General features: G+C 43.7%; 3 protein-coding genes across 3 annotated transcripts; 1 reads left to right on the forward strand and 2 right to left on the reverse strand.

Annotated features, from left to right (window-relative positions):
• Positions 1-1,333: 1,333 nt before the first annotated feature.
• LOC141133806 (E3 ubiquitin-protein ligase TRIM39-like) lies at positions 1,334-6,809 on the reverse strand. The gene is made up of 3 exons (XM_073623364.1): positions 6,478-6,809; positions 6,356-6,360; positions 1,334-2,807 (listed from the first exon to the last, which is right to left on the reverse strand). The coding sequence occupies exons 1-3, from the start codon at positions 6,807-6,809 to the stop codon at positions 1,495-1,497; spliced, it is 1,650 nt and encodes a 549-aa protein (XP_073479465.1). The 3' UTR covers positions 1,334-1,494.
• A 22,495-nt stretch (positions 6,810-29,304) lies between these two features.
• Positions 29,305-116,796, reverse strand: LOC141134389 (uncharacterized). Its single transcript, XM_073623955.1, is given in 3 exon segments — positions 29,305-32,386; positions 32,388-34,050; positions 114,765-116,796. Coding segments are annotated over 3 exon segments (3,387 nt in total). The 5' UTR covers positions 116,417-116,796; the 3' UTR covers positions 29,305-32,314.
• LOC141133807 (E3 ubiquitin-protein ligase TRIM39-like) lies at positions 67,057-69,082 on the forward strand. Its single transcript, XM_073623365.1, has one exon. It carries the CDS (start codon positions 67,069-67,071, stop codon positions 68,713-68,715), a length of 1,647 nt encoding a protein of 548 aa, XP_073479466.1. The 5' UTR covers positions 67,057-67,068; the 3' UTR covers positions 68,716-69,082.
• Positions 116,797-144,179: the final 27,383 nt, after the last annotated feature.

Genomic DNA, 144,179 nt, shown 5'->3' on the forward strand with positions numbered 1-144,179 from the left:
TTCCTCCCCATCATCAGGACACATCTAGTGATTATAATATACAACATCACATGATACATTATATTAGGATCCATTATAAAAGTCATCCCATAGATCAGCTGTCATTGGCCCTTTACCCGATCTGTGATCAGCGGAATCCCAAGGGGGGGGCAGTGTGAGAACGGGAGGATGTACATGGACGCCTTCCCGGCATTATAAGACAGCGCTGTAGGCGTCTTTCAGCTATAGTGTGGGCACCTAGTGGTTAAATCTGCCCAGCAACAAATTCCCCTCCAAAAAAATGCAAAAAAAACACAAAACGCAAATCAAGGTAAAAAAACTGTGGAAAGCACAGCAAAAAGCACATCAGAAAGGCTGAAAAGCAACCTGCATAGGTGTGAATGGAGCCTTAGTCTGGGATGAGACTTGTGGGATGCGGGAACCAGTGCGATTCCTGTGCGGGTTCCCTCATCACACCTCAATCACCGGACGTTCACACTGACATCTGAGAACCGCTGCGGGGGGGTCAATGGAAAGTTAATGACACCCCCAGATCACTTCGCAGATCGCAGTGCAAACGCTGAAATGGCGCAGGAATCGGATTGTATAGATGTGACACCCAATGTGATCCGATTCCAGTGAGGACCAAAAAAAGGGTCCGGCACCATTTTGGTGTGAATGTGATTTCAGTCACACAGTTTGTACGGCTGAATTCACATCACACAGACATGACATGTGATCTACACAGCAATGTGATCCCAGCCTTAGAGAGATTTCCTCTCACTTCCTGTCCTGGTGACAACAATACAAGGAGTGAGAGAAATCTGTACAGGGACACAGACATATAAACATCTGACAGGGGCTCTAAACCTTCCCCTTCCTTACTATACTAAACATATCATTGTTATTTCAGTCGGTGTTCCTGTTGGAGAGTTCCCTCATTTCCTGTCTAGATAAATGTTCTCACCGGGACAGGAAGTGAGGGGAAATCTCTGTAATGGAGCCCCAGATAGAAGAAAAAAGCTGACAGGGGGTCTAATCCTGACCCACTCTGCCTAAAAAACAGTCTGGACTCTCTGATCACATTATTTTCTTCCAGTAATAAATCTCTAGATGACGTCTTCATAGATTTCCTCTCCGATTGTTCCATTTATTTCCATCTCTTTGTAGTATAGATTGTATGGAGGGGGAGGGGCAGAGAGGAGAGGTGACCCCATCCTATCCCATCACAGCGACCCCACCCCCCCTCTATGTTTGATCATGGCTGCCCCCCCACAGAGGGATCACATGTGGGGGAGGGGCATAAAGGAGGAGGAGGGGGAGGGGCAGAGGGGGGAGGGGCAGGGGGGGAGATGGCTGATGTCACATACTGTGACAAAACACAGAAAGTATTATGTCAGATTGTCATGGAAGATAAAACTTGCAGGAAGCCCCACCCACTGCTATATACTATTGGATGAATATTAAATGAATTCCCCTCCTTCATCTGACATCACCAGACTGTGGGCGGAGTTCTCACATCTCTCGCCTCCCCCCACATATCTTTATACCACCTCTCCATACACCTAACACAGCATGGAGGGGCTCAGTGAAGGTGGTGGTGAAGGTGTGGAGATGTCGGATCGGGTCACACAGATCATAAAAGGAGATCCGCCCGGCCTCATAATCCAGATATATCCTGACTCTGGTACTTGAGGGACTGGTGGGTAAGAGGGACCATTTACTGTCATGTGCCACTGAATACTCATCTTCATCATCATCCTTGTTCAATCCCCAGGACTTCTTATTATTTCCAATCACTGACTCCCCCCCTCTCCTCTCTATACTGGGGTAACACATCCCGACTCTCCATATATCTGATCCCCCGACATCCACTTCCCAGTAATGTCTCCCTGAGGAGAAACTCTGACTGCTCAACACCTGAAAAGAACAATCCTGAAATCTCTCTGGTGTTTCTGGGTGATTCTGGTTCCTATCTGACTTGGATACAGTTTTCCTGTCTTCTGATATCTGTAGATTATTATTAGCTGTGTTTCCATCCAGTAATATGTCTGCAGCTCCCTGTATATAGTATACATATACCTCTGTTATTATATCAGATAAACCTGTGTGTAAGACCCCCGCCACATCCAGACCCCCTCCATCATGGAGGAGTTCCTCATGTTTCTCTCTGTCCTCATTATCTCCATCCTCAGTATCACACAAGTCACCTGTGTCTGATTCCTGTAAGACAGTCAGTGGATCCGTCATGTTACACAGCTCCTCAATGTGACGCAACTTCCTGGACAGCTCCTCCTTCTTTATTTCTAGCTCCCGGATGGAGATGGAGATCCGCTCTGCCCTCCTGGAGATGTTCCTCAGGATTCTCTTTTCCAGGTTTTCCAGACGTCTCCTGAGATCTATAAATAGGACAGTGACTCTCTCGGTGTCACCAACTGCTTCTTCTTCTACTTTCCTCCTGTGTTCCTGCAGACTCTGGACTCTTTCCTCCGTCTCCTCTCTCATTGTCAGAAGTTTCTGCAGAACATTCCCCAGTGTCTCCTTCTTCTTCTCAGAAGCCTCATCCAGTGTCCCCATCTGGTGTCCCCGATGTTCTCCAGCCAAACTGCAGGACACGCAGATACAGGCGTTATCTTTGGTGCAAAAATACTTCAAAACTTCCTTATGGATGGAGCATTTCCTGCTCTCCATGGACAAGGTGGGGTCACATAAGATGTGTTCTGGGGACTTTTTGTGGACTCTCAGGTGTTTATCACACAGAGAAACCTCACAGAGCAGACAGGATCTAACAGCAGGTACAGGAGAGTCCACACAGTAAGTACAGAAGACTACCAAAAAAGGGGGGACCAAGGAGGAGCATAAGAGAATGGTCTCCCTCTGCCCAAAAGGTGGCTACTTTGGATATGGTGGGCAATAACGGGAGAATGGTATATAAAATCTTAGTAAAAGTTTATTTGAAAGATCTAAAATATACAAAAATAACTCTGACAAATAGACACATGTATGAAGCTGATCCACCAGACACAAATTAATGGGCCCCTCCGGTGCAGACTGCACAGGGTGCGCCCATCAACCAGCAACACAAAAACAACAAACAGTAACACACATATAAACACTTAAAGAAAACATATAAAGTGCAGGCGCCTGTGATCCCACAGATGCATAAGGTCCCTATGGCCAATCGCCAAATCAAAGAAATAAATGAAATAAGAGAATAAACGAAGGAACCTTATGCATGTGTGGTCCCCCGTGGAGATGGGAAAGTGGAATAAGTATAAACTGGATGTTGTCTAACTCAAGGCTCACTGAATAATCATCCACAATGGCTGTATAATTACTAAATCTAAATGGACGGGTCAGGGGGACTTTTTGATGTATACAGCATGCGCATGCACAGATCATATATTTTCACCCCTACAGGACAATTTATGAGAATCAAGCGCAACTGTTCAGACATTAATGATCTACGCAGAGAGACCAAGGATCTGTATATGAGATTCCGGAACCGTGGATATTCTCATAGACAGATTCATAATGCCAAACGTAAGGCTGCGGCTAGAAGTAGAGCAAGTTTATTATCTATGGATCACAGTGATAAAGAACAACAAAAAATTGAGGACCGAGGCCCAGTTAGACTCATTACCACATATGGAGCCCAATGGGAATCTGTGAGAAAAATCTTGAAAAAGCACTGGAATATTCTCACTAATAACAAAAAGCTGGCCAACATCGTGGGGGACGGACCCAAGATGGTGGCACGCAGAGCCAGGAACCTGGGGGATATCCTTATCCATTCTGAATTCACGAGACACCAAGACCCCACATGGCTGTCTGACTATCCGCGTTGCATGGGCATGGTCCCCTGCACAAGGTGTCAGATATGTCCATTTGTGGATAGGACAAGCACCTTCAAGGATGCTCTGGGACAGGGAGAATATGTGATCAAGGACTTGATTAATTGTTCCACGATGAAAGTGATACATATGATCACCTGTCCGTGCCCAAAAATCTACATAGGCAAGACAAAAAGAACCCTTAGGATTAGAATTGGGGAACATCTGAGAGACATCAAAAAAGAGGGAGAGGGGGTCGGGGAAAGGGAGGGAGAGAAAGGGAAGGGGGAGAGACCAGTGGCTAAGCACTTTGCCCGATATCACCAAGGTAAAACAGATGGGTTGAAAGTGAAAGGCATCTATACTCTAAAACTACCAGCAAGAAGAGGTGACTTCGACCGTATTCTACTCCAAAAAGAGAAATGGTGGATATATACCTTAAAGTCCCTCGCACCTATAGGTATGAACACAGAATTGAGCATGCAACCCTTCCTAGAATAATATAAGATGGTCAGGCCCTCCCCCTTCCCTTCTATATCCCCCCCTTCCACCCCCTTTTTCCCCCTTCTCCCCCCCTCCCCCCCTCTCCCCCTCTCCCCCCCCTCCCCCCTTTCTGTTCTCCCATTCTTCCCCTCTTCCCCTGCCCCTTTCCTCCAGATGATTCTCCCATTTGGGAGATGTCTCTCATCTAATCTCTATTCATACACTCCTCTATTCCCTAATCAACTATCTCTTTATCTTTCCTTTTTCTTTATCTCTCGGATTACCTCTCTTTATACATTCTCTAAAGTAATTTTCTACCACATATGTCCATAGCTCGGTCCCTGCTTTCTCGTTCTCTTTCCCTAAATGAAAATGAGGATATTTCCCCCGACCTATGTAGTTACTGTTATTGATAGTTGTTATTAACATATATTATAGATACTCTAGCTGCATATCAACTAGATACCAGGGGTAAGATTTCTATCCTGTATAAAATTCACAAACGATAGGAAAGGGCAGGGGGACTTTAGCAGGGATGTAGTAAAGAAGTAAAGAAACAATTCTTATTCTACACTTTCCTCTACTGGATTTAAATGTAATAAGTCAAGCACGACCATTGTCATTACATATACTGTGAGAATAAAGACCAAAACCATATATGCACACTCCCAAAAAAACGGAACAGCTATCTGGGCTAGACATTGACACAAATCTTGCCCGTCCCTGCTTATGTTATGGGTTAAACGAAAGAAGAAGGCATGACAGCATCTCAGAGTAATAAGAGGGAGGGATGCTTGTCAGCCTCCAGTACGTCCTGTTGAAGCTACGTAACAATGACGTTGCGAAACGCGTCGACGTAATCAAGATGTGCGGACGCCGACTAAGTCACCTCCCCCTGTGAGTTGGAGACGGGGATTTTTTGCAGTGGAAATTTGAATCCTTAAACCGCCATACAAACGGGGAAGTAATCTACCGCACGAGCACAGCTGCAGCCCGCATTTGTGGACGAGAGGATTACCGCTCACTGTGTGCTCAGATAATACAGCATATCACAGCCGGCACTTACAAATGCAGATGAGGAAATCACGGAGCAGCGGAGCAACCGGAATATATGAGATGCTGCCTTGATCCTTGCACAACCGAGCAGGTGGTAATGTAACCCCTTTAGCTCCTAAATACAACTGATATCCTCAATCTTTGATATTGTGGCACTGCTCTGACTAATGTGGACAGTAAGATCATATATAGTGACATTCTGTCTCATATAGGTTTTTAATATACCTATAACACATCAATAGTCCCGGACAATATCCAGCTACTCTGAGATGTTATGTGATTCGCTCTTGGCAATAATAGTATCAACCACATTGTGCGGTCTTACTATTCCCCACACTCTACAGAGACTCTCTGAACTACATATTCATCCAATATACTTCAGGACTGGACTCTGGTGAAAATATATGATCTGTGCATGCGCATGCTGTATACATCAAAAAGTCCCCCTGACCCGTCTATTTAGATTTAGTAATTATACAGCCATTGTGGATGATTATTCAGTGAGCCTTGAGTTAGACAACATCCAGTTTATACTTATTCCACTTTCCCCATCTCCCCGGGGGACCACGCATGCATAAGGTTCCTTCGTTTATTCTCTTATTTCATTTATTTCTTTGATTTGGCGATTGGCCATAGGGACCTTATGCATCTGTGGGATCACAGGCGCCTGCACTTTATATGTTTTCTTTAAGTGTTGATATGTGTGTTACTGTTTGTTGTTTTTGTGTTGCTGGTTGATGGGCGCACCCTGTGCAGTCTGCACCGGAGGGGCCCATTAATTTGTGTCTGGTGGATCAGCTTCATACATGTGTCTATTTGTCAGAGTTATTTTTGTATATTTTAGATCTTTCAAATAAACTTTTACTAAGATTTTATATACCATTCTCCCGTTATTGCCCACCATATCCAAAGTAGCCACCTTTTGGACCGAGGGAGACCATTCTCTTATGCTCCTCCTTGGTCCCCCCTTTTTTGGTAGTATGCTTGTTTAAGGTTACGGATACGGCCTCTACACTTGAGGAGAGGCATTGGGTGAGAAATTGTGATTTTGTGATTTTCAATAAGGCATACACTTCTAGGGTGGTCCCCCTTCCTTCGTTTTCTAGTAGTACAGAAGACCCCGGACTCCTCCTGGTCTGGGTGAGCAGACAGGAAAGTCTCTGCTATGTTACGTAGTGTTATGTTCCTGTGCAGTGCAGGACGACTCCTGAACCTTTTTCTGCATACAGGGCAGAAGAAATCTCCAGACCCCTCCTGTGTATCCAGCACATGATCAATACAGACCCGGCAGAAGTTGTGACCACATTTCAGGGTTACAGGATCGGTATAAATGTTCAGACAGACGGAACATTTCAGCTCAGCTCTCAGATCACCAGACGCCATCGCTGACAGGGGAGGAGAAATGAAACTGAAAGTCTCTGACACCGGTGAGGAATGCGGATGGGGGAGGGGTGACATCCTCCTACACAGGATGAGGCTGCATGAATATTAAAGGACACGGAGATCAGAGTACAGAAGGGAGAAGATTAGTTTTGCAGTAGTAATGATAATTATACCTCCCAACATTAGAAGAGAGAAAGAGGGAAAGACGGATGTGGAGAAGACATGCGGAGCACTAAGTACAATGACATGAAAAGTGGAGATGACTACATCATGATGAAAAGGAAATTGGTTATATAACCACTTGACCTCCAGAAGATTTACCCCCTTTATGATCAGGCCATTTTTTGCGATACAACACTGCGTTACTTTAACTCATAATTGTGCGGTCATGCAACATTGTACATAAATTACATTTATATAATAGAGCTTTCTTCTGGTGGTATCTGATCACCACTGCATTTTTTTTGCGCTATAAAAAAATAAATAAACAACAATTTTGGAAAAAATATATTTTTAGTTTCAAATCATTTTTATTAGAATTTTTGCATACCATACAGGAAGTTGCATACATTTCTAAAGAAGTAAGAAAAGTTACACAGAAAGTATCTTACATTTATGAACATCACTTATAAGCCGAACTGAGTGTTATAGTTGCAATACTGTCACTACCAAATTAACTCACTGCAGCTATATGAGGCTCAGTTATGTCCTGTAGTCAAGCTTAACTCAGTAGTGTAGCAAAATTCTCTGTTCAAAGCAAAGTAATAAATGGAAAAAAATTTTTTTTATGTATTAATAAAAAGAAACCAATGAACAAAGTATGAACAGTCCTGTATGTCAGAGAGTTATACCGGTACTCAAGGATCTGAGGATAACCCCATGAGGGTAATATTACAGTTAAGGTACCTTCGGCGATTTCCATCGGAGATCTCAAGAGACAGAAAGGTAAATTTTGTGGGCTTTTGTTTGTGGGCTTTTGCGAGAGATCGAAAGTTTGCTGTTAATTTGATCGTGTCACTTTTGTGTTCCGCTTTTAGTGTAGCTGATAATTGCATTAGTTTCCCCCTGATCACCGCTTTATGAGCAGCCCATACTGTGGACGGGGAGACGTCAGTCATGGTGTTTAGGCTGAAGTATTCCTTAATAAATTTCTCTATGATAGTGGCCTGTATGGGATTGTTAAGAATGTATTCCTGCAGGCGCCAACGATTGCGCTCCCTATGTCCTGATGGTCTGTGGAGGATTAGAGTGACCATTGAGTGGTCCGATAGAGGGGAGTCCATAATCCGTGACCGTAGGACCAAAGGGATGTGTAAAGATGTGGTCTATCCTGGCATAGGAGTTATGCGGTGCTGAGAAATACGTATAATCCTTAGAGCGAGGGTTAGTTTCCCTCCAGACATCTACCAATCCCGCCTCATGTAGTAACTTAGCTACTTTAACACTCTGTCTAGTAGGGTATCCCAGCTCCAGACTTGTCCAAGGAGAAGTCAAAAACTATATTGGAATCCCCACCGAAAATAGTTGTGCCCTTAAGGTGAGGGCGGAGTTTGTGTAGTATGGATTCAAAAAAAGCCCTTTGACCTCTATTAGGAGAGTAATAGGATACAAAGGTGTATTGTTCACCATCTATGTTCCCCGATACTAGTATAAAGCGTCCCAGAGGGTCTATAATTGTCTGAGATTGAGAGAGATTGATATGTTTGGCAAAACATATTGCCACCCCTTTTGTTTTATTGGGTACGGAGGATATGAAGAATTGGGGAAAGTTGCGATGGAGAAATGTGGGTTGGTATGATATGGGGAAATGGGTCTCCTATAAAAAGAGAATGTCCGTGTGCATAGAATGGTAGAGTTGAAACAGTTTCCTTCTTTTGACGGGGGAGTTCAGTCCCTGTGTATTATGTGATAAAATTTTGAGGGTGGGGGGGACTTTAGGGAGGTCAGTCATAATTTGAGTGTTGTAAGGTCATGCTTATGAGAAAGGTCTTACCTGTACGTGTGGAGGAGAGTGCCTCAAGGATACCTAGGAATAAGCTTGCCGGGAACCAAAGACCTGGGAGGAAAGGCCAGAAGTGAATGCGGAACATGGAAGTGCTCATGTGATGAGAGGGAGAGAAAGAAAGGAGAAGGGTGAGAGAGAGTATTAGAGGGAGTAGGCAAGTTACTGAAATCTGATCCATTAAACTGTCATACATGTAACAAGAACAGAGAGTAATAATACAGGGGTCCCCAGACCCCTCCCTTACCCCAGGGTAGGATGGACTGGCTATGCCTTACCCTTTTACCTGAGAGGGCCAGTGTCCAATCAGAAGGACTACCGGACTAGAAACCAAATGCATGATCAGTGCCTCTGGTTTCAACTGGAGGTGCACTAGGTCCACTACAGCCCCGCCACCTATTAAACCGTATAACTAGTGAGAATAAAACATTCTAACATTTCTTCAAATAAAATAAAAGAAAAGAAAAAACAAAGCAACCTTAGAATACAATGACTTTGTGTGAAATAGGATTGCACTGCACCATCCGGGCCAAAAGCTCCAGTAGCGGAGCAGTGGAATCTGATTAGGGGGGGTCAGCAGGCCCATTCGGTCATTAAAATGTGGTCAAGAATATTGAAAATACCAAGGTAAGAACAACTTCAGGATCAACCAGTGAGAGGAGGGTCCAACAAGTACCAGAGCCTGAAAATACCTATCTTTTCTGAGTACTGTCCAGATAAGATATATATAAGTTGAGAGGCCCCCTCCCGCCCCTGCCCCATTGCTGTAATTTCACAGGGTCAGCTGTTGCTAGGCCTGAGATATCCAAGATGGGAAGAATGGAAACTGCTGTAAAGGAATAAGGCCCGACTGTCATGTGGCATCGTTGCAGGGGGCGCAAAAGTAAATCCCGGGGAGGTCACCGTTGAACCGAAAATGTCCAAGGGGGAGTTCCGGATCAGTTCCCTGATCCAAAAAGAGGACAGCACATCACGGGGGAAGATTTTCCTTAGAGCGTTTGGAGCTCTGTTTAAGCCAGGTGGGTTGCAGCGGGCTTGCTGGTGGAGGCCTTTTTGTGGATGAAGAGGAGCTCCTGTTGGTCTGTGAGGAAGAAGGGTCCTGGGAGATCAAACCCAGTTGCAAGAGCAGACGTTCTCCCTCGGCGAACGAAGAGAAGCTGTAATTTTTGTTCCTGTAGGAAAAGTTTAATCGAAGGGGGAAGGACCAACTATATGTGATCTCTTTTTCCAGCAGCAGTTGAAGTAGCGGTTTGAGAGAGCGCCTTTTTTGCACTGTATATGGCGACAAATCTGCAAAAATCTGGATCATGTGTCCCATCAATTTGAGATTTTCTGAGCCCCTAGATCTTCTCATCACCTCCTGCTTTATGGAGAAGAAATGGGGTTTCACGATAATGTCTCTGGGAAGGCCGTCTGATCGGGGGGGTTGAAGGGCTCTGTGAGCTCTGTCTAGCTCCTGTTGTTGTTCTGTGATATCTGGTATGAGGTTCCGTAAAAGGGTCTTCACAGCAGAGCATGAACATCCTTTTCTGATTCAGGGAGCCCTCGAACGTGAAAGTTATAGCATCTCGATCTATTTTCGAGGTCATCGATCTTTGCAAATGCTGTTTTAAGCTGGTCTTGCATATCTTGAATCCTTGCTGAGTTTTGATTAATGCGAGATACCGCTTGGTCAGCTTTCTTTTCTATTATATCCATCCTCGTCCCTATTTGCTGCAGGTCAGCATGGATGGATGAGGTAATTTGTGCTGCATTTTGGGCCAAGCTCTTGGAGAGGAACTGGGAGAAGGCCTCCATCATGGAGGGGAAATTGGATGGCACAGGGATGTCAGAGTGGGCTTCTGATACAGACAGTAACAGTCCTGTATGTGGGTCCATCATAGGTGTGGAGGGGAGGCCCAAGCCCATCCTGCCCAGGAGAGACTCCGTGGATGAGGGGGAAGCAGCCAGAGGCAGGGGCGGAAAGTCTGTACCTGGGGACTGTGGTGGCTGTGAATGTTGTGAGTCCTGGTCAGCTATAGAGTGCTCCATCTCCTCCGTATTGTGCGGGCCTCGTGGAGCCACCGCCATCTTGGCATAGCTGACCTGAATGCCTGCCGTGGTCATCTGGCTCGTCAGGTTCCTGCGGACGTTCGCCGTTTTCAAGGCAGTGTTCCTGGGGGTTTCCCCCGTTCGTCTGGCCCAGTAAGGTGCTCGGTGGGTTACTCTAATCGCTCCGGTGGCTGTCACAGAGCCGTGGTGGAGTGGAGCTCTAACAGCCTGCGGCCATTTTAGGAGCTGCCGCGCATGCGCCCGGAAAAAATATATTTTTTCTTACTCTTTGTTATAAAACATATCCAGTAAAAACATTTAAAAAATCAAATTTTTTCATCAATTTTGGCCAATATGTATTCTGTTTTGGTAAAAAAAATAAAAAATACTCCCAATAAGCGTATATTGATTTCTACAATCTATGGGAAAGATACTGGAATTGTTATTTATTTATTTATTTTTAATACTATTAATGGCGTTGATCAACGACTTATAGCGGGACTGCGATATGAGCGAATATGACACTTTGTGTGAACCAGTAACACTAATACAGTAAACAGTGCTATAAATATGCATTGTCACTGTACTAATGACACTGGCTGGGAAGGGGTTAAACATCTAGGGCAATTAAAGGGTTAAATGTGTGCCTAGCCAGTGTTTTTGTGTGTATAGTCTGCTGCTTTTACTAAGGAATGTGCTATGTCGGGAAACAAAAACCAGCACATCCCCCGCTGACAGGACAGAGCTCCTCATTGTTTACTTAGATGGAGATCTGTCCTGTCTTCCTCCTCGCTGATCAGCGGGTACCGGTAGTCATCTATTGGCTGGCACCCACTGATCAACTTGTGCTTTTAGTAATCCCAGCACAAGCGGCGTGCGCACCCCCCATGTGCACATGCCCTCTACCTGGAAGAGCAGAATCACGTACTCTCTGGTATCACCCCGCTTTGTAGTATATTGTGGAGTAGATCTTGGACCTCCTTGCACAGGGTTGGGGGAATGTAACAGCACCACTCCCAAATGAATAGAGCATGTCCTGTGTGGATCGGGTAGTCAGTGGCTTTGGTGAACCTGTAGTCTTCTGGACCATTGGCAATGGCAAAAACTAGTAGATGTTTCTCCAGTAATTGATGAAGTAGTCTCTGTTGTGGTAGAGGAAAGCCTTGGAAGGGTATGTCCAGCTGCTTCAGCAAAACGTTGTATTGTAACTTGTCTAACAAAGCCATGTCTGCCTGTAGGGAGGCACATACTACTTCTACCCCTGGTTGGGCCTCTGAGATACAGTGATGAGGCCTGCTATGTAGAGGTCTGCTATGGTGGCATGGCAGGGGAGTGAGACTGGGGTTGTCCCCAGGTTAATCAGGGGGGTATAGCTGATACAGCTGTAAGGGGCCCTGGGCCAGAAGAAGGCAGGACGGTGAAGGGGAGCCCTGTTGTGCACTATAGAAACGATCTTGCAGCTTCTGCTGCTGTCTGTTTCATTGAGCTCAGACATTGAGCTCTTTACTTCCACCTCTGGCTACCATGTGCACCCCTCGTGTGAGATGCTTGTTCTGTGCTCCTCTGTGTCAGCAATATGTCAGCTTTGTGAAAACGAGCTAGGACTAGGTAGAAAGGGAGGGGGCTGTTTGTGTACAGGGAGGGGCCAGAGGCTTGTGTGTTAACAGATTTGTGTATGTTTGGGGCTGACATTTATCTAGATAGATAGATAGATAGATAGATAGATAGATAGATAGATAGATAGATAGATAGATAGATAGATAGATAGATAGATAGATATAGATTAAGATATATATATATATATATATATATATATATATATATATATACACACAGATGGGGGGTTGAAATATATACAGGTGTAAGGGGGGCTGGCATATATACAGGTGTGGGGGGGCTGAGATATATACAGGTGTAAGGGGGGCTGACATATATACAGGCGTGTGGGGGTCTGATTGTGTACAGGTGAGGTGGCCGGTGTGTGGATTCGGTGAGATGGCCCGTGGGAAAGCCCTGAGGAATGTTGGTGGTCAGGCTGAGGGGGGGCCCAGGCCTAAAGCTGTGTAAGGGGCCCAAACATTTCTGATGGCTGCCCTGGGTAAGGTATTGGCCACTTTGAGGGAAAGTCATGAGGGGTCCAGCTGTTCTCATGTTCTGAACTATTAGTCAAAGAAGTCATATTCCATGACAGTAACCTCATAACCGGTGTTGATTAAGCATGGGACCTCCAGGTCATTAATGAGGACAGTCACTACTGGGCTTGGTGAGACAATGGATTCTGGTTTGTTGGGACCTTGTATTGACTGTCCCGGGGGTCGTCCTTCTCTGCCCCGGGAGCTACTAGTTTAAGAGCGGCTTGCATGAGCTTTTGAATATAGGCCACAGTTGTTACATACTGTACATGTCCATATCGGCCACACTGCCAGCACTTCCAGCCCACCTCTGGGTCCCTCCGCAATCGATTCATGCCCTTAGAGGGATGGGCCAAGTCCAGTTGGAAAAAGGATATTTCATGTTTCAAGGAGGCCAGTTCTTTTGCAAGTTTCCTCAACCTCAACTGTGTAGCTAATAGGGGCGATGGAGTTAGGGTCTCATCTTTCAAGTGCATTGGATCATACTCCTGTGTCACAGCTACAGTTTGTTCTGCATCTTCCTATTCCCACCGAACTGTGTCCACCATAATGTCAAGGAAAGAGCTTGCAGGTTGCCTTCTAATTTGCTCTTGCAGGGCTCTCCTGACTGGCTTTTATTCCCACTACGAGCTGGTCCTTCAGTAGATGATCTAATTTGGTAATATTGGCACAGCCACGCACATCACACTTTTTTAGGAGTTTCCAGAGAGCTACCGCAAAGTGAGTGAGGCTCTCATCTTCCTGCTGTCTCCGGACAAAGAATCTCCACCTCAACTCTGGGAATGTTATTCTCTCCAAACAGGCCCTCCAAACAGACCCTTCAATTTGTTTCAGTGTGGCTCGTTTCTCTTCTGGCAGAGCAATCACCGCTCGGTGGGCATCATCCTCTAAGGCGTTAATAGCCAGCTCCGCAACCAGCCAGCAGGAACCTGGTATAGGTGTGCAGCACTCTCTAGTCTCTCCTCCTATTCAGCCAGAATAATGTTTGAACCATTAAACTTAGGCACTAAGGCTAGGGCCGATCCTAATGGTGCCATGAGGGACACTGCTCCTCCTTCCGCAACAATTCCAAGAAGGAACATATCCTGCCAACTGCCACCAAGTTTGAGTGGGTGCAGGGTGGGGCAGTGGCAGTAAGTACACAGTCCATCTGAAATTAACAGAACTTGTACTGTAGTCACGGCCCAAAGATTCAAACAGTCCAGTGGGAGGAGACCCAACTGGGAACACTCACAGTTCTGTACAGTAATACAGAACTGAACATGTACCGACAGTGTCTGACTCTGAGGGTGTAGTGCAGCCTAGCCAGTCTAAACTCACTTGGTAGGAGTCCTGGAAAGGATAGCATGTCTCTATCATGTCCCTATTCATCTGGAACCTTTCCCTATTACGGCTCACTTTCCCTGAAAGATGGTTAACCTGTCCCTGCACTGTCCACTCACAACATGCACGCCAAACCCAGGAGCCAGAGTCTTAAACAGACTCTGCCTGATCTAAGATGGCCACCAGAGTCACATAGGATGAAAGCATCCGACCAAATTGCTTCCCCAGTGACCCAGGAAACCATAGAAGAACAGGTTCCTCCTGACTCTCTCTCCTTCTGCAATGCTGCAGTGTTTGAGCGCCATCCGCAGTGGAGGAGTGAGACTGCACCTGCCTACATGCCAATACCCTAACATGCAGAGAGAAATAATGATGGTATTCACATTAGAGTCTGCAGAGGACCAAGGTGCCATATCCTCAAAATACAGAATAATAGCAAAAAAAAATCCCCCTAAAACACAAAAATAAAACAATTAATTTTATTAAATATGATATAAAACAATAATAAAATCAAGACTGATTAAATGGTTAGACCCTGCTGTTTTTTGAACCACCTATAAACTAGGGATGAGCTGAACCCCCCCCCCCCCCAGTTCGGTTTGCACTGGAACATGGGGACAGGCAAAAAATTTGTGCGAACACTGTTAGATTCTATGGGACATGAACATGAAAAATCAAAAGTGCTCCTTTTAGAGGCTTATATGCAAGTTATTGACATAAAAAGTGTTTGGGGACCCGGGTCCTGCCCCAGGGGACATGTATCAATGCAAAAAAAGTTTTAAAAACAGAAGTTTTTTCAGGAGCAGTGATTTTAATAATGTTCAAGTAAAAAAAAGAATTAAATATTCCTTTAAACAATGTGCCTGGGGTCCCCTTTGTCTGCCTGTAAAATAACGCATCTTTCTGATGTGTTTTACTATCCCACAGCAAAATTACTTTTCTAAAGAAAAAAAATGTCATTTAAAACTGCTTGCGGCTGTAATATATTGTTAGATCCCGGCAATATAGATAAAATAATTGAAAAAAATGACGTGGGTGGCCCTTCTGGTCTGGTATGAATATTAAGGGGAACCCCGCACCAAAATAAAAAAAAATGGCGTGGGGGTCCCCCCGAAATCCATACCAGGCCCTTCAGGTCTGGTATGTATTTTAAGGGTAACCCTGTGCCAAAATAAAAAAATGGCATGGGGGCCCCCCCAAAATCCATACCAGACCCTTATCCAAGCATACAACCTGGCAGGCCGCAGGAAAAGGGGGGAACGAGAGAGCACCCTACCCCTCCTAAACTGTACTAGGCCACATGCCCTCAACATGGGGAGGGTGCTTTGGGTTCCCCTCAAAGCACCTTGTCCCCATGTTAATGGGGGTCTGTGAGTGGGGGGCTTATCAGAATCTGGAAGCCCCCTTTAATAAGGGGGCCCCCAGATCCCGCCCCCCCATGTGAATGGGTAGGGGTACATAGTACCCCTACCCATTCACCAAAAAAAGTGTCAAAAAGGTAAAAATGATAGGAGAGAGTTTTTGACAATTCCTTTATTAAAAATAAAAGTGTCCTGCGATGTAAATCCATCGTCAATCATGGCACCGATGGTTTCGAAAAATAGAAAAAAAATTTTTAAAAACCCTGCCTCGATGGGAGATGTCCCGCCGACTGCAGTCTTTTCGCAATGACAGCTCTTAAATAGCCAAGGGCGGGGCCACCCGGTGGCATACCCAGGTGACCCCACACCCTTTTGATGTCATGTGACATCAGAGGGGGGCAGGGTCAACCGTTTACCTCACCGGGTAGCCCCTCCCTTGGCTATTTAAGAGCTGTCATCGCGAAAAGACTGCAGTCGTTGGGACGCCTCCCATCGAGGCAGAGTTTTTCCGTTTTTTTTTTTTTTTTTCCTCGGTCCATCTGCGCTGTGATCGAAGAGGATAAACATCGTGGAACACTTTTATTTTTTAATAAAGGAATTGTCCAAACTTGTCTTCTGATACGTAGGGGGGGCGGGATTCTGATAAGCCCTCCGCCCGCAGACCCCCATAACCACCGGGCAAGGGTTCTGGGGATGAGGCCCTTTACCACATAAACATGGGGACAAGGTGTTTTGGGGGAGACCCCAAAGCACCCTCCCCATGTTGAGGGCATGTGGCCTGGTACGGTTCAGGAGGGGGGGAGCTCTCTTGTCCCCCCTTTTCCTTCAGCCAGCCAGGTTGCATGCTCGGAAAAGGGTCTGGTATGGATTTTGGGGGGGACCCCCACGCCATTTTGTTTTTTTAAATCTTGGCACTGTTTTTTTCAGTGATTTTTATGTATATTGCTGGGTTCCGGCAATACATTACAGCCACAAGCACTTTTAAATGACATTTTTTCCTTTAGAAATGTCATTTTGCTGCTCTCATTGATTACACTATATACAGCCACTATGTAAGCAGCCTTATATACTGTGGGGCGTGGACTTAGCCCCCTGAGCCATGATTGGACAATTATGGCTCTTTCAGCAGATCATGCTGTGATTGGCCAAAGCTTGCAGGTCAGGTGCATGCTTTGGCTAATCATAGGACGCCAATGCACTGCAATTTCGCAGTGCATTATGGGTAATTTTGTGGCACTTGAATTTTTGCGCAAACGCCCCATAATGTTCGCTGTTCGATGAACGGGCGAACACCCGATGTTTGAGTTGAACTTACGTTCAAATCGAACTTCAGGCTCATCCCTACTATCAACACACATAGATATATTAATACATTGTTACAGATTGTAAATGATTGTTACATCCGAAGCATTTCTATTTCTAAAGAATCTTCATCAGGAAAAGATGGGAGGTCAGTCTGCAATACAGATGTCAGAAAAACACTCACAAATGTAAAACACAAGTGCTTGACATAAATCATAACAGTAACCTCCCTATAGTCTCCCTATAAATCTGTGGCAGCTTATGGGGTGGCGCAGACAGGGGCAAGGCGCAGACATCATGGCTCTGTCCTGAGTGGCTCTGTCACGAGTGATTCGCAGTTTCACCGACACAGTTTAACGAAAGCAGGATAACTAAAGCTGCATGAACAACAAGAACTCTGCTCCACTCTGCAAGACGACAAGCAAACCAGCTTTGACATTTATTTTATATTAGGTTAGTTTCCCACTCTCTATCCACCAACATGCTCCTTATTCTCTTCCTTCTCACATTGGTGTCTTCTATCCTCAAATTATCTTTACTCTACCCCTCCTCTCTTCCCTGCAGCATGCACATATCACTCTCACTCCTACCCTCTCCCTACTATGGCACCCATCATCTCCTGCAGTTGCTGCACCCACATGCTGACTTAAACACCAGGGCCACTAGACACGTGCACTCATGCACATCCCACTCCCACCTTGCCTTCCTCACCCTCCTCCTTCTCCTAGTCTCAGGTGACATTTCTCCTAATCCTGGTCCGCCATTTTCCAAATGCAAGCCACATATCCAATACCCCTCCCCCTCTGGCAACCACCGCAATCCACTCAGTCTAATTTCTATCCCCCTGCTTCCTCAAAGCAGCCCACCAATCTCATGTGCCCTTTGGAACACCCACTCCATCTGTAACAAGCTAACATCTGTATATGACCCCTTCATCTCTCATGGCTTGAACATACTCGCCATAACAGAAACCTGGCTTCAAAATTTTGACTCAGCTTCTCCTGCTGCCCTCTCCCATGGTGGTCTCCATTGGACTCACTCCTCCAGACCCAACAGACAGAAAGGAGGTGGAGTTGGCTTCTTTCTGTCCCCGCAAAGCACCTTCCAAGTCCTTCCTGTCCCTCCCTCTCTATCCCTCTCTTCTTTCGAGATGCACTGTATTCGTCTGTTTTCTCCCATTTCTCTGAGGATTGCAGCAATTTATAGACCTCCAGGACCGGTATCACGCTTTCTTGATGACTTTGCTGCCTGGCTACCCTACTTTCTCTCCTCTGAAATACCCACCATTATTCCTGGTGACTTTAACATTCCTGTCAATGTTAACAGCCCAACTACAGCTAAACTTCTCGACTTAACCTCATCTTTTGACCTAACCCAATGGACACATACTTCCACTCACTCCAATGGTAATACCCTTGACCTTGTATTCTCCCATCTCTGCAACCCTGGCAACCTCACCAACACCCCCTTTCCACTATCTGATCACAACTTCATTACTTTCACTGTATCCTTGCCTCCAACCACACATCCCTCCAAGCAGCAAACGAAAGTTGAAACGTTCGCCATTGTAGCCCTTGTCTTCTCTATTCTGCTACTGACCACCTATATGACATAATCTCTCCCCTGTCCTGTCCTGACCTGGCCACCTCTGTCTACAACAGTTCACTCTCATCATCACTAGATGCACTTGCTCCTCTAACCACGCGCAGAATCAGGCCCCGACCGTTACAACCCTGGCAAACTGACAACACTAGAAATCTCAAGAGACATTGCCGTGCTCTTGAACGACTGTGGCGTAAAACCAAATGCCTACATGACTTCACCCTATATAAATCTGCCCTTCTAAAATATAATTCATGCCTCCATGCTGCCAAACAAGCCTACTTTGTCTCTCTTATTAATTCCTTGTCATCCAGTCCCCGTCGGCTCTTCTCAACCTTTAACTCTCTGCTTCGTCCACCACCCCCTCTACCCACTAACTCACTCACTGCCCAAGAGATTGCCAATCACTTCAAAGACAAGATCGATGCAATTCGTGAGGACATCTCCACTGTGCATACGTCTTCCCCACCCAACATACCTTGCCCAGCAGCACATTCAACCCTCTCCTCTTTTGAATTGGCTACTACGGAAGAGGTTACAAAAATTTTCTCGGATGCCCACCTAACCAATTGTCCCTTGGATCCTGTTCCCTCACAACTACTATGGTCACCCTCTTCTTCTATCCTATGCTCCCTCACCCACATCTTCAATCTCTCCCTCTCTAGTGGCATTTTCCCCTCCCCTCTAAAACATGCGCAGATCACTCCCATTCTTAAAAAGCCCTCACTGGACCCTACCGACCTGAACAACTTAAGACCCATCTCATTGCTCCCATTCACCTCTAAACTTCTAGAACGCTTAGTCTACAACCGTCTTCGCTCCTACCTCAATGAAAATAACCTTCTTGACCCCTTACAGTCTGGCTTTCGCTCGCTGCACTCCACGGAAACTGCCTTACTAAAACTCACTAACGATTTACTAACTGCTAAAACCAACAGCCAGTACTCCACACTCTTACTACTTGACCTCTCTGCGGCCTTTGATACTGTTGACCACCCGCTCCTTCTCAATAAACTACATTCCCTTGGCCTCCGAGATTCTGCTCTATCCTGATTCTCTGACTATTTATCACAGCGCTCCTTCAGTGTCACCTACAACTCTGTCTCCTCCTCTCCATTGCCCCTTTCTGTGGGGGTCCCGCAAGGCTCGGTTCTTGGACCCCTTCTCTTCTCTATCTACACCTCCTCCCTTGGTCACTTAATAACTGCCCACGGCTTCCAATACCACTTATATGCTGATGACACCCAAATCTATCTGTCTACTCCTCACCTCACTCCATTAGTCTCCTCTCGCATTACTAACTTGCTGACATATCAGCATGGATGTCGCACCACTTCCTTAAACTAAATCTCTCTAAAACTGAGCTATTAATATTCCCCCCGCCCGTGCCCCCCTCCATGACTTTTCCATCAAAATCAACAATGCAACCATCAGTCCCCCCCTCACGCCAGGGTACTCGGTGTAATCCTAGACTCTGACTTGTCATTTCAGCCTCAAATCCAATCGTTGTCAAAAGTTTGTAGAATTCACCTCCGTAACATCTCTAAAATTCGCCCCTTTTTAACAAATGAAACCACCAAGCTCCTCATTCACTCCCTTGTTATCTCTTGCCTTGACTATTGCAACTCCCTTCTCATTGGCTTACCTCTCCATAGGCTATCCCCTCTTCAGTCTATCATGAATGCTGCTGCCAGACTTATCCACCTTACCAACCACTCAGTGTCTGCCAACCCTCTACTTCAATTCCTACACTGGCTCCCAAACACCAAGCAAATTCAATTCAAATGTCTAACCACAACATACAAAGCCATTCACAACTCTGCCCCGAGCTACATCACTAATCTTGTCTCCAAATATCACCCAAATCGACCTCTCCGCTCTTCTCAAGACCTCCTGCTTTCAAGCTCTCTCATCTTCTCCTCCCATGCTCATCTCCAGGATTTCTCCAGAGCTTCTCCCATCCTCTGGAACTCGCTACCTCCATCTATCCAGCTATCCCCTACTCTTGCTACCTTCAGGCAATCCCTGAAAACTCATCTCTTCAGGAAAGTCTATCACGTCTCCAACTAATCTCCTACCACTTCCACCAGCTCATTCCCCACAGTTACAACCTTTGTACCACCTGCCCCACCCTATTAGATTGTAAGCTCTTCTGAGCAGGGCCCTCTTAATCCTATTGTATTGTATTGTATTATAACTGTATTGTCTCCCTTTCATATTGTAAAGCGCTGCGTAAACTGTTGGCGCTATATAAATTCTGAATCATAATAATAATGATATACGTCGGCAGAATGGCACGGGCAGGCAAATGGGCGTACCTGTACGTCCCTGTGAATTTGCCGCCGCGCGCAGGCCACATGCCTCAGGAGTGTGCTCGTGGGCCCCGGGAACTTGATGTTTGCCGACAGCCCGCGATTGTGAGATCGAGAGGCAGAATGGGGATATGCCTATGTAAACAAGGCATTTTCCTGTTCTGCCTACTGATGGGACAGGGATCTACTGCTCCCTGTGATTGGGAACAGTGATAGCTGTCATGTCACTGGTAGCCCATCCCCCCCACAGTTAGAATCACTCACTAGGACACGCTTAACCCCTTGATCGGCCCCTAGTGTTTAACCCCTTTCCTGCCAGTGACATTTTTACAGTAATCAGTGCAATATACGCTTATTGAAATTAGTTTTTTTCTAAAAAATTGGGATATTTATTATAGCAAAAAGTATAAAATATTGTGTTTTCTCTTCAAAATTGTCGCTCTTCTTTAGTTTATTGCGCAAAAAATAAAAACCGCAGAGGTGATCAAATACTACCAAAAGAAAGCTCTATTTTGTGAGGAAAAAATGACATCAATTTTGTTTGGGTACAGCGTCGCACGACCATGCAATTGTCAGTTAAAGCGACGCAGTGCCGAATCACAAAAAATGGTCCAGACATTGGGCAGCCAATTCTTCCGGGGCTGAAGTGGTTAAAATGGAAACTACTGTATCCATAGGTTGCTGGGGACCCACACAGCGAGCAGATAGATGGAGCACAAGAAGCGCCAAGAATTTCTACTTCTCAACAAAAAAAGTCTCTTCATACTGGAGGTACCCAAAGGGCAGATGGTATTGAGGCAGAGACTGCAAATAACAATGGTGGGGTCTGCACATGTGTTAACAAAGGCCCACACAGGTGAGCTCTGGGGAGCAGATCCGGGGGTGAGAGTGTCCTGTACCTGTGAAGATCTGCCTTCATGTGCAACATGGTGGCTTCAATCTCTACTTCTCTGATAGCTACCCCGGATTACATCCTGCCTCACTGGGGTTGTGGCTCTGTCTCTCTTTCCTCTTCTGCTATATTGGACACCTAGGTACAGCCAGAGATCCCGTCATCATCACCTCCTTCTTATCGCTGGAACCAACTTGGCAGTATGCTGTGGAAACATCGCTGCCAATTGGGTCTCCCTGCCTGGTGTCCCTTCCCTCCCTCTAGGTTCCTGTTACTTTCCTCTTCAGGGCCTCTCTTGCAGCAAATGGCTCATGCTGTGCTCAAATAATTCAGCAGACTCCCCTATCATAGTTGGCAGGGCAATAGCAGTGTCCCTGATCACCACCACACCAGTCATAGTGTCCCTGATCAGTGCCATACCAGTCATAGTGTCCCTGATCAGTGCCATACCAGTCAAGGTGTCCCTGATCACCACCACACCAGTCACAGTGTCCCTGATCCCCACACCAGTCACAGTGTCCCTGATCACCACCACACCAGTCACAGTGTCCCTGATCACCACCACACCAGTCACAGTGTCCCTGATCACCACCATACCAGTCACAGTGTCCCTGATCACCATCACACCAGTCAGTGTCCCTGATCACCATCACACCAGTCACAGTGTCCCTGATCACCATCACACCAGTCACAGTGTCCCTGATTACCACCATACCAGTCACAGTGTCGCTGATCACCATCACACCAGTCACAGTGTCCCTGATAACCATCACACCAGTCACAGTGTCCCTGATCACCATCACACCAGTCACAGTGTCCCTGATCACCATCACACCAGTCACAGTGTCCCTGATCACCATCACACCAGTCACAGTGTCCCTGATCACCATCACACCAGTCATAGTGTCCCTGATCACCACCATACCAGTCACAGTATCCCTGATCACCACACCAGTCATAGTGTCCCTGATCACCATCACACCAGTCAGTGTCCCTGATCACCATCACACCAGTCACAGTGTCCCTGATCACCATCACACCAGTCAGTGTCCCTGATCACCATCACACCAGTCACAGTGTCCCTGATCACCACCATACCAGTCACAGTGTCCCTGATCACCACCATACCAGTCAGAGTGTCCCTGATCACATCACACCAGTCAGAGTGTCCCTGATCACCATCACACCAGTCAGAGTGTCCCTGATCACCATCACACCAGTCAGAGTGTCCCTGATCACCACCATACCAGTCAGTGTCCCTGATCACCACCATACCAGTCACAGTGTCCCTGATCACCATCACACCAGTCACAGTGTCCCTGATCACCATCACACCAGTCACAGTGTCCCTGATCACCACCATACCAGTCACAGTGTCCCTGATCACCACCATACCAGTCACAGTGTCCCTGATCACCACACCAGTCACAGTGTCCCCGATCACCATCACACCAGTCTAGTGTCACCATAAGGGCTTGTTCACATGTGCGATGCTCTTTGGAGAGCACTCTGTGTGTAAAAGGGGTTGTGATTGAGCGGTGGTAAAACCGCAGCTCAACTGCAAGGTTTTACACACTTAAAACAAGGGGGTCCCCTTGTTAAAGGGGGCTTCCAGATTCCGATAAGCCCCCCGCCTGCAGACCCCCACAACCACCGGCCAGGGTTGTGGGGATGAGGCCCTTGTCCTCATCAACATGGGGACAAGGTGTTTTGGGGGGCTACCCCAAAGCACCCTCCCAATGTTGAGGGCATGTGGCCTGGTATGGTTCAGGAGGGGGGCCGCACTCTCGTCCCCCCTCTTTTCCTGCGGCCTGCCAGGTTGCGTGCTCGGATAAGGGTCTGGTATGGATTTTTGGGGGGACCCCACGCCATTTTTTTTTTTTTTTTTTGGCGCGGGGTTCCCCTTAAAATCCATACCAGACCTGAAGGGTCTGGTATGGAATTTAGGGGGAACCCCACGTCATTTTTTTTTTAAAATTTTGGCCAAGGTTCCCCTTAATATCCATACCAGACCTGAAGGGCCTGATATGGGATTTAGGGGGACTCCCACGTCATTTTTTTTTTTTAATTTTGGTTCGGGGTTCCCCTGTGGGGAATTCCCATACCTTTTTATCAATGAACTTCTATGTGTATTGTCTGCAATGCAATAGCCGCGAGTAGTTTTAAATGTTTTTTTCCTTTGAAATGTCATTTTGCTGTCAGACTGTTTCTAAACATGGGAAACATGCGCCCCTTTACAGGCATACTATAGACACCCCCCAGCTACGAAATTTAAAGGGATATTACACTTTTATTGTTTGACTTTAAGCATTATTAAAATCACTGCTCCTGAAAAAACGGACGTTTTTAAAACTTTTTTTTGCATTGATCCATGTCCCCTGGGGCAGAACCCGGGTCCCCAAACACTTTTTATGACAATAACTTGCATATAAGCCTTTAAAATTAGCACTTTTGATTTCTCCCATAGACTTTTAAAGGGTGTTCCGCGGCATTCGAATTTGCCGTGAACACCCCGAATTGTTCGCTGTTCGGCGAACTTGCGAACAGCCAATGTTCGAGTCGAACATGAGTTCGACTCGAACTCGAAGCTCATCCCTAATCTGCACCTATAATTGACTATCCTGGCCAGTGAACATATCATTCCTGGGGACAGCCACATACCAGTAGGCTAGGCTTGCTTGGCTTATAAGAACTGGGACTGCTATAGGTGACGCTACACTAAGCTATATTCCCTGACCATCGTATATAGGCGACCATTACAGTACATTGGTTTTGACACAGTTTATCGATTTTTGTGATAACACAAGATACAGGGTTCGGTATATGACTAAGGTAGAAAAGATCTCCCCATTCCTGGTAAGATTACCTGCTATGGCATCCCAGTTTATTCATATACCCACCAAAAACCAGACCACACCAGAGTTTAAATACAAAATGGTCATAGCAGACCTTTATTAATATGTAACAATAATTACAAACCAATTCTATTAAAACAGAAATACATATTCAGATTGTTGATCTTTCAAGGCCCTAAATCTAAATCCAGTTATCTTGTATCTGTAGAACAATAGGACCCCAGGTGCAACACACCGGCTTGGGGACAAGCCTTTTGAAAACACTAGAGAAGGAGGATAAAGATCAAAGAGCCAAATAGAAAAATAAATATATCAGGGACAAACAAGACTACTAGTCTGGGTTTGTCTTCATTTGGCAAAAAAAGCTTGCCTCACAAAATGAGGAAAATACGAGGATGGACACACAGTCGCAGGAAACTGTTCCACCTGCCACTAAGTTTGTCCCACCTCAGACAAAGAAAGTTACCCATCATATACCTAGGAGGGATGTCCGTCCTAAGGGAGCCAGGAAATCCAAAGGCCCTAGGGACGGATCCAACTATGGTCCCAGAGGGACCCCCTCTGGTGGACCGTCTGGGTACCCCAGACAGGATCAATATAGGTACCCAAACTTTGATCACTACTCACGATCCTGGGATACCCCTCCACCAACCTGGAGGAATCCATCATGGAGACCAGGTTCTCAAAACTATAACGTAGGGCACGACCAGTCCTATTGTGGTCAACTTAATAATGGCATCACAAATCCAGTTCCATTACAGAACCGGTTCTATCCCCTGTCGGATTTGGACACTCCAAGACATCAGGGATCGGATACAGGAGGGTATTGGCAGGGGGATCCTGGGAGGAATCCAGGCGGTTATCATCCTGGAAATTCCAGGCAGGAATATACCCACCCGGGACCACCCCAATACTCTGCCCCCCCCCCCCCCCCCGGCGGCAGAAATAACCAGAATTGGTGTTTTCCTAGGGATTCACAGGCTGTCAAATGGCACGGGAGAGGGACAGATCCTTACTTCTGTTTGATGCATCCCTACATAGGGTTGATGTCTCTGATGTTGTACCATTCATTACAACTTTTTCGGTGCAGCATTGAAGCATCAAACAACTGATACAAAAACACTGGCATGTGATGGGCAGTGACCAAGTTCTTGGCACTGTCTTACCAGCTATACCTAGAGTCGTTTTCAGGGGAGCAGCCTCCCTTGGGAGTAAAATAGCTCCCTCTGTTCAAGACCCCCCACGGGAGAACAGATGTTTCCTTCGGAACCTTACTGGTTACTATAGATGTGGGAAATGCCAAGTCTGCTCTCTGAATGCCAGTAGAGAAAGGCGGATCACCACGTTCACATCCACCAGTACCTTGCGATCTTATGAGATCGAACCCTTCATCACATGCACCTCTGAAGGGGTGGTCTATCTTTTACAATGCCCTTGTGGGCTACAATACGTGGGGAGGACCAAAAGGGCATTACGTGTTCGTTTGAACGAAAATATAGGGAACATAAGGAGAGGTTATGATAAACACCCAGTCTCCAGACATTACGATCAAGTACACAAAAGGGACCCCTCCAACACAATTTACGTGGAGAATGACAAATACAGACCACACTGGCGAGGCAGTCTGTTGGTCAGGGAGATCTCTAAGCAAGAGATGTCCTGGATCCATAGACTTAAAACTTATGCCCCATTTGGCACGAACATTGACACAGATGTGAATGCTTTCATTAATAATGCCTGATGAGGGTCAGTATGCTCCCCCTCACTATTCCTATTTCTATGAGTTTTTTTGGCCCGTTTTAGCATTCAAAGGCCCTAGTAGTTTTTGTGGAGGTACTGTAACTGTATTTTGGAAGTGAGCATTATGCCAGAGGTACTTTATGTGAAGGCTTCTGCTCTGAGTCTCTATTTTTGCCCAATGGGTGGGTGGGGGCTGTTGGCGACCCCTAGCACTAATTCTGTGGTCTACTTGGCCCCTTACCTATATATATGTATGTGTATGTATATTTTTTTCCCCTCTTTTAATATTTTTCAATCAATACTGTTTTTTCAATTTTTTAAAATTTGTATTCTTTATTTTTCATGTGTGGGCATTAGGCCCAGACATGCTCACACTGATTAGGGTTATGAATTAATCATCTCTGGATATCTATGCATTGATGTCCATGGATATCTTTGATTCCTTGCCTTTATTTTAATTTTAGTTTGAAATTTATATTCATTACGATTCGCCACGGATCTGACTATTGAATTGCTTGTAATAACCTATATGGCCACCGGGTGGCTCTTGCTCCTCACGAGTGTGTCCCCCTGGGCCTTTACATGGCACTTCCGGCTTTGCTGCAAACCACGACGGCTGCCATCATCGCCTGGTTTATGGCTCTGTCGGTGTTTGCCCTCCATCCGGACCTTAGTTACACACTGGGTACATTCAGTTTTGCTCCTGCTTCTCTGAGCAGGTACATAAACTTGGACGGTTTTACTAATCTTTTTTATTTTATTTCATTTATTTTTTTACGTATATTTGCAGGCCACTGGTGTTCAACAGTGGCTGTTTCTCTGTGTCTTTCACATAACGACACAGATTTGTTTAAATTCATTTATTGCCCGATCGTGGCATTATTTTGTCACGTTACTGGCATTTATTTTATGTTTTCCTGGTCTCTGACCCTACAGTCTGTTTTCAGATCAGGAAGGCTCTGTCCTCTCTGTTTGATGGATTCAATCCTTACTTACTGTGGGTGCACCTGCACATTCGGAGCCATTCATTGTCTAGGACTCAGGCATATTGCGCATGTCCGCCGATGTAATGGAACTCAGAGCGAGGCTTGGCTAGGTTGTTGTGCTATAAAGGGAGGTGATGCAGCGCACCGTCTGTGCCCCTGGGCAACTTAACTCTATTACGAAACGCCGCGTAGGGCGGAGCGACGCGTTTGAGTCACCTCTCATGGCTGTTGCGGTTGCCAGCAGGACGGGTTGTCTGTGAGCTTCCGCCTGGCACTCCAGACATTTTTAGGTGCTTACTTTATACTACCTAACTAAGGTTAATGGTTTTACACTATTGGAGCCTTTTATTTTTCATGGTATATCCACTCCACTGCGGGTTGGTGTCCCAATACCTACCAGCTTAAATACCTCCACTACGGCAATAAGGTCCTTGTTGTGCCACTACATTCCAAGGCTCCTGGTTCATCGGTTGTGATCCGGATTATCATCCTTCTAAACGGCTTTCTCCGATCCTCTGTAGCGGGGGATCATGAGTTTCTGGTAAGCGGCCATTGTTTACCTATGGTGGTGGATCAAGCACTCTTGTCTATATACAGCAGAAATCACAGTTTATATGGACTTTTTTTTATTTATCACATTGATTTATTTTTATGCACATGGACTTATGTTTATTATTGGTACTATTTCACATCAAGCAATGTATATTTGATGGACTGTTACTTTGTCATCACTTGCATCTACTCTGCCTACTTTGTTCATTCACATACTTTAGGAATCATTGTGGATTGGTGATCATATGCATGGTCATGAGTCCTTTTTAGTGCAATTCCAATTTTTTCTAGTTCTATTTTCACTGTGTTTATGTTGCATAGAGGAATTGCAGCTTATTATTCAGTTTTTTTGTACACTTCATCTAAGCGCAGATTCTTCCCCTTTTTTTCCTAATTAAATTGGAGAGGCTGGGAGGGTGGCAACTTCATTGAATCTCTAAAGTATAAAATTGAGATCTGCGAGCAAATTGTTGTCACATCTGAGGGGTCCTGTCTATGTTGGGGGTATGCACCCCTGTGCCTTTAAGGAGGGGTGGGCTCCCTCCAGGCTCACCTGCCCTCTGCCTATTTATTATAATGCATGTTCTTCCACTGTGGAGGCTCTTAAATTAGATGAGTTATGACTACAGAAAATATTGGGGTGCCTTGATGGAACTCTGTAGATTATTTGTGTATTTGCAGATGTGTGCAAACTAAACCCCTCTCTTTCCATCACCCCTCTTCTCCACTCTGTATATATCACCCTCCCTCCTGTCCTCTCCCTAATACTGCTCCTACCAACTCTTTCACTCCCACATTACTTCCCTCATTTCGGATTTTTTCAACAGATTTTGTTGTCGGAAAATTTTAGATCCAGATCTCAAATTTTGTTTGTCGGAAATACGAGGGAAAATGTCCGATGAAGCCTACACACGATCGGAATTTCCGACAAGAAGCTCCCATCGAACATTTCCTGTCGGAAAATCTGACTGTGTGTACGGGGCATAACAATAACTTACAAAGCCATCCACAACTTGGCCCCCAACTACATCACTAAGCTAGTCTCAAAATACCAACCAAACCGTTCTCTTTGTTCCTCGCAAGACCTCCTGCTCTCTAACTCCCTCATCACCTCCTGCCATGTTCACCTCCAGGACTTCTCCCGAGCCTCTCCCATCCTCTGTAACTCGCTACCCACATCGTTCTGACTTTCTCCTACTCAACTTTCAGACAATCCCTGAAAACTCATCTCTTCAGAGAGGTCTATCCTGCCCCCACCTAACAACTGTACATTTATTTTCTCCATCAGCCCATCCCCCACAGTTATTACCTTTTGTATCTCTTGACCCTCCCTCTTAGATTGTAAGCTCTAACGATCAGGGCTCTAATTTCTCCTGTATTACACTCTAATTGTAATGTCTGCCTTCATGTTGTAAAGCACTGCGTAAACTGTCAGCTCTATATAAACACCGAATAATAATAATAATAATAGTAATAATAATAATTTCATAGAGAAGAATCTTTATTTAAAATTAACATTTTATTTCCTAATTCTCCCCCATCACCAGGACACATCTAGTGATTATAATACACCATCACATGATACATTATATTAGGATCCATTATAAAAGTCATCCCATAGAATTCTATTGGTGATCCATTCTATGGGGACACATTATATTGGGGACACATTCCAGTTCTAGTAATTATACATTATTATAGTGATATCATTATATTAGTGATAAATCACATTATTTCTTTCATTAGTAAATCTCGGGATCATTTCTTCATATATTTCCTCTGAGATTTTCCATCAATTTTCACCTCTTTCTATTTGTAGATTTATTATTAATTTCTATTTCTTCACACAATAAAATAATCAATAGAATAAACTCATTGTAAATGTATTAATAATAAGGAATGAGACCGTCTACACATTATAAACCGATAGATAGATAGATAGATAGATAGATAGATAGATAGATAGATAGATAGATAGATAGATTTGATTTGTTCTTAAAGGGCCAGTATGCCTCTATCTGTATTGGGTCCCTCGGCAGCCATTTCCCTACTATGACATCACAGCTCGGATACAGACAATAAGTCATATTACACTTTGTGCTCTCTCTCTCAGCTCCAGTACTGTATACAATTCTTCACCGTTGCATCTCACTATACACAGTAATTATATACTGGGAGGAGCTATTAGAACTAATGCCCCGCCCATTCTATAGGTGACTCAAGAGCCGTACACACCCACTTATACTTTCCTTTGTTGTTTCTCCATCTAAGTCCTCAGTAAGTCCCCATTTTCCCTGGTATGAGGGATCATGTGATCTTCTCCCAGCATTCAATGTTTAGACCCGAGCGGCCAATCACAGGACTTACATACTGTCACATGATGGAGGGGTGACATCATTAGTCCTGTGTAAGCTCCAACATAACCCACCATGTATCTTACAGAGGTGAGGACTCAGGGATCTGACATGGATTGATGGGGGGCTATGAAAGGGGATAGAAGAGGATGGGGGGAGGGGCTGTGACTGCCTTAAGTGAGCATGTAGCATATAGTGCGATTTTACCGCATTTATTTCCACAATTTTTGTTTTGCACTTTTTTAATCTACCCAACAACAAATTTACCAAGATAAAAAAAGCAAAAAATTGCATGTTTAAAACACAAAAAGCACTGCAGAAACGCTCAAAAGCAACAGACATAGATGTGAATTGAGCCTAAAAATTCCCCTGACACTTTCCAAAAACGCAAAGACACAAAAATGCATTGATGTGAACGTGTTCCATAGGGATCCATGTTAAAAAATGAAAAAACACATTGGAGTGAATGGAGCCTTCAACGCAAAAAGGTTTTTGCTTTTTATGGTTCAATAGACTTCAATGGAGAAGCTGCAGAAAAGCATGTAGTGCATTATTACAGAGATTTTATGGCGATTTTGCCGCAAATTATCTAAAAAAAAAAATAGAATAAAAACCCCCCAAAGGACACATAGCGGTAAAAATCCTGCGTAAAGCACAGCAAAAAGCACATCAGAAGGTCTGAAAAGCAACCTGCATAGGTGTGAATGGAGCCTTAGTCTGGGATGAGACTTGTGGGATGCGGGAACCAGTGCGATTCCTGTGCGGGTTCCCTCATCACACCTCAATCACCGGACGTTCACACTGACATCTGAGAACCGCTGCGGGGGGTCAATGGAAAGTTAATGACACCCCCAGATCGCTTCGCAGATCGCAGTGCAAACGCTGAAATGGCGCAGGAATCGGATTGTATAGATGTGACACCCAATGTGATCCGATTCCAGTGAGGACCAAAAAAAGGGTCCGGCACCATTTTGGTGTGAATGTGATTTCAGTCACACAGTTTGTACGGCTGAATTCACATCACACAGACATGACATGTGATCTGCACAGCAATGTGATCCCAGCCTTAGAGAGATTTCATCTCACTTCCTGTCCTGGTGACAACAATACAAGGAGTGAGAGAAATCTGTACAGGGACACAGACATATAAACATCTGACAGGGGCTCTAAACCCTCCCCTTCCTTACTATACTAAACATATCATTCTTATTTCAGTCTGTGTTCATGTAGGAGAGTTCTCCTCATTTCCTGTCTAGATAAATGTTGTCACCGGGACAGGAAGTGAGGGGAAATCTCTGTAATGGAGCCCCGGATAGAAGAAGAAACCTGACAGGGGATCTAATCCTGACCCACTCTGCCTAAAAACAGTCTGGGCTCTCTGATCACATGTTTTTCTTCCAGTAATAAATATCTAGATGACGTCTTCATAGATTTCCTCTCCGATTGTTCCATTTATTTCCATCTCTTTGTACTATAGATTGTATGGAGGGGGAGGGGCAGAGAGGAGAGGTGACCCCATCCTATCCCATCACAGTGACCACACCCCACCCCCCCCTCTATGTCTGATCATGGCTGCCCCCCCACACACAGAGGGACCACATGTGAGGGAGGGACAGGAGAAGGAGGGGGAGGGGCAGAGAGGGGGAGGGGCAGGGGGAGAAGATGGCTGATGTTGCACACTGATATTTTCTGCTTAAAAATTTTATTGTATTATTTAAGATTGTCATGAAAGATAGATACCCTGTTTCCCCGAAAATAAGCCCTACCCTGAAAATAAGACCTACAAGGACTTTAACTAGGGCTCATTTGGGGGGTAGGGCTTATAATGCAGCCATCACCGACAATCACGCTAGGTCTTATTTTCAGGGAAACAGGATAGATAGATAGATAGATAGATAGATAGATAGATAGATAGATAGATAGATAGATAGATAGATAGATAGATAGATAGATAGATAGAGATAGATAGATAGATAGATAGATTTCTCACTGACCAATAGGAACATGTTATTGTTACTCCAATAATTGGACAGATATTCTACCCAATCACAGCGATCAGTAAGAAATCTCACATTTATTTATAGTAGAAAAACTTGCAGGAAGCCCCGCCCACTGCTATATACTATTGGATGAATATTATATAAATTCCAATTCTTCATCTGACATCACCAGACTGTGGGCGGAGTTCTCACATCTCCCGCCTCCCCCCACATATCTTTATACAACCATCTTCTACATATAACCCAGCATGGAGGGGCTCAGTGAAGGTGGTGGTGAAGGTGTGGAGATGTCGGATCGGGTCACACAGATCATAAAAGGAGATCCGCCCGGCCTCATAATCCAGATATATCCTGACTCTGTTACTGGAGGGATTGGTGGGTAAGATGATCGATTTCCTGTCATGTCTCACAGAATACTTATCATCAGTTCTGTCCAATCCCCAGGACTTCTTATTATTTCCAATCCTTGACTCCCCCCTTCCCCTCTCTATACTGGGGTAACACATCCCGACTCTCCATATATCTGACCCCCCGACATCCACATCCCAGTAATGTCTCCCTGAGGAGAAACTCTGACTGCTCAACACCTGAGGCCAATACTGAAATCTCTCTGGTGTTTTCGGGTGATTCTGTTTTCTATCTGACTCGGATACAGTTTTCCTGTCATCTGATATCTGTAGATTATTATAAGCTGTGTTTCCATCCAGTAATATGTCTGCAGCTCCCTGTATATAGAAGTATACATTTACCTCTGTTATTATATCAGATAATGTGTGTAATGTGTGTGATATCCCATCCACATCCAGACCCCCTCCATCATGGAGGAGTTCCTCATGCCTCTCTCTGTCCTCATTATCTCCATCCTCAGTATCACACAAGTCACCTGTGTCTGATTCCTGTAAGACAGTCAGTGGATCCGTCATGTTACACAGCTCCTCAATGTGACGCAACTTCCTGGACAGCTCCTCCTTCTTTATTTCCAGTTCCCGGATGGAGATGGAGATCCGCTCTGCCCTCGCGGAGATGTCCCTCAGGATTCTCTTCTCCAGGTCTTCCAGACGTCTCCTGAGATCTCTAAACAGGACAGTGACTCTCTCGGTGTCACCAGCTGCTTCTTCTTCTACTTTCCTCCTGTGTTCCTGCAGACTCTGGACTCTTTCCTCCGTCTCCTCTCTCTTTGTCAGAAGTTTCTGCAGAACATTCCTCAGTGTCTCCTTCTTCTTCTCAGAAGCCTCATCCAGTGTCTCCACCTGGTGTCCCCGATGTTCTCCAGCCAAACTGCAGGACACACAGATACAGGTCTCATCCTCAGTGCAGTAATACTCCAGAATCTTCTTATGGATGGAGCATTTCCTGCTCTCCATGGACAAGGTGGGGTCACATAAGATGTGTTCTGGGGACTTTTTGTGGACTCTCAGGTGTTTATCACACAGAGAAACCTCACAGTGCAGACAGGATCTAACAGCAGGTACAGGAGAGTCCACACAGTGAGTACAGAAGACCCCGGACTCCTCCCGATCTGGCTGAGCAGACAGGAAAGTCTCTGCTATGTTACGTAGTTTCATGTTCTTCTGCAGTGCAGGCCGATCCGGAAACTTCTCTCTACATTCAGGACAGGAATATCCTCCAGACCCCTCCTGTGTATCCAGCACACGATCAATACAGACCCGGCAGAAGTTGTGACCACATTTCAGGGTTACAGGATCGGTATAAATGTTCAGACAGACGGAACATTCCAGCTCAGCTCTCAGATCACCAGACGCCATCGCTGACAGCAGAAGAGAAACTAACCTGAAAGTCTCTGACACCGGAGAGGAATGTGGATGGGGGAGGGGTGACATCCTCCTACACAGGGTGAGGCTGGATGAATATTATAGGACACGGAGATCAGAGTACAGAAGGGAGAAGATTAGTTTTGCAGTAGTAATAATAACTAGAAAAGCTACAATTTCTGGGGAAATTGTGAAAAGTGTTCTTGCCTCTACAACTGGAGTGGGCGGAGTAACTGGGTGGAGTGGGCGGAGTAACTGGGTGGAGTGGGCGGAGTAACTGTTGTGTGGTTGGAGTGGGCGGAGTAACTGTGAAAAGTGTTAAAAAGCTTAATATTTTAAAAAGTATAAATAGTAGTAAAACAGTTGAAGTCCCATCATTAGCTGAAAGAGCTGAACATTTTTTTCAAAAATGATTTTGTTTTTGTTTTCAAAAAAATGATTTTTTTTGTTTTCAAAAAATGATTTTTTTTTTTTCAAAAATGATTTTTTTTTTCAAAAATGATTTTTTTTTTTTCAAAAATGATTTTTTTTTTTCAAAAATGATTTTTTTTTTCAAAATTGATTTTTTTTTTGTTTCAAAAATGATTTTTTTTTCAAAATTGATTTTTTTTGTTTCAAAAATGATTTTTTTTTTTCAAAAACGATTTTTTTTTTTCAAAAACGATTTTTTTTTTTTTTCAAAAATGAATTTTTTTTATTTTTCAAAAATGATTTTTTTTTTCAAGATTGATTTTTTTTTTGTTTCAAAAATGTTTTTTTTTTTTTAAAATGATTTTTTTTTTTCAAAAATGATTTTTTTTTTTTCAAAAATGATTTTTTTTTTCAAAATTGATTTTTTTTTTGTTTCAAAAATGATTTTTTTTTCAAAAATGATTTTTTTTTTTTCAAAAATGATTTTTTTTTTTCAAAAATGATTTATTTTTTTTCAAAAATGAATTTTTTTTTTTCAAAAATGATAATTTTTTTTCAAAAATGAATTTTTTTTTCAAAAATGATTTTTTTTTTCAAAATTGATTTTTTTTGTTTCAAAAATGATTTTTTTTTCAAAATTGATTTTTTTTGTTTCAAAAATGATTTTTTTTTTTTCAAAAACGATTTTTTTTTTTCAAAAACGATTTTTTTTTTTTTCAAAAATGAATTTTTTTTTTCCAAAAATGATTTTTTTTTTCAAGATTGATTTTTTTTTGTTTCAAAAATGTTTTTTTTTTCAAAAATGAATTTTTTTTTTTTTCAAAAAGAATTTTTTTTTTCAAAAATGATAATTTTTTTTTTCAAAAATTTTTTTTTTTCAAAAATGATTTTTTTTTTTTTTTCAAAAATATTTTTCTTTTTCATGGGGCGGTTGTTATAAAACATATCCAATAAAAACATTTAAAAAATCTAATTTCTTCATCAATTTAGGCCAATATGTATTCTGCTACATATTTTTGGTGAAAAAAAATCCCAATAAGCGTATATTGATTTTTTTGCAGAAAAGTTAAAGTTTTTAAAAAACTATAAGAAAAATACTGGAATTTTTTTTTTATACTATTAATGACGGTGATCAGCGACTTATAGCAGGACTGTGATATGAGTGAATCTGAAACTTTGTAGGAATCAGTGACACTAATACAGTGATTAGTGCTATAAATATGCACTGTCACTGTACTAATGACACTGGTTGGGGAGGGGTTAAACATCTTGGGCAATTAAAGGGTTAAATGTGTGCCTAGCCAGTGTTTTTGTGTGTACAGTGTGCTGCTTTTACTAAGGAATGTACTTTGCAGGGAAAAAAACCAGCACATCCCCGGCTGACAGGACAGAGCTCCTCATTGTTTACATAGACGGGGATCTGTCCTGTCTTCCTCCTCACTGATCAGCGGGTGCCGGTGGTCATCTATTGGCTGGCACTCACTGATCAGCGGGTGCCGGTGGTCATCTATTGGCCGGCACCCACTGATCAGCTTGTGGTTTTAGTAATCACAGCACAAGCGGCGTGCGCACCCCCCATGTGCAGAATCCCGTACTCTCCGGTATCACCCCGCTTTGTAGTATATTGTGGAGTAGATCTTGGACCTCCTTGCACAGGGTTGGGGGAATGTGACAGCACCGCTCCCTAATGAATGGAGCATGTCCTGTGTGGATCGGGTAGTCAGTGGTCTACTGTATGGTCTTATGGCTGCGCCAGCTTTAATGAGAGGGTGTGCCCCCCAAATATCTTGTTTCTTTATTGTATGGATTCTGACCAAATCCTTTTAGGATAGGAGCACCCCACTCCCTCATTAAGTACCTCTCGTTAGTGTCCACTTGTGTCATAGGTGGAGTCCTCAATATTCTCCCATTTAGAAGAGTGTAGCTCTCATGGTTCAGAGAAGCAGGATCTCCCAATCTATGGACAGTGTAGGACCCACTAATCATGGGGTACTTTGTCGCAGTAAGTGGGCTTAGCACTATATAGCAATAGGGATTGTGACCAAATCCCCATATTTTTGATGTATTTTTGAAAATGTTTAGGTGTTTTTAAACTAGCCGTGCTGGAGGTGAATGTTTTTTTGCATGTGTGCGCTGTAAAATTTTCTTCAGATGTGATGGTAGAGTCCTCTGTTGCCCATGGAATAAATTCCGAGGAGTATCGAAACATAGACCATGAGGTCCAGGTCTTGGAGAATTGTTCCTCTTTACCCGATTCCTGCGACAACATTCGTTCCAAGCTATTGATTCGGTCCACCTCAGTTGCCCATTCCCCCCAGGGAAGGCATGTCCGTCAACCTCCAGTATCTGGGCAGAACCGTTCTAGATCCGGGAGTGCCGGGTTCATCCAGTGTAAAGTCGAGGGGCATCTGTACCAACGGGTCAACAACTTGAACCCTTTTATTGAGCTTTGGAGGCTAAGGATGTTTTGTGAGTCAGAATGAAGCTCTTTTGCCAGTCAATAGGTGAAATGGAGTGGCCCAAGTCTACCTTCCAGGCCTGTGTGTATGGGGGGAGGTCGGGATTAGAAACCACATGTATGAGAGAGTAGAGTTTAGAGACCGCATGTGTGGGGGAGTCGGCCTGAAGCAGCATGTTCTCTAAGTCTGTTAAATCATTAAGTATATCAGGCAAGGAAGGGAAGGTATGAATGTAGGATATCACTTGTTGCCTCTGCAGACAATGCGTCGAGGTAAGGGGAGATGGGATGGAGGGAGCGTCTTTCATCAGAGAAGATTCTGAATGAAGGACTTGGGCAAGTCGTCTGTAGTCCTCCTTTCTCCAAGGTCCAAAACTTTCCCCCTGTAGTGCCGGTGGAAAAGCCGGAGTCCCAAACAGAGGCGTCATGGGTCCCTTAAGTGGGGATAAGGTCTTGGAGGAATTCATTCGGGTCCATATTTGTATAGTTTGTCGGGTGAGGTCACCAAGGGGTAACACCCCCTTCAGAAATTCAGTAGGCGTCCATGGCAAAGTGCAGAGATCTATTGGATTGAGATGGCTTTCTATTTGTACCCATAATTTGGTGGAGGGATGGTGGAACCAGTCAAGTATGCGTTTGAGTACTGCTGCTCTAAAGTATAGAGAGGCATCTGGAGCTCCAGCTCCCCCCCCGAATCTTGGGGAGCGATAGAGTTTCATAGCGTATCCGAGGTCGAGCCCCCCTCCAGATAAAAGATGAAAACAGTTGGCGGAGCTTCTTAAAGAACAAGGAGCGTATGGAAATAGGAATTGTCTGGAACAAATAAAGAAACCGAGGGAGAATTTACAAAAGAATGGTACAAAAAGTGATATCATATGTCTATAAAAATGCATTACATAAGATTTACTAGTAAAGATAATTACGTCATTGTATAAAGTAGATGGGAGATGATAACAATGGTGTCAATGAAATAAAAAAACAACTTTTATTCTTCAATGATATCTAATAGAAAATGTTATTTATTCCGTGTTTAAGAAGTTTTTTAGAATGTGTGAACCCAGGATCCCATTTCTTATCATATATATGGTTTGTATTATGTAAGGTGTGAAATATTTTTTCCATGAGGTTAATATTGCTTATTCTTACTTTCAGTTGGGATAGAGGTATTGATGGAGATTTCCAATGGAATTTTTTATTTTTATTTTTTGAAAGCCCATGGCGTGTGAAATACACACAAAAACTTCCCCCGGTGGCCAAAAAAAAAAAAAATGTGCACACCCATAAAGAGGTGACACAAAAACGTGCAACGGGTGTACAGAAGATCAGAGGGCCTTGCCCTGATCCCCCCGGGGCGTTCGGCTCCAGACGGGGACTGGGGTACTTTACACTTGGTCCATCCAAAGGCGGATCCAGAGTCTAGTCTCGGGAGGGGCACTGCCTGACAAAAAAATTTTTGCTCAATTTCCATGTCAGTGTTTAAAATTCAGTGTTAGATTTATTGATTTAACAAATGTTTCATAAAAATAAACTCAGGTGGCCAGATTAAAGCACTGTTTGCTCTTCTGCAGCTCCACATTTAAATCCATATCCTGCATTATAATTAGATTAACCACTTGCTGACCAGCTGATGTACGTATACTGCAGCAGGTCGGCTCTATTGCACGAAACGACATACCTGTAGGCCATTTCGTGCAATAGGCAGCGAAGGCGTGCTTGCTGATTGGCCAGAGGGGGAGCCAATCAGCGGGTCTGGCGGAAGCGATGTCCGCCAGCCACCCATGATCGCCCCCCACAGAGATAAAACAACGGTGTGCAGATGTAAACAAGGCAGACCGCCGTTCTGTCAGAGATGCTAACCAGGAACACGGATCACTCTGTTCATCTAGTGAGTCCATCCCCCACACAGTTAGCAAGCACCCCCCTAGGCACACAGTTACCCCTTTGATCCACCCCTGATGATAACCCCTTCCCAGCCAGTGTCATTAGTACAGTGACAGTACATATTTTTAGCACTGATCACTTTATTAGTGTCACTGGTCCCCAAAAAGTGTCAAAAGTGTCAGTTAGTTGTCCGATCTGTCTGCTGCAATGTTGCAGTACCGCTAAAAATCACTGATCACCGCCATTACTATGTAAAAAATAATTAAATATAAATGTCATAAATCTATCCCATAGTTTGTAGACGCTATAAATTTTTTCGCAAACCAATCAATATACGCTTATTGTGATTTTTTTTTTACCAAAAATATGGAGCAGAATACATATCAGCCTAAACTGAGGAAAAAAAATTTTTATAGGAAAAAGCAAAAAAATTTTTTTTTCCAAATTTGTCGCTCTTTTTCTGTTTATATCGCAAAAAATAAAAACCGCGGAGGTGATCAAATACCACCAAAAGAAAGCTGTGGGGGAAAAAAAGGACATCAATTTTATTTGGGTACAGCGTAATTGTCAGCCAGTCAAAGTAACGGAGCGAAGTATCACAAAAAATGGCCTGGTCATAAGGAGGGGTAAAACTTTTCGGAGCTGAAGTGGGAGATTGAACAAGTCAAGACTAAAAGGCCATTTTTTTTTCATACATAATATGGCACATATGTATTTGTGATCTGACACATGACATGAATTCATTCTTTTACTCACGTTTAGTTAATTATTTTGGTGGTCTGGTGAGGGGAGGGGTTCCCATGCAGGAGCAATGGAGACGGAGTGGAGATGGATCGGATGGATGGATCCAGTAATCTTCTCAATAAGTCTCAATAAGATGGAGGAGGTGGGTGGGTGGAGCCAACACTAATTCAGGGGCAGCGCTGGCCTGTAGTATGGATAAGATCATAGGCGTGCGCACAGGGTGTGCCAGGTGGGCCTGGGCACACCCTAATGCCCAGGCACACCCTAATGCCCAGGCACATCCAACACACCCCAGGGCTTTTTTGCTGCCAAAATGTGTGAGAATTCTTTTTTTCTAAATGACACTGCTGGGAGTTAGACTATTTGTCATGGATGTGTACAACTCCTGTGGGAACTGCAGCCACTGGCTGCGGAGTAATCAGTCAGTCAGCCGCATTTTCCGATGCTGACTCTGTAGTTCCGGCTACAGAATCCCTGTCAGCTGAATATCACTCCGCCGCCAGCTGTCAGAGATGAAGCCTGTGAACTTCAGAGAGCATCGGATAATTCCTGACTGCTTACTTTACAGCTGTGGCTGCAGTCCTTACAGGAGTCACCCACCATCCTATGCCCATCCTATGCCCATCCTATGCCCATCCTATGCCCATCCTATGCCCTGTGTGCCAGAAGACAGCTTGCCGAACTCCTCTCTGATGCCGCATTTGGATGAAAACGGTCTCTCTCCTCCTCGGGTTCCTGTCTGGCTGAGTCGGGGCTTTCACAGCTCCAGTACAGGTGGGAGGAGCAGGAAGTGATATCACAGAGTGCACCCTCCATCACTTTCCTCCTGTCCAGCACACAGCACAGCTCTCCCTGGGGATGACTGAAGATCTCAGAGGACACATAGGAGCCTTTTACCTGTGAGACCTGTGAGTACTGACCTTCTCTGCCTTCCACTATACAATTCTATGCACTTTGCAGAACTGGTTTACTGAAAGAGAAAGTAACATTCTTCAACAGGTTAGGAATTCCTGGGACTTCTGAGGTGTTACATAAATGTATTCCACATACACATTATATCCTTTAAAAATGATTTTTTTTAATAACATATAATGTGTGTGTGTGGAATACATCTATGTAGCACCTCCGAAGTCCCAGAAATTCCTAACCTATCAAAAACTCTTATCATAATAATACAGCCCAACTCCAGGACAGGAAAAAAGTCTATCCTTGCAGTGTGTGGGGGGAGGGGAGGGGGGTAACCTCTTTCACTTACCTGACTCTAATGTCTCTTCTTTCACCCCAAAGCCGTGACATCATCACATACCATAGAGGGACATTAACCCTATATGGTATGATAGGGAGGCTGGAGTGTGACCACAGCCATTAACTTAAAGCAGAGCTCCACCTTAAAAAAAAATATTAAAAGCCAGCAGCTACAAATACTGCAGCTGCTGACTTTTAATAAATGGACACTTACCTGTCCTGGGTGCCTGCGATGTCGGCAGCAGATGACGAGCAATCGCTCGGTTTTCAGCTGCCCCCACCGCCATCCTCGGTCAGGGAATCAGGAAGTGAAGCGTTGCGGCTTTACTGTCGCCCTGAGCGTCTTCACTGGTCCCCATTGTGTTGTGGGAACTGTGTGTTTCCCAGACCACAACGGGGGGGGGGGGAGGGGGGGCAGGCATCTCCGGCTAGGTATTCCCGGAATTGGGTGCAGATACCTGTATTATACAGGTATCTGCACCCCCCTCCCCCCTGAAAGGTGCCAATTGTGGCACCGGAGGGGGGGAGGAATCAGATGAGTGGAAGTTCCACTTTAGGGTGGAACTCCGCTTTAAGACCCCTTTCACACTGGGGTATTTTTCAGGCGTTTTAGTGCTAAAAATAGCGCCTGTAAAGTGCCTGAAAAATGCCTCCTCAGTGTGAAAGCCTGAGTGCCTTCACATAGGGGCAGTGTGCTTGCAGGACGTTAGGAAAGGTCCCGCAAGCAGCATCTTTGGGGTGGTGTGGTAGCGCTGTATACACTGCTTCTAAACCGCCCAATGCCCATTGGAATGAATTGGCAGCGCTGGCGAAGCGCAGCAACATGGCTGGTTTTAACCCTTTCTTCAGCCACTAGCAGGAGTTAAAAGCGTAAACCTCTATGCATTTATTATTTTTTAATAAAAAGTTGAACAAAGGCACTTGGGTCAGGCAGGCACATAAATGGTTGGTTTTATGTACATATATGTGACTATTTGTGTGTGTGTGTATATACAGTATATGTGTGTGTGTCTGTATATATATATATATATGTGTGTTTGAGTTTTGGGGTGCACACCCTAATGCAATAGGCTGCGCACGCCTATGGATAAGATGGATCATGGAGAGAGGAGGTACCGGTGGGTGGGGCCAACACAGTCAGGGGCGGACGCGGAGAAAGAAGAATGCTGGCGCTCCTCTCTGCCACCACTGACTGCAGTGTGGACGGCTGGACATGTTAGTAGTGCAGAACGGAACACACAGTCTCTACTGTTTTGAGGCTCCAGCAGGCAACAGCTCCATCTAACCTGTCACCGTCAGGTCAGCTTTCAGACTCGAGTCCGGGTCCGACGTGACTCACTGACGTCACTCGTTGCTAGACGCCAGGCGGCCCTGGCGTTAGCAACGAGTGCAGGAAAGAGGCTCCACCCACCTCCTCCTGATATCCTGCCATGTCAGTGCGACTCTCTCCTGGCGCCGCTGATCGGCTGATGTGAGAGAGAGACTCGGGCAGAGACAGCGGCAGCCGCAGAGGCATTTGCTTCAATGACATGTCAGTACTACTATTTCGGGGGGGGCAATTGCCCTGTTGCCCCCACCCCACCCCCCTGGATCCATCTGGCTGAAAACAGACAGACCCCTTCCTCTGGAGGGTCTGCCGAAACAGACCCACCCAAGTACTTGGTGGGGATCCCCCGAAATGAGACCTCATGAGAGAGGCCATGTCCACCCCCTCCCAAGACTTTCAGGGCAGGCCCGAGGACCTACACCCTACCAGTCACACGTGCAAAAACCTGTGTACAAACATAAAAATACAAAAGGTGACAAACAAAGGCTCTAAATAATAAGAAAGTGGGGGAGGAAGGAATGGAATGCTATTAGCCAGTGTATGGAAACCCAGATTGTGTGGATCGGTCTCATGGGATGGATGGCCCTATGATAGGGGAGAATAAAAGGCAGTTATGGAGAGGGAGCTGTATAATATTCTTTGGGATTTCGGAAGCAAAGTTTTCCAATTGCTTCCAAAGTTGTGAAACTTTCTCACATTCCCAGAAAATGTGTGAGAATGACCCTGCGGAAATTCCACCCCTGAAAGATGTCTGAGATGCTGAGGGGAAAATGTCATGAAGTCTTCTAGGGGTATAATACCATCTAGTAAATACCTTTATTGCCGTCTCTCTGATTGGAAGTGATCGTGTGCATTTGTGTAAGTTATCTCCTTCCCGCTGACCGTACGCACCTATGTGTCCTCGGCTTTAGGGGGTTATACCGGTGATATGCAGCTGCAGGGATCACCCCGGTAGAGGTTTTTAGAGCGGTCGATCAGCTGTTATACCGGAGGAGCGGGAGAGAACGTCCCCCCCTCCCACCGTCTTCCGCCGCTCATATTGGGCCTTCTGTCCCACCGGGAGACCAGATCCGCAATCCAGCACTTTCACCGGCTGGACAGAGACTGAAACAAAGCTGGAAACGGCTTCCTTCCAGTCTTCTCTCTGTAAACACGGAAGTGACGTCACAACATCACAACGTCACTTCCGGTTTACTCGGCTGCCAATGGCGCCCTTTTTAAAAAAAGTGACAGTATTCAGAATCGCCGTTTTTGGCGATCTGAATACTTTGAAGTGCAAAGGAGAGATTTGGGGTCTTTTAGACCCCCGATCCTTCCAGAAAGAGGACCTGTCACCGTCTATTACTGTCACATGGGATGTTTATATTCATTATAGACCCCAGATTTCTCCATAAAGAGGACCTGTCACCACCTATTACTGTCACATGGGATGTTTACATTCATTATAGACCCCAGATCTCTCCATAAAGAGGACCTGTCACCACCTATTACTGTCACATGGGATGTTTACATTCATTATAGACCCCAGATCTCTCCATAAAGAGGACCTGTCACCGCCTATTACTGTCACATGGGATGTTTACATTCATTATAGACCCCAGATCTCTCCATAAAGAGGACCTGTCACCACCTATTACTGTCACATGGGATGTTTACATTCATTATAGACCCCAGATCTCTCCATAAAGAGGACCTGTCACCTCCTATTACTGCCACATGGGATGTTTACATTCATTATAGACCCCAGATCTCTCCATAAAGAGGACCTGTCACCACCTATTACTGTCACATGGGATGTTTACATTCATTATAGACCCCAGATCCCTCCATAAAGAGGACCTGTCACCGCCTCTTACTGTCACATGGGATGATTACATTCATTATAGACCCCAGATCTCTCCATAAAGAGGACCTGTCACCACCTATTACTGTCACATGGGATGTTTACATTCATTATAGACCCCAGATCTCTCCATAAAGAGGACCTGTCACCACCTATTACTGTCACATGGGATGTTTACATTCATTATAGACCCCAGATCCCTCCATAAAGAGGACCTGTCACCTCCTAGTACTGTCACATGGGATGTTTACATTCATTATAGACCCCAGATCCCTCCATAAAGAGGACCTGTCACCTCCTAGTACTGTCACATGGGATGTTTACATTCATTATAGACCCCAGATCCCTCCATAAAGAGGACCTGTCACCTCCTATTACTGTCACATGGGATGTTTACATTCATTATAGACCCCAGATCCCTCCATAAAGAGGACCTGTCACCACCTATTACTGTCACATGGGATGTTTACATTCATTATAGACCCCAGATCCCTCCATAAAGAGAACCTGTCACCACCTATTACTGTCACAAGGGATGTTTACATTCATTATAGACCCCAGATCACTCCATAAAGAGGACCTGTCACCACCTATTACTGTCACATGGGATGATTACATTCATTATAGACCCCAGATCTCTCCATAAAGAGGACCTGTCACCGTCTATTACTGTCACATGGGATGTTTACATTCATTATAGACCCCAGATCCCTCCATAAAGAGGACCTGTCACCTCCTATTACTGTCACATGGGATGTTTACATTCATTATAGACCTCAGATCCCTCCATAAAGAGGACCTGTCACCACCTATTACTGTCACAAGGGATGTTTACATTCCTTGTGACAGCAATAAACGTGACATTTTTTTTTTTTTTTAAGTGGCAAAAAAAAAAAAAAAATTTGAAAAAAAATGTTAAAGCGACCCTGTCCCCGCGAGCTCATGCAGCAAAGAAAACGCACACTTAACTCGCACCAGCATATGTAAACTGTGTTCAAATCAAACATGTGAGGTATCGCCGCGATCGCTCCATAAAGAGGACCTGTCACCTCCTATTACTGCCACATGGGATGTTTACATTCATTACAGACCCCAGATCTCTCCATAAAGAGGACCTGTCACCACCTATTACTGTCACATGGGATGTTTACATTCATTATAGACCCCAGATCCCTCCATAAAGAGGACCTGTCACCGCATATTACTGTCACATGGGATGATTACATTCATTATAGACCCCAGATCTCTCCATAAAGAGGACCTGTCACCGTCTATTACTGTCACATGATATTCCCTAAGGTCATAGTTCCTAAATTGCTTTCCATTAAAGCTTCTCTGTTAGCATGGAAGTTTCTTGTCTCAAACTTCCATGCTCTAGGGCATTTACAAAAGATACCTATACCACTTAGAGCCCTCGACTACTGCAGAGGCCGACTCTCGATGAACAAAGGGATTGCTGAGGGCTTTAACTTTTACGTACATCTTCCCTCAGGATACAAAGCCATGATTGATGATAAGTTAAATAAGCTTAACCATCTGCAAAGCTTTAATCCACATAAAGATTTTGAAATTCCATCTTTAATTTGGTCACACCTCACCATTAACAAACCTGTAAAACATAAAAGTATAGCTTTCTTCTATAAAGTTTTTTCTCAGTATCCTAAATATGAGAAAAACCCTAATATGTATAAATGGGAAAATGATTTAGGACAATCCTTTTCGGACGAATGTTGGTACAATGCTATGAGAATAAACCAAACTGCAACATCCTGCTTAGAGCATTGGGACAACTCTCAGAAAATATTGAATAGATGGTACCAAACTCCTTACAAATTAGCTAAAATATATCCATCTACATCACCACTATGCTGGCGTTGTACGGATCAAGCTGGTTCCTTATTCCACATTTTATGGAGTTGTACAAATCTGACCAGTTTCTGGAACTCGATATCCACCTTTAATGCCTCTCTCACAGGCAACTTGTTCAAACTATCACCTGCTATGGCCCTTTTAGGTATTAACCTTGACACTTTCCCATTTCAATACAGAATATTAGTGGCGAATATTCTTATAGCAGCTAGACTTATCATAACGAAAATGTGGAAATCAATTGAGGCCCCTAACCTGTGTGATGTCATTCTTAGAGTCAACACCCAGGCGTACTATGAATTACTGTTAGCACTTAAAAATTATAACTTAATTCACTTTGGGAAGCACTGGTATGTATGGATCATACATCCTAAAGCATCTACAGTACTAAAAGACTTGTACGCTCAGTCTTAACTACTAGAGACTTATGCTGCTTTCATTTCCTGATTGGTTTGACTCGCTAGAATACATTGATTTACTAGACGACATCCTGTTCTCTCTTTTGTTTATTCCAGTTAGAATAGACCTGTTCACAGTTTGCTCCCCTAGGGGTGAATAGGTTTATTCTTGGAGGTTTACTAGCTAGAAACTGAATTTAAAGATATGAATTTGAAGGATTATTCACGATTATTATACTGACTTAATGTATTTATCAAAAAAGCATTCACTATACTATGTAACTGTAATGATGTGAATCCTGTTATACCTTTCTTAATATCTTTATTTGTTATTTTATGTTCTGATAACTAAGTAAAAAATTGAATGTTAAAAAAAAAAAGAGTAACTTGGTTTGAGAGTGTTTTGCAAGACAAGCAACTTATTCTAAATACATTTTGCCTTGCTATACAAGCGATGTCTTGATATACAAGTTGCATCACTTCACAACGGAGTATAAAAGAGAAGAAAGGCGCCTCTAAGTGTAGTAATATGGTTACATTTAATGAAGGTACAATAATTAGCAACTCACATGGTTGATGAATAAAACAGACACATCTAAGTATGCAGGCATCCGGGGTAAAGCTGTCCATGCAATGGGAATCCTGCGTTGCATCAGAGGGGGGCGGGGTCACCCATACACATCACTGGGAAACCCCGGCGTTTCCCCTTGTCAGAGGGGGACGGGGTCATGTGATGGTGGCCCCGCCTTCAGCTACATAAGAGCTGTCAAGCTGGCGCCGCGTCAGTGGCTGGGTGCCTCCAGTGGAGGCAGGATCCTGTTTGTCTTCATCGCTGGAGATCATCCATCGCTGGAGATCGAGAATTGGATTACATCGCTGGAGTAGGAGCATGGATTTATTGGAATACATTGCTGGAATCTCTTTTTTATTTTTTATTTTTAATAAAGGACTTGTCCCAAGCCGTCTCCTGTGGTTTTTTTAACATTTTGACACTTTCTTTTTTTGAAATGGTAGGGGTACAATGTACCCCTTACCAATTCACATAGGGGGGGGGGCCGGGATCTGGGTGTCCCCTTTGTTAAAGGGGGCTTCCAGATTCCAATAACCCCCCCGCCTGCAGACCCCCACAACCACCGGGCAAGGGTTTTGGGGATGAGGCCCTTGTCCCCATCAACATGGTGACATCCTCCCCATGTTGAGGGCATATGGCCTGGTATGGTTCAGGAGGGGGGCGCTCTCTCGTCCCACCCCTCTTTTCCTGTTGCCTGTCAGGTTGCGTGCTCGGATAAGGGGCTGGTGTGGATTTTTGGGGGAACCCCACGCCATTTTTTTTTAATTTGGAGTTCTTCTTAAAATCCATACCAGACCCTTTAGGTATGGTATGAATTTTTTGGGGGGAACCTCACGCCTTTTTTTGTAATCTTGGCGCAGAGTTTCCCTTAATATCCATACCAGACCTGAAGGGCCTGGTAATGGAATTTTGAGGGACCCCCGCACATTTTTATTTTTCAATGACTTTCAATGACTTTTATGTGTATTGTCAGGACCGACAACTCATTAATAGCCGGCACTAGTGCAAGTAAAGTACTTTTAGATGACTTTTTTTCCTTTAGAAATGTAATTTTGCTCTTGGACTGTTGTAAACATGGGAAACATGCGCCCCTCTACAGGCATACTATAGACACCCCCCAGGTACGAAATTTAAAGGAATATTTTACTTTTATTGTTTCACTTTAAGCATTATTAAAATCACTACTCCCGAAAAAACGTCTGTTTTTAAAACTTTTTTTTGCATTGATACATGTCCCCTGGGGCAGGACCCAGGTCTCCAAACACTTTTTATGACAATAACTTGCATATTAACCTTTAAAATTAGTGCTTTAGATTTCTCCCATAGACTTTTAAAGGATGTTCCGTGGCTTTTCTAATTTTCCGCAAACACCCCAAATTGTTCGCTGTTCGGCGAACGGGCGAACAGCCAATGTTCGAGTCAAACTCATGTTCGACTCGAACAGACAGCCCATCCCTAGTGGTAAGTAGTTTTTGGGGGATAAATTGTTAATGTCTGGGGTGAGATAGAGGCCTAAATAAGGGAGAGACTCTATTGACCAGGTGAAATAGAATGAAGAATGAATGGTATCTGACTGAGGTTGGGGAATGTTTATTGGCATGTTTTTGGTGTTAGTAAAAGGTTTAGTAATGTTATATTGCGTTGTGTAAGGAATAGTATCATATTGTGCCCATACATAATCAATTTGTATGTATTCTTGTTTGACGTATATCCTTTGATATTGCTGTGACTAAAGGTTCAATCACTAGGGGCAAATAGTAAAGGTGAGAGGGGACATCCCCGTCTCGTACCCCGGCCCACCCTGAACAAGTCTGACATCCTGGTAACCTTATCCTGGTGGATGGGTTGTGATAAAGTGAATGAAAGGCATGGGTGAATTCTCCGTATCTTTACAATAATATATCTAGATAACGCCATGTTACGCTGTTGAACTCCTTATTAATATCAAGGCTTAATAACAGTACAGATCGTGAATTGATATTTGCCTCCTGAATTATGTTTGGTACTAATCTGATATTATAGGTAATTTGTCTGCCTGGGCATGGGCATCCACAGCATAGGGCAAGGAGGGGCAATTGCCCCCCCCCTGGAATCGTAAGAAGGTGCTGAAGAGTGAAGACAGTTGCCCCCTGTGTTGCAATGGCAGCCGTAGACTTTTTTTTCTAAGTCTGCTGGCCTGGAGCTGCTCTCAGCCTGTTTCCGACTTATCACAGTCACAGATACATACAGACATCCGTCCCTCACTCCTCACCCCCGGCCCGATCATTGGATTGGTTCTGCCTCTCAGGCCTCTGCTTGACATCTCGGCTGTTCCGTGATTGGCTGCCTGCCTGTGTAAATGTACGCTATGCCAATCCGGCCTGGCATAGTGCCGGTTCCTCTCACAGGTGCATGCAGTGGCGGAGAGAGAATACGCTGCCAGTGCCTGCCCTGGGCCTATCGCTGAAGAACCACAGGTAACAGCAGTGCCACACTGTCTGTGCCAGTTAGGAGAAGAATATATTGCTTCTAAAGTTGGACAGCTGAGCTGAGCTATTGCTGGAAAAATAATGTGTGTGTGTTATATATAATCTTCTTCACTTTGTATGGAGTTACTCAGTCTCTCAGGCATACCAGTCCATGATGCCCATATATATATAGCCTAGAGAATGTACATCTTTTTGTTTTGCAATACATCTTTTGATCTTGATGACATAACCTATACAGTATAGACTGTTTTCATAAAGATCAAAATATGGCCACAACAGATGTATCGCAATACAAAAAGATATACATTCTCTAGGCTATATTTATATGGGCATGGAGTGAAGCTGAATTATCTCAATAGCTATTTCACACTGCCATCTATCCGCGTTATCGGTAAAGCGCCGCTAGTTTTAGCGGCACTTTACCATCATTTTAGCTGCGCTATTCGGCCGCTATATGGCACTTTTAACCCCCACTAGGGGTCAAAGAAAGGGTTAAATACGACTGTGTATCGACGCTGCTGAAATGCCCCCCTGAAAAAATTTCTGCGCATGCCCATGTGCCTGGGTAGAATCCAGATTGATAATGGGAAATCAAGGAGGGGATTATTGATGCTAATCTATTGGCTAATAGTCTGCTAAATATCTTAACCACTTGCCAACCGGCTCACGCCGATATACGTCGGCAAAGTGGCACGGGTGCGCGAAATGACGTACCCGTACGTCACTCCATCATCGGCGGCCTGCGATCGTGGAGCAGAGAGGTAGAACGGGGAGATACCTACGTAAATAAGGCATTTCCGTGTTCTGCCTAGCAACACGACAGGGATCTACTGCTCTCTGTGATCTCTGTCATGTTCCAGTGAGCCCCTCCCCCCTACAGTTAGAACACATCCAGGGAACACAATTAACTCCTTGACCACCCCCTAGTGTAAACCCCTTCACTGCCAGTGACATTTACACAGTAATCAGTGCATTTGTATAGCACTAATCGCTGTGTAAATGCCAATGGTCCCAAAATAGTGTCAAAAGTGTCCAAACTGTCTGCTGCAATGTCGCTGTCTCAATAAAAATCGCAGATCACCAACATTACTAGTATAAATAAATACAAATAAAAATGCCACAAATCTATCCACTATTTTGTAGACACAATAACTTTTGCGCAAACCAATCAATATACGCTTATTGCGATTTTTTTTACCAAAAATATGTAGAAGAATACGTATCGGCCTAAACTGAGGAAGAAATTTGTTTTTTTATATATTTTTTTGGGGATATTTATTATAGCAAAAAGTAAAAAATATTGCAGTTTTTTCACAATTGTTGCTCTTTTTTTGTTTATAGTGCAAAAAATAAAAACTGCAGAGGTGATCAAATACCACCAAAAGAAAGCTCTATTTGTGGGAAAAAAAGGACATCAATTTTGTTTTGCTACAATGTCGCATGACCGCGCAATTGTCAGTTAAAGCGACATAGTGCTGAATTGCAAAAAGGGCCTGGTCAGGAAGAGGGGTAAAGAAGAGGTTGAGGTCATTGTTTATTACTGAGATCGCCCTATAGTTTTGGGGTAATGTATGGTCTTTATTTGGTTTTGGGATGAAAGGCATGTTAACACCTCTGGGAATTGCTCTCCTTTTAGAATGTTGTTATATAATGTTCTCAGGTTCGGGATTAGAAGTTGGTGAAATTGTTTATAATAAAAGGAGGAGAACCCGTCTGGGCCGGGAGCTGAACCTCTCTTAATAGATTGAATTATTTGGAGGATTTCTTCATCAGTGTATGGTGCTTTTAGTTTATCAATTTGTGTAGAGGTTAGTGTAGGTATAGGAAGTTTGTCTAAGGCCCCTTTCACACTTATACGACTTGTCCCACGATTTTGGACTGCAAAATCGCATGACAAGTCAATCTCCATGACTTTCAATGACTACCATTCATATTAGCATGACTTTTTAAGTTGTGCCGACTTCTAAGTAGTTCCTGCACTACTTTTTTTCTGAAGTCGGATCAAAGTCAGATCCCGTATTAACAGATCTGACTTTGGCATGTGACTTGTGCATGTAGGGGAACTCCACGCCAATTAAAAAAAAAAAAACAGCATGGGTTCCCCCTTCATGAGCAGACCAGGCCCTTCGGTCTGGTATGGATTTTAAGGGGAACCCCCACGCCGAAAAAACGCCATGGGTGTCCCCCCAAAATCCATACCAGCTCCTTATCCAAGCACTGCAGAGACCACTTTTATCTGAAACCGGACCACCCACTCTTGAAGAGGGTACTGGGGTTATGGTTGTGAACTGCTACCATAACAACGATATTCCTCTTCAAAGTAGTGATGTAAAAAGAGGGTGGGTGGTCCGGAAGTGGTTAACGTATATCTTATTAGCTATGCTACCCCGTTTCCCCGAAAATAAGGCCTAGCATGATTGTCAGTGATGGCTGCAATATAAGCCCTACCCCCCCAAATAAGCCCTATCCTGTTTCCCCGAAACTAAGCCCTACCCTGAAAAGAAGACCTATGAGGACTCTAACTAGGGCTTATTTGGGGGGGTAGGGCTTATATTGCAGCCATCACCGACAATCACTCTAGGTCTTATTTTCGGGGAAACAGGGTATGATGACAATATATGAGATGAGTAATGGCGCCACACATAAAAAACAAACAATAATGTAATGCCGCACTAAAAATTAGCGAATACTAATAAAGAATAAGATGATGAAAAATTGGGCGCAAAAACATGTGAGTATATATATAAACATAAATCACCCAACCATACATAAGTGCACCATATATACCAGCACATATACTATAAATATAACACCAAACCAGTCCAGCATACGTGATATAAAATTATATCTAAAAAAAACATATATTGGTTCAATTCTTCTGTATATGTAGTAACTCCAACCTCGTGCCTTGCTAAAGCACTTACATTCCCACACCGAATGACGGACCGGCCTCTGCCTCATGCCCCAGCTGTGCTGCAATCTGCTGTACTTTACACGGGCATGTAAGTGCTTTTCTATTAGAGACAGTATTACACTATATTGCCTCTCTGTGGCTCGTTTATGGGGGAGACAAATTTCACAGATTCAAAGATAAGGAGCGTTAGATTTACACTTCAGAGTAACGTTTTGAGGAATTACCATTCACCATCTATGATTGAATGATCGATGCTGGAAACGGGCGATTGGAGCTACACTTGGCTTGGAGGATCCTAGCTAGCCGAGGAAGGTTTTCCCTCTATTATATGCCTGGTGGTCACTTTGTGGCCAGAGATATCTGGTGAGCAGATTTATATGACACTTCGGGTGAAGCACTTTTTTGTTTAACAAGAATTAGGCACACTGCACTTTAGCAAGGCACGGTGTTGGAGTTACTACTATATACAGCAGAATTGAACTAATATATGTTTTTTTTAGATATCATTTTATATCACCTATGCTGGACTGGTTTGGTTATATTTATAGTAGCTGTGCTATAATATCTATTACATTTTTAACTAAAGAAGTTGTAAATGGTTCAGCTATTGAAGTTATGATGAACTTGGTGAACAATGTTGGAGAGTTAGACATCAAGAGAGTTTGATAGATCCACTGAGGCCATAACAAGTTTAGTTGGGTTTAAACTCATGTTTTAATACTATAGTGCATGTTATGTATAACTTCTTTGAAAAGAATTATGAGCACAGGGTTGTGTTAGAGACTCTAGAATACATTGTAGATATAAACTCCCCTTGATGTCTAATCCCTCAAGAATAATATTCTTATATTTTAGATAAAACCAAAATACAGTAAATTGCATATAAAGTAGTTAACTCCGGAGTTGTTTCTCTAGAAGGTTTGATGATGAACAGATTATATCTTCAGGTATTAATGACTCTACTATAATTGATTGTTTTTAGAGAGGTGCCAAAAAAGAAAAGAAGATTGTGAATGGTTACAGAATTGTTACAAAATAACTGCAGTTCACTTTTAGGACAGAAGGTTGCAGTAGTAAGGTAATAATGAACTGTGATATTCTTTTTGGTTGAATTATAGAACTGTTCACGGGGCGCATGCGCCGCATGGGACGGAGAGGCTGCTTCTAATCAGAGCTCCAGCACCTTCAGGGCTTAAAGCCACTTAAATGGGGTCATAAACTCATAAAAACTGCCTGAAAGTAAGTTAACCCCTCGGACTATCATCTGTGCATGCCGAATTCTCAAAAAAAGAGACAGAAGAGCCAACAGAACTCTCTCACTCACTATCTGCTCAGATCAAAGGAGAAAAGCGTGGCCAAATATGGCGCTGGCACCCTGCCTACATCATCTGCCGCCCATCCCCCTGCTAAAGAACTACAACAGACGGACACAGGATCTTCAAAAAGCAGTGAGTACTCACCCTTATCTAAATCAGATTTGGACAACAGCTTAGAAGCTTTATACTCTAAACATGCTCACTAAATTCCAAACAGAGATACAAAAATCCACTTGTACCTTATCCCAGGAATTTGCAGCAATAGAAACACGTACTGACCTGCTAGAGAATAAGCGTGATGAACTATCAATTGCTTATAATGATCTCTCCAGAGAACATGAATCTCTTGCATCAGCTTTTTCCGAGTTGCAGGTGCATGTGGAGGATATGGACAATAGAAACAGAAGGAATAATCTTAGAATAAGAGGAGCCCCAGAATCTGTCACAGATTTAATCGCATACTCCACAAAATTATTCCAGTCTCTATTACCAGAGCAAAACCCTGAATCCTTCAAATGTGACCGCATACATCGTGCACTTAGAGCTAAACCTCCGCCTGATAAACCCCCCAGAGATATTGTACTTTGTATGAAAGACTTCCTAATTAAAGAAGAAATAATGCGTGCCGCACGGAGCATCAGAAACATCACGTTAGATGGAGTCCAGCTACAGATCTATCCGGACATCTCGCAGGCAACGCTTGATAGACGCAGAAAAATGAAAGAAATCACCTCAGTTCTCTCTACAGCAAGGATCCGCTACAGATGGGGTTTCCCCTTCAAGCTAATAATTCCTCATAATGGTACCACCTACATAGCCACCAACATCACCGAAGGTCAAGACATCCTGATAAAATGAGGTCTTCTAAAGCCCAGCAACCACGCGGAAACAGACGCAGATACAGACACGATCCCGCTGAATGGAGCTAGAGAAGAGCTACTAAAACTTTTTAGTTCCCCTTTTCATTTTCTCATAAAGCTTTAACAGGAAGACAATTTTTTTTTTTTTTTAATTTTAAATTTTTATTTTTTCATATTTTTATATTTTTTCTGGAGTTTTTTTTGTGTTTTTTTTCTACTTCCTCAATACACCGCTTATTATAAGTAATTGTGCATCTGCCACTATATTTATGCAGATGTGGGAATTTTGACACATGCATTTTTACGTATTTTTGCAAACTCATATTATTTTATTTAATTCTATTTACATTTATATATATATATATATATATATATATATATATTTCAGTATTATTTACAGTTTATTACATAACTGGTATGTGTCTACTCAACCTTACTAATTATCGAGGCCTTGCAATCACATACATCTATGAGTAACTAATGGTAATTCAGTATTAATTCAATATATGTCTTCATAATAAGGCAAATATATTCAGATGGACTTTTTAAGCTCATCTGAATAATGGCACTACACTGACATCTACTGTCACTACATGGCACTACAAGCCTTAAATATCTTAGTCTCAATGCAGTTTTGTTATATATTATACCATACCACAACACTGCCATCTTGTGTCATATATTAGAAAGACATACCAATTAAAAGAACCAGACCATAGGCACTTTTTGCTCTTTTACAGGTATGCTTCGCTCAATCCTCACTAGACATGTGCCCATGCAGCAACATGGTTTGCATCTCTTATACAGTACCTGACCGCGAGATTGTGTTTCCAGCGTGATAGCATCGCGCTGGTTCTCGGCATCAGGGTACTCTGCATGTCGCGCTGGCTCACTCATCGGGAAAGGAAAACTTTGTTTTCCTTCCGCGATGAGTGACAGGCAGCGCTGACAGCTGTCTGGTATGAATCCTGAGGAGGGAACACCGCGCCAAATTTTAAATGAAAAAAACGGCGTGGGTCCCCCCCCAGGGGCATACCAGGCCCTTAGGTCTGGCATGGATTGTAAGGGGAACCCCCTACGCCAAAAAATCGGTGTGGGGGTCCCCCCCAAATCCATACCAGACCCTTATCCGAGCATGCAGCCCGGCCGGCCAGGAGAGGGGGTGGGGACGAGTGAGCGCCCCCCCCTGAGCCGTACCAGGCCGCATGCCCTCAACATGGGGGGGTGGGTGCCTTGGGGAAGGGGGGTGCACTGCGGGGGCCCCCCCACCCCAAAGCACCTTGTCCCCATGTTGATGAGGACAAGGGCCTCTTCCCGGCAACCCTGGCCGTTGGTTGTCAGGGTCTGCGGGCGGGGGGCTTATCGGAATCCGGGAGCCCCCTTTAATAAGGGGGCCCCCAGATCCCGGCCCCCCACCCTGTGTGAATGAGTTTGGGGTACATGGTACCCCTACCCATTCACCTGGGGAAAAGTGTCAATATAAAAAAAACACAGTACACAGGTTTTAAGAGTCATTTATTAGTCAGCTCCGGGATCTTCTTCCGACTTGGGGGGGTCTCCTTCCGACTTCTCCCGGTGTTCGGCCTCTTCTCCCGGGCCCCGCCGCTATCTTCTTCCAGCTCTATTGCCAGCAAGGGGCACGGTCAGCTGCCGCTGTCTTGCCGCGGCTGTCTTGTCACCGCTGTCTCGCCGCTTCTTCTCTTCTTCTCTTCCCCGATGTTGACACGACGCTCTCTCCGGCTCGAATGCTGTGTGCGAGCTGCGGAGCCATTTATATAGGCGGTGACCCCGCCCCCTTACGACGTCATTGTCCCAGCATGCGCAGGGACTCTGGGGTCACGCCCCCTAATGACGCTAGAGTCCCTGCGCATGCTGGAACAATGACGTCGTAAGGGGGCGGGGTCACCGCCTATATAATTGGCTCCACAGCTCGCACACAGCATTCGAGCCGGAGAGAGCGTTGTGTCAACATCAGGGAAGAGAAGAAGAGAAGAAGCGGCGAGACAGCGGCGACAAGACAGCGGCGAGACAGCGGCGTCAAGACAGTGGCAGCTGACCGGGCCCCTCGCTGGCAATAGAGCTGGAAGAAGATAGCGGCGGGGCCCGGGAGAAGAGGCCGAACACCGGGAGAAGTCAGAAGGAGACCCCCCCAAGTCGGAAGAAGATCCCGGAGCTGACTAATAAATGACTCTTATAACCTGTGTACTGTGTTTTTTTTATATTGACACTTTTCCCCAGGTGAATGGGTAGGGGTACCATGTACCCCAAACTCATTCACACAGGGTGGGGGGGCCGGGATCTGGGGGCCCCCTTATTAAAGGGGGCTCCCGGATTCCGATAAGCCCCCCGCCCGCAGACCCCAACAACCAACGGCCAGGGTTGTCGGGAAGAGGCCCTTGTCCTCATCAACATGGGGACAAGGTGCTTTGGGGGGGGCCCCCGCAGTGCACCCCCTTTCCCAAGGCACCCACCCCCCCATGTTGAGGGCATGCGGCCTGGTACGGCTCAGGAGGGGGCGCTCGCTCGTCCCCACTCCCTCTCCTGGCCGGCCGGGCTGCGTGCTCGGATAAGGGTCTGGTATGGATTTGGGGGGGACCCCCACGCCGATTTTTCGGCGTAGGGGGTTCCCCTTACAATCCATGCCAGACCTAAGGGCCTGGTATGCCCCTGGGGGGGGACCAATGCCGGTTTTTTCATTTAAAATTTGGCGCGGTGTTCCCGCCTCAGGATTCATTCCAGACAGCTGTCAGTGCTGCCTGTCACTCATCGCGGAAGGAAAACAAAGTTTTCCTTTCCCGATGAGCGAGCCATCTCGGCGCTGGCTCCTGCAACGGGGCTCGCAGGTGTCAAATCTCGCCGAGAAATGCAGCGAGATTGACACAATATCGCGGTCACCTACTGTACTAACCAACAATTTGGCCGGACCTTTAGTAGATCAATATACCTATTGGATATAACAGTTAATACTACTATTACACACTTCATTCTCCGGTATGGTAGTAGTAATGCATACTATTCATTATGTTTTAGTATACAACCGTACAGTAGATCTAAAGTTTGATCTATATGTGTGTTCTTCAACATCACTAGATTTTTGGTTCTATTCCTAGTTTTTTTTTTTCTCTTCCTTAGCTCCCTTTCCCTCAGGTATCAATAATAGATACAATTACACCGTCTTTAAGCTCTAGAATACTAGACATAAGCTGCACAGTTATACTTTCCTATGACATTGGAGGTGGCGTCCCGCCTATGCCGACATGATTGACCCCCTCTCAGTCTCTACATATTTTCTCACTAGAGAAATGTTTTCTATTTTTCCTAAAAGATTATTCATATATCTTTTTATGTTCTTATTAATGTTAACTCTTGTTAGACGCAAATATTTTGTCTCATATACTCAAAGACTGAGTTTAAATTCTAGGGTTCGATTTAACTTTCTCGGTCAGTTGGAAAATGATTTTCTTTCCAAACCCATACAGTTTGTTCACTACAAATTTGGTTTACTTTTAATTAATGTTATGTTACTCTTAGACACTATACAGAACAATTATGGTACAATCTTTTTGTTATGCCTCAAGCTGCACTTGATTGTAAAGATTATTCACTGGATTAAATCCTTGTACGCCTATTTTACAGTATCTATCCCTATTACAATTGATCAATTATACACCATGTTTCCCTTATTTTATCAAATCTTATTACTTCCTGATGAGCCCCCAAATTTGTTTCCAACCACATGACTATAACAATCTTATCTCGCAACGTCCAAGGATTTAATTCACCACACAAGAGGAAAAAAAGCATTCTTACAATATAAAAAACGAAATGCCAAAGTATTATTGTTACAAGAAACACATTTCATGAAAGATGGACACCCCACATATTTCCATAAAGCTTTTAATCAATCCTTTTATACCACATCCACCTCCAAAACTAAAGGTGTGGCAATTTTTATCCACCATTCTTTTCCATTGGAGGTTCAACAGGTTTACAAGGATCAAGATAGTAGGTACATCATCATAAAAGGAATGTTATCCGGTAGAGAACTAACGATTGCTAACGTATATGCACCAAATGATTCACAAACTACTTTTTTCACAAATTTCTTTAATATACTACAACAATACCACTCACCACATATTATTTTGGGTGGTGATTTTAATTCGGCCTACCAACCTAACTTAGACCGCAGCAAACAAAATCAAAATTCTAAAACATTCTCAAAAACAACCATAACGCACATAAATAGTCTACAACTAATCGATACGTGGAGATCATTGAATTTAGGTGCTCGTGACTATACCTATTACTCTCACCCACACGATTCATACTCACGTATTGATTACATCTTTTGCACCCCAATAATCCTTGCCAACTCCCACGACGCCTCAATACACCCGTGTGCTTGGTCAGACCATCAAATCACAACTTTTAATACTCAATTTATAGGCCTCACTTCTACTCCATATTCGTGGAGAACTAACGAATCAATTCTAACAGACCCCATACACAACCAGGAGATCGCTTTAGAAATAAAAGACTATTTCAATCTAAATTCCACCCCAGAGATCTCCCAAACTTCATTATGGATAGCACATAAGGCTGTTCTGAGAGGCCTTCTCATCAAAAGAGCAGCAAGATGTAATAAACTAAAATGGGAAAAAATCCATACCCTTACTAAAGATCTTCACAACCTATACAAAATTCATACCAACATGAACGACCCAAACATATATTCATTAATATCCCAAAAACGTAATGAATTAGACTCATTACTCACATATAAAGCGTCCCTTAGATGGTCAAAAGCAAAATTTTTCCTGTCAAGTAATGCATATTCTTCAATGTTTGCTCGCAAGCTTAACCAATCTATAAAACCCACCCATGTATATAAACCTAAAAATAACTCAAACCAACTAGTCACTCTTCCACAAGAAATATTATCTATCTTTAAAAAATTCTACTCTGACCTACTTTCAGCTCCTAACTCATCGATCCCGCCCACAGCAATGTCCTGGTTGGAGAAAATCCCTTTCCCAAAGCTAACCCAAACACAAATAGAAGCTTTAAACGCCCCATGCTCAGAGGAAGAAATACATCATATAATAAAATCCCTTAAAAAAAACTCAGCCCCGGGCCCAGATGGTTTCACCTCATTCTATTATAAACAATATCAACAATTATTAACACCAAATTTAGCAAAATTATATAACAACATTCTTAAAGGAGAACAGTTCCCAGAGGAAATGCTTCTTGCAAATAAGTCTCTTATCCCAAAACCAAACAAAGACCACACATTGCCACACAAAACTACAGACCAATTTCTGTAATAAACAATGACCTTAAGATATTCTGTAGATTATTATCCAATAGACTTGCATTAATAATTCCCTCACTAATCTCCCCCTACCAATCAGGGTTCATACCTGGTAGACAAATTACAGACAACATTAGATTAGCCACTAACATAATACAAGACGCAAATATCAACTCCAAATCTGTTTTACTTCTTAGTCTCGATATCAATAAAGCATTCGATAGTGTATCCTGGGATTTCCATGACTCAGTTCTGAAAAGATACGGCTTCTTAGGTGAATTTCTCCACGTCTTTCACGCTCTTTATCATAACCCATCTACTAGGATTAGATTACCAGGCTGTAATTCAGACTTTTTCAGACTAGGTAGAGGAACAAGACAGGGTTGTCCCCTATCTCCCTTATTATTCGCATTAGCGCTTGAACCCTTAGCTACAGCAATACTGCACAACCCAGATATAAAAGGTTATAACTCTAACAATAATACCTATAAATTGAGTATGTATGCAGTCGACATGGTATTATTCCTCACACAACCCAATATTGCTTTACCAAATTTACTACATACTCTTAAAACATTTGCCTCACTATCTGGCCTAACAGTGAATGTCACCAAATCTATAGGAATGCCAATTAACATCCCATCATCCCAATTAGACTCCTTACGTTCCTCATTCAACTTCTCATGGTCAATGGATTCTCTCCCTTATCTTGGTATATTTCTTACACCAAATATTAATGACCTTTCCTCAAAAAAACTACACCCCATTAATACAAAAAATGAGATTGATGCTCAAATTATGGAAATCTTTTAAAATATCGTTTCTTGGCCGAATTACAACGATTAAGATGACAATCTTACCAAAAACCTTATACCTATTTAGAGCCCTCCCAATCAGATTAAATAAAGTAACTATTACTAAATTCCAAACAGAAATCAATAAATTTATCTGGTCAGACTCCCGTCCACGTCTATCTAGGTCAGTATTACACAATCCACAGAAAAACGGTGGTCTGGGTCTCCCAGACTTCTGGCTTTATTACCTAGCTGCCAGATGGTCACAAATAGCACAATGGCCCATTCCCAACCCCAAAGTCCCATGGGTTAGATTTGAAAAAAGACTCCATCCAACCATATTCTATCTCAAGTATATTATGGGGTAATAAAGTATCAACTCACATCATAGACAACCTTAATCAATTAGTCTCACATTCATATCGATTATGGAAACTACATAACAAAAAATATAACTTAACCTCTAACACACCTCTACTTGCATCTTTTATTGGTGACCCAAAATTCCACCTTACCTCCAATGAGAGAGGAGACTTTTCATGGTGGACAAATAATAACCTAATATCCCTCTATAATTTTTTAGAAAACAACAACTTCACTTCATTCTCTTCATTGAAATCTAGACATCAGATCCCCAATACCGAATTTAATAAATTTCTTCAAATTAGACATTTTTTTAGTACATATTTCCAAACAGTAAACTCACTCCCACCATCATTTTTTGAAAACATTTGTCTAAAAACACCTAGGAGAGCAGGCCTGATATCTGAAATCTACTCTAATCTAGTCAATAATGCAGAACAATCCAAACTTCCCTATATGCTCAAGTGGGAACAAGAATGTGATTTCTCATTTACAATAGAAAATTGGGACAAATGTATCTCTAACTTACACAAATGCACAAGATCGATCACGATCAAAGAAACTGCAATCACACTTTTTACAAGGTGGTATTATACCCCAGTTAAAATTCATGCTATTTTCCCTGACACCCCTCATACATGTTTCAGAGGTTGCAATTCAGCAGGATCCTTTTCTCATATCTTCTGGGATTGTGATAGAGTTACTCAGATATGGAAACAGCTGGAGAAATTTGCCTCCAAAATCTCAAATAACAACATAAACCTCACTATATATAACTGTCTCCTATTTTCCCCTATCATCGGTCTTTCCATACATAATATGAGATTGATCCACACAATATGTGTTGCTGTACACTGGTTGATAGCATACCATTGGAAATCCCCCACAATTCCCCTTTCACATTTGAAAACCAGAATTAACAATATTAATTTAATGGAAAAAATATTCCACACAATACAAAACACTAACCAATTCTACACAAAGAAATGGGACCCATGGTTTAACCATGCTAATCTCTTCTTTAACCCTGAATAATTCTACTAAATACTGAAGTTCACTGAAGAGTATTATATGAATATACAGTTTAATGTATAATAGGAATTGCTATATTTATATATAAATTTATACTCTATTCAAGAACCGCTTAATATATATTGTTATTCCTTTTTGTAGAAATTACTTTGTACATTTTATGGCATATGTCAATAAGCTTTTTGTACTATTTCTTTGTGCCAAATAAAAAAAGTTTGTAAACAAAAAAAAAAAATAACTGCAGTTCCCTTTTAGGACAGAGGGTGGCAGTAGTAAGGTAACAATGAACTTCTTTTTGGTTGAATTATAGAACTGTTCAAATAAAAGACAGGTGATACTATCAGTTCCAGTTTAGGGCTGTAGATGTCAGTGTTGAATCATTAATATGCTGGTTTCAGCATTGTTACATAGTTACATAGTAGGTGAGGTTGAAAAAAGACACAAGTCCATCAAGTCCAACCTATGTGTGTGATTGTATGTCAGTATTACATTGTATATCCCTGTATGTTGCGGTCATTCAGGTGCTTATCTAATAGTTTTTTGAATCTATCGATGCCCCCCGCTGAGACCACCGCCTGTGGAAGGGAATTCCACATCCTTGCCGTTCTTATAGTAAAGAACCCTCTACGTAGTTTAGGGTTAAACCTCTTTTCTTCTAATTTTAATGAGTAGCCGCGAATCTTGTTAAACTCTCTTCTGTGAAAAAGTTTTCTCCCTATTCTGGGGTCACCAGTACAGTATTTATAAATTGAAATCATATCCCCTCTCAAGCGTCTCTTCTCCAGAGAGAATAAGTTCAGTGCTCACAACCTTTCCTCATAACTAATATCCTCCAGACCCTTTATTAGTTTTAGTGGAACAGATAGGCACCGGACGTGACGTCGCAGAACAGATAGGCACCGGAAGTGATGTCAGGTTGTGAGCTCGCCGCTCGTGGTGCTGTGTTTGTGTTTTATACTCTTTATGTTAGTACCTTATTGGCTGTTTTCATAATAAGTGCATTTTAGCCCTTAAATACTTCACGATTGGGGACCTCTTTTCTTCCTTCCCTATATACTGCATTTGAACTGGAGCTCCATCTCTATTTTTTATTCTTGAATAGGGATGAGCTGAACACCCCCCGGTTCGGTTCGCAGCAGAACATGCGAACAGGCAAAAAATTTGTTTGAACGCGCAAACACCGTTAAAGTCTATGGGACACGAACATGAATAATCAAAAGTGCTAATTTTAAAGGCTTATATGCAAGTTATTGTCATAAAAAGTGTTTGGGGACCTGGGTCCTGCCCCAGGGGACATGTATCAATGCAAAAAAAGTTTTAAAAATGGCCGTTTTTTCAGGAGCAGTGATTTCAATAATGCTTAAAGTGAAACAATAAAAGTGTAATATTCCTTTAAATTTTGTAGCTGGGGGGTGTCTATAGTATGCCTGTAAAGGGGCGCATGTTTCCTGTGTTTAGAACAGTCTGACAGCAAAATTACATTTCAAAGCAAAAAAAGTCATTTAAAACTACTCGCGGCTATTAATGAATTGCCAGTCCGACAATACACATAAAAGTTCATTGATAAAAACTGCATGGAATTTCCCCACAGGGGAACCCCGAACCAAAATTTTAAAAAAAATGGCGTGGGGGTCTCCCTAAATTCCATACCAGGCCCTTCAGGTCTGGTATGGATATTAAGGGGAACCTCGCGCCAAAATTAAAAAAAAATGGTGTGGGGGTCCCCCTCAAAATCCATACTAGACCCTTAAGGTCTGGTATGGATTCTAAGGGGAACCCCGTGCAAAAAAAATGGCGTGGGAAAGAAGGGGGGACGAGAGAGTGCCCTCCCCTCCTGAACCAAAATTTAAAAAATTAGCGTGGGGTCCCCCCAAAAATCCATACCAGACCCTTATCTGAGCAAGCAACCTGGCAGGCTGCAGGAAAAGAGGGGGGGGGATGAGAGAGCGCCCCTCCCCCCTCCTGAACCGTACCAGGCCACATGCCCTCAACATTGAGAGGGTGCTTTGGGGTAGCCCCCCAAAACAGCTTGTCCCCATGTTGATGGGGACAAGGGCCTCATCCCCACAACCCTTGCCCGGTGGTTGTGGGGGTCTGCGGGCGGGGGGTTTATCGGAATCTTGAAGCCCCCTTTAACAAGGGGACCTCCAGATCCCGGCCCTCCCCCCTGTGTGAAATGGTAAGGGGGTACAAAAGTACCCCTACCATTTCACAAAAAAAGTGTCAAAAATGTTAAAAATGAAAAGAGACAGTTTTTGACAATTCCTTTATTTAAATGCTTCTTCTTTCTTCTATCTTCTTTCTTCTATCTTCTATCTTCCTTCGGTTTCTTCCTCCATCTTCTTCTTCTTCTGGTTCTTCTGGTTCTTCCTCTGGTGTTCTCGTCCGGCTTCTTCTTCTCTTCATCTTCTTCCCCGGGCCGCTCCGCATCCATGATGGCATGGAGGGAGGCTCCGGCTGTGTGACGCTTCTCCTCTTCTGACGGTTCCTAAATAATGGAGGGTGGGGCCACCCGGTGACCCCGCCCCCCTCTGATGCACGGGGACCTGTTGGGGACTTCCTTGTGGCATTCCCCGTGATGTCAGAGGGGTCGGGGTCACCGCCCCCTTCCTTTCCTTCACAGCCCCTACTTGTAAAAGAAATCTTTCTACCTAGTCCTAGCTCATTTTCACAAAGCTGGCATGTTGCTGACACAGAGGAGCACAGTACAGGAAGCTCACACGAGGGGTGCACATAGTAGTCAGAGGTGGCAGTAAAGAGCTCAATGTCTGAGCTCAATGAAACAGAGAGCAGCAAAAGCTGCAAGATCATTTCCATAGTGCACAACAGGGCTCCCCTTAACCGTCCTGCTTTCTTCTGGCCCCAGGGCCCCTTACAGCTGTATCAGCTATAACCCCCTGATGGCGGCCCTGACCTTACATATCTTGGTAGAGGGTGTCACCTGGGTGAGGAACCGAATTGAAGATCAGGAGGTGGAACAAGTGGGGGTAGTAGTGACACGTGACCCAGTCAGATCTGCAGTACCTGTTGTTCTGGGCATGAATGTACTCAATGACTTGGACTTACCCGCTTGCTAGCCTGGGGTTTCAATATCCCAGCTGATGTACATGGAGCTGTGCCCTGCAGGCGGTATGGCTCAACATGATTAGGGTATATGAGGTTCAACAGAGGGCAGCTGGGAAACAACCCGAGCAGGTGGGAGTTGTCAGCATTCCTCCTACTCATCGGGTCCAATAAGAAGCTTCAGAGGGCCACGATCATGGTTAAACCCCATAAGGACTCAATGGCACCTGTGGAGTGGTTAGTTGCCTGCACCTTATCCAAGATCCACAAGGGAAAAGTTCTGGTGAAGCTCATTAACCTGGGGAACACCCCAGTCTCACTCCCCAGCCATGCCACCATTGCAGACCTCTATGTGGTGCCTCATCACTGTAATGCCCCGTACACACGGTCGGACTTTGTTCGGACATTCCGACAACAAAATCCTAGAATTTTTTCCGACGGATGTTGGCTCAAACTTGTCTTTCATACACACGGTTACACAAAGTTGTCGGAAAATCCAATCGTTCTAAACGCGGTGACGTAAAACACGTATGTCGGGACTATAAACGGGGCAGTGGCCAATAGCGTTATTTATTCTGAGCATGCTTGGCACTTTGTCCGTCGGATTTGTATACACACGATCGGAATTTCCGACAATGGATTTTGTTGTCAGAAAATTTTATACCCTGCTCTCAAACTTTGTGTATCGTAAAATCCGATGGAAAATGTGTGATGGAGCCTACACACGGTCGGAATTTCCGACAACAAGGTCCTATCACACATTTTCCTTCGGAAAATTTGACCGTGTGTACGGGGCATCACTCAGAGGCCCAACCAGGGGTAGAAGCAGTTTGTGCCCCTCTACAGGCAGCCATGGCTTTGTTAGACAAGTCCCAATACAAACTTTTGCTGAAGCAGCTGGACATACCCTTCCAAGACTTTCCTCTACCACAACAGAGACTACTGCATCAATTACTGGAGAAACATTTACTAGTATTTACCAATAGTCCAGAAGACTACAGGTTCACCAAAGCCACTGACTACCCGATCCACACAGGTCATGCTCCATTCATTTTGGAGTGGTGCTGTCACATTCCCCCAACCCTGTGCAAGGAGGTCCAAGATCTTCTCCACAATATACTACAAAGCGGGGTGATACCGGAGAGTACGTGATTCTGCTCTAGGGGGCATATGCACATGGGGGGTGCGTACACCGCTTGTGCTGTGATTACTAAAAGCACAAGTTGATCAGTGGGTGCCAGCCAATAGATGACCACCGGCACCCGCTGATCAGCGAGGAGGACGACAGGACAGATCTCCGTCTATGTAAACAATGCAGAGCTCTGTCCAGTCAGCGGGATGTGCTGGCTTTTGTTTCCCTGCAAATCACATTCCTTAGTAAAAGCAGCACACTGTACACACAAAAACACTGGCTAGGCACACATTTAACCCTTTAATTGCCCAAGATGTTTAACCCTTCCCCAATCAGTGTCTTTAGTACAGTGGCAGTGCAAATTTATAGCACTAATCACTGTATTAGTGTCACTGATTCCTACAAAGTTTCAGATTTACTCATATCGCAGTCTCGCTATAAGTCGCTGATCACCGTCATTAATAGTATATTAAAAAAAAAAATTCCAGTATTTTTCTTATAGCTTTTTTAGAGACTTTAACTTTTCTGCAAAGAAATCAGTATACGCTTATTGGGATTTTTTTTCACCAAAAACATGTAGCAGAATACATATTGGCCTAAACTGATGAAGAAATTTGATTTTTTAAATGGTTTTTATTGGATATGTTAACAAAAAGTAAAAAAAAAATATATTTTTTCCAAACTTGTTTATTTTTATTTTTAAAGCGCAAAAAAATGCAGAAGTCATCAAATACCACCAGAAGAAAGCTCTATTTGTGGGAAAAATTATATAAATGTAATTTATGTACAGTGTTGCATGACTGCGCAATTGTGAGTTAAAGCAATGCAGTGCCGTATCGCAAAAAATGGCCTGGTCATGAAGGGGGATAAATCTTCCGGAGGTCAAGTGGTTATATAACCAATTTCCTTTTCATCATGATGTAGTCGTCTCCACTTTTCATGTCATTGCACTTAGTGCTCCGCATGTCTTCTCCACATCCGTCTTTCCTTCTTTCTCTCTTCTAATGTTGAGAGGTATAATTCTCATTACTACTGCAAAACTAATCTTCTCCCTTCTGTACTCTGATCTCCGTGTCCTATAATATTCATCCAGCCTCACCCTGTGTAGGAGGATGTCACCCCTCCCCCATCCGCATTCTTCTCCGGTGTCAGAGGCTTTCAGTTTAGTTTCTCTTCTGCTGTCAGCGATGGCGTCTGGTGATCTGAGAGCTGAGCTGGAATGTTCCGTCTGTCTGAACATTTATACCGATCCTGTAACCCTGAAATGTGGACACAACTTCTGCCGGGTCTGTATTGATCGTGTGCTGGATACACAGGAGGGGTCTGGAGGATATTCCTGTCCTGAATGCAGAGAGAAGTTTCCGGATCGGCCTGCACTGCAGAAGAACATGAAACTATGTAACATAGCAGAGACTTTCCTGTCTGCTCACCCAGATCAGGAGGAGTCCGGGGTCTTCTGTACTTACTGTGTGGACTATCCTGTACCTACTGTTAGATCCTGTCTGCTCTGTGAGGTTTCTCTGTGTGATAAACACCTAAGAGTCCACAAAAAGTCCCCAGAACACATCTTATGTGACCCCATCTTGTCCATGGAGAGCAGGAAATGCTCCGTCCATAAGGAAGTTTTGAAGTATTTTTGCACCAAAGATAACGCCTGTATCTGCGTGTCCTGCAGTTTGGCTGGAGAACATCGGGGACACGAGGTGGAGACACTGGATGAGGCTTCTGAGAAGAAAAAGGAGACACTGAGGAATGTTCTGCAGAAACTCCTGACAAAGAGAGAGGAGACAGAGGAAAGAGTCCAGAGTCTGCAGGAACACAGGAGGAAAGTAGAAGAAGAAGCAGCTGGTGACACCGAGAGAGTCACTGCCCTGTTTAGAGATCTCAGGAGACGTCTGGAAGACCTGGAGAAGAGAATCCTGAGGGAAATCTCCGGGCGGGCAGAGAGGGTCTCCATCTCCATCCGGGATCTGGAAATAAAGAAGGAGGAGCTGTCCAGGAAGATGCGTCACATTGAGGAGCTGTGTAACATGACGGATTCACTGACTGTCTTACAGGAATCAGACACAGGTGACTTGTGTGATACTGAGGATGGAGATAATGAGGACCGAGAGAGACATGAGGAACTCCTCCATGATGGAGGGGGTCTGGATGTGGCGGGGGTCTTACACACAGGTTTATCTGATATAATAAAAGGGGTAAATGTATACTTCTATACACAGGGAGCTGCAGACATATTACTGGATGGAAACACAGCTGGTAATTATCTACAGATATCAGATGACAGGAAAACTGTATCCTGGTCAGATATAGACCAGAAGCGTCCAGAAACACCAGAGAGATTCCAGTATTATTCTCAGGTGATGAGCAGTCGTAGTTTCTCCTCAGGGAGACATTACTGGGATGTGGATGTCGGGGGGTCAGATGGATGGATAGTCGGGATGTGTTACCCCAGTATAGAGAGGAGAGGGAGGGAGTCAGGGATTGGAGATAATAAGAAGTCCTGGGGATTGGACAGATCTGGTGATCAGTATTGGGTGATACATGACGGTAAATGGATCCCATTACCCACCAATCACTCCAGTAACAGAGTCAGGATATATCTGGATTATGAGGCTGGGCGGACCTCCTTTTATGATCTGTGTGACCCGATTCGACATCTCCACACCTTCACCACCACCTTCATTGAGCCCCTCCACGCTGGGTTAGGTGTAGAAAATGGTTATATAAAGATATGTGGGGGGAGGCGGGAGATGTGAGAACTCTGCCCACAGTCTGGTGATGTCAGACGAAGGAGGGGAATTCATTTAATATTCATCCAATAGTATATAGCAGTGGGCGGGGCTTCCTGCAAGTTTTTCTACTATAAATAAATGTGAGATTTCATACTGATCGCTGTGATTGAGTAGAATATCTGTCCAATTATTGGAGTAACAATAACATGTTCCTATTGGTCAGTGAGAAATCTATCTATCTATCTATCTATCTATCTATCTATCTATCTATCTATCTATCTATCTATCTATCTATCTATCTATCTATCTATCTATCTATCTATCTATCTATCTATCTATCTTTAGGATTATAATGTGTAGACGGTCTCATTCCTTATTAATTCATTTACAATGAGTTTATTCTATTGATTATTTTATTGTGTCAAGAAATAGAAATGAATAATAGATCTACAAATAGATAGAAAGAGATGAAAATCGATGGAAAAATCTCAGAGGAAACATATGAAGAAATGATCCAGAGTTTTACTAATGAAAGAAATAATGAGATTTATCACTAATATAATGATATTACTATAATAATGTATGATTACTAGAACTGGAATGTTTCCCCAATATAACGTGTCCCCATAGAATGGATCACCAATAGAATTCTATGGGATCTCTTTTATAATGGATCCTAATATAATGTATCACGTGATGGTGTATCTTATAATCACTAGATGTGTCCTGGTGATGGGGAGAATTAGGAAATAAAATATTAATGTGAAATAAAGATTCTTTATGAAATCATTATTATTATTATTATTATTATTATTATTATTATTATTATACGGGGTTTATATAGAGCCGACAGTTTAGGCAACGCTTTACAACATGAAGGTAGACAATACAATTACAGTGTAATACAGGAGGAATCACTTTTATAATGGATCCTAATATAATGTATCAGTGTGATGGTGTGTCTTATAATCACTAGATGTGTCCTGGTGATGGAGGAGGAATTTGGAAAGATGTTAATGTGAATAAAGTTTTTCTCGGTTGCAGATGTGAAGTGCTGGTGTTATACTTACCTGCTCTGTGTAATGGTTTTGCACAGAGCATGCCAGATCCTCCTTTTCTCGGGTCCCTCTTCGGTGCTCCTGGCCCCTCCCTCCTGTTGAGTGCCCCCTCAGCAAGCAGCTTGCTAGGGGGGCACCCGAGCCGAGCTACAGCTTCCTGTGTCAATTCAGATATGGAGCCGAAGCCCAGTCCTGCCCCCTTTTCTCTCCTCATTGGCTGACTTTAATAGACAGTAGCAGGAGTCAATGGCACCGCTCTGCTGTCTCAGCCAATGAGGAGGGAAGTTCTGGATGGGCCAGACACTCCTGCAACATTGCTGGATCTAGAGGGACTTCAGGTAAGTATTAGGGGAGCTGGTGGGGGCTGCTGCACACTGAAGGCTCTTTATCTTAATGCATAGAATACAATTACAGTGGCAAAACATGTTCCATAGTATAGCATGTGATCTTCATTATTGCAGTACCAAACTGTATTGTCTGCAGACCTTAATCAAATGTCATCACAGAGTGTACAAAACACCTTGATAGATAGTCACACGTTCCACAGATGGGGCAATTTTTATGAAGAAATAAAAATGACACAGCCGTATTTCAGAGACAATAGTCAGACAAATAACACAGTGGCTGGTGAGTATGTAAGCAACTTGATTGGCAGCAATGTAAGATGGAGAGACAAGGCAAGTTTTTTAAAAAATATATAAAATAAAAATCACAGTGATTATACCGAAATATTGCAGAGACATGCTGCAAATCAAGTAAGCCTTTTAAGTGGGTCTAATTTACAGAGGGAGAGAATCGAGGAGGTTTTATTTTAGCAAGGAATAAATATTACACTGATTATGTTAACCACTTGCCGACCACCTCACGATGATATACATCGGCAGAATGGCAGGGGCAGGCAAAGTAATGTACAGGTACGTTACTTGCCTGCCGCGGGTGGGGGGTCCTATCGGACCCCCCGTGCCCGAGGCGGTCGGCATTTCTCCCCCAGCAATCGCAGGTGAGGGGGAGGCTATCCATTCGTGGCCACCCCCTCACGATCGCTCCCGGCCAATGAAATCATTCCTCTGCTGCTGTATAGTAAACAGCAGCAGAGGAAATTATGTCATCTCTCCTCGGCTCTGTATTTTCCGTTTCGGTGCCGAGGAGAGAAGACATCAATGTGAGTGCACAACACACACACAGTAGAACATGCCAGGCATACTTTTCACCTCCCATCACCCCCCGATCACCCCCTAATCACCCCTCCCCCCTGTCACACTGACACCAAGCTGTTTTTTTTTCTGATTACTGCATTGGTGTCAGTTTGTGACAGTTAGTGTGGTAGGGCAGTTAGTGTTAGCCCCCTTTAGGTCTAGGGTACCCCCCTAACCCCCCCTAATAAAGTTTTAACCCTTTGATCACCCCCTGTCACCAGTGTCACTAAGCGATAATTTTTCTGATCGCTGTATTAGTGTCACTGGTGATGCTAGTTAGGGAGGTAAATATTTAGGTTCGCCGTCAGCGTTTTATAACGTCAGGGACCCCCATATACTACCTAATAAAGGTTTTAACCCCTTGATTGCCCCCTAGTTAACCCTTTCACCAGTGATCACCGTATAACTGTTACGGGTGACGCTGGTTAGTTAGTTTATTTTTTATAGTGTCAGGGTACCCACCGTTTATTACCTAATAAAGGTTTAGCTTCCTGATCACCCGTCGTTGAAATGCGTCACCCCAGGCAGCGTCAGGTTAGCGCCAGTACCACTAACACCCACACACTCAGCATACGCCTTCCTTAGTGGTATAGTATCTGAATGGATCAATATCTGATCTGATCAGATCTATACTAGCCTCCCCAGCAGTTTAGGGTTCCCAAAAACGCAGTGTTAGTGGTATCAGCCCAGATACCTGCTAGCACCTGCGTTTTGCCCCTCCGCCCAGCCCAGCCCACCCAAGTGCGGTATCGATCGATCACTGTCACTTACAAAACACTAAACGCATAACTGCAGTGTTCGCAGAGTCAGGCCTGATCCCTGCGATCGCTAACAGTTTTTTTAGGAGCGTTTTGGTGAACTGGCAAGCACCAGCCCCAAGCAGCGTCAGGTTAGTGCCAGTACCGATAACACCCACACACGCGCCATACACCTCCCTTAGTGTTATAGTATCTGAACGGATCAATATCTGATCCGATCAGATCTATACTAGCATCGCCAGCAGTTTAGGGTTCCCAAAAATGAAGTGTTAGTGGGATCAGCCCAGATATCTGCTAGCACCTGCGTTTTGCCCCTCCGCCCGGCCCAGCCTAACCCACCCAAGTGCAGTATCGATCGATCACTGTCACTTACAAAACATTAAATGCATAACTGCAGCGTTTGCAGAGTCAGGCCTGATCCCTGCGATCGCTAACAGTTTTTTTGGTAGCGTTTTGGGGAACTGGCAAGCACCAGCGGCCTAGTACACCCCGGTCGTAGTCAAACCAGCACTGCAGTAACACTTGGTGACGTGGCGAGTCCCATAAGTGCAGTTCAAGCTGGTGAGGTGGCAAGCACAAGTAGTGTCCCACTGCCACCAAGAAGACAAACAGGCCCGTCGTGCCCATAGTGCCCTTCCTGCTGCATTCGCCAATCCTAATTGGGAACCCACCGCTTCTGCAGCACCCGTACTTCCCCCATTCACATCTCCAACCAAATGCAGTCGGCTGCATGAGAGGCATTTTCTTTATGTCCTCCCGAGTACCCCTACCCAACGAACCCCCCAAAAAAGATGTCGTGTCTGCAGCAAGCGCGGATATAGGCGTGACACCCGCTATTATTGTCCCTCCTGTCCTGACAATCCTGGTCTTTGCATTAGTGAATGTTTTGAACGCTACCATGCACTAGTTATTAGCGTAGGGTACAGCATTGCACAGACTAGGCACACTTTCACAGGGTCTCCCAAGATGCCATTGCATTTTGAGAGACCCGAACCTGGAACCGGTTACAGTTATAAAAGTTATAAAAAAAAGTTTAAAAAAAACCCACTAAAAATACATAAAATAAAAAAAAACAAAAATAGTTGTCGTTTTATTGTTCTCTCTCGCTCTATTCTCTCTCTATTGTTCTGCTCTTTTTTACTGTATTCTATTCTGCAATGTTTTATTGTTATTATGTTTTATCATGTTTGCTTTTCAGGTATGCAATTTTTTATACTTTACCGTTTACTGTGCTTTATTGTTAACCATTTTTTTGTTTTCAGGTACGCCATTCACGACTTTGAGTGGTTATACCAGAATGATGCCTGCAGGTTTAGGTATCATCTTGGTATCATTCTTTTCAGCCAGCAGTTGGCTTTCATGTAAAAGCAATCCTAGAAGCTAATTAGCCTCTAGACTGCTTTTACAAGCAGTTGGACGGAATGTCCCCCCCTCCCACCGTCTTCCATGTTTTTCTCTGGCTCTCCTGTCCCAACAGGGAACCTGAGAATGCAGCCGGTGATTCAGCCAGCTGACCATAGAGCTGATCAGAGACCAGAATGGCTCCAATCATCTCTATGGCCTAAGAAACCGGAAGCTACAAGCATTTTATGACTTAGATTTCGCCGAATGTAAACAGCGCCATTGGGAAATTGGGGAAGCATTTCATCACACCGATCTTGGTGTGGTCAGATGCTTTGAGGGAAGAGGAGAGATCTAGGGTCTAATAGACCCCATTTTTTTCAAAAAAGAGTACCTGTCACTACCTATTGCTATCATAGGTGATATTTCCATTCCCTGGCATAACAATAAAAATGATTAAAAAAAAATAAAAATGAAAGGAACAGTTTAAAAATAAGATAAAAAAGCAAAAAAAAATAATAAAGAAAAAAAAAAAAAAAAAGCACCCCTGTCCCCCCTGCTCTCGCGTAAAGGCGAACGCAAACGTTGGTCTGGCGTCAAATGTAAATAGCAATTGCACCATGCATGTGAGGTATCACCGCAAAGGTCAGATCAAGGGCAGTAATTTTAGCAGTAGACCTCCTCTGTAATTCTAAAGTGGTAACCTGTAAAGGCTTTTAAAGGCTTTTAAAAATGTATGAAGTTTGTCGCCACTGCACGTTTGTGCGCAATTTTAAAGCATGTCATGTTTGGTATCCATGTACTCAGCCTAAGATCATCTTTTTTATTTCATCAAACATGTGGGCAATATAGTGTGTTACCGCACATGTGGTATCCCTATACTTAGGAGAAGCAGCAGAATGTATTTTGGGGTGTAATTCCACATATGCCCATGGCATGTTTGAGCAATATATCATTTAGTGACAACTTTGTGCAAAACAAAAAAAAAAAAGTTTGTCATTTTCCCGCAACTTGTGGCAAAATATAAAATATTCCATGGACTCAACATGCCTCTCAGCAAATAGCTTGGGGTGTCTACTTTCCAAAATGGGGTCATTTGGGGGGGGGTTGAACTATCCTGCCATTTTATGGCCTTCAAAACTGTGATAGGTAGTGAGGAGTGAAATCAAAAATTTACGCCCTTAAAAATCCTGAAGGCGGTGCTTAGTTTTTGGGGCCCCATACGTGGCTAGGCTCCCAAAAAGTCCCACACATGTGGTATCCCCATACTCAGGAGAAGCAGCAGAATGTATTTTGGGGTGCAATTCCACATATGCCCATGGCCTGTGTGAGAAATAGATCATTTAGTGACAACTTTTTGTAATTATTTTTTTTTTAGTCAATCACTTGGGACAAAAAAAATTAATATTCAATGGGCTCAACATGCCTCTCAGCAATTTCCTTGGGGTGTCTACTTTCCAAAATGGGGTCATTGGGGGGGGTTGTACTGCCCTGCCATTTTAGCACCTCAAGAAATGACATAGGCAGTCATAAACTAAAAACTGTGTAAATTCCAGAAAATGTTCCCTAGTTTGTAGACGCTATAACTTTTGCGCAAACCAATAAATATACGCTTATTGACATTTTTTTTTACCAAAGCCATGTGGCTGAATACATTTTGGACTAAATGTATGACTAAAATTGAGTTTATTGGATTTTTTTTTAACAAAAAGTAGAAAATATCATTTTTTTTTTTTTTATTTCGGTATTTTTCCATTTATAGCGCAAAAAATAAAAACCGCAGAGGTGATCAAATACCATCAAAAGAAAGCTCTATTTGTGGGAACAAAAGGATGCAAATTTCGTTTGGGTACAGCATTGCATGACCGCGCAATTAGCAGGTAAAGCGACGCAGTGCCAAATTGTAAAAAGTGCTCTGGTCAGGAAGGGGGTAAATCCTTCCGGGGCTGAAGTGGTTAAAGACACAAATAAGAAGTATTACAGGGACATGATGAACATCATGTAAGCCTTGGTAGTAGGCCTCTCTTAAAGAAGGAGAAGACAAAGGGGAGAGGCACTTTTTTTTTACCTGAAAATAAGAATTACATTGAATTATGTGTTTTATATCATATAATTGGAAGAAATATGGTAGATACTAGGTGTGTAATGATTTATTTCTGGGAAGCCTCCTTTACATTTTTTTTCTCAATAGTTTTTATTCAATTTGTCAACATACAAAAAGGTGAACAGCATTTGTCATACATCAACAGGTATCGTAGACTGTGATATAGATAATAATAGCTAACAAAATCGTACATTTACCTTACAGTCACCCCCTTGGGAGCTCACTGTGACTTGGTGGTGGTGCAGCCCCTGCAAGCCCATGCTTCTTTTATAGCAACAATTATGCCCCGTACACACGGTCGGTCTTTGTTCGGACATTCCGACAACAAAATCCTAGGATTTTTTCTGACGGATGTTGGCTCAAACTTGTCCTGCATACACACGGTCACACAAAGTTGTCGGAAAATCCGATCATTCTGAACGCAGTGACGTAAAACACGTACGTCGGGACTATTAACGGGGCAGTAGCCAATAGCTTTCATCTCTTTATTTATCCTGAGCATGTGTGGCACTTTGTGTGTCGAATTTGTATACACACGATCGGAAATTCCGACAACGGATTTGGTTGTCGGAAAATTTTATAGCCTGCTCTCAAACTTTGTGTGTCAGAAAATCCGATGGAAAATGTGTGATGGAGCCTACACACGGTCGGAATTTCCGACAACAAGGTCCTATCACACATTTTCCGTCGGAAAATCCGACCGCGTGTACGGGGCATAAGTCTGTTACTGTTAGCATACGTTCGCCGAGAGCGTGTAGCTCATAACTAGTAGAAAATAAACAAACATACAAACAGGGATCAACTCAGAGATATTAGGGAAAAAGTAGGGTTTGAACCATAATGAGAGTGCAGTTAATCTGTAGATAGTTTACAAGTGCATCACCTGTAGAAGGTTTCCTTATGTGTTATTCACATTGTACCAATGTATCCATTGTTGCCAACGTAGAAGAAATTTTTTGTGTTTTCCTTTAATGGATGCTAGCATCCTTTCATAAGTGTAATGTATGGACAGTGTGCGCAAAACTTCTTTTACCTCTGGGGGGTTCGGAGATTTCCACCTCCTTAGTATCACTAACTTGGTTGCTAGAAACAAGTGTATGGGAATTTTCCTATGTAGTGGTGGTATGTCTTCAATGCCTATATTTAGGAAAGCTAAGGAAGGAGGAGTTTGAGGCTGTAGACCTGTTACTTGACATAGGATTGTGAAGATGTTGGACCAATATTTGGCTAGGCCCTTGCAGCTCCATAAAACATAAAAGATGGTGCCTGTCTGTCCACAATTTCTCCAACATAGAGGAGATATGGAGGAGTCAAATTTAGCTATCGGACATGGTGTTAAAGCGGAAGTAAACCCATCCATAAAACAGTTTCTTTTTTGGCATGTGCCGGAGATGTAACACTCCCATTGGTTGCTCTCTCAACCAAACTGTCAAACCATCCAATGGCTGGTGTCATAACTGATCACATGTGCAGCATCATGGCAGTTGTAGATTAAACAGAGGCAAAGATGGCAGCTTCCTTGGCTGAAAACGATAGGGGGGTTTACTTACACTTTAAGTACCATCTCTGTATAATCTTATGGGAGAGTTCCCAAAGATTGGTGCATTTAGTTGCTTAATGGGTGTGTTGTAAGGCTTTGTGCCATTGCTCTTCAGAAAAGGACTCATTAAGGTCTCTTTCCCATGCTAGCATGGAGTTTGTTTTGGTGAGTATGTTTTTGTCATGGAGAAAGTTGTAGAACAGTGAGATGCCTCCTCTACGATATGTCTTAGCAGTGAGGTGGATTTGAATCTGCCAGAATAGGTTGTATTTAATGGTGTCATTGCTCTTCAAATAGGATGTGACTCGGAAGTGATTGAATTGCTCCGATGCAGGTATACCATATTCCGATTGTAAATCAGCGAACGGTTTCATATTAGTACCCGAGTATAGATCCGAAACTCATTTCAGTCCCTTTATTTTCAATTCAGTTAGGGTCAATTCCGGGATTATCAAAGCTAGGGTAGATATGGGTATTGATAGAGGGATAGTGGGAGATGATCGAGATTTGGTAGCCATCAATGTCTTCCATGAATGCAGGGTTGCTAGAATTGGTAGAGGAAGATCAGTGGATTTGGATTTAAGGTGGGGGAAAGCTAGGACGTATTCATGTAGTCTACCTCCTGGTATCAGGGCTTGTTCAATGCTCCCCCATAGAGGAGTAGGTTGGTTAGGAAACCATCCTCTAAGTTGCACTAGAATTGCAGCTAAATAATAGTCAGCTAAGACTGGTAATCCTACCCCGCCTGCCTTTTTTGTCTTGCGAAGCTTGGAAAGGGCGCTTCTGGATTTCTTGCCTTCCCAAAGGTATCTAGAAAGTATGGTCTGTAGAGTTTGAAAGAATTTTCGGGGGGCTGGAATGGGTAATGTTTGGTATATATAAAGTGATTGTAGTAAGAGTTGCATTTTGAAGGCTGCCAACCTTCCTCACCATGATAATGTATGTTTGCTTAAAGTGGATGTAAACTCAATGTCATCCTTTCTAAACTACTGCCATAGGGGTTATCTATAAGAATATACATGCCTCCTGCATGTATCTTTACCTATCAAATGTCTCCCCTCTTTCTGTTATGAGAACAGAAAAACTGCAGATGCTGTGGGCGGGTCTGTTGTCTGGAGCTCGGTGGGTGGAGTTGTGATGTCAGTAGACTCCCCGCCCACCTCTACACTCCCCTTATCAATATGCATTTTCTCCTGTGTATTTCTTACACTGAACTTCTGCTATGATCTCTAAAATCCAGTGAAAAGACAGGAAAGTAACCACATGACTTCTGCATGCCAAATCATGCTGAGGTGTGGAACAGCCAATCCTTGCAGAGCAGCAGAAGAAAGGAGTGGGGTGGGAATTAAAAAATAATGCATGTCTTAGGCTAGTTCACGACATATGTAAATCACCTGTCACTCACAGCAAGGGGCAGGATTTGACAAAGTTTTTCTCAGTTTGTCAAGATTTATCTCACTGAACAATAAAAGAGGATTGCTCAGAGCTGGATTAACTCTTTGTGGCAAGACTGGGCTCAAATGATAGGAAATCTTATACTCTACATTATGACATAAAAAAAAAAATTGGGGTTTACATCCACTTTAAGGTCTGGAGTCCTGCTTGTAACTTACGTTCTAGTGGGAGGTAGTTGGCATGGAATAGTTGTTTAGGTTGGGAGGTGAGTTTAATCCCTAGATAGGTAATTTCATGGGAATTCTACACATATGGGAATCAAGTGTGCAGGTCCATTCTATCACATGTACTTACACCTAGATCCAATATATAAGATTTGGCTTCATTCGCTTTGTAGTATGACACCATACCGTATTTATGTAATAATTGAAACACATGTTCCAGGGAAAATACCGGATTAATCTTTCAAATTATTTTATTAGTTTTTTGCAGGGAAATACAGAGTACAATTGAGAGATTGTATGTCGTGCAATGACGTAGAGTATAATTAGAAATAAAACAAAGAATTTGCAAACAGAGATTATACGTAATAGTCAGCAGCTTGTCATTGGTTTGAGCACGCTCAAATGATCATGGGTATAACGTTTCGCTGTACTATGGTTGCAGTACTTTGCAATTAGGGCCTCTTCTCCCCTTGCAGCACCCCGCTTGGGATCTCTTTGTGCTGCCGAGGGAGAGCGGCACCCACATGAACTTTGTTAAGTACAGACAGTTTCAATTTTGATAAGGTGTTAAGATTCTGTAGTAATCAAGATGTAACTCGCATGTTTAAGATATGTTGAACAGATTGCTCGGTCAAGAAGGTCTAAGGTTGAGTTTGGGAGTCTGGGTTTGGGGTGCAGCATTGGTCCAGTTAGTCCAGGGAAACCATTGTTTACTGGTTAGTGTGGCACGACCATTGCTGGTGGCCACCATAGTTTCGTAGCTAAAGTGTAGTGAGACCAGGTCAATGGTTTGTTTTATGTTTGGAGGTATGTCGGACTTCCAATTCCGTGTTATATTGAGTCTGGAAGCCAAGAGAATATGGGTTATTGTGTGTCTGAGAGGTCCAGGTATGTTTTCTATGGTTAAATTTAGGAGCGCCAGCTCTGGTGAGGGTGGGATATGACACTTTGTAATGTTGGCTATCAAATCAAACATATCTAACCAGAATTTTCGGATGAGGGGGCATGCCCAGAAAATATGGATCATGTCCCCTCTAGATGCTTTGCATCTCCAGCATGTCATGGGAGTGGAAGGTAGCTAACTTTACTGGGGTTAGGTACCAGCGGAGCGAGATTTTTTGGGTGAGTTCCCAAAGTGATGAACATTGGGTTACTTTGTAGGTGGGCTTGAGAGCTAGTTGCCATTGTGCGTCAGAGAAGGTAGTGCTAAGGTCTTTTTCCCATTGACAATGGGGGACCAACTTATTAAAGGTTCTTTTCCCTTGAAGCAGGGTGTAGAAGTAGGATATACCTTTGGGCCTTGGAATGGGGCTTGTGAGGAAGTGCCAGGATTTTTGTGGGATGTTGTAAAGGGGGCGCGGAAGTTTACTTAGGCAGTTGTGTATACGAAGGAATGTAAATCTTTCCCCGTCTGGTAGATCGTATTCTTTTTGTAGTTGGGAGAAGGATTTAATTTGATTTCCTTGTAAAAGGAGGTGTATCGAGTGTATTCCATTGTTGGACCAGTTGGAGAGTCTGAGATCAGGTGATAGATGGTGTAGTGACTCCAAGGGTATGTGGGGGTGTGTGTTGGGGGGGGTGCATTCTGAGAGGGCGAGCATTTTTTCCCAGGCATAGACTGAGGCCTTCATAGTCGGGGAGATGGAGGATGAGACATAAGAGCCCAAAGGGGTACTCATTAACCAGTTTTTTAGGTTTGGGCGTACCAGTGAGAGATTTTCTATCTGGGCCCATAGAGATTGAGTAGTGGGTTGGAACCACTCTGGGAGTTGTGCGAGTATGGTCGCTAGGTAGTAGTCTCGAAAATCTATGGATCCTGTGCCTCCCGCCAATCTGTGTTTAATTAATTTGGCGTGTGCGCATCTGGGTTTTTTCCCGTTCCAGAGAAACTTGGTGAAGATTGATTGGAGAGACTTAAAGAACGAGGCAGGAATTGGGATTGGTAGTGTTCGGAAGTAGTACAATATTTGAGGTAGGCATGTCATCTTAAAGGCTGCTAGCCTCCCCGACCATGAGAGCTCGTGTTTTGTGATTTGTTGTGAATCAGTTTTGATTTTGTGAAGGAGTGAGAGGAAGTTAGATGAGTATAAATTCTTTGTCATTTTCGGGAGTTGGATTCCCAGGTATGTGATTTCCTTGTCTGCCCATGTGAAGGAGTATTGTGCCTGGAGTAAATTCTTAGTGGTGGCATCTAGATTGATGTCAAGAATGGAAGATTTGGATGTGTTTAATTTATAGTACGATACTTTACTGAACCAATTTAATGTGGTTTGTACTTCCACCAGGGAGATTGTGGGATTAGTGAGTATTAAGATAACATCGTCCGCGAAGAGACTAATTTTGTGGGTGACGGGACCTATTTGTATTCCGGATATTGTAGTGTTGGATCTGATGTGTTGTGCTAGAGGTTCCATTAATAAGTTGAAGATGAGTGGGGACAGGGGGCAACCTTGGCGCGTTCCATTTGTGATTGGGAATGGTTTTGAAAGCATACCTTCCGTGAATACTTGGGCCGAAGGGGTGGTATACATAGCTAATATGGCACTAAGGATGTGGTCTCTGAAGCCAAATTTCTGAAGGACCAATTCTAGGTAGGTCCAGTGAACCCTGTCGAACGCCTTCTCTGCATCCAGGGACAGGAGCAGAGAAGGCGTCCCAGTGGATTCAGCGTGGTGTATCAAGTTGATCATTCTTCTGGTGGCATCTGGTGTCTGTCTTCCTTTGGTGAATCCTGTCTGGTCTCTATGTATGAGGGTGGGTATAATATCTAAAAGGCGTGTCTTAGCATAAATTTTTAGGTCAAGGTTGAGTAGGGATATTGGTCTAAAGTTTTTGGGGGAGTCTGGGTCTTTCCCTGGTTTGGGAATGGTAACTATTAGTGCATTCAAGTAGTCATTCGGAAGACTGGAAGAGGAGGCAGCATTGTTAAATAGCTCAGTAATATGTGGGACTATCTGTGGGGAATACTGTTTGTAGTATTCAGCTGTTAGGCCGTCAGAACCTGGGGCTTTCCCATTAGGTAGGGAAGCAATTGATGCCTGAACTTCCTGTTCAGTAAAGGGCTTATTTAAATCATCTAGTTGAGTGTCTGTTAGGGTGGGTAATTGAATAGATTGGAGAAAATGATTGATCTCGGTTGATGTTGGTTGCGGTGTGTTAGCATCGCGTTTTAAGTTGTAAAGGTCGCTATAATAGTCGCTGAAAGCGTTAGCTATTTCCTGAGGATTGGACTGGGGGATGTTCGTGTGGGGGTGGATAATCTGAGATATTTTAGACTTGAGTCTTCTGCCTCTGAGTTTCAGAGCTAGAATTTTACCTGCCTTGTTGGAGGTGGCGTAGGAAGTGGCTTTTAATTTACACTGGAAATATTCAAATGAGTGGAGGAGCAAGGTTTTCAGTTCTTGCCGTAGATGCAATAATTGGATGGTTTGTGGGGGTTGGGGGTTGGCTTTATGTTGTTGTTCTAGGGAGGTGATTTGGGATGTTAGTTCATCTAAACGCTGCGTCCTCTTTTTTTTGTGAAGGGAGCTCATTTTAATCAACATACCTCTAATATAGGCCTTATGGGCACTCCATACCACTCCATGGTCAGACACTGTGCATTTGTTTATAGAAAAAAATTCAGTGAGAAGGTTGGAGATTTCTGTTGTATATTTTTCATTTTGCAGTATAAAATTGTTTGCACGCCACAAGAATGTGTTACGTTGTGGAGCGGAATCTGAGATAGTAATAGATATTGGGGTGTGGTCTGACCATGTTGTGGCGTGGATTTCAGATTTACATATTTTCTGGAGGAGCCATTTATCAGTGACAAATAAATCAATTCGCGAATACGAATTATGTACGTGAGAGTAGTAGGTATAGTCCTTTTCTGAGCCGTGGTGGCAGCGCCATACATCAAAAAGTTCCTGTGAGGACAAAAGATTTTTCAGTGGCGATATACGCCTCTTCGCCGGAGACGTAGTGTCCATGATGACATCAGGGGCAATATTAAAATCCCCACATAGGATTAGGTGACCTTTTTTTATTTGATTGGTTAGGCGTAGAACCTTATGGAGGAATTTCTTTTGGTGGGAGTTCGGTGCATAGATGTTGGAAAGGGTATAAAAGATTTTGTTGATGGAGCATACTAAAATTAAGTAGCGACCTTCAGGGTCAATTAGTATCTTGGATAGTTGGAAGTCCACTGTGTCTTTTATTGCTATCATGACGCCTTTGGATTTGGTGGAGTGACAGGCATGGAAGATATGTGGGAACTGACGGTTGGTGCATAATGGAGATTCTGACTTTATCAGATGTGTCTCTTGGATACACAAGATGTCGCTCTGTAGAGCATTGGCAGATTTCCAAAGAGAGTGACGTTTGTCTGGATGGTTCAAGCCTTTAGCATTAAGCGATAATATATTTAGTGGCATGGTGTTGGGAGGTGTAGGTAGGTTGGTGTGGGAAGTCACTTACAGTTAGACGACCTGGTTTACTTGCCAGAGGAGCTTGGTGACAGTAGCAGTTGGTGGATGGTGGTCGGTCTCTGGAGCCAGTAGAGGGAGGGTAATAGAGCTGCAGATAGAGCAAAATGTTAATCACCGTTGACGATACAGTGCCAATGAGCAAACCGCTGAAAAGGTAACTTTGCAAAAGTGAAAAGGGAGACGTAGAGGAGGTGTATCACACCGCTTCAACCTCTAAATGGGGGTATAAACAGTTAGTAACAAGAGGAGCTGAGCAATCAGTGGAACAATTCGTCTAACTCCAGGGGATGTGTGGTACCGTAGTTAGGCCTATTACGGTATTAACTGTGAAGCCACCTCAGCTGGGGTGGTGATCCATGCGGCTGCGGGCCTGAGATGTGCCGCTGCGCGTTGGTGGGTTCTTGGGGGGTTCCAGAATTATTCCCCAGTTATGGAGGAGGTGTAGGCCTTTGTGCAGGTCATGTATGACGTGAGATTGCCCATTTCTAGTGACCAGGATAGTGGCTGGATAACGCCATTTGTATGGTATTTTGTGGTTTTAAAGCCCTTTGGTGATCGGGTTCAGATTTCTTCTTTGTTGGAGAGTATATTTAGGTAGATCCGGGAAAAATTGGATTCCCGTGTACGGAGCAGGCAGTGGTGATTTATTTTTAACCCCCAGCAGGAGTTTCTCTTTGACGTGGAAGAAGTGGACCCTCATCAAGACATCTCTGGGGATGGAGGCAGCTAGGTGGGATGGCTTGGCTATTCTATGTATTCTGTCGATGATTATGTCCCTGGGGGATGCTTCTGGGACTATGACATGCATCATTTCTTTCGCATAGCGTGGTAGGTCTGCAGGCAGTATGGATTCAGGGACTCTGCGCAGTTTGATATTGTTCCTGTGAGATCTGTCCTCTAAATCGGCCAGCTTGGCGCGGATCCATGTCTGTTCCTCTCTCATATCAGCATATACATCCATGACCTCATTCACTTTGGAAGTGCAGTCACTCATATCATTTTCAATGCATGTCACTCTGTCATCCATTGAGCGTATGTCTGAGGAGATTTTTGCAAAAAGTGAGGAGAGATCTGTCATAAGGGAGGTCTGCAGTGAGAGTAGCATGTCCTTTAATGTGGTATCCATAACAGGCTGTCCTGAGGTGGGGAAAGCTGCCATGGATGAATGTAGGGCCTGGTTGTTGAGAAGGGAGTTGAAAGCCTGGGCCTCAATTTGTGGGATGGGCGGCCACTGCGGCGGCGCATCGAGCCTCATTTTAGCCTTAGCAGGGCTATTCAGGAGGTTGTCGCCCTCCGGGGGGTGAGGGGGTAAGGCTGGGGGGTCTGGTGTAGCAGGATCTGCCAGGAATTCGTCCGGCAGATCTGTGTATGAGTCCCGCGGCGCGGCCTGGCCGGCGCCATCTTGGAGATCACTGACCTGCTCCGCCGGCTTGTAGGAGAATTCAGTAAGTTTCTTAGGTTGATATTCCGGGTTTCTCTTCCTAGATGTGCTGGCCATGGTCCCCGGTGTCTTGGAGGCTAGGATGGCACTGGATGAGCTTCGCTATGCGGCCTGAGTAGCTGGTATATCTCCCCTGTGAGAGGAGCTGAGGTATCAAGCGTCCATCTACAGCTCCGGTTGGCCACGCCCCCCCGGAAAATACCGGATTAGTGAGCATTAGGATCACGTCATCTGCGAACAGGCTTATGACGTGTTTGCGATTGTTGATCATGAAACCTTGTATGTTAGGGTTTTGTCTAATGCTGGCTGCTAATAGCTCCATTAACAAATAAGGGGAGACAGTGGACATCCCTGGCGAGTGTCATTCGTGATCCTAAATGGTTTAGATAGCATGCCCGAAGTATACACTCGAGCAGATGGAGAAGTATATAGGGCTAGTATTGCACAAAGTAGATGGCCTGTGAAGCCAAATTTCTACAATGTTGTAGTTAGGTACATCCAGTGCACTCTATCGAACGCCTTCTCTGCATCCAAAGCTAGAAGCAGAGAAGGCGTCCCATGTTTCATAGCCAAATGGATTAAATCAATTAGTTGTCTGGTGGCATCAGAAGATCGTCTGCCTTTGGTGAATCCAGAATGATCTGGGTCGATTAGGGTAGGTAGGATGTCCACTAGTCTCAATGCTATCAGTTTAGCATACATTTTTGTTCAATAAGGATATTGGTCTAAAATTTTGGGGAACGTCCGGTGTTTTGCTCGGTTTGGGCAGTGTAACTATTAAAGCTTCTAACATCTCAGATGGAAAGGAAGCCGAGGCAGCAGTGGTCTCGAATAAGAAGGTGTGGACCCATAAATTGCTTAAAGTTTTTGTAATAGTCCCCTGTCAGTCCATCTGGTCCTCGGGATTTGTTATTGGGGAGAGTATCTATAATCTTCATTACTTCAGACAATGAGAAGGGGGTATTCAACTCCTGCAGTTGTGAAATAGAGAGTTGAGGTAGGTTAATGTCTTTTAACAAACTAATTATGGCTGAGTGAGATGGTTGTACAGTACAGCTATCCTGATGTAGGTTATAAAGGGACCCATAATATTTGCTAAAGGCATCCGCTATATTTTGGGGATCAAATACTTTTTGTTTGGCCTTAGGATTGATGATGTGAGGTAGTTTGGTTTTAAAACGTTGGCCCTGTAGTTTGCGAGCTAGTGCTTTCCCAGCTTTATTACCGTATGAATTGAAGGACATTTTTAGCCTCCTCTCCTTTTGTTCGAAAGAGTGGAGTAGTTCTAGTCTAAGGTCGTGTCTCAGGGCAGTGAGTTTCGCACTGATGAGATGTGTAGGATGTTGAGCTTCAAGGGCACTAATTTCTGAGAGAATGGTATTAAGCCGCTGCTGCCTTTGCTTTTTGAGCCTTGTGGCTAGTTGGATAAACATACCTCTAATGTATGCTTTATGAGCGTTCCAGAGTGCAAACGGGTCATTCGTGGAAGAGGAATTGATCTGGAAAAAATCGGACAAGTGGCCTTCTAGCATGGTCTTAGTTGATGGGTTTTGTATTACTTGAGGATTAGAGTGCCATACATAGGCCCTGTTGTTAGGGTAGCTATCCCCTAGAGTGAGGAGGACAGAAGCGTGGTCCGACCATGTTATGTTATTGATTTTGATTTGAATTACTTTTTGAAGCAGCCACTTGTCCATCAGAAACAGATCAATCCTTGTATAAGTGCAGTGTCTATGAGAATAAAATGAAAAGTCCCTTTCGTTGGCATGTGTTGGCATGACGCCATGCATCATACAAGTCATGAGATCGTAAGAAGAAAGCCAAAGAGGGTGTCCTGTTGGAGGTTACTGATATGGAATCCATGTGTGGATCAGGTGTAATGTTAAAGTCTCCACATATTACAAGGAAACCTTGTTTAATTTCTTTAAGCCTTTTCATCAACTTACCGTATATACTCGAGTATAAGTCATTCCGAGTATAAGTCGAGGCCCTAATTTACCACAAAAAAATGGGAAAAACTTATTGACCCGAGTATAAGACGAGGGTGAGAAATGCACAGCTACTGTAAGTGGAAAAGAGGGTCAACAATGCCCATTTGCATGCCTCACTGCGCCCATTTGCAGCCATAGGTCCCCCGAACTTCACACTCTGTAGTTAAGGGTTCCTAGATGCCCCCCTAGCTGCAGCCAAAATTTGGGGTCTCTGAACCCAAAGTGTCCCGAAATGACATTGCTACAGATGGACACAGTTGACCAACTTTGGGGCCCCGTATCCCGGGGCCACTTAGTGCTAGGAACCCAGAATTTGGTGTGCAAACCCGGTGGAACTAGTACAATGAAATTTTCAAAGCTGGGATTTCTAGAACCAAGTGGCCCCGAGATACAGGACCCCAAAAATCGGTTCAGAAAATGTCAAGCACTTTTCTGCAGCAGAGAATAACATTTTCCGAACCTATTTTGGGGCCCCATATCTCGGGGCCACTTGGTGCTAGGAACTCCAGCTTTGGATATGTTATGGTACCAGGTCAACTGGGTTTGCACACCAAATTTGGGGTTCCTAGCCCTAAGTGACCCTGAGATACAGGGCTCCAAAGTCGGTTCAGAAAATGTCAAGCACTTTTCTGCAGCAGAGAATGACATTTTCCGAACCGATTTTGGGGCCCTGTATCTCAGGGCCACTTAGGGCCAGGAACTCCAGCTTTGGATATGTTGTGGAACCAGGTCCACTGGGTTGGCACACCAAATTTGGGGTTTCTAGCACCAAGTGGCCCTGAGATACGGGGCCCCAAATTCGGTTCAGAAAATGAAATTTTTTGCTGCAGAAAAGTGCTTGACTCGAGTATAAGTCGAGGGGGCATTTTCAGTACAAAAAAAGGTGCTGAAAAATTCGACTTATACTCGAGTATATACGGTATTCAGGAATCTAACTTGGTGGTTATTGGGTACATAAACATTTACTAAAGTGTAACGGGTAGCATTAATGTCGCACACAATAATGAGATAACGGCCAGCCGGGTCGAATAATTCTGAGTGGAGTTGGAATGAAACAAAGTCTTTAATTGCCACCATGACCCCACTTTTTTTCGCTGTCATATTGGAGACAAAATAATGCTGACAGCTTCTATAAGAGTATCTAGGTGGAGCTGTGTGATGAAAGTGTGTCTCTTGGACGCATAAAATATCACATTGGGAAGAGTCTTCTTCTTTCCAAAGGAATGCTCTCTTGGCCGGGTGATTTAGGCCATGTGCGTTAATGGAGAGTAGTTTAACTGGCATGTATCAAATTGTGGAGTGCGTAAGATGTCAGGTGTCGATAGTACTCACACTTAGGTTGATAAGCAAAAGTCCAATTGAGGAGGAGTTTTCATTGCTCCAAGGCGACAATGTCCCAGGATAGCTCTTTGACTCTCCTTTAATTAAATCTCAAGCAGATTTTAGAACAAAGAACAAAAAAAATGTTTATTTTTTCCACTTTAAAAAGAAAGAATGAATATTGTAAATATTGCACGGACAGTATTGCAATTTTTTTTTTCTAGTCCGCATTTTATAAATTACAGAAAACGTGTATTTTTTTTCAGATAAAAAATATATGCAGTATATTTCACATAGAGATTGAATAAATAACTCAATCATTCCATAGACACTATGTAAGCTACATAGTTATGTTTCATTTGGAATATAGGGACCGCAGTTTCAACCTTAGAGTGTTTTTTCCCAGGAAAGAAGGTCAGTGTTAAGAAGTTTCTCTGTAGTATTGTTTGCAGATGGGGCATTTTTTGCTCTCTCTAGGGTGGAAGGATGAGCGCTGGCATTCTCCCCTTATTACATGGAATCAAAAGGGTGGCCAACTAGTAAAGGTCCCTCTCCTTGATGGCCCAAATCCCAGGGTTCTTGCGTAGGCACTGCAGCGGGATCCCATTCAACACAAACTCCATGTGGCAGAGGAACATTAGTCCTTGATGTATGAGAACATATGTTGCGGGCATAAACGCCTTCAATCAGGCATCCTGGTGAAAGACGTAAATCCTTATGGAGTGACCTAGTGACTCTTGACCTGGGGAGATGTTTGCAGCCGTGTGTTCTGACAGGACCAGAAACCTGTTTGGGCCCAGCACAGAATCCTCAAGCTCCCCTGTCAGGTTAAGGAGGGTACAGCACCTAAGGTGAAGATACAGAAAAAAAAGTCCTGCTATAAGGGGATGGAGTTTGACCCTCAGAGATTCCTGGTATTCCATTGAAGGGAGGATGCATGGAGGTACCTACTGCCTCGTTGTGAAGCTATGAATACAGTTCTGCCAGTGATTGCCTGATGGTTCTTATTTTTGAAATACACTCTGGTTTTATTTTGTATTGTGACAGCAAGAATCTTACTCTGTGAAATAGTAACTCCACTTTTGTTGAGAAAAAAACATTCCCCCTCTGGGTGATCTCTGTACATTGTAAGGATTTTAACAAACTTTGTTGCAGATTCCTACCTTTTGTTATTCTGAAGAAATTGCTGTGTGTTTCTCTGTGTCCATGTGCTGAGTAAGTCTAATGAAAGTGGTTTTATGATTATCAACCAACTGCTGCACCTGCAGGGCTCTAATGAGGAAAGTTGCAGGGTCTGCATCTCTTTAGACGTGATTTCCTATTGGGGGTATCTCACCAAAAATGACATGTTGCAGGGGATGCCTGATATCTGACTTGTATCTAAGTGTAGACTTCTGGGAAAATCAGTGAGTCAATCACAAAAGCAGGAAATTATGTTTCTGGGGGGGCGCTCTTTACAAATTCTGTATACAGAACACCTCCAAGTAGCCATATTGCATTGCATTTTGCAGAAATACAATACAGAGCTGCAGATTGAAAAGCGGAGTTACCCTTTAACCGCCTCCCCCCACCGTATAGACAAATGACAGCGGGCAGGATGCTCTCTTGTTCTAGGCCAACGTCATATCACAACGTCCAGTCTCTCTGCAATTGTTTGCCTGCGGTAACACACAGCGTGCTGATCATGGGCGTGATGTGTCCCTGGGACATGGCGTGACCCCAATCTTGGTAAAGAGCTGCAGCTACGGCTCTTTACCCATGTGATTGGCTGTGTCCAATCACAGCTTATCGCAAGTAAACAAGGAGATGCCAGTTTTTGGCTCTCCTCACACTGACAGAGTATGAGGAGAGGAGAGCCGATCAGTGGCATCTCCTCACATGGGAGACCTGTACAAGTAATAAGGGTACCGATCATCAAAGCAGCTCCAACAGTGCCCATCAGTTATACCACTCTTGCGCCCATCAGTGAGACCAGTCTGTGCCCATCAGTGCCGCCTATTAGTGCCCATCAGTGCAGCCTCATCAATTCCCATCAGTGCAGCCTATTATGGCCCATCAGTGCTGCCTATTAGTGCCGCCTATCAATGCCCATCAGTGCCGCCTACCAGTGCCCATCAGTGCAGCCTATCAGTGTCCATCAGTGCAGCCTATCAGTGCCCATCAGTGCAGCCTATCTGTGCCCATCAGTGCCGCCTGTTAGTGCTCATCAATGTTGCTTATCAGTGCCACCTAACAGTGCCCATCAGTGCAGCCTATCAGTGCCCATTAGTGCTGCCTATCATTGCCTATAAGTGACTATCAGTGCCCATCAGTGCTGCCTATCATTGCCTATATGTGCCGCCTATCAGTGCCCATCCGTGCCTCCATGCTTTAAAATTGTGCATGCTCGTGGAATGGCAACAAACTACAGTACTTAATGAGGAGGGCCCATCAAAAAAAAAATGAAAAGTCAGCAGCTACAAATACTGCAGCTGCTGACTTTTAATTGGACACTTACCTGTCCCAGGGTCCAGCGATGCGGGGGATCGAAGCCCCGCTCATCTCCCTCTCCGTTCAGCGGCGCCGGCATTTCAACTGTGGGCGCCGGGCTGTGGCTTCACAGCCTGCCACCCACTGTGCATGCGCGAGTGGCGCCGCGCACTGTGATTGGCCGCTCAGTCACCTGGGACCTGTAATGGGTCCCAGATGATTGACAGGAGGGAGGGAGCAGAGCCGAGTCCTTCCTGTGCTGAGCAGGAAGTGATGTCATCAGCCCAGGCACTGGAAGAGGCAGACTATGAGGGACCCCCTAGCTACAGGCATTTAGAGATAAGTAAAAAAAAAAATTCCAAATGTTTTTTTTAATTTTTTTTAGGCACCATCATGATTTTTTTTTTAGGGTGGAACACCACTTTAACAATCTCCATATGCAACGCTTTACATTTTTTTACAGGTTACCTGTTTAGAGTTACAGAGGAGGTCTAGCACTAGAATTATTGCTCTCAATCTAATGATCGCAGTGATACCTCACATGTGTGGTGTGAACACCATTTAGGTATGAGTTCACTTCTGTGAGCGAGCACGGAGGGATGAGGGAGCTTTTTTTTCTTGTATTTTTTTCTTCTTCTATTACAAGGGATGTAAACATCCCTTATAATAGAAAAAAAAAGCATGACAGGACAGGACAGGAATGTGAGATCTGGGGTCAAAAAGACTTCAGATCTCACATTTACACTTAAAAGCTATAAAGAATTTTTTTAAAAAAGTCTTTTTTTCAATAAAAAAAAGTGTCCCTTTAACCGCTTCAGCCCTGGAAGATTTTACCCCCTTCCTGACCAGAACGTTTTTTGCGATTCGGCACTGCATCGCTTTAACTGGCAATTGCACGGTCGTGCGACGTGGCTCCCAAACAAAATTGACGTTCTTTTTTTCCCACAAATAGAGCTTTCTTTTGGTGGTATTTGATCGCCTCTGCGATTTTTATTTTTTGCGCTATAAACCAAAAAATAGCGACAATTTAGAAAAAAACACATTATTCTTTACATTTTGCTATAATAAATATCCCCCAAAAATATATACATTTTTTTTTCCTCAGTTTAGGCCGATACGTATTCTTCTACATATTTTTGGTAAAAAAAATCGCAATAAGCGTTTATTGATTGGTTTGCGCAAAAGTTATAGCGTTTACTAAATAGGGGATAGTTTTATGGCATTTTTATTAAGAATTTTTTTTTTACTAGTAATGGCGGCGATCAGCGATTTTTATTGTAACTGCGACGTTATGGCGGACATGTCGGACATTTTTGACACATTTTTGGGACCATTGTCATTTATACAGCGATCAGTGCGATTAAAAATGCACTGATTACTGTGTAAATAGCACTGGCAGTGAAGGGGTTAACCACTAGGGGGCAGGGAGGGGTTAAGTGTGTCCTAGGGGAGTGATTACTAACTGTAGGGGGATGGGCTAGCAGTGTCATTACTCTGATCAGAGCTCCCAATGACAGGGAGCAGAGATCAGTGACACTGTCACTAGGCAGAATGGGGAGATGCTGTTTACATCAGCATCTCCCCATTCGTCCTCTCCGTGAGCCGATCGTGGGTATCCCCGCGGCGATCGAGTCAGCGGGACCCGCGACCCGACTCACGGAGCTCCCGGCCGGCGGCACACACGCAATGGCATGGCGGGGAATTCAAATGGAGGTACAGGTACGCCCATTTGCCCAGCCCTGCCATTCTGCCGACGTACATCGGCGTATGCCGGTCGGGAACCGGTTAAGGCTGTTGGGCGGAAGTGATATTTGATGTCATTCAATGGCATAGAGTCCAGTGGGGGGCTATCATTCCGATGGATCCGGTAAGCGGCGGAGATGACCGGAACATGGTGGGAGAGGGGTGGGCACCTCTCCCATCGCCGATAAAAGTGATCTTGCGGCAAATCTGCCATGGAGAGCACTTTTATCCTAAAGGGGACTCCGCTGTTGAAGAAAATATCTGCCATAGCAACAGTATTTAATGTCAAAGGACCAGAAGTGATTAAAATAGCTGCTCCCCAAATTTTTTTTTTTTAATTGGTACATGTCCCGCAGAGCAATGCTCAACCCCTTGTGACAGAACAAGGCTCCGTCTCTGTGAAAAGATACCCAGAATTTGCATTTAGGGTAAATTTCACCAGGGCTGGCACTTCTGCTAGGCAAACTAGGCAGCTGCCTAAGGCGCACTGCTGCCTAGGGGAGCAGCCATGGCCGCTGACTTCCCCTCTAGCCTGGCCAGGCAATACGAGTGGCTGAAGAATGTCCGGCGGGCACAGCTGAGGAGATGGAGAAGGACAGTGGGGAGCCAGACAAGGTGGGCACAGCTGAGGAGGCAGAGGAAGACAGTGGGAAACTGGATGAGGCGGGCACAGCTAAGGAGGCGCCCTAGGTGCCTAGGGCGCAAAATAGCCAAGCACCGGCCCTGAATGTGATGTTATAGACTGGTGTTTCTGGGCAGAGAAAGCCGTGTATTAGGCTTTCTCTGGAATCTATGTCAGGGCGCTGACAGCAGGAGAAGGTCTTTAGGACCCAGCATTTGTCAGGGCATCCACAACAGGAAAAGGGCTCTAGGACCCAGCATCTCCAGCAGCACGTCACATGGGCCTTTATAAGGAAGTATATCAGTGCTTAACCAATTCAGCCCTGGACCATTTGGCTGCCCAAAGACCAGAGCGTTTTTTGCGATTCGGCACTGCGTCGCTTTAACTGACAATTGCGCGGTCATGCGATGCTGTACCCAAACAACATTGACGTCCTTTTTTTCCCACAAATAGAGCTTTCTTTTGGTGGTATTTGATCGCCTCTGCGGTTTTTATTTTTTGCGCTATAAACAAAAAAAGAGCGATAATTTTGAAAAAAACTCAGTATTTTTAACTTTTTGCTATAATAAATATCCCCCAAAAATATATATAAAAACGTTTTTTTTCCTCAGTTTAAGCCGATATGTATTCTTCTACATATTTTTGGTAAAAAAAAATCGCAATAAGCGTATGTTGATTGGTTTGCGCAAACTTTATAGCGTCTACAAAATAGGGGATAGTTTTATGCCATTTTTATTTTTAATTTTTTTGTATTAGTAATGGCGGCGATCTTTTTATCATGACTGCGATATTATGGCGGACACATCGGACATTTTTACACATTTTTGGGACCATTGTCATTTATACAGTGATCAGCGCAATTAAAAATGTATTGATTACTGTGTAAATGACACTGGCAGTGAAGGGGTTGACACTAGGGGGCAGTGAAGGGCTTAAGTGTGTCCTAGGGAGTGATTCTAACTGTGAGGGGGCTGGGCTTGAACACACAGAACAGTGATCACTGCTCTCGATCACAGAGAGCAGTAGATCACTGTCCTGTCACTAGGCAGAATGGGGAATGCTTTGTTTACATAAGCATCTCCCCGTTCTTCCTCTCCGTGACACGATCGTGGGCACCCGGCGGACATCGAGTCCACGGGACCAGCGGTCACGGAGACCACGGCGCACCCGCCACTGGCGGCATGCACGCACTCGCAACACTGCTTCTTAAAGGGGACGTACCTGTACACCTTTTTGCCTTCCAGCGCCATTCTGCTGACATACATCGACGTGCGCTGGTCGGCAAATGGTTTTTAGGTTGCTGACTGATCTCAGCTTGTTACCTGTGTTCCTGTGATTCCTTGCTCCTGTGATCCCTAGTTTCTCTCCCGGCTTGTTCCCAACTAGTCTGCCTGTCTCCAGTCCCTGACCCTGACTCGTCTCAAGGATACCCTCTGCCTGCTTCTCGTGTTTGACCCAGGCTTCCACCTGACCTTGTCTGCTCTGCTTCCCACCTGGTTCCAATTTCGGCTTGTGTTGACTACTCTATTGTCTCAGTAACCTCTGCAGACGCTGTTCATCACAACAGCAGTATTTCTGAGTTTTCTGCAAGAAACTCCACAGGGACCTGCGCTACTTTGTGCCCGACTCCTCCTGTCTCACCTTCAGGGGAGTCTGGAACTTAGCTGCAAAGGAAGCCCTCTCTCCATTGGCATCCAGCACATGATGTTCTTTTTTTTTTTTAATACTTTTTATTGAGTTTTCATGTGAAAAAAAAAGTTACAAAATAAAGCCTCCGGGCATGCCCCGGCTTAAACAACATACATTGTAATAGTCCTATAAGTTCTAATACATCTGGATACTGCAAAGGATAATAGATCTTATACTTCAGGTGACCCCTTCAGGGAGATATGCTGAGGTTGAGAATAATACATCTAGGTGTACCTTCAAATAACAGCAGAGTTAGGTCTTTACCGCTACTAGACATTTAGTTAAAGTAAACAAGCAAAGGGATCTAGATCCTATTGTGTTGCGTTTGTGATGTCCGATTCTAACCACATATGCCAGGTTTTGTCAACTTAGCTGGGCAGCATCTGGCGAGATAAGCCACTTTGTATAATGGTACCGCTGAGTTGATCAATGATTTCCATGAATTCAAGGTGGGTACCACTGGTTGTTTCCATTTTATGAGTAAAGCCTTCCAGGCATAAAATAATAGGAGTCCTACTAAAGTTCTGGTTGCTCGGTGGTGGGCCAAGGAGACCACCAGGTCCAGCAAGCAGATCAACACCTTCAGGGGAACATGAATCATGAGCAAAGTTTCAATGAATTTTGTGACCTCCGTCCAGAAGGACTGTATTCTGGGACAGGACCATAACATGTGGTTCAAGTCAGCATCAGCTATACCACACTTCCAACAGTTGGAGGAGGAATTTAAGTCAATTTTGAATAATCTTTGAGGTGACAAATAAACCCTGTGAATCAATTTAAATTGTATCAACCGATCTCTTATGGAGATAAGTTGTAGAAAAGGATATTCCCAGGCGTCTTCCCAGTCTTCCGAATCCAAATTAGGGATCTTGCCCTGCCACTTAGAGAACAAATCCTCCAGACCAAAATAGACTGAGGGCAATAAGGTTTTATAAATAGTAGAGGTGGGTTTGACCAGAAGGACATCCCCTAATGCGGATTCAAGGTTGGACCGAAGGAGAAGCACTGGGGTGTATCCAAATTGATGTGGCGAATTTGAAGAAATCGAAAGAATTGGCGATTAATAAGCCCAAATTTCTCCTTAAAGGAATCAAAGGATAGAAGGGAGCCACTAAATCAGATATGCTCCAGTTTTTTTATACCTCTGGCAGCTCAGAACCCTGGGTCCAGGACAGTCAGAAACTCTGATAGATGTGGGTTGAGCCACAAGGGGGTGTCCGGAGATCTAGTGTGGGGGTCCCCTTGTAATTTACACTCCAATAATTACCAAGCCCTGATCACCACTAGGGATGAGCTTCGAGTTCGAGTCGAACTCATGTTCTACTCGAACATTGGCTGTTCGCAAGTTCGCCGAACAGCGAACAATTTGGAGTGTTCGCGGCAAATTCGAATGCCGCGGAACACCCTTTAAAAGTCTATGGGAGAAATCAAAAGTGCTAATTTTAAAGGCTTATATGCAAGTTATTGTCATAAAAAGTGTTTGGGGACCCGGGTCCTGCCCCAGGGGACATGGATCAATGCAAAAAAAAGTTTTAAAAACGGACGTTTTTTCAGGAGCAGTGATTTTATTAATGCTTAAAGTCAAACAATAAAAGTGTAATATCCCTTTAAATTTCGTACCTGGGGGGTGTCTATAGTATGCCTGTAAAGGGGCGCATGTTTCCCGTGTTTAGAACAGTCTGACAGCAAAATGACATTTGGAAGGAAAAAACTCATTTAAAACTACCCGCGGCTATTGCATTGCCGACAATACACATAGAAGTTCATTGATAAAAACGGCATGGGAATTCCCCACAGGGGAACCCCGAACCAAAAAAAAAAAAAAAAAAATGATGTGGGGGTCCCCCTAAATTCCATACAAGGCCCTTCAGGTCTGGTATGGATATTAAGGGGAACCCCAGCCAAAATTTTAAAAAAAAATTGACGTGGGGTTCCCCCTAAATTCCATACCAGACCCTTCAGGTCTGGTATGGATTTTAAGGGGAACCCCGCGCCAAAAAAAAAAAAAAAAACGGCGTGGGGTCCCCCTAAAAATCCATACCAGACCCTTATCCGAGCACGCAACCTGGCAGGCCGCAGGAAAAGAGGGGGGGACGAGAGTGCGGCCCCCCCCCTCCTGAACCGTACCAGGCCACATGCCCTCAACATTGGGAGGGTGCTTTGGGGTAGCCCCCCAAAACACCTTGTCCCCATGTTGATGAGGACAAGGGCCTCATCCTCACAACCGTGGCCGGTGGTTGTGAGGGTCTGCGGGCGGGGGGCTTATCGGAATCTGGAAGCCCCCTTTAACAAGGGGACCCCCAGATCCCGGCCCCCCCCCCTGTGTGAAATGGTAAGGGGGTACTTACCCCTACCATTTCACTAAAAAACTGTCAAAAATGTTAAAAATGACAAGAGACAGTTTTTGACAATTCCTTTATTTAAATGCTTCTTCTTTCTTCCTTCATCTTCTTCTTCTTCTGGTTCTTCTGGCTCTTCTGGTTCTTCCTCCGGCGTTCTCGTCCAGCATCTTCTCCGCGGCGTCTTCTATCTTCTTCTCCTCGGGCCGCTCCGCACCCATGGCATGAGGGGGGAGGCTCCCGCTCTTCTCTTCATCTTCTTCATCTTCTTCTTCTTCTTCCTTCTTCTCTTCTTCCTGTCTTCTCCGGGCCGCTCCGCAGCCATGCTGGCATGGTGGGAGGCTCCCGCTGTGTGACGGCGTCTCTTCGTCTGACGGTTCTTAAATAACGGGGGGCGGGGCCATCCGGTGACCCCGCCCCCCTCTGACGCACGGTGACTTGAGGGACTTCCCTGTGACGTCACGGGGAATGCCACAGGGAAGTCCCGTCATGTGTGCGTCAGAGGGGGGCGGGGTCACCGGGTGGCCCCGCCCCCCGTTATTTAAGAACCGTCAGACGAAGAGACGCCGTCACACAGCGGGAGCCTCCCTCCATGCCACAGCATGGATTGCGGAGCGGCCCGGAGAAGACAGGAAGAAGAGAAGAAGAGAAGAAGGAAGAAGAAGAAGAAGAAAAAGAAGAAGAAGAAGATGAAGAAGAAGATGAAGAAGAGAAGAAGATGAAGAGAAGAGCGGGAGCCTCCCCCCTCATGCCATGGGTGCGGAGCGGCCCGAGGAGAAGAAGATAGAAGACGCCGCGGAGAAGATGCTGGACGAGAACGCCGGAGGAAGAACCAGAAGAGCCAGAAGAACCAGAAGAAGAAGAAGATGAAGGAAGAAAGAAGAAGCATTTAAATAAAGGAATTGTCAAAAACTGTCTCTTGTCATTTTTAACATTTTTGACAGTTTTTTAGTGAAATGGTAGGGGTAAGTACCCCCTTACCATTTCACACAGGGGGGGGGCCGGGATCTGGGGGTCCCCTTGTTAAAGGGGGCTTCCAGATTCCGATAAGCCCCCCGCCCGCAGACCCCCACAACCACCGGCCACGGTTGTGAGGATGAGGCCCTTGTCCTCATCAACATGGGGACAAGGTGTTTTGGGGGGCTACCCCAAAGCACCCTCCCAATGTTGAGGGCATGTGACCTGGTACGGTTCAGGAGGGGGGGGGGCGCACTCTCGTCCCCCCCTCTTTTCCTGCGGCCTGCCAGGTTGCGTGCTCGGATAAGGGTCTGGTATGGATTGTTAGGGGGACCCCACGCCGTTTTTTTTTTTTTTTTTTGGGCGCGGGGTTCCCCTTAAAATCCATACCAGACCTGAAGGGTCTGGTATGGAATTTAGGGGGAACCCCACGTCAATTTTTTTTTTTAATTTTGGCTAGGGTTCCCCTTAATATCCATACCAGACCTGAAGGGCCTTGTATGGAATTTAGGGGGACTCCCACATCATTTTTTTTTTTAAATTTTGGTTCGGGGTTGCCCTGTGGGGAATTCCCATGCCGTTTTTATCAATGAACTTCTATGTGTATTGTCGGCAATGCAATAGCCGCGGTAGTTTTAAATGTGTTTTTTCCTTCAAAATGTCACTTTGCTGTCAGACTGTTCTAAACACGGGAAACATGCGCCCCTTTACAGGCATACTATAGACACCCCCCAGGTATGAAATTTAAAGGGATATTACACTTTTATTGTTTGACTTTAAGCATTATTAAAATCACTGCTCCTGAAAAAACGGCCGTTTTTAAAACTTTTTTTTGCATTGATTCATGTCCCCTGGGGGAGGACCCAGGTCCCCAAACACTTTTTATGACAATAACTTGCATATTAGCCTTTAAAATTAGCACTTTTGATTATTCATGTTCGTGTCCCATAGACTTTAACGGCGTTCGCGTGTTCGAACGAATTTTTTTCCTGTTCGCATGTTCTGGTGCGAACCGAACAGGGGGGTGTTCGGCTCATCCCTAATCACCACCTTCATGGAAAGCGTGAGAGCAAAGGGGGGCCTGACACCACTACATTTCTCAGCACCTCGTAGGAACCGAGGTGTGCGGCCCCAAGGGCTACAGCAGTAGTGGTATAGGCTATCCAGTTATGGGCGTGTGACAGTAGTGCAGCAAAGAAATATTTCTGAAGATCCGGACAGGCTAGACCACCCTCTGTACAGGGCCTTTTGAGTATACATTTATTCATTCTGGGGGGGTTTTATGCCCTGTACACACGGTCGGACTTTCTGACAGAATATGTGTGATTGGAGCTTGTTGTCGGAAATTCCGACCATGTGTGGGCTCCATCGGACTTTTTCCATCGGAATTTCCAACACACAAAGTTTGAAAGCAGGCTATAAAATTTTCCGACAACAAAATCTGTTCGCGTAAATTCCGACCGTGTGTGGACAATTCCGCCGCACAAAGTGCCACGCATGCTCAGAATAAATTAAGAGGCAAAAGCTATTGGCTACTGCCCCGTTTATAGTCCCGACGTACGTATTTTACGTCACCGCGTTCAGAACGATTGGATTTTCCGACAACTTTGTGCTACCGTGTGTATGTAAAACAAGTTTGAGCCAACATCCGTCAGAAAAAATCCATGAATTTTGTTGTCGGAATGTCCGATCGTGTGTACAGGGCATAAGACTTCTACAGAAAGGAGGTTATAGTGGAGTCAAATTTTTGAAAGAAGGCTTTGGGGATCCAAATTGGGGAGTGCCTCAGAGCATATAGAAAAACTGGGAGGAATTTCATTTTGAGTAGGTTTATCCTACCTATGAGGGATAATGGCAGGTTATTCCAAGCTCTAAGTTTTAGCTTGAGTTGGGTGAGTAAGGGGTATACATTTAATTTAGTAAAGTCAGAGACTCTAGGGGTAATGTTAATGCCCAAATATCGGATGGAGGAGGTCTAGGTCAGTGGGACAGAGGAGTCTGCCTGAGTGTCAATAGGTAGTGCTTGAGACTTGTTCCAATTAACCCTCAGTCCAGATAATTCTGAAAATTCTAAAATAATGTTCAGAGCAGCAAGGAGGGGGGGTCCAGGATCATTGAGAAAAAACATGAGGTCATCCGCGTAGAGAGCGAGTTTTTCAGTGATAGAGCCTACTTTAATGCCCTTTACTGAATCTGAGTTTCTGAGGGCCATAGCCAGTGGTTCCATGACCAAGGCGAACAAAAATGGGGAGAGGGGACACCCCTCTAGTACCCCTCTCTACTGGGAAGGGATCAGACAGCATGCCTCCTAATTTGACTTGCGCTATTGGGGATTTGTATAATTTACCTATTCACTTGCAGAAGGAGGGACTGTATTGCCAGGCAACCATATTAAAGGCCTTTTCAATACCTATTTCAACCATTGCACGGGTTTGGGAATTAGAATTTGGGAGCTGCAGATGAGTGAGAACTCTTTGCAGGTTGATGTCATTGGATTTTCTTGGCATGAACCCAGTTTGATCAGTGTCAACCAGTACAGGCAGGACTACAGCACGTGATATTCTGCCTGCTAATCACCCGCTTGTTAATATGATCCAGATCTGCAGCTCCTCCTGCCCCCTGCCCTGCTGATAGGATGACATCCCCAGTAGGGATGAGCTTTATGTTTGTGTCGAATTTGAGGGTTAGTCGAAATAAGAACATTATGGGGCGTTTGCACTAAATTTGAGCGGCACGTCACGCCCCATAATGCACTGCAACATCGGTCTGATTGGCCAAGCATGCACTATGACCCACATGCTTTGGCCTATCACAGCGCCGTCAGCAAAGAGAACCACAATCGACCAAAGGAGACTTTGGCCAATTATGGCTCAGGGGGATAAGTCCACGCCCCACACTATATAAGGCCGCCTGCACATCGGCCCTGTATAGTGTGTTGCTGGCGTTGACCGTGAGACTGTCATTTCATTTAGATTGAGCAGGCAGGCGATTCAGTTAGCTGCAGTGTATTTAGTATATATTATGTGTATATAATATTAATATAATATAATATATTATATGTATTTAGTATATATATATACATCCAGGCTTTTATATATATATATGGATATTCTCATCACCTCCTCCTTTATGGAGAAGAAATAGGGTTTCACGATAATGTCTCTGGGAAGGCCGTCTGATCGGGGGGGTTGAAGGGCTCTGTGAGCTCTGTCTAGCTCCTGTTGTTGTTCTGTGATATCTGGTATGAGGTTCCGTAAAAGGGTCTTCACAGCGGCATGAACATCCTTTTCTGATTCAGGGAGCCCTCAAATGTGAAAGTTATAGCGTCTCGATCTATTTTCGAGGTCGTCGATCTTTGCAAATGCTGTTTTAAGCTAGTCTTGCATATCTTGAATCCTTGCTGAGTTTTGATTAATGCGAGATACCGCTTGGTCAGCTTTCTTTTCTATTATATCCTTCCTCATCCCTATTTGCTGCAGGTCAGCATGGATGGATGAGGTAATTTGTGCTGCATTTTGGGCCAAGCTCTTGGAGAGGAGCTGGGAGAAGGCCTCCATCACGGAGGGGAAATCGGATGGCACAGGGATGTCAGAGTGGGCTTCTGATACAGACAGTAACAGTCCTGTATGAGCATCCATCATAGGTGTGGAGGGGAGGCCCAAGCCCATCCTGCCCAGGAGGGACTCCGTGGATGAGGGGGAAGCAGCCAGGGGAAGGGGCGGAAAGTCTGTACCTGGGGACTGTGGTGGCTGTGAATGCTGTGAGTTCTGGTCAGCTATAGAGTGCTCCATCTCCTCCATGTTGTGCGGGCCTCGTGGAGCCGCCGCCATCTTGGCATAGCTGACCTGAATTCCTGCCGCGGTCATCTGGCTCGTCAGGTTCCTGCGGACGTTCACTGTTTTCAAGGCAGTGTTCCTGGGGGTTTCCCAATTCGTGTGGCCCAGTAAGGTGCTCAGTGGGTTGCTCCGATCGCTCCGATGGCTGTCACAGAGCCGTGGTGGAGCGGAGCTCTAACAGCCTGCGGCCATTTTAGGAGCTGCCGCGCATGCGCCCGGAAAAAATATATTTTTTCTTACTCTTTGTTATAAACCACATCCAGTAAAAACATTTGAAAAATCAAATTTCTTCATCAATTTAGGCCAATATGTATTCTGTTACATGATTTTGGTAAAAAAAAAAAAAAACTCCCAATAAACGTTATTGATTTCTACAATCTATGGGAAAGATACTGGAATTGTTATTTATTTATTTATTTTTAATACTATTAATGGCGTCGATCAACGACTTATAGCGGGACTGTGATATGAGCGAATATGACACTTTGTGTGGACCAGTGACACTAATACAGTGATCAGTGCTATAAATATGCATTGTCACTGTACTAATGACACTGGCTGGGAAGGGGTTAAACATGTAAACATCCTGATCACCACCACACCAGTCACAGTGTCCCTGATCACCACATCAGTCACAGTGTCCCTGATCACCACCACACCAGTCATAGTGTCCCTGATCACCACCATACCAGTCACAGTGTCCCTGATCACCACCACACCAGTCATAGTGTCCCTGATCACCACAATACCAGTCACAGTGTCCCTGATCACCACCATACCAGTCACAGTGTCCCTGATCACCACCACACCAGTCATAGTGTCCCTGATCACCACCATACCAGTCACAGTGTCCCTGATCACCACGACACCAGTCACAGTGTCTCTGATTACCATCACACCAGTCAAAGTGTCTCTGATCACCATCACACCAGTCACAGTGTCTCTGATCACCATCACACCAGTCACAGTGTCCCTGATCACCACAATACCAGTCACAGTGTCCCTGATCACCACCACACCAGTCACAGTGTCCCTGATCACCATCACACCAGTCACAGTGTCCCTGATAACCACCATACCAGTCACAGTGTCCCTGATCACCATCACACCAGTCACAGTGTCCCTGATCACCATCACACCAGTCACAGTGTCCCTGATCACCATCACACCAGTCACAGTGTCCCTGATCACCATCACACCAGTCACAGTGTCCCTGATTACCACCATACCAGTCACAGTGTCCCTGATCACCATCACACCAGTCACAGTGTCCCTAATCACCACCATACCAGTCACAGTGTCCCTGATCACCATCACACCAGTCTAGTGTCACCATAAGGACTTGTTCACATGTGCGATGCTCTTTGGAGAGCACTCTGTGTGTAAAAGGGGTTGTGATTGAGCGGTGGTAAAACCGCAGCTCAACTGCAAGGTTTTACACACTCAAAACTCACATGTGAATGAACCCTAATAATGCAGCCAGACCAGAGTAGCTAGAATCCATGTCCCTGATTGTCACCACACCAGAACATTGCAGCCAGCAACAGGTTTCCTGATCACCCCCACACCAGTCCCTGTGTTATCAGACTGGTGACTGCCACAAACCGTGTCCTTAATCACCACCACACCAGTCGCAGTGTCACTAGACCAGTGTAGGCCAGCAACAGTGTCCCTGATTGCCTCTACACAAGTCCCAATGTCCCCAGACCAGTGCAGCCATCAACAGTGGTTCTGATCACCACCACACCAGTGAAGTGCTTCCTCTGCCTGCCACCAGCATGTTTTAGCCTTCTGCCTGGACCGTCTTTTGCCTGTTTCCTGGTCATGTCTCTGCCTGCACCTGAACTGACCTATCTGCACCTATAATTGACTATGTTGTTTTGAGACACCAGTGTCAGCCATCCCCTGTGGACAACTGCACTCCTGGAACCACAGGAACTCTTTTGTTTGCCCTTTGTTCAGCCTCCTGTACTTCCTGGCCAGTGAACATATCATTCCTGGGGACAGCCACATACCAGTAGGCTAGGCTTGCTTGGCTTATAGGAACTGGGACTGCTATAGGTGACGCTACACTAAGCTATATTCCCTGACCACTCGTATAGAGGCGACTATTACACTACATTGGTTCTGCCACAGTTTATCGATTTTTGTGATAACACAAGATACTGTACAGGGTGCGGTATATGACTAAGGTAGAAAAGATCTCCCCATTCCTAGTAAGATTACCTGCTATGGCATCCCAGTTTATTCATATACCCACCAAAAACCAGACCACACCAGAGTTTGAATACAAAATGGTCATAGCAGACATTTATTAATATGTAACAATATTTACAAACCAATTCTATTAAAACAGAAATACATATTCAGATTGTTGATCTTTGAAGGCCCTAAATCTAAATCCAGTTATCTTGTATCTGTAGAACAATGGGACCCCAGGTGCAACACACCGGCTTGGGGACAAGCCTTTTGAAAACACTAGAGAAGGAGGATAAAGATCAAAGAGCCAAAAAGAAAAATAAATATATCAGGGACAAACAAGACTACTAGTCTGGGTTTGTCTTCATTTGGCAAAAAAAGCTTGCCTCACAAAATGAGGAAAATACGAGGATGGACACAGTCGCAGGAAACTGTTCCACCTGCCACTAAGTTTGTCCCACCTCAGACAAAGAAAGTTACCCATCATATACCTAGGAGGGATGTCTGTCCCAAGGGAGCCAGGAAATCCAAAGGCCCTAGGGATGGATCCAACTATGGTCCCAGAGGGACCCCCTCTGGTGGACCGTCTGGGTACCCCAGACAGGATCAATATAGGTACCCAAACTTTGATCACTACTCACGATCTTGGGATACCCCTCCACCAACCTGGAGGGATCCATCATGGAGACCAGGTTCTCAAAACTATAATGTAGGGCCCGACCAGTCCTATTGTGGTCAACTTATTAATGGCACCACAAATCCAGTTCCATTACAGAACCGGTTCTATCCCCTGTCGGATTTGGACACTCCAAGACATCAGGGATCGGATACAGGAGGGTATTGGCAGGGGGATCCTGGGAGGAATCCAGGCGCTTATCATCCTGGAAATTCCCGACAGGAATATACCCCCCGGGACCACCCCAATACTCTGGCCCCCCCGGCGGCAGAAATAACCAGAATTGGTGTTTTCCCAGGGATTCATAGGCTGTCAAACGGCACGGGATAGGGACAGATCCTCACTTCTGTCTGATGCATCCCCACATAGGGTTGATGTCTCCGATGTTGTACCATTCATTACAACTTTTTTGGTGCAGCATCGAAGCATCAAACAACTGATACAAAAACACTGGCATGTGTTGGGCAGTGACCAAGTTCTTGGCACTGTCTTACCAGCTATACCTAGAGTCGTTTTCAGGGGAGCAGCCTCCCTTGGGAGTAAAATAGCTCCCTCTGTTCAAGACCCCCCACGGGAGAACAGATGTTTCCTTCGGAACCTTACTGGTTACTAAAGATGTGGGAAATGCCAAGTCTGCTCTCTGAATGCCAGTAGAGAAAGGCGGATAACCACGTTCACATCCACCAGTACCTTGCGATCTTATGAGATCGAACCCTTCATCACATGCACCTCTGAAGGGGTGGTCTATCTTTTACAATGCCCTTGCGGGCTACAATACGTGGGGAGGACCAAAAGGGCATTACGTGTTCGTTTGAACGAAAATATAGGGAACATAAGGAGAGGTTATGATAAACACCCAGTCTCTAGACATTACGATCAAGTACACAAGAGGGACCCCGCCAACACACTTTACATGGGGATTGACAAATACAGACCACACTGGCGAGGTAGTCTGTTGGTCAGGGAGATCTCTAAGCAAGAGATGTCCTGGATCCATAGACTTAAAACGTATGCCCCATTTGGCACGAACATCGACACAGATGTGAATGCTTTCATTAATAATGCCTGATGAGGGTCAGTATGCTACCCCTCACTATTCCTATTTCTATAAGTTTTTTTGGGCCGTTTTAGCATTCAAAGGCCCTAGTAGTTTTTGTGGAGGTACTGTAACTGTATTTTGGAAGTGAGCATTATGCCAGAGGTACTTTATGTGAGGGCTTCTGCTCTGAGTCTCCATTTTTGCCCAATGGGTGGGTGGGGGCTGTTGGCGACCCCTAGCACTAATTCTGTGGTCTACTTGGCCCCTTACCTATATATATGTATGTGTATGTATATTTTTTTTCCCTCTTTTAATATTTTTCAATCAATACTGTTTATTCAATTTTTAAAAAATGTTATTCTTTATTTTTCATGTGTGGGCATTAGGCCCAGACATGCTCACACTGATTAGGGTTATGAATTAATCATCTCTGGATATCTATGCTTTGATGTCCATGGAAATCTTTGATTCCTTGCCTTTATTTTAATTTTAGTTTGCAATTTATATTCATTACGATTCGCCACGGTTCTGACTATTGAATTGCTTGTAATAACCTATATGGCCACCGGGTGGCTCTTGCTCCTCAGTGTGTCCCCCTGGGCCTTTACATGGCACTTCCGGCTTTGCTGCAAACCACGACGGCTGACGTCATCTCCTGGTTTATGGCTCTGTCGGTTTTTGCCCTCCATCCGGACCTTAGTTACACACTGGGTACATTCAGTTTTGCTCCTGCTTCTCTGAGCAGGTACATAAACTTGGACAGTTTTACTAATCTTTTTTATTTTATTTCATTTATTTTTTTACGTATATTTGCAGGCCACTGGTGTTCAACAGTGGCTGTTTCTTTGTGTCTTTCACATAACGACACAGATTTGTTTAAATTCATTTATTGCCCGATCGTGGCGTTATTTTGTCACATTACTGGCATTTATTTTATGTTTTCCTGGTCTCTGACCCTACAGTCTGTTTTCAAATCAGGAAGGGTCTGTCCTCTCTGTTTGATGGATTCGATCCTTACTTACTGTGGGTGCATCTGCGCATTCGGAGCCATTCATTGTCTACGACTCAGGCATATTGCGCATGTCCGCCGATGTAATAGAACTCAGAGCGAGGCTTGGCTAGGTTGTTGTGCTATAAAGGAAGGTGACGCAGCGTGCCGCCCGTGCCCCTGGACGACGTAACTCTATTACAAAACGCCACCTAGGGCGGAGCGACGCGTTTGAGTCACCTCTCATCGCTGTTGCGGTTACCAGCAGGACGGGTTGTCTGTGAACTTCAGACATTTTTAGGTGCTTACTTTATACTACCTAACTAAGGTTAATGGTTTTACACTATTGGAGCCTTTTATTTTTCATGGTATATCCACTCCACTGCGGGTTGGTGTCCCAATACCTACCAGCTTGAATACCTCCACTACGGCAATAAGGTCCTTGTTGTGGCACTACATTCCAAGGCTCCTGGTTCATCGGTTGTGATCCGGATTATCATCCTTCTAAACGGCTTTCTCTGATCCTCTGTAGGGGGGGATCATGAGTTTCTGGTAAGCGGCCATTGTTTACCTATGGTGGTGGATCAAGCACTCTTGTCTATATACAGCAGAAATTACAGTTTATATGTGTTGTGTTACACTATGTGATTTATTATGCTCTGTGTCTTTAAGATTTGTTCTCTCTGTCTATCTGAACTCTTTCTCTCACCGTTGTTCTGTATATTCTCCTCCCCTTCCTCTCTCTGATTCATTGTGCACAGTATACCTCATTGCTGTAACATCTTACATGTGGCTTACAACTGCAATGTTTTTCTACCTATGAATATCCATCATTAAACGGAACATTCGAGAGGATTCATCGTCTGTCTTTCCATACAGTGAGTTATTCATTGAGTTAAGCTGCCTGAATTGATGCAAGGGATAAATAGATCACCAGGTCATGTAAGCTCTATGTGAAGCTGAAGATAACATTTATAGCCTTGTAGTTGAGTCAGAACAGTAGAAAAACGGAGTTCCACAGCCTAATTACAAGATTTCTGCATATAGTACTGTTACAGGCAAGATTTACTGCCCTCATTGCAAGAAAGATTGAGTCAGCAGCACATGGAATCTTCATAACCTCAGACCAGGTTGCAGGGTGTCATATTACTGCAAACAGATCCTGCCTGCTTATCACTGAGACATTCTCTGCCTGTGTCATGAGTCACCACAGCTCTCAATGTGAATATACAGCCACTCCAACACAAGACACTGAGCCAACTGACTTACCCAAACGCTCAGTCAAACCCACCTGGAAAGTGATGGAGAATTATGAAGCCTTAAGAACTGAATTGTTTAATAGCTTGAAGCTAATTTGGGACAAGATTGCCTTTGAATCAAATACAGTGTCTGTTGAAGGTGAATTACTGACACTAGAGGGCGCCATTAAACAACTCTCTATCTCTTATGAGCTCTATCAGCTTACCAGTGACAAGTTCATTAATGTCTTAGAAAATATGAACACAGAACTTTCACTCGAGGAATTAAAGAATTTCAAGGCTCTTAATCTGGAAAGAGACAGTTTTATCCAGCAAACCAAATTAAATGCAGAAGCAAAGTTAAAGCTGATACAGGACACTGCATCTCACAGATCTGTTTCCACCAGACATTCTAAAAGGTCTTCTAGAAGTCATAGTTCAAGATACTCAACACTCAGTGAGCGACTTATTAGTGCCCGCGCTGAAGCGGAAGCCAGCAAGGTGCAGGTCGCATATGCAGAAAAGAGAGCAGAATTGGAAGCTCAAACAGCACGTCAAAGAACAGAGTTGGAAACGGAGTCAGTGCTTCAGACCGCACGTCAAAGAGCAGAGTTGGAAGCTCACACAGCACGTCAAAGAGCGACTATAGAAATCTTAAATGAACAGTGTAAACATGACGCAGCTATGGCAAGGCTAAGAGTTTTAGAGCAAGCTATCAGTGCAGACGAAGGTGCAAGTGAGAAAGACAGCATCAACCTAAACATAGCAGATATGGAAGATCCCCTCAAACGCACTAAAGACTATGTCCTAAGCCACTGCAGTATACACTCCATTGTCTCCAATGCTCCTGGCAACTTAGAAACTCCTTCACAGCTCCAAGTTAAAGAGGTTCCAGCAACTTCCTGCATGCAAAATCACTCCAATGCATTTCCTGCCTGCCTACCTAACCTTCCTTCTTATGTCACAGAGCATCAGAGCAAGCTGCAAGCAAGTCATCAATTTCCTGTCATCGGTACAGCATTGAATCAACGTACCATTGGAACAACCGACTTCAAGCAAGCAACTCACCTGAACGCATCTGCTGCACCATATTTACCTGTGTCCTTTAACAATAATGTCAAAGATAGTGCAATCAGCACCGTTCAGCCAACAGCTCACATAAAGGCAGAGACAACTGAGACAGCAGAGTTTGTGAGGTACATACTTCGCAGAGAGCTCACAAAGACTGGTCTTACAAGTTTTGATGACCAACCTGAGAACTACAGAAGTTGGAAATGTGCTTTCAGAACTGTAATCAGCGATCTTGGTATTACAGGCTCAAGAATTGGATCTCCTGATTAGATGGCTTGGTCCTCTATCTGCTGCACGTGTTAAGCCATTAAGATCAGTTTTCATGGACAATCCTACAGCAGGCCTCACAGCTGCATGGGAGCGACTAGAGCAAAGTTATGGCAGTCCAGAAGCTATAGAAAATGCCTTGTTCATGCGCCTGGAAACTTTCCCAAAGATATCTGGTAAGGACAACAAGGAGTTCCAGAGACTGAGTGACCTTCTCGTTGAGCTTCAGCTAGCCAAGGCAGACCCAAAACTACCCGGACTCAGTTACCTTGACACTGCAAGAGGGGTAAACCCAATTGTCTCCAAGCTCCCGTATGGTGTACAAGAGAAATGGTCTGCACTAGGATCATCATACAAAAAAGAGAACAAGGTTTCCTTCCCACCATTCTCTTTCTTCTGCAACTTCATCAGGAGAATCGCAGAGACCAAGAATGATCCAAGTTTTTCCTACGGTGAGTACAGTCTCTTCTCACCATTTCCTAAGAGTACCAGTCTTCAGGGCAACAATAGAAGCCGTAGAGGCCCAGTATCCGTGAAAAAGCCTGACATCCTTCCCACTCCTACCACAGTTGTTGCCACGGACAGACAGAGTAGGAGGATTGAAAACCCTAACAGAGAGTGTCCCATTCACAAGAAGCCACACCCCCTCAAAAAATGTATTGGCTTTAGGAAAAAGCCTCTTGAAGAGCCTAAGGAGCTTTTAAAGACATTTAGGGTATGTTTCAGGTGCTGTGCTTCTACCGAACATTTTGCAAGGGACTGTAATGTATCCATCAAGTGCATAGAGTGTGGCTCCGAAGAGCATGTGCAAGCCCTACATCCGCTTGAGCCCAGCTCTGCACAACTTGCTAACGCTCCTCCCAGGTTAACGCATGGCGGGGAGAATACAGACCAAGTGCCTAATTCTACCATCATTTCTTCATCCTGCACTGAAGTTTGTGGAGAAGACCGCTGTGATAAGTCCTGTGCTAAAATATGCTTGGTGAACATATACCACAAGGACCAACCAGAAAAGACTCTAAAAGCCTATGCTATCTTAGACAATCAGAGCAATAGATCGCTTGCAAAATCAGAACTGTTTAATGTATTTGAGATAAAAGGCGAAACTCATCCTTACACCTTGGGTACCTGTAGTGGAACTACAGAGGCTTCTGGAAGAAGGGCTCATGGATTCATGGTATCTTCTCTCAAATGTAACTTGCAATTACCCCTACCTAAACTTGTCGAGTGCAATCAGATACCTGCTAACAGGGAAGAAATCCCTACTCCAGCTGCTGCTTTCCATCACCCTCACCTGAAGGTAATAGCAAATGAGATACCGCCGCTTGACAAAGATGCTCAGATCCTTCTTCTGTTAGGAAGAGACATTCTAAGAATTCACAAGGTACACAGACAAGTCAGTGGACCCCCAGATGCCCCATTTGCTCAGCGCATGGATCTAGGGTGGGTCATCATAGGCAACGTCTGTATAGGCAAAATGAAGAGACCTACCAACATTTCGTCATTCAAGACAAATGTTCTGCCAAATGGCCGAAATGCTTACTTTGAGCCATGCCCACATCACTACTGGGTGAAAGAGAAGATAGCCAGCCACGGATGGCAACATGGTATCTCAGGTAACACAAGCCCTTTCTCCTGCCATGATGACGACTTCGGCTCTACAGTGTTTAATACAACCAGTGAAGATGACATACTGGCTCCTTCAACGGAAGACAAAGAATTCATCAAGGTAATGGACAATGAGTTCTTTCAAGACGATGCCAATAACTGGGTAGCACCCCTACCTTTTCGTCTCCCAAGAGAGAGACTGTCCAACAACTTGCAACAGGCCATCAGTAGATTCTCCTCCTTAAAACGCAACTTAAGCAGGAAACCAGAGATGCAAAGACACTTTGTGGACTTTATGCAAAATATATTTGACAGAGATCATGCAGAGCCTGCACCCTCACTAAAGGAGGGAGAAGAATGCTGGTACCTTCCATCCTTTGGCATGTATCACCCATGTAAACCAGACCAAATCAGAGTTGTCTTTGATTCCAGTGCTCAGCATGAAGGTGTTTCTCTTAACAACATGCTCCTTACAGGGCCTAACTTGAACAACAGTCTAATAGGAGTCTTGATTCGCTTCAGACAAGAACCTGTAGCAGTTATGGCAGACATTCAACAGATGTTTCACTGCTTTATTGTCAGAGAAGACAACATAAACTACCTCAGGTTTCTATGGCACAAAGACAATGACATCCACAAGGAAGTTATAGACTTTCGAATGAAGGAACATGTCTTTGGTAACAGTCCTTCTCCTGCAGTGGCAACTTAAGGGCTAAGGAGAACAGCTCAGACTGGAGAAGAAGAATATGGATCTGATGCTCGTCAGTTTGTTGAAAGAAACTTCTACGTTGATGACGCACTCAAGTCTTTTCCAACCGCTAAAGAAGCGATTGATCTCCTCACCAGAACAAAGGAGATGCTGGCTACAGCAAACCTTATGCCGCGTACACACGGTCGGACTTTTCGTCTACAAAAGTCCAACGGACGCTGACGGACTAAAGCTGGCTGGTAATCCGATCGTGTGTGGGCTTCTCCGGACTTTCAACAGACTTTTTTAGCCTCAAATCCGACGTACTTTAGATTTGAAACATGCTTCAAATCTTTACGTCGTAACTACGACGGACCCCGAAATCCGCTCGTCTGTGTGCTAGTCCGACGGACAAAAACCCACGCTAGGGCAGCTATTGGCTACTGGCTATGAACTTCCTTATTTTAGTCTGGTGTACGTCATCACGTACGAATCCATCGGACTTTTGTGTGGTCGTGTGTAGGCAAGTCCGTTCGTTAGAAAGTCTGCCACAAATCCGCCGCAAGTCTGCCGAAAGTCCTCCGGAAGTCTGTTGGACAGGCTGTCGGACTTTTGTAGATGAAAAGTCCGACCGTGTGTACGCGGCATTAGACTGCACAAGATTATATCCAACAGCCAGGAACTTATGAATGCCTTTCACTCTGAGGACTATGCCACCAGTCTAAAAAACCTTGATTTGGGTACAGATGTGCCTCCTGTACAGCGAAGTCTGGGTTTTGTTGTGGAACATCGAACAAGACACATTCACCTTCCAAGTGTCAACTTGTGACAAACCCTTCACTAAGAGAGGAGTCCTGTCGGTGGTGAATAGCATCTATGACCCACTCGGTTTTCTTGCTCCAGTTACCATTCAAGGTAAGATTCTGCTAAGACAGTTATCTACTGAGAACATAGACTGGGATACTCCCTTACCTAGTGAGAATCAACACAAGTGGGAAAGGTGGAGACATTCTTTGAAGTCACTAGGAAAACTTCAGATTTCCCGCTGCTATGTTCCAGGTTCTATTTCAACTGTTTACCGGAGGGAAATTCATATTTTCTCTGATGCATCAGTTGAAGCTATTGCTACTGTAGCCTATTTAAAGATCTCTGAAATGAATGGGGACTCACACTGTAGTTTTGTCCTAGGCAAGGCAACACAGACAATAAGTCATATTACACTCTGTGCTCTCTCTCTCAGCTCCACCACTCTATTATACAATTCTACACCATCCCATTATTCATTTCTATTTCTTCACACAATAAAATAATCAATAGTATAATCTCATTGTAAATGTATTAATAATAATAAGGAATGAGACTGTCTACACATTATAATCTGATAGATAGATAGATAGATAGATAGATAGATAGATAGATAGATAGATAGATAGATAGATAGATAGATAGATTTGTTCTTAAAGAGCCAGTACACCTCTATCTATACTTTCCACATTGGGTCCCTCGGCAGCCATTTCCCTACTATGACATCACAGCTCTGACACAGACAATACGTCATATTACACTCTGTGCTCTCTCTCTCCCAGCTCCGGCGCTGTATACAATTCTTCACCGTCCCATCTCACTATACACAGTGCTCATGTACTGGGAGGAGCCACTAGAACTAATGCTCCGCCCATTCTATAGGTGACACAGGAGTCGTACACACCCACTTATACTTTCCTTTGTTGTTCCTCCATCTAAGTCCTCACTAAGTCCCCATTTTCCCGGGTATGAGGGATCATGTGATCTTCTCCCACCATACAGTGATCAGACCTGAGCGACCAATCACAGGACTTACATACTGTCACATGATGGAGGGGTGACATTATCAGTCCTGTGTAAGCTCCGACATAACCCACCATGTATCTTACAGAGGTGAGGACTCAGGGATCTGACATGGATTGATGGGGGGCTATGAAAGGGGATAGAAGTGGGTGGGGGGAGGGGATGTGGCTGCCTTAAGTGAGCATGTAGCATGTAGTGCGATTTTACTGTATTTTTTGCCACAATTTTTGTTTTGCATTTTTTTAATCTACCCAACAACAAATTTGCCAAGATAAAAAAAGCATAAAAAAACACAAAACGTGGCAAAAACACAGTAAAATTGCATGTTCAAAACACCAAAAGCACTGCAGAAACGCTCAAAATCAACAGACATAGATGTGAATTGAGCCTAAAAAATTCCACTGATACTTTTCAAAAATGCAGAGGCACAAAAATGCATTGATGTGAACGTGTTCCATAGGGATCCATGTTAAAAAAAATGAAAAAACACATTGGAGTGAATGGAGCTTTCAACGCAAAAAGGTTTTTGCTTTTTATGGTTCAATAGACTTCAATGGAGAAGCTGCAGAAAAGCATGTAGTGCGTTTTTACAGAGATTTTACTGCGATTTTGCCGCAATTTGCATTTTTAAATCTGCCCAAACAGCAAATTATCTAAAAAAAAAAGAAAAAAAAAACCCCCAAAAAACAAATTGCGGTAAAAATCCTGCGGAAAGCACAGCAAAAAGCACATCAGAAAGTCTGAAAAGCAACCTGCATAGGTGTGAATGGAGCCTTAGTCTGGGATGAGACTTGTGGGATGCGGGAACCAGTGCGATTCCTGTGCGGGTTCCTTCATCACACCTCAATCACCGGACGTTCACACGGACATCTGAGAACCGCTGCGGGGAGTCAATGGAAAGTTAATGACACCCCCAGATCGCTTCGCAGATCGCAGTGCAAACGCTGAAATGGTGCAGGAATCGGATTGTATAGATGTGACACCCAATGTGATCCGATTCCAGTGAGGACCAAAAAAAGGGTCCGGCACCATTTTGGTGTGAATGTGATTTCAGTCACACAGTTTCTATGGCTGAATTCACATCACACAGACATGACATGTGATCTGCACAGCAATGTGATCCCAGCCTTAGAGAGATTTCCTCTCACTTCCTGTCCTGGTGACAACAATACAAGGAGTGAGAGAAATCTGTACAGGGACACAGACATATAAACATCTGACAGGGACACTAAACCTTCCCCTTCCTTATTATACTAAACATATCATTCTTATTTCAGTCTGTGTTCATGTTGGAGAGTTCCATCATTTCCTGTCTAGATAAATGTTGTCACCGGGACAGGAAGTGAGGGGAAATCTCTGTAATGCAGCCCCGGATAGAAGAAAAAAACCTGACAGGGGATCTAATCCTGACCTACTCTGCCTAAAAACAGTCTGGGCTCTCTGATCACATTTTTTTCTTCCAGTAATAAATCTCTAGATGACGTCTTCATAGATTTCCTCTCAGATTGTTCCATTTATTTCCATTTCTTTGTACTATAGATTGTATGGAGGGGGAGGGGCAGAGAGGAGAGGTGACCCCATCCTATCCCATCACAGCGACCACACCCCCCCTCTATGTCTGATCATGGCGCCCCCCCCCCCCACACACACACAGAGGGACCACATGTGGGGGAGGGGCAGGAGGAGGAGATAGATAGATAGATAGATAGATAGATAGATAGATAGATAGATAGATAGATAGATAGATAGATAGATAGATAGATAGATAGATATCTCACTGACCAATAGGAACGTGTTATTGTTACTCCAATAATTGGACAGATATTCTACCCAATCACAACGATCAGTAAGAAATCTCACATTTATTTATAGTAGAAAAACTTGCAGGAAGCCCCGCCCACTGCTATATACTATTGGATGAATATTAAATGAATTCCCCTCCTTTATCTGACATCACCAGACTGTGGGCGGAGTTCTCACATGTCCCGCCTCCCCCCACATATCTTTATACAACCTAACAATACATATATCCCAGCATGGAGGGGCTCAGTGAAGGTGGTGGTGAAGGTGTGGAGATGTCGGATCGGGTCACACAGATCATAAAAGGAGATCCGCCCGGCCTCATAATCCAGATATATCCTGACTCTGTTACTGGAGAGATTGGTGGGTAAGAGGGACCATTTACTGTCATGTGCCACTGAATACTCATCATCATCATCATCCCAGCCCAATCCCCAGGACTTCTTATTCCATCCAATCCCTGACTCCTCCCCCCCTCCCCTCTCTATACTGGGGTAACACATCCCGACTGTCCATTCATCTGACCCCCCGACATCCACATCCCAGTAATGTCTCCCTGAGGAGAAACTCTGACTGCTCAACACCTGAGAACAATCCTGAAATCTCTCTGGTGTTTCTGGGTAATTCTGCTCTATATCTGACTTGGGTACAGTTTTCCTGTCATCTGATATCTGTAGATCATTATAAGCTGTGTTCACATCCAGTAATATGTCTGCAGCTCCCTGTATATAGTATACATATACCTCTGTTATTATATCAGATAATGTGTGTAATGTTTGTGATATCCCATCCACATCCAGACCCCCTCCATCATGGAGGAGTTCCTCATGTCTGTCTCTGTCCTCATTATCTCCATCCTCAGTATCACACAAGTCACCTGTGTCTGATTCCTGTAAGACAGTCAGTGGATCCGTCATGTTACACAGCTCCTCAATGTGACGCAACTTCCTGGACAGCTCCTCCTTCTTTATTTCCAGATCCCGGATGGAGATGGAGATCCGCTCTGCCCTCCCGAAGATTTCCCTCAGGACTCTCTTCTCCAGGTCTTCCAGACGTCTCCTGAGATCTCTAAACAGGGCAATGACTCTCTCGGTGTCACCAGCTTCTTCTTCTTCTACTTTCCTCCTGTGTTCCTGCAGACTCTGGACTCTTTCCTCCATCTCCTCTCTCTTTGTCAGAAGTTTCTGCAGAACATTCCTCAGTGTCTCCTTCTTCTTCTCAGAAGCCTCATCCAGTGTCTCCACCTGGTGTCCCCGATGTTCTCCAGCCAAACTGCAGGACACACAGATACAGGTCTCATCCTCAGTGCAGTAATACTCCAGGATCTTCTTATGGATGGAGCATTTCCTGCTCTCCATGGACAAGGTGGGGTCACATAAGATGTGTTCTGGGGACTTTTTGTGGACTCTCAGGTGTTTATCACACAGAGAAACCTCACAGTGCAGACAGGATCTAACAGCAGGTACAGGAGAGTCCACACAGTGAGTACAGAAGACCCCGGACTCCTCATCTGGGTGAGCAGACAGGAAAGTCTCTGCTATGTTACGTAGTTTCATGTTCTTCTGCAGTGCAGGCCGATCCGGAAACTTCTCTCTACATTCAGGACAGGAATATCCTCCAGACCCCTCCTGTGTATCCAGCACACGATCAATACAGACCCGGCAGAAGTTGTGACCACATTTCAGGGTTACAGGATCGGTATAAATGTTCAGACAGACGGAACATTCCAGCTCAGCTCTCAGATCACCAGACGCCATCGCTGACAGGGGAGGAGAAACTAAACTGAAGGTCTCTGACACCGGAGAGGAATGTGGATGGGGGAGGGGTGACATCCTCCTACACAGGGTGAGGCTGGATGAATATTATAGGACACGGAGATCAGAGTACAGAAGGGAGAAGATTAGTTTTGCAGTAGTAATAATAACTAGAAAAGGTACAATTTCTGGGGAAATTGTGAAAAGTGTTCTTGCCTCTACAACTGGAGTGGGCGGAGTAACTGGGTGGAGTGGGCGGAGTAACTGTTGTGTGGTTGGAGTGGGCGGAGTAACTGTTGTGTGGTTGGAGTGGGCGGAGTAACTGTGAAAAGTGTTAAAAAGCTTAATATTTTAAAAAGTATAAATAGTAGTAAAACAGTTGAAGTCCCATCATTAGCTGAAAGAGCTGAACATTTTTTTCAAAAATGATTTTGTTTTTGTTTTCAAAAAAATGATTTTTTTTTGTTTTCAAAAAATTTTTTTTTTTTTTTCAAAAATGATTTTTTTTTTCAAAAATGTTTTTTTTTTTTCAAAAATGAATTTTTTTTTTCAAAAATGATTTTTTTTTTTCAAAAATGAATTTTTTTTTCAAAAATGAATTTTTTTTTCAAAAATAATTTTTTTTTTCAAGATTGATTTTTTTTTGTTTCAAAAATGATTTTTTTTTTTTTTCAAAAAGATTTTTTTTTTTAAAAAATGATAATTTTTTTTTTTCAAAAACGATTTTTTTTTTCAAAAACGATTTTTTTTTTCCAAAAATGATTGTTTTTTTTCAAAAATGATTTTTTTTTTTTTTTGTTTCAAAAATGATTTTTTTTTTCAAAAATTAATTATTTTTTGTTTGAAAAATATTTTTTTTTTTTCAAAAATGATTTTTTTTTTATCAAAAATGATTTTTTTTTTCAAAATTGATTTTTTTTTTTTTTTTCAAAAATTATTTTTTTTTTTCAAAAATGATTTTTTTTTTCAAAAATGATTTTATTTTTTTTCAAAAATTATTTTTTTTTTTCAAAAATTATTTTTTTTTTTCAAAAATTTTTTTTTTTTTTCAAAAATTTTTTTTTTTTTTCAAAAATATTTTTCTTTTTCATGGGGCGGTTGTTATAAAACATATCCAATAAAAACATTTAAAAAATCTAATTTCTTCATCAATTTAGACCAATATGTATTCTGCTACATATTTTTGGTGAAAAAAAATCCCAATAAGCGTATATTGATTTTTTTGCAGAAAAGTTAAAGTGTCTAAAAAACTATAAGAAAAATACTGGAATTTTTTTTTATACTATTAATGACGGTGATCAGCGACTTATAGCAGGACTGTGATATGAGTGAATCTGAAACTTTGTAGGAATCAGTGACACTAATACAGTGATTAGTACTATAAATATGCACTGTCACTGTACTAATGACACTGGTTGGGAAGGGGTTAAACATCTTGGGCAATTAAAGTGTTAAATGTGTGCCTAGCCAGTGTTTTTGTGTGTACAGTGTGCTGCTTTTACTAAGGAATGTACTTTGCAGGGGAAAAAACCAGCACATCCCCCACTGACAGGACAGAGCTCCTCATTGTTTACATAGACGGAGATCTGTCCTGTCGTCCTCCTCGCTGATCAGCGGGTGCCGGTGGTCATCTATTGGCCGGCACTCACTGATCAGCGGGTGCCGGTGGTCATCTATTGGCTGGCACCCACTGATCAGCTTGTGGTTTTAGTAATCACAGCACAAGCGGCGTGCGCACCCCCCATGTGCAGAATCCCGTACTCTCCGGTATCACCCCGCTTTGTAGTATATTGTGGAGTAGATCTTGGACCTCCTTGCACAGGATTGGGGGAATGTGGCAGCACCGCTCCCTAATGAATGGAGCATGTCCTGTGTGGATCGGGTAGTCAGTGGTCTACTGTATGGTCTTATGGCTGCGCCAGCTTTAATGAGAGGGTGTGCCCCCCAAATATCTTGTTTGTTTATTGTATGAATTCTGACCAAACCCTTTTGGGATAGGAGCACCCCACTCCATCATTAAGTACCTCTCATTAGTGTCCACTTGTGTCATAGGTGGAGTCCTCAATATTCTCCCATTTAGAAGAGTGTAGTTCTCATGGTTCAGAGAAGTAGGATCTCCCAAATCTATGGATAGTGTAGGACCCACTAATCATGGGGTACTTTGTCGCAGTAAGTGGGCTTAGCACTATATAGCAATATGGTGTGACCAAATCCCCATATTTTTGATGTATTTTTGAGAATGTTTAGGTGTTTTTAAACTAGCCGTGCTGGAGGTGAATGTTTTTTTTGCATGTGTGCGCTGTAAAATGTTCTTCAGATGTGATGTTAGAGTCCTCTGTTGCCCATGGAATAAATTCCGAGGAGTATCGAAACATAGACCATGAGGTCCAGGTCTTGGAGAATTGTTCCTCTTTACCCGATTCCTGCGACAACATTCGTTCCAAGCTATTGATTCGGTCCACCTCAGTTGCCCATTCCCCCCAGGGAAGGCATGTCCGTCAACCTCCAGTATCTGGGCAGAACCGTTCTAGATCCGGGAGTGCCGGGTTCATTCAGTGTAAAGTCGAGGGGCATCTGTACCAACGGGTCAACAACTTGAACCCTTTTATTGAGCTTTGGAGGCTAAGGATGTTTTGTGAGTCAGAATGAAGCTCTTTTGCCAGTCAATAGGTGAAATGGAGTGGCCCAAGTCTACCTTCCAGGCCTGTGTGTATGGGGGGAGGTCAGGATTAGAAACCATATGTATGAGAGCGTAGCGTTTAGAGACCACATGTGTGGGGGGGTCGGCCTAAAAGCAGCATGTTCTCTAAGTCTGTTAAATCATTAAGTATATGAGGCAAGGAAGGGAAGGTACGAATGTAGGATATCACTTGTTGCCTCTGCAGCCAATGCGTCGAGGTTTGGGGAGATGGGATGGAGGGGGCGTCTTTCATCAGAGAAGATTCTGAACGAAGGACTTGGGCAAGTCGTCTGTAGTCCTCCTTTCTCCAAGGTCCAAAACTTTCCCCCTGTAGTGCCGGTGGAAAACCTGGAGTCCCAAACAGAGGCGTCATGGGTCCCTTAAGTGGGGATAAGGTCTTGGAGGAATTAATTCGGGTCCATATTTGTATAGTTTGCCGGGTGAGTTCACCAAGGGGTAACCCCCCCTTCAGAAATTCAGTAGGCGTCCATGGCAAAGTGCAGAGATCTATTGGATTGAGATGGCTTTCTATTTGTACCCATAATTTGGTGGAGGGATGGTGGAACCAGTCAAGTATGCGCGTGAGTACTGCTGCTCTAAAGTATAGAGAGGCATCTGGAGCTCCAGCTCCCCCCCGAATCTTGGGGAGCGATAGAGTTTCGTAGCGTACCTGAGGCCGAGCCCCCCTCCAGATAAAAGACGAAAACAGTTGGCGGAGCTTCTTAAAGAGTGAGGAGGGTATGGAAATAGGAATTGTCTGGAACAAATAAAGAAACCGAGGGAGAACTTACAAAAGAATGGTACAAAAAGTGATATCATATGTCTGGAAAAATGCATTACATAAGATTTACTAGTAAAGATAATTACATCATTGTATAAAGTAGATGGGAGATGATAACAATGGTGTCAATGAAATAAAAAAACAACTTTTATTCTTCAATCATATCTAATGGAAAATGTTTTTTATTCCGTGTTTAAGAAGTTTTTTAGAATGTGTGAACTAAGGATCCCATTTCTTATCATATATATGGTTTGTATTATGTAAGGTGTGAAATATTTTTTCCATGAGGTTAATATTACTTATTCTTACTTTCAGTTGGGATAGAGGTATTGATGGAGATTTCCAATGGAATTTTTTATTTTTATTTTTTGAAAGCCCATGGCGTGTGAAATACACACAAAAATTTCACCCGGTGCCCCCCCCAAAAAAATGTGCACACCCATAAAGAGGTGACACAAAAACGTGCAACGGGTGTACAGAAGATCAGAGGGCCTTGCCCTGATCCCCCCGGGGCGTTAGGCTCCAGACGGGGACTGGGGTACTTTACACTTGGTCCATCCAAAGGAGGATCCAGAGTCTAGTCTCGGGAGGGGCACTGCCTAAAAAAATATTTTTGCTCAATTTCCATGTCAGTGTTTAAAATTCAGTGTTAGATTTATTGATTTAACAAATGTTTCAAAAATGTAAATATAAAAATAAATTCAGGTGGCCAGATTAAAGCACTGTTTGCTCTTCTGCAGCTCCACATTTAAATCGATATCCTGCATTATAATTAGATTAACCACTTGCTGACCAGCTGATGTACGTATACTGCAGCAGGTCGGCTCTATTGCACGAAACGACATACCTGTAGGCCATTTCGTGCAATAGCCAGCGAAGGCGTGCGTGCTGATTGGCCAGAGGGGGAGCCAATCAGCGGGTCTGGCGGAAGCGATGTCCGCCAGCCACCCATGATCGCCCCCCACAGAGATAGAACAACGGTGTGCAGATGTAAACAAGGCAGACCGCCGTTCTGTCAGAGATGCTAACCAGGAACACGGATCACTCTGTTCATCTAGTGAGTCCATCCCCCACACAGTTAGCAAGCACCCCCCTAGGCACACAGTTAACCCTTTGATCCACCCCTGATGTTAACCCCTTCCCAGCCAGTGTCATTAGTACAGTGACAGTACATATTTTTAGCACTGATCACTTTATTAGTGTCACTGGTCCCCAAAAAGTGTCAAAAGTGTCAGTTAGTTGTCCGATCTGTCTGCTGCAATGTTGCAGTACCGCTAAAAATCACTGATCACCGCCATTACTATGTAAAAAATAATTAAATATAAATGCCATAAATCTATCCCATAGTTTGTAGACGCTATAAATTTTTTCGCAAACCAATCAATATACGCTTATTGTGATTATTTTTTTACCAAAAATATGGAGCAGAATACATATCAGCCTAAACTGAGGAAAAAAAATTTTTATAGGAAAAAGCAAAAAAATTTTTTTTTCCAAATTTGTCGCTCTTTTTTTGTTTATATCGCAAAAAATAAAAACCGCGGAGGTGATCAAATACCACCAAAAGAAAGCTGTGGGGGAAAAAAAAGGACATCAATTTTATTTGGGTACAGCGTAATTGTCAGCCAGTCAAAGTAACGCAGCGAAGTATCACAAAAAATGGCCTGGTCATAAGGAGGGGTAAAACTTTTCGCAGCTGAAGCGGGAGATTGAACAAGTCAAGACTAAAACGAGTGCAGGGAAGAGGCTCCACCCACCTCCTCCTCCTGCTGATATCCTGCCATGTCAGTGCGAGTCTCTCTCCTGGCGCCGCTGATCGGCTGATGTGAGAGAGAGACTGGCTTCAATGACATGTCAGTACTACTATTTTGGGGGGGCAATTGCCCTGTTGCCCCCCCCCGGATCCATCTGGCTGAAAACAGACAGACCCCTTCCTCTGGAGGGTCTGCCAAAACAGACCCACCCAAGTACTTGGTGGGGATCCCCCGAAATGAGACCTCATGAGAGAGACCATGTCCACCCCCTCCCAAGACTTTCAGGGCAGGCTCGAGGACCTACACCCTACCAGTCACACCTGCAAAAACCTGTGTACAAACATAAAAATACAAAAGGTGAAAAACAAAGGCTCTAAATAATAAGAAAGTGGGGGAGGAAGGAATGGAATGCTATTAGCCAGTTTATGGAAACCCAGATTGTGTGGATCGGTCTCATGTGATGGATGGCCCTATGATAGGGGAGAATAAAAGGCAGTTATGGAGAGGGACCTGTATAATATTCTTTGGGATTTCGGAAGCAAAGTTTTCCAATTGCTTCCAAATTTGTGAAACTTTCTCACATTCCCAGAAAATGTGTGAGAATGACCCTGCGGAAATTCCACCCCTGAAAGATGTCTGAGATGCTGAGGGGAAAATGTCATGAAGTCTTCTAGGGGTATAATACCATCTAGTAAATACCTTTATTGCCGTCTCTCTGATTGGAAGTGATCGTGTGCATTTGTGTAAGTGATCTCCTTCCCGCTGACCGTACGCACCTATGTGTCCTCGGCTTTAGGGGGTTATACCGGTGATATGCAGCTGCAGGGATCACCCCGGTACAGGTTTTTAGAGCGGGCGATCAGCTGTTATACTGGAGGAGCGAGAGGGGACGTCCCCCCCTCCCACCGTCTTCCGCCGCTCATATTGGGCCTCCTGTCCCACCGGGAGACCCGATCCGCAATCCAGCACTTCCACCGGCTGGAGAGAGAGACTGAAACAAAGCTGGAAACGGCTTCCTTCCAGTCTTCTCTCTGTAAACACGGAAGTGACGTCACAACATCACAACGTCACTTCCGGTTTACTCGGCTGCCAATGGCTCCCTTTTTAAAAAAAGTGACAGTATTCAGAATCGCCGTTTTTGGCGATCTGAATACTTTGAAGTGCAAAGGAGAGATTTGGGGTCTTTTAGACCCCCGATCCTTCCAGAAAGAGGACCCGTCACCGTCTATTACTGTTACATGGGATGTTTACATTCATTATAGACCCCAGATCTCTTCATAAAGAGGACCTGTCACCATCTATTACTGTCACATGGGATGTTTACATTCATTATAGACCCCAGATCTCTCCATAAAGAGGACCTGTCACCGCCTATTACTGTCACATGGGATGTTTACATTCATTATAGACCCCAGATCTCTCCATAAAGAGGACCTGTCACCACCTATTACTGTCACATGGGATGTTTACATTCATTATAGACCCCAGATCTCTCCATAAAGAGGACCTGTCACCTCCTATTACTGCCACATGGGATGTTTACATTCATTACAGACCCCAGATCTCTCCATAAAGAGGACCTGTCACCGCCTATTACTGTCACATGGGATGTTTACATTCATTATAGACCCCAGATCCCTCCATAAAGAGGACCTGTCACCGCCTCTTACTGTCACATGGGATGATTACATTCATTATAGACCCCAGATCTCTCCATAAAGAGGACCTGTCACCACCTATTACTGTCACGTGGGATGTTTACATTCATTATAGACCCCAGATCTCTCCATAAAGAGGACCTGTCACCACCTATTACTGTCACGTGGGATGTTTACATTCATTATAGACCCCAGATCTCTCCATAAAGAGGACCTGTCACCTCCTATTACTGTCACATGGGATGTTTACATTCATTATAGACCCCAGATCCATCCATAAAGAGGACCTGTCACCACCTATTACTGTCACATGGGATGTTTACATTCATTATAGACCCCAGATCTCTCCATAAAGAGGACCTGTCACCACCTATTACTGTCACATGGGATGTTTACATTCATTATAGACCCCAGATCTCTCCATAAAGAGGACCTGTCACCACCTATTACTGTCACGTGGGATGTTTACATTCATTATAGACCCCAGATCTCTCCATAAAGAGGACCTGTCACCTCCTATTACTGTCACATGGGATGTTTACATTCATTATAGACCCCAGATCCATCCATAAAGAGGACCTGTCACCACCTATTACTGTCACATGGGATGTTTACATTCATTATAGACCCCAGATCTCTCCATAAAGAGGACCTGTCACCACCTATTACTGTCACATGGGATGTTTACATTCATTATAGACCCCAGATCTCTCCATAAAGAGGACCTGTCACCACCTATTACTGTCACGTGGGATGTTTACATTCATTATAGACCCCAGATCTCTCCATAAAGAGGACCTGTCACCACCTATTACTGTCACATGGGATGTTTACATTCATTATAGACCCCAGATCCCTCCTTAAAGAGGACCTGTCACCACCTATTACTGTCACATGGGATGTTTACATTCATTATAGACCCCAGATCTCTCCATAAAGAGGACCTGTCACCACCTATTACTGTCACATGGGATGTTTACATTCATTATAGACCCCAGATCTCTCCATAAAGAGGACCTGTCACCACCTATTACTGTCACAAGAGATGTTTACATTCCTTGTGACAGCAATAAACGTGACATTTTTTTTTTTTTTTAAAGTGGCAAAAAAAATAAATAAAAATAGATTTGAAAAAAAATGTTAAAGCGACCCTGTCCCCGCGAGCTCATGCAGCAAAGAAAACGCACACTTAACTCGCACCAGCATATGTAAACGGTGTTCAAATCACACATGTGAGGTATCGCCGTGATCGTCAGAGCCAGAGCAATAATTCTAGCACTAGTGGCGATACCTCACATGTGTGATTTTTAGGTACCGTCGTTTGTCGCCATTCCACGAGTGTGCAAAATTTCAAAGCGTGACATGGTAACATGTTCTATTTACTCGGTGTAACATCATCTTTCACATTGTACAAAAAAATTGGGATAACTTTAGTGTTTATTTTTTTTTAATTCATGAAAGTGTCTTTTTTCCTAAAAAATTGCATTTGAAAGACTGCTGCAAATACAGTGTGACATAAAATATTGCAACGATCGCCATTTTATTCTCTAGATTCTCTGCTAAAATATATAAAATATAAATATATATATATATATATATATATAAATATATATATATATATATATATATATATATATATATATATATAAAACAAAACGAATTAGCGCCTTGAGGCGATTCAGTTCGCATTTGCAGCACTTTACAAATCATTCATTCATTCATTCATTTATATATATATATATATATATATATATATATATATATGAATGAATGAATGAATGATTTGTAAAGCGCTGCAAATGCGAACTGAATCGCCTCAAGGCGCTAATTCGTATATATATATATATTAGGGCTGGGAAAAAAATCGATTTAAATCTTGAATCGAGTTGAGAGGTCAAATCGATTCAAAATTTAAGCAAATCGATTTTTTTAGATTTTTTTTTTTTTCACCGCGCCGGTCCCGAGGCGCTGCGGGCATGGGTTTTTAGGTGAGGCCGCGGCTTCAGCCTAGTCCGCGAGGCCGGACACCGCGGACTAGGCCGAAGCCGTGGCCTCGCCTAAAAGCTCATGCCCGCAGCTCCTCGGGACCGGCGCGGTTTCCAAAAAAAAAAACTCGATTCGAATCGTGAATCGAGTTTTTTTTAAGAGAATCGAAGATTTTTTTTTTTAAGAAACTCTCCCAGCCCTAATATATATATATATATATATATATATATATATATATATATATATATATATATATAATATATATAATATATATAATGTTTGGGAGTTCTAAGTAATTTTCTAGCAAAAAATACAGATTTTAACTTGCAAGCAACAAATGTGAGAAATAGGCTAATGGCCCGTACACACGGTCGGATTTTCCGACTGAAAATGTTTGATGAGAGCCTTTTGTTGGAAATTATGACCGTGTGTCGGCTCCATCGGACATTTTCCATTGGAATTTCCGTCGCACAAAATTTGAGATCTGGTTCTCAAATTTTCCGACAACAAAATCCGTTCGCGTAAATTCCGATCGTGTGTACACAATTCCAATGCACAAAGTGCCACGTATGCTCGGAATCAAGCAGAAGAGCCGCACTGGCTATTGAACTTCATTTTTCTCGGCTCGTAGTACATGTTGTACGTCACCGTGTTCCTGATGTTCGGAATTTCCGACCAATTTTGTGTGATCGTGTGTATGCAAGACAAGTTTGAGCCAACATCCGTCAGAAAAAAAACATGGATTTTGTTGTCGGAATGTCCGATCAATGTCGGATCGTGTGTACAGGGCATTAGTTATGAAAGGGTTATTAATACGTTCGTCTCAGTTTTCAGTTGAATATGAAACATCACATTCCTGCTCCCATTTATACATATAGGGAAGTTTATCTTGTTTATTATTATTAACCAGGTTTGAATATATCTCCGATATCAGTCCTGTTCCTCTAGGTGTTTATAGACATTTGTTCTCATTAATGTGGCTGATTTTGTTATTGTTGTTTGGAAATTTGTGTTATAGAAATGTCTTATTTGTAGGAAATTCCTGAGTTCATTATTAGGGATCTGATATCTGTTTTTTTAGTGAAGCGAATTAAGTAGAAGTGATGTTTTCAATCAATTTTGAGAGGGGTGTCAAGTTATTGTCAAACCACCATGTGAATTCCCCGGAGGTGGAGGTTTGGTAAGAATTTCAGATCTCCTATGAAGGAGGGGTGTGGGGGGTGTGGTAGAAATAAGTTTATACAGTAAAACCTCGGATTGAGAGTAACTTGGTTTGAATTGAATTTGAATTGACAGAATTCTTTGCTTTTAATGATAATGGCTCTACATCCACTACAAATCTGTGGTGTGCACACAAAGCCTTAATTAGGGGTATCCTTATCCAGATGGCATCTAGGGATAAAAGAGAAAGGCTAAAATTTGTTGATACCCTTTTAAAAGATATATCTAGTCTTGAAAAAGAACATAAGCAATCTCCAGAAAATTCCAACTCATTACATAAACTCATCAACAAAAGGAACGAGCTTAGGACAACTTTATTAACTAACCATTACAAATACCTCAAACGACTGAAACTGAATTATTACTCCCAAAATAATAGGGCAGGCAAATTGATGGCTTCTGTACTACGTCACCGCCAAAGAACACAAAAAAATTGATAGGCTAATTCATCATAACTCTGGGAAAGCTTTAATAAACCCACAAGAAATAGCAGATGCTTTTTCAGATTATTATGGAGATTTATACAACTTAAAAAATGACAAGGATATTATCCAACCAACGTTAAAAGACATTACAGTATTCTTAGACAAAGTGAACTTACCCAAAATTGACTCTAGAACACTTGACGCACTAAATCAACCCATATCGTTAATGGAAACCCAGAAGGTTCTAAAAGACGTTCCGCTGCATAAATCGCCAGGTAATGACGGTCTATCCAATGAATATTACAAAACAGTCATTAATATGTTAGCTCCACACTTAACAAACCTGTTTAATTGCATAGCTACAGCCAAATGTTGCCCGAAAGAACTATTAGAAGCGGTAATAATTACTCTCCCGAAATCTGACAAAGACTTGACATCTCCTTTAAACTATCGACCAATCTCGTTGCTCAATTCGGACATTAAAATTTATGCAAAAATATTGGCCAATCGTTTGTTAGAAATGACCCCTTACCTGGTCGACTCTGACCAAGTAGGCTTTGTTAAGGGTCGCCATGCCCCGGACAGCACGAGAAGGATGATCAATTTGATTAACTACGTTGAGAACACACAAACGCCTTCTCTGCTCCTAGGTCTGGACGCAGAGAAGGCATTCGATAGAGTGCATTGGAACTATTTCTCCAGGACTCTTGAGAAGTTTGGATTTTCAGGATTTATCCATGAAGCAATTATGCTACTTTATACAAAACCATCAGCAAAAGTTTCCACCTCGGGAATGTTGTCCAAGACTTTTAACCTCACGAATGGCACCAGACAGGGTTGCCCACTCTCACCCATTATATTTTCTTTGGTAATTGAACCCTTAGCGGAAACCATTAGGTCCAATGAAAATATTTTAGGAATAAAGATAGGTGATAGAATACATAAAATTGGGCTATTTGCCGATGACATAATTCTATCTTTAACTAGTCCCAACAAATCCCTGCATGTGCTACAATCAATACTTAACTCCTTTAGTAAAGTATCTTATTACAAAATTAACAATAGGAAAAGCTTTGCCCTACCTATGAATATATCTAATGATACCTCTACCATCCTCAAACAAAAATATAATTATAATTGGGATGCATCTTCGTTCACCTATCTTACATTTCCCGCAAAAAAACTATATGCAGCTAATTTTTCTAAGTTATTAGACTTGATTTCTAAAGATTTTCAAAATATAAAACAAACGCACCTATCCTGGATAAGCAAAATTGCAGCATTTAAAATGCAAACCCTACCCAAGATACTCTACCTTTTTAGAGCCATACCTGTTCCAATACTTTCAAGCTTTTTCAAGATTCTAAATACTAAATTGAGAAACCTGGTCTGGAATAACAAAAAACCAAGGGTAGCTTTCTCTATTTTAACATCTTCTAAAAGCAAAAGGGGTATGAACTTACCTGATATGCGTAAATACTACTACGCAACACTTTTGGATCAAATGAAATACTGGTTCTTCCCAAATGACGATAAAAGAGAAATCACCAAAAGAAATTATTTATTTGCCCTGTCAGTGGCTTACATGATATTCCCTAAGGTCATAGTTCCTAAATTGCTTTCCATTAAAGCTACCCTGTTAGCATGGAAGTTTCTTGTCTCAAACTTCCATGCTCTAGAGCATTTACAAAAGATACCTATACCACTCAGAGCCCTTGACTACTGTAGAGGCCGACTCTCGAACAAATGGAGGGCTTTAACTTTTACGTACACCTTCCCTCAGGATACAAAGCCACGATTGATGATAAGTTAAATAAGCTTAATCATCTGCAAAGCTTTAATCCACATCAAGATTTTGAAATTCCATCTTTAATTTGGTCACACCTCACCATTAACAAACCTGTAAAACATAAAAGTATAGCTTTCTTCTATAAAGTTTTTTTCTCAGTATCCTAAATATGAGAAAAACCCTAATATGTATAAATGGGAAAATGATTTAGGACAATCCTTTTCGGATGAATGTTGGTATAATGCTATGAGAATAAACCAAACTGCAACATCCTGCTTAGAGCATTGGGACAGCTCTCAGAAAATATTGAATAGATGGTACCTAACTCCTTACAAATTACCGTAGCTAAAATATATCCATCTGCATCACCACTATGCTGGCGTTGTACGGATCAAGTTGGTTCCTTACTCCACATTTTATGGAGTTGTACAAATCTGACCAGTTCCTGGAACTCGATATCCACCTTTATTGCCTCTCTCACAGGCAACTTGATAAAACTATCACCTGCTATGGCCCTTTTAGGTGTCAGCCTTGACACTTTCCCATTTCAATACAGAATATTAGTGGCAAATATTCTTATAGCAGCTAGACTTATCATAACGAAAATGTGGAAATCAACTGGGGCCCCTAACCTGTGTGATGTCATTCTAATGCCCCGTACACACGGTCGGATTTTCCGACGGAAAATGTGTGATAGGACCTTGTTGTCGGAAATTCCTACCGTGTGTAGGCTCCATCACACATTTTCCATCAGATTTTCCGACACACAAAGTTTGAGAGCAGGATATAAAATTTTCCGACAACAAAATCCGTTGTCGGAATTTCCGATCGTGTGTACACAAATCTGACGGACAAAGTGCCACGCATGCTCAGAATAAATAAAGAGATGAAAGCTATTGGCCACTGCCCCGTTTATAGTCCCGACGTACATGTTTTACGCCACCGCGTTCAGAATGATCGGATTTTCCGACAACTTTGTGTGACCATGTGTATGCAAGACAAGTTTGAGCCAACATCCATCGGAAAAAATCCTAGGATTTTGTTGTCTGAATGTCCGAACAAAGTCCGACCGTGTGTACGGGGCATTAGAGTCAACACCCAGGTGTGCTATGAATTACTGTTAGCACTTAAAAATTATAACGTAATTCACTTTGAGAAGCACTGGTATGCATGGATCATACATCCTAAAGCATCTACAGTACTAAAAGACTTGTACGCTCAGTCTTAACTACCACTAGGTAGCCTGTTGGTATCACTTATTCCTTGTAGAGACTTATGCTGCTTTCATTTCCTGATTGGTTTGACTCGCTAGAATACTTTGATTTACTAGACGACATCCTGTTCTCTCTTTTGTTTATTGTTTATTGTTAGAATAGACCTGTTCACAGTTTGCTCCCCTAGGGGTGAATAGGTTTATTCTTGGAGGTTTACTAGCTAGAAAATGAATTTAAAGATATGAATTTGAAGGATTATTCACGATTATTTTACTGACTTAATGTATTTATCAAAAATGCATTCGCTATACTATGTAACTGTAATGATGTGAATCCTGTTATAACTTTCTTAATATCTTTATTTGTTATTTTATGTTCTGATAACTAAGTAAAAAATTGAATGTTAAAAAAAAACAAAAAGAGAGAGAGTAACTTGGTTTGAGAGCGTTTTGCAAGACAAGCAACTTATTCTAAATACATTTTGCCTTGATATACAAGCAATGTCTTGATATACAAGTTGCATCACTTCACAACGGAGTATAAAAGAGAAGAGAGGCGCCTCTAAGTGTAGTAATATGGTTACATTTAATGAAGGTACAATAATTAGCAACTCACATGGTTGATGAATAAAACAGACACATCTAAGTATGCAGACATCCGGGGTAAAGCTGTCCATGCAATGGGAATCCTGCGTTGCATCAGAGGGGGGCGGGGTTACCCATACACATCAATGGGAAACCCCGGAGTTTCCACTTGTCAGAGGGGGATGGGGTCACGTGACAGGTGGCCCCGCCTTCAGCTACATAAGAGCTGTCAAGCTGGCGCCGCATCAGTGGCTGGGTGCCTCCGTTGGAGGCAGGATCCTGTTTGTGTTCGTCGCTGGAGATCATCCATCGCTGGAGACCGAGAATTGGATTACATCGCTGGAGTAGGAGCATGGATTTATTGGATTACATCGCTTGAATCTCTTTTTTATTTTTTATTTTTAATAAAGGACTTGTCCCAAGCCATCTCCTGTGGTTTTTTAACATTTTGACACTTTTTTTTTGAAATGGTAGGCCTTACCAATTCACATAGGGGGGAGGCCGGGATCTGGGTGTCCCCTTTGTTAAAGGGGGCTTCCAGATTCCGATAAGCCCTCCACCGCAGACCCCCACAACCACCGGGCAAGGGTTGTGGGGATGAGGCCCTTGTCCCCATCAACATGGTGACATCCTCACCATGTTGAGGGCATATAGCCTGGTATGGTTCAGGAGGGGGGGCGCTCTCTCATCCCCCCTCTTTTCCTGTGGTCTGCCAGGTTGCATACTCGGATAAGGGGCAGGTGTGGATTTTTGGGGGAACCCCACACCATTTTTTTTTTTTTTTGGCGCGGAGTTCCTCTTAAAATCCATACCAGACCCTTCAGGTCTGGTATGGATTTTTGGGGGGGAACCCCACACCATTTTTTTGTAATCTTGGCACGGAGTTTCCCTTAATATCCATACCAGACCTGAAGGGCCTGGTAGTGGAATTTTGGGGGACCCCCACACATTTTTATTTACCAATGACTTTCAATGACTTTTATGGGAACTCATTATTAGCCGGCACTAGCGCAAGTAAAGTACTTTTAGATGACTTTTTTTTCCTTTAGAAATGTAATTTTGCTCTCGGACTGTTGTAAACATGGTAAACATGCGCCACTTTACAGGCATACTATAGACACCCCCCAGGTACGAAATTTAAAGGAATATTTTACTTTTATTGTTTCAGTTTAAGCATTTTTAAAATCACTGCTCCTGAAAAAACGCTGTTTTTAAAACTTTTTTTTTGCATTGCATTGATGTTCCCTGGGGCAGGACCCGGGTCCCCAAACACTTTTTATGAAAATAACTTGCATATTAACCTTTAAAATTAGCGCTTTAGATTTCTCCCATAGACATTTAAAGGATGTTCCGTGGCTTTTCGGATTTGCCGCGAACACCCTAAATTGTTCGCTGTTCGACGAACGGGCAAACAGCCAATGTTCGAGTCGAACTCATATTCGACTCGAACAGATAGCCCATCCCTAGTGGTAAGTAGTTTTTGGGGGATAAATTGTTAATGTCTGGGGTGAGATAGAGGCCTAAATAAGGGAGAGACTCTATTGACCAGGTGAAATAGAATGAAGAATGAATGGTATCTGACTGAGGTTGGGGAATGTTGCCCCCCCTGGAATCGTAAGAAGGTGTTGAAGAGTGAAGACATTTGCCCCCTGTGTTGCAATGGCAGCTGTAGACTTTTTTTCTAAGTCTGCTGGCCTGGGGCTGCTCTCAGTCTGTTTCCAACTTATCACAGTCACAGATACATACAGACATCCGTCTCTCCCTCCTCACCCCCGGCCGATCATTGGATTGGTTCTGCCACTCAGGCCTCTGCTTGACATCTCGGCTGTTCCGTGATTGGCTGCCTGCCTGTATAAATGTACGCTATGCCAATCCGGCCAGCATGGTGCCAGTTCCTCCCGCAGGTGCATGCAGTGGCGGAGAGAGAATATGCTGCCAGTGCCTGCCCTGGGCCTATTGCTGAAGAACCACAGGTAACAGCAGTGCCACACTGTCTGTGCCAGTTAGGAAACAAAATATATATGAAACCCTGCGAGCCACTTACGGATAAATGCCTACAAAATAATAAGTGAACAGTGGAGACCAGCTGCAAACACTCAGTCACGTTCCATATTCGTGCAAAGTATTAAAATAAAAAAAACAATGTGTCTGCGCTAGAAAAAATCGCTGCACTCAAAGTGCAGTACCCCTAGGTGCTAAAGTATAAAGTGCACAGTGCTATGTGAAACACAGCAAATGAGTGATCAAACAAAACAACATATCCATTAAAATATCAAAATAAAATACAAGGGGATATAACAAACAGTGAATAAATGAAGTCCAAAAACGTGTATATCCAATGATATAAAAGTGCCCAAATAAATTAGTCCAAAAATTTGGTGAATTTCACATATCCTATCTTCCAAACTGTGCCACCAAAAAACATGCTATGGTGTCTTCCAGCCGCCCCCACAGGTGTATATGCTCACCTTCCTGTGTGTGACACAGCGATTAGACTATGTCAAACAAAGCCTTGGAGCCACTCCTGTGCTCATTAGGAACCAGCTGTGCAGACTTCCAATGTTCTCAAGTGGAGATGGTTTATGCAAGAGAAAAAAACTCCATAGCGCAATATGTAGGTATAAAGGATTTTAAAATAATCAGCTCCCCTCACATATATGTGCATGCGTAAAACTACCCCTAAGTGCTAAAGTATAAAGTGCACAGTGCTATGTGAAACACAGCAAGTGAGTGATCAAACAAAACAACATATCAATTAAAATATCAAAATAAAATACAAGAGGATATAACAAACAGTGAATAAATGAAGTCCAAAAACGTGTATATCCAATGATATAAAAGTGCCCAAATAAATTAGTCCAAAAATTTGGTGAATTTCACATATCCTATCTTCCAAACTGTGCCACCAAAAAACATGCTGTGGTGTCTTCCAGCCGCCCCCACAGGTGTATATGCTCACCTTCCTGTGTGTGACACAGCGATTAGACTATGTCAAACAAAGCCTTGGAGCCACTCCTGTGCTCATTAGGAACCAGCTGTGCAGACTTCCAATGTTCTCAAGTGGAGATGGTTTATGCAAGAGAAAAAAACTCCATAGCGCAATATGTAGGTATAAAGGATTTTAATCAAATAATCAGCTCCCCTCACTGGGGTACTCACATATTGTGGGTGCGTGAGTGCACCATCCTTAACAAGCATAAAACGGTCAATCTCTCGGTGTGGTGTGCGGTGCGGCGTGTGTAACGAAAATCTCCTGCTCTCTCTCTGCTGACAGCTCCGTCCAGGCCCCTCCCCTACGCGTGTTCGGCACCGGGACCACGTGCCTTCTTCAGGGGGAATCTGATTGGACGAGAGCTCCAGAGTGAATATATATAACTCCGGCGGCCATTTTGCCTAAGACCGCAGACACATCTGTGTCTATAGCGGCCATTTTCCCTTAGGCCATGGATCAGGCTGACACCAGCCGTGTCAATCATGGCAGCCATTTTGCCTAGGATCACAGATGTAAATCCTAATGGGCAGTAAAGGTAACTACAGCGGCCATTTTCCCTGAGACTACAAATCTGCTAAATAGCAGAATGTGTACTATTAATAGCAGGATCTCACAATAAATGATCTAATCAGATGTTGTGCATAAAAATAATCTACAATGATATATAACCATGTATTCTATCTTAATATAATAATATTATACAGGACGGAGCGGTCTCGCAAAGAGAGCACCGCCACACACCACACACGTTTAGATCGCCGCAAACGATAAAATATCACATAATAAACAAACGTACAGCATTCCATATATGATTAATCGACCCCAAGATTGGATCAACCAACTTAAAATTAAATATTACTAAAATATTAAAAACAAACATGACATACTTTATTATAAAAAATTGTTATTAAAAATATTTGAATCACATAAAAAATCATAAAAAATTCTTTTTAAGATATTAATCTAAAAAATCTATTTAAAAAAATATTCCAAAATGGATAAAATTTATACACCCAACATAGAATCACTGTGGGGAGGTAATTGAACTATCAAGGGGAACATCACAGTATACAATCTATAGTGGATGCCCTAGCTGAGCCCAATAGATAAGGCATCCCTTTCAACTCAAAACGAGAAAGAACAGAAATGGTAAAAGGTATATCGCCAAAGCAAACAGTATCAATAGTTACTAAGAAAACATCTCAAATCGAAATCTCTATTCAATCCTCCAGGGACCAAAGACCCAAGCTGGTGTATCCACCAGGATTCCCTTTTGCTTATCTCTCTGACAAAATTCGAACCCCTCCAGTGGCGTTTGGGCGCCTCAATCCCCCAAAACTTCATGCCTACGGTACTTTGGTTGTGTACCCTCTTAAAATGCACATATAAACCATGTTTATCGGACCCATTGCATATGTGCCTCACATGTTCTTCTATGCGATCTTTAAGGGCCCTGGTGGTGCGCCCCACATACAACAGGTTACATGGGCACTTTAAGGCATAGACCACCCCTACTGTATCACAAGATATAAAATCCCTAATCTTATATGAAAAGTTGTTTCTAGGGTTCGAGAATTCCTTTAACCTCCTAGTGTTGTCCGGGATCCTCCTGCAACTGTAACACCTGCCGCAGCTATGGAACCCTTCTAGGTCCAAAAACATTTTAGGTTTTGGAGGGGGGGGATCTACCACATTATGTATCAGCCTATCCCGCAAGCTAGGGATTTGTTTTTAAGAGAGCTCCTAGCTTGCGGGATAGGCTGATACATAATGTGGTAGATCCCCCCCCTCCAAAACCTAAAATGTTTTTGGACCTAGAAGGGTTCCATAGCTGCGGCAGGTGTTACAGTTGCAGGAGGATCCCGGACAACACTAGGAGGTTAAAGGAATTCTCGAACCCTAGAAACAACTTTTCATATAAGATTAGGGATTTTATATCTTGTGATACAGTAGGGGTGGTCTATGCCTTAAAGTGCCCATGTAACCTGTTGTATGTGGGGCGCACCACCAGGGCCCTTAAAGATCGCATAGAAGAACATGTGAGGCACATATGCAATGGGTCCGATAAACATGGTTTATATGTGCATTTTAAGAGGGTACACAACCAAAGTACCGTAGGCATGAAGTTTTGGGGGATTGAGGCGCCCAAACGCCACTGGAGGGGTTCGAATTTTGTCAGAGAGATAAGCAAAAGGGAATCCTGGTGGATACACCAGCTTGGGTCTTTGGTCCCTGGAGGATTGAATAGAGATTTCGATTTGAGATGTTTTCTTAGTAACTATTGATACTGTTTGCTTTGGCGATATACCTTTTACCATTTCTGTTCTTTCTCGTTTTGAGTTGAAAGGGATGCCTTATCTATTGGGCTCAGCTAGGGCATCCACTATAGATTGTATACTGTGATGTTCCCCTTGATAGTTCAATTACCTCCCCACAGTGATTCTATGTTGGGTGTATAAATTTTATCCATTTTGGAATATTTTTTTAAATAGATTTTTTAGATTAATATCTTAAAAAGAATTTTTTATGATTTTTTATGTGATTCAAATATTTTTAATAACAATTTTTTATAATAAAGTATGTCATGTTTGTTTTTAATATTTTAGTAATATTTAATTTTAAGTTGGTTGATCCAATCTTGGGGTCGATTAATCATATATGGAATGCTGTACGTTTGTTTATTATGTGATATTTTATCGTTTGCGGCGATCTAAACGTGTGTGGTGTGTGGCGGTGCTCTCTTTGCGAGACCGCTCCGTCCTGTATAATATTATTATATTAAGATAGAATACATGGTTATATATCATTGTAGATTATTTTTATGCACAACATCTGATTAGATCATTTATTGTGAGATCCTGCTATTAATAGTACACATTCTGCTATTTAGCAGATTTGTAGTCTCAGGGAAAATGGCCGCTGTAGTTACCTTTACTGCCCATTAGGATTTACATCTGTGATCCTAGGCAAAATGGCTGCCATGATTGACACGGCTGGTGTCAGCCTGATCCATGGCCTAAGGGAAAATGGCCGCTATAGACACAGATGTGTCTGCGGTCTTAGGCAAAATGGCCGCCGGAGTTATATATATTCACTCTGGAGCTCTCGTCCAATCAGATTCCCCCTGAAGAAGGCACGTGGTCCCGGTGCCGAACACGCGTAGGGGAGGGGCCTGGACGGAGCTGTCAGCAGAGAGAGAGCAGGAGATTTTCGTTACACACGCCGCACCGCACACCACACCGAGAGATTGACCGTTTTATGCTTGTTAAGGATGGTGCACTCACGCACCCACAATATGTGAGTACCCCAGTGAGGGGAGCTGATTATTTGATTAAAATCCTTTATACCTACATATTGCGCTATGGAGTTTTTTTCTCTTGCATAAACCATCTCCACTTGAGAACATTGGAAGTCTGCACAGCTGGTTCCTAATGAGCACAGGAGTGGCTCCAAGGCTTTGTTTGACATAGTCTAATCGCTGTGTCACACACAGGAAGGTGAGCATATACACCTGTGGGGGCGGCTGGAAGACACCACAGCATGTTTTTTGGTGGCACAGTTTGGAAGATAGGATATGTGAAATTCACCAAATTTTTGGACTAATTTATTTGGGCACTTTTATATCATTGGATATACACGTTTTTGGACTTCATTTATTCACTGTTTGTTATATCCTCTTGTATTTTATTTTGATATTTTAATTGATATGTTGTTTTGTTTGATCACTCACTTGCTGTGTTTCACATAGCACTGTGCACTTTATACTTTAGCACTTAGGGGTAGTTTTACGCATGCACATATATGTGAGGGGAGCTGATTATTTTAAAATCCTTTATACCTACATATTGCGCTATGGAGTTTTTTTCTCTTGCATAAACCATCTCCACTTGAGAACATTGGAAGTCTGCACAGCTGGTTCCTAATGAGCACAGGAGTGGCTCCAAGGCTTTGTTTGACATAGTCTAATCGCTGTGTCACACACAGGAAGGTGAGCATATACACCTGTGGGGGCGGCTGGAAGACACCATAGCATGTTTTTTGGTGGCACAGTTTGGAAGATAGGATATGTGAAATTCACCAAATTTTTGGACTAATTTATTTGGGCACTTTTATATCATTGGATATACACGTTTTTGGACTTCATTTATTCACTGTTTGTTATATCCCCTTGTATTTTATTTTGATATTTTAATGGATATGTTGTTTTGTTTGATCACTCATTTGCTGTGTTTCACATAGCACTGTGCACTTTATACTTTAGCACCTAGGGGTACTGCACTTTGAGTGCAGCGATTTTTTCTAGCGCAGACACATTGTTTTTTTATTTTAATACTGTGCCAGTTAGGAGAAGAATATATTGCTTGTAAAGTTGGACAGCTGAGCTGAGCTATTGCTGGAAAAATAATGTGTGTGTGTTATATATAATCTTCTTCACTTTGTATGGAGTTACTCAGTCTCTCAGGCATACCAGTCCATGATGCCCATATATATATATAGCCTAGGGAATGTACATCATTTTGTATTGCAATACATCTGTTGTGGCCATATTTTAATCTTGATGACACAACCTATACAGTATAGACTGTTTTCATAAAGATCAAAATATGGCCACAACAGATGTATTGCAGTACAAAAAGATGTACATTCTCTAGGCTATATTTATATGGGCATGGAGTGAAGCTGAATTATCTCAAGAGCTATTTCACACTGCCAGCTGGCCTCGTCATCGGTAAAGCGGCACTAGTTTTAGCGGCACTTTACCATCGTTTTAGCTGCGCTATTCGGCCGCTAGATGGCGCTTTTAACCCCCGCTAGGGGTCGAAGAAAGGGTTAAATGTGACTGTGTATCGCCGCTGCCAAAATGCCCCCCCCCGAAAACATTTCTGCGCACGCCCATGTGCCTGGGATGAATCCAGATTGATAAGGGGAAATCAAGGGGGGGATTATTGATGCTAATCTATTGGCTAATAGTCTGCTGAATACCTTAACCACTTGCCGACCGGCTCACGCCGATATACGTCGGCAAAGTGGCACGGGTGCGCGAAATGACGTACCTGTACGTCACTCCCTCATCGGCGGCCCGTGATAGTGGAGCGGAGAGGTAGAACAGGGAGATACCTACGTGAACAAGGCATTTCCGTGTTCTTCCTAGCAACACGACAAGGATCTACTGCTCCCTGTGATCTTTGTCATGTTCTAGTGAGCCCCTCCCCCCTACAGTTAGAACACATCCAGGGAACACAATTAACCCCTTGATCGCCCCCTAGTGTTAACCCCTTCCCTGTCAGTGACATTTACACAGTAATCAGTGCATTTTTATAGCACTAATGGCTGTATAAATGCCATTGGTCCCAAAACAGTGTCAAAGTGTCCAAACTGTCTGCCGCAATGTCGCAGTCTCGATAAAAATCGCAGATCGCCGCCATTACTAGTATAAATAAATACAAATAAAAATGCCATAAATCTATCCACTATTTTGTAGACACAATAACTTTTGCGCAAACCAATCAATATACGCTTATTGCGATTTTTTTACCAAAAATATGTAGAACAATAAATATCGGCCTAAACTGAGAAAGAAATTCATTTTTTTATATATTTTATGGGGGATGTTTATTATAGCAAAAAGTAAAAAATATTGCATTTTTTTCACAATTGTTGCTCTTTTTTTGTTCATTGTGCAAAAAATAAAAACTGCAGAGGTGATCAAATACCACCAAAAGAAATCTCTATTTGTGGGAAAAAAGGACGTCAATTTTGTTTGGTTACAACGTCGCACGACCGCGCAATTGTCAGTTAAAGCGACGCAGTGCTGAATCGCAAAAAGGGCCTTGTCAGGAAGGGGGTAAAGAAGTGGTTAAGGTCGTTGTTTATTACTTAGATCGCCCTATAGTTTTGGGGTAATGTATGGTCTTTATTTGGTTTTGGGATGAAGGTCATGTTAACAACTCTGGGAATTGCTCTCCTTTTAGAATGTTGTTATATAATGTTCTCAGGTTCGGGATTAGAAGTTGGTGAAATTGTTTATTAGGTATGAGCCGAACACCCCCCTGTTCGGTTCGCACCAGAACATGCGAACAGGAAAAAAGTTCGTTCGAACACGCGAACACCGTTAAAGTCACGAACATGAATAAACAAAAGTGCTAATTTTAAAGGCTTATATGCAAGTTATTGTCATAAAAAGTGTTTGGGGACCTGGGTCCTGCCCCAGGGGACATGGATCAATGCAAAAAAAAGTTTTAAAAACGGCCGTTTTTTCGGGAGCAGTGATTTTAATAAAGCTTAAAGTGAAACAATAAAAGTGAAATATTCCTTTACATTTCGTACCTGGGGGGTGTCTATAGTATGCCTGTAAAGGGGCGCATGTTTCCTGTGTTTAGAACAGTCTGACAGCAAAATGACATTTTGAAGGAAAAAACTCATTTAAAACTACCCGCGGCTATTGCATTGCCGACAATACACATAGAAGTTCATTGATAAAAACGGCATGGGAATTCCCCAAAGGGAAACCCCGAACCAAAATAAAAAAAAAAAAATGACGTGGGAGTCCTCCTAAATTCCATACAAGGCCCTTCAGGTCTGGTATGGATATTAAGGGGAACCCCGGCCAAAATTTTTTTTAAAAAAATGACGTGGGGTTCCCCCTAAATTCCATACCAGACCCTTCAGGTCTGGTATGGATTTTAAGGGGAACCCCGCGCCAAAAAAAAAAAAAAAAGGCGTGGGGTCCCCCCAAAAATCCATACCAGACCCTTATCCGAGCACGCAACCTGGCAGGCCGCAGGAAAAGAGGGGGGGACGAGAGTGCGGCCCCCCCTCCCTCCTGACCCGTACCAGGCCACATGCCCTCAACATTGGGAGGGTGCTTTGGGGTAGCCCCCCAAAACACCTTGTCCCCATGTTGATGAGGACAAGGGCCTCATCCCCACAACCCTGGCCGGTGGTTGTGGGGGTCTGTGGGCGGGGGGCTTATCGGAATCTGGAAGCCCCCTTTAACAAGGTGACCCCCAGATCCCGGCCCCCCCCCTGTGTGAAATGGTAAGGGGGTACATAAGTACCCCTACCATTTCACGAAAAAAGTGTCAAAAATGTTAAAAATGACAGACAGTTTTTGACAATTCCTTTATTTAAATGCTTCTTCTTTCTTCTATCTTCCTTCATCTTCTGGTTCTTCTGGTTCTTCTGGCTCTTCTGGTTCTTCCTCCGGCATTCTCGTCCAGCATCTCCTCCGCGGCGTCTTCTATCTTCTTCTCCTCGGGCATGGCATGGGGGGGAGGCTCCCGCTCTTCTCTTCTTCTTTTCTTCTCTTCTTCTCTTCTTCATTTTCTTCTCCGGGCCGCTCCGCAATCCATGCTGGCATGGAGGGAGGCTCCCGCTGTGTGACGGCGCTCCTCGTCTGACAGTACTTAAATAACGGGGGGGGCGGGGCCACTCGGTGACCCCGCCCCACTCTGACGCACGGTGACTTGACGGGACTTCCCTGTGACATCACGGGGAATGCCACAGGGAAGTCCCGTCATGTCCCGTGCGTCGGAGGGGGGCGAGGTCACCGGGTGGCCCCGCCCCCCGTTATTTAAGAACTGTCAGACGAGGAGCGCCGTCACACAGCGGGAGCCTCCCTCCATGCCAGCATGGATTGCGGAGCGGCCCGGAGAAGAAAATGAAGAAGAGAAGAAGAGAAGAAAAGAAGAAGAGAAGAGCGGGAGCCTCCCCCCCATGCCATGGGTGCGGAACGGCCCGAGGAGAAGAAGATAGAAGACGCCGCGGAGGAGATGCTGGACGAGAACGCCGGAGGAAGAACCAGAAGAGCCAGAAGAACCAGAAGAACCAGAAGATGAAGGAAGATAGAAGAAAGAAGAAGCATTTAAATAAAGGAATTGTCAAAAACTGTCTCTTGTCATTTTTAACATTTTTGACACTTTTTTCGTGAAATGGTAGGGGTACTTATGTACCCCCTTACCATTTCACACAGGGGGGGCGGGATCTGGGGGTCACCTTGTTAAAGGGGGCTTCCAGATTCCAATAAGCCCCCCGCCCGCAGACCCCCACAACCACCGGCCAGGGTTGTGGGGATGAGGCCCTTGTCCTCATCAACATGGGGACAAGGTGTTTTGGGGGGCTACCCCAAAGCACCCTCCCAATGTTGAGGGCATGTGGCCTGGTACGGTTCAGGAGGGAGGGGGGGCCGCGCTCTCGTCCCCCCCTCTTTTCCTGCGGCCTGCCAGGTTGCGTGCTCGGATAAGGGTCTGGTATGGATTTTTGGGGGGACCCCACGCCGTTTTTTTTTTTTTTTTGGCGCGGGGTTCCCCTTAAAATCCATACCAGACCTGAAGGGTCTGGTATGGAATTTAGGGGGAACCCCACGTCATTTTTTTTTTAAATTTTGGCCGGGGTTTCCCTTAATATCCATATCAGACCTGAAGGGCCTGGTATGGAATTTAGGGGGACTCCCACGTCATTTTTTTTTAAAAATTTTGGTTCGGGGTTCCCCTTTGGGGAATTCCCATGCCGTTTTTATCAATGAACTTCTAAGTGTATTGTTGGCAATGCAATAGCCGCGGTAGTTTTAAATGAGTTTTTTCCTTCAAAATGTCATTTTGCTTTCAGACTGTTCTAAACACAGGAAACATGCGCCCCTTTACAGGCATACTATAGACACCCCCCAGGTACGAAATTTAAAGGGATATTACACTTTTATTGTTTGACTTTAAGCATTATTAAAATCACTGCTCCTGAAAAAACAACCGTTTTGAAAACTTTTTTTTGCATTGATCCATGTCCCCTGGGGCAGGACCCAGGTCCCCAAACACTTTTTATGACAATAACTTGCATATTAGCCTTTAAAATTAGCACTTTTGATTTCTCCCATAGACTTTTAAAGGGTGTTCCGCGGCATTCGAATTTGCCGCGAACACCCCAAATTGTTCGCTGTTCGGCGAACTTGCGAACAGCCAATGTTCGAGTCGAACATGAGTTCGACTCGAACTCGAAGCTCATCCCTATTGTTTATAATAAAAGGAGGAGAACCCGTCTGGGCCGGGAGCTGAACCTCTCTTATTAGATTGAATTATTTGGAGGATTTCTTCATCAGTGTATGGTGCTTTTAGTTTATCAATTTGTGTAGAGATTAGTGTAGGTATAGGAAGTTTGTCTAAGGCCCCTTTCACACTTATACAACTTGTCCCACGATTTTGGACTGCAAACTCGCATGACAAGTCAATCTCCATGACTTTCAATGACTACCATTCAAATTAGCATGACTTTTTAAGTTGTGCCGACTTCTAAGTAGTTCCTGCACTACTTTTTTTCTGAAGTCGGATCAAAGTCAGATCCCGTATTAACAGATCTGACTTTGGCATGCGACTTGTGCATGTAGGGGAACTCCACGCCAATTTAAAAAAAAAAAAACGGCATGGGTTCCCCCTTCATGAGCAGACCAGGCCCTTCGGTCTGGTATGGATTTTAAGGGGAACCCCCACGCCGAAAAAACGCCATGGGTGTCCCCCCAAAATCCATACCAGCTCCTTATCCAAGCACTGCAGAGACCACTTTTATCTGAAACCGGACCACCCAATCTTGAAGAGGGTACCGGGGTTATGGTTGTGAACTGCTACCATAACAATGATATTCCTCTTCAAAGTAGCGATGTAAAAAGAAGGTGGGTGGTCCGGAAGTGGTTAACGTATATCTTATTAGCTATGCTACCCTGTTTCCCCGAAAATAAGGCCTAGCATGATTGTCAGTGATGGCTGCAATATAAGCCCTACCCCCCCAAATAAGCCCTATCCTGTTTCCCCGAAACTAAGCCCTACCCTGAAAAGAAGACCTACGAGGACTCTAACTAGGGCTTATTTGGGGGGTAGGGCTTATATTGCAGCCATCACCGACAATCACTCTAGGTCTTATTTTCGGGGAAACAGGGTATGATGACAATATATGAGATGAGTAATGGTGCCACACATAAAAAACAAACAATAATGTAATGCCGCACAAAAAATTAGTGAATACTAATAAAGCATAAGATGATGAAAAATTGGTTGCAAAAACATGTGAGTATATATATATAAACATAATTTACCCAACCATACATAAGTGCACCATATATACCAGCACATATAATATAAATATAACACCAAACCAGTCCAGTATAAGTGATATAAAATTATATCTAAAAAAAAAACATATATTGGTTCAATTCTTCTGTATATATAGTAACTCCAACACCGTGCCTTGCTAAAGCACCCTCATTCCCACCCCGAATGACGGCCTCTGCCTCATCCCCCAGCTGTGCTGCAATCTGCTGTAAATGAATGAATGAATGAATGAATGATTTGTATAGCACTGCATTTGCGAACTGAATCGCCTCAAGGCGCTGGATCCGGCCTGTGTTGTCAAGCTTCTCAGAAGAGGTAGGTCTTGAGTTTCTTTCTGAAGGCCTGATGGTTTTCAGCTGTACTTTACACGGGCATGTAAGTGCTTTTCTATTAAAGACAGTATTACACTATATTGCCTCTCTGTGGCTCGTTTATGGGGAGCCAAATTTCACAGATTCAAAGATAAGGAGCGTTAGATTTACACTTCAGAGTGTAACATTTTGAGGAATTACCATTCACCATCTATGATTGAATGATCGATGCTGGAAATGGGCGATTGGAGCTACACTTGGCTTGGAGGATCCTAGCTAGCCGAGGAAGGTTTCCCTCTATTATATGCCTGGTGGTCACTTTGTGGCCAGAGATATCTGGTGAGCAGATTTA

Source organism: Aquarana catesbeiana, linkage group LG03, assembly GCF_042186555.1.
Source record: "Aquarana catesbeiana isolate 2022-GZ linkage group LG03, ASM4218655v1, whole genome shotgun sequence".
NCBI lineage: Eukaryota > Metazoa > Chordata > Amphibia > Anura > Ranidae > Aquarana > Aquarana catesbeiana.

Excerpts from the sequence above, each read along its gene's own strand:
- LOC141133806 (XM_073623364.1), bottom strand. The coding sequence starts at position 6,809 with ATGTCACCCCTCCCCCATCCGCATTCCTCACCGGTGTCAGAGACTTTC.
- LOC141133807 (XM_073623365.1), top strand. The coding sequence starts at position 67,069 with ATGTCACCCCTCCCCCATCCGCATTCTTCTCCGGTGTCAGAGGCTTTC.